General features: G+C 37.5%; 3 protein-coding genes and 1 long non-coding RNA gene across 9 annotated transcripts in view; 2 read left to right on the top strand and 2 right to left on the bottom strand.

Moving 5' to 3' along the window:
* LOC127620207 (exostosin-1c) overlaps positions 1-29,028 on the bottom strand; it is a 70,524-nt gene extending 41,496 nt beyond the window's left edge. The window contains exons 1-2 of one of the 3 annotated variants that reach the window (XM_052093342.1): positions 28,861-29,028; positions 16,139-17,381 (exon numbers count right to left, since the gene is read on the bottom strand). In XM_052093342.1, the coding sequence (XP_051949302.1) occupies positions 16,139-17,076 (938 nt within the window). In that variant the 5' untranslated portion in view covers positions 17,077-17,381; positions 28,861-29,028. Of the gene's footprint in view, positions 1-16,138; positions 17,382-27,892; positions 28,188-28,855 lie in introns of those variants that run through there. The other 2 variants (XM_052093341.1, XM_052093340.1) reach the window with 2 other exon arrangements.
* Positions 29,029-34,412: 5,384 nt separating this feature from the next.
* Positions 34,413-39,766, bottom strand: LOC127620125 (uncharacterized). Of its 3 annotated transcripts, none has more exons than XR_007967671.1 (7): positions 36,388-39,766; positions 36,205-36,305; positions 35,643-35,694; positions 35,461-35,547; positions 35,252-35,337; positions 35,106-35,149; positions 34,413-34,949 (listed from the first exon to the last, which is right to left on the bottom strand). It is a non-coding gene; the product is annotated as an uncharacterized LOC127620125 (long non-coding RNA). The 3 variants fall into 3 exon arrangements; XR_007967672.1 differs by having other exon boundaries at positions 35,996-36,305; XR_007967670.1 differs by having other exon boundaries at positions 35,643-36,305.
* Positions 39,767-44,224: 4,458 nt separating this feature from the next.
* LOC127620324 (protein phosphatase 1 regulatory subunit 36) lies at positions 44,225-51,765 on the top strand. 2 transcript variants are annotated; one of them, XM_052093520.1, is made up of 11 exons: positions 44,225-44,322; positions 46,479-46,546; positions 46,662-46,757; positions 46,847-46,935; positions 47,034-47,103; positions 47,398-47,496; positions 48,087-48,227; positions 48,354-48,396; positions 49,496-49,683; positions 50,790-50,984; positions 51,441-51,765. In XM_052093520.1, the coding sequence occupies exons 1-11, from the start codon at positions 44,299-44,301 to the stop codon at positions 51,703-51,705; spliced, it is 1,278 nt and encodes a 425-aa protein (XP_051949480.1). In that variant the 5' UTR covers positions 44,225-44,298; the 3' UTR covers positions 51,706-51,765. The 2 variants fall into 2 exon arrangements, with proteins under 2 accessions (XP_051949480.1, XP_051949481.1); XM_052093521.1 differs by lacking the exon at positions 48,087-48,227.
* A 4,353-nt stretch (positions 51,766-56,118) lies between these two features.
* On the top strand, positions 56,119-104,861 carry sdc2 (syndecan 2). The gene is made up of 5 exons (XM_052092799.1): positions 56,119-56,531; positions 96,753-96,867; positions 97,394-97,554; positions 97,723-97,852; positions 102,128-104,861. The coding sequence occupies exons 1-5, from the start codon at positions 56,472-56,474 to the stop codon at positions 102,289-102,291; spliced, it is 630 nt and encodes a 209-aa protein (XP_051948759.1). The 5' UTR covers positions 56,119-56,471; the 3' UTR covers positions 102,292-104,861.
* The last annotated feature ends 39,318 nt before the right edge of the window (positions 104,862-144,179 follow it).

Consider the following 144,179-nt stretch of genomic DNA (forward strand, 5'->3'; position numbering starts at 1 on the left):
CAGTTTGAGGCAATCAGAGATATTTTGAAAGAGTGGAGAGAAAGACAAACAGTCCTGCAGGCCAGGGTTAGTTTAAGTAAATTTAATGATGCTAATTTTAAGACTTTTTAAGATGTTTTTAAGATCACTTAAGTCTAAATGTAAATGTAGCAAACTCTCAGAAATATGTCATTTCAAAACATTACTTTGGTTTTTGAGTGTTTCGACATTACAACAAAAATCATTTGAAATTGTCCTTTGTTTAATAAAAAAAAAGGAAAAATAACAGTTATATTAAGGCACTTACTATGGATGTGAATGAGTCCAGTCCATAAACATTAAAATACACACTATCTCAGAAGTATAGCTAGAAGATGTAAACATTATAAATGTCAACATAATTTTAGTGGATAAAGTAAGGGATTTATTGCTGTTACAGTGTTTACCCGATTGCAGGGTTATGTTGTGTTGACTATAATATGTAATATTGGATAACACTTTACACAGGTAAGGTTAGTAAGCCAATTTAATGCCCTAAAATGATCTTGTAACTATGTATGTTGATGTTTATGGACTGGCCCCATTCAATTACATTGTAAGTGACATACTGTAAACACAATTTTTGCTTCTTCTTTTATTTTTTTAAATAAACGAGGGAACAAAAAGTACTTCTTGTGGTAATCAACATTATGTTAATTGAGCATTCCTTTAAAGGTACTGGGATAGTCAACCCAAAAAAATATTTTTTGACTTTCTTCTGTGGAACACAAAAAGAAGATGTTAGGCAAAATATTTGCCATAGTCACCATTCACTTTCATTGCATATTTTTCCATACAACCAATGTAAATAGTGGCTGAGGTTAAAGGTATAGTTCACCCAAAAATGCAAATTCTCTCAACATTTACCCAACCTTATGTGATCCCAGATATATATGACTTTCTTTCTTCTGCTGAACTCAAATGAAGACTTTTAGAAGAATATCTCAGGTCTGTAGGTTCATACTGAGATATGAATTCAAGTGAATGTGACCAGAACTTTAAAGTTCCAAAAATCATATTAAGGCCATAAAAAGTAATCATATGACTCCAGTGGTTTAATCCATGTCTTCAGAAGCGATATAAGTGTTGGTGAGAAACCAATCAATATTTACCTTTTTTTTTACCAAAAATCTCCACTTTCACTTAAAAAATGTGAAAGTATGTGAAAGTGGAGATTTATAGTAAAAAAATTACCTAAATATTGATCTGTTTCTTACCCACACTTATCATATCCCTTCAGAAGCAATTGGATTTAACCACTGGAGTCAGATGGATTACTTTTATGTGACCCTTTTGTGATTTTTTAATTTGTTAAGGCAACTATTAACTTGCATTGTATGCACATACAGAGCTGAGATATTTTCTAAAAATCTTAATTTGCGTTCTGCAGAAGAAAGTAAGGCATACACATCTGGGATGGCATGAGGGTGAGTATATGAGTAGAAAATTTGCATTTTTGGGCGAACTATCCCTTTAACACCCTAATATCTTTGAATGTCTTACACAGAAAAAGTCAAATGGGTTTGAAACAACATCGAGATGAGTGAATGATGACAGAATTTTTATTTTAAGTTGAACTAACCCTTTAAATACTAAGAGAAATCAATCACAAGTGTTATATTCCCTCATACAACATTTATAGTATTATTACATTTACAATTATTTATAATACATTTATAAATTTTTAAGGCCTGAACTTTTAAAAATAATACATTTAGATTTCTGAAGACTTGCAAAAACACTGTCCTGAATAGGAAGAGAGTATTAAGACTGGGGCGTGGATGACAGAGATCACAGGACAAGAGTCATCGATACCCAGAAAACGAAAATATGAGATGGTGAAAGAGAGCTTGGATGCAAGAGAGAGAGTGAGGCTCTGGTTTCTGCATTCCCAATTGTAGGCGTGTGCCAGGCACTGCCGCCAATGTAGTTAGCCGGAGAAGGGATGGGGCGGTGGGGGGTTGGTATGATGGGATAGAGACAGCTGAGGAAGGGGGGGACAGCCAGATCACTGGGCTATGCGGGGACACTGAGAAAAAACAGGGCGTGTAGTGGTGGTCCCAAAATATCAAAACATGTAGATATACAGGATGTGTGTCAGGAGCTGGTCTGTACAGGATGTCACAATTCAAAAATGGGAAAGGAGGAAGCTGGGAGCGGCTTGACAAACACGTAGACATTTAATAAATATTTTTCAGTGTATAAGAAAACAAGCACTGCTACGTATGAACATAAACACACGCACACACACACAGACAGGTTTCGAGCATCTCTCTCTCGTCTTGTCTCCTCTCCTCTCCGCTCTGCCGAGACGCCGCTCGATCCCGCAGTGCTCGCCACAACCACTTGATTAGTTACAGGGCAAGGAGGGGATGGTGGGCAGTGAAGAATGAGGGTTTAGTTATGAGAACAGAAAACAAGGGGAAGACAAAAGGGATTGCCGCGGATCAACGTTTATGGAAATTAGGCAAACAACAGCATGCAGTGGGAGAGGGAATTATGTTTAGCGTTCATGCTTGCATGATACTGATTCAACAAAAAGCCTGCTATAGAATAAAATAAAATTGTATTGTTTTTAAATGCCAAATCATTTACCAACATACCCCATGTATACACTCATCGCATATCCAACCGCTTATTAATGTAAAACCAATAAGGGGAAAAAGGTGTTTCTACTAACAGGTCTAAACTGAATCTGCACTTTCAAAATTCTGCTGAAAAATCCCACAGATTTCCTCAGAATTTGAATGCCCATTATTCACAGTGTTTTACAAACTTAAAAAAGGGTGGAAAGCAGCTCTATTGAAAACACTAAACCATTACACTTGAAATCAACTTTTACATTTATGTTTAAGATGAGAACATAATATTGTGTTAAGTCCAAGTGATATTCAACACGGTCATCAAAAGGTGATATGATCACACTGCATTTACATTTTAAAATTAAGTGTTATTTTAATGTATTTCTACACAAAATGAAACAAGTAGGAGACTTGTTAGTTTAATGTTCTGTTATGTTGGGATTTAAAGGAGTTTCTGTCATAAATCATTTTTTAAAGGCTACCATTATGGAGAAGAGTGGAGCTAATGGTTTGGTCGAGGTTGGGCACATTACTTCAGAAGCATCAGTGTGTATTGCAGTGTGTAATATCAGATTATTGACTGATTGAGAATGTGTAAACTCTCAGCAGAGTTATTTGAACAGATCAAATTTAAGTTAGGTTAACTCAATTAATTTAGGTTTTTGCAACAAAAAGTATTTAAATAGATGTTGAATGAAATATATATATATTTTTTGCACATCCACTTATGTGTTCGTGAAATATTTTGGCTAATTAGCTAATGCTATTTTCTACCAATATTTAAAGGAACAATTAATCCCAAAAATGAACATTCTGTCATCATTAACTCACTCTGACTTTGGAGATGTTAGCCTGACAGTCTTTCATTTCCATACAATGAAAGTGAAAAATTACAGACACTAACATTTTGCCTAACATCTAATTTTACATTCACAGAGGAAAGTCAAACAAGTTTGAAATGACATGAGGATAAATGATGACAGAATAAATTTTTAGGTAAACTATCCCTTTGACTCAAACAAATGTAATTATATATATATATATATATATATATATATATATATATATATATATATATATATATATATATATATTTATATTATAGTATTATATATGTAGGTCAGTTAGGATCACTACTTTATTTTAAGAATGTGAAATGTCAGAATAATAGTAGAGATAATTATTTATTTCAACTTTTATCTCTTTCATCACATTCCCAGTGGGTCAGAAGTTTACATACACTTTGTTAGTGTTTGGTAGCATTGCCTTAAATTGTTTAACACAATTGTTTGAGTCAGGTTTGTAGGAATCCTTGCTCACACATGCTTTTTCAGTTCTACCCAAACATTTACAATCAGATTGAGGTCAGGGTTTGTGACAGCCACTTCAATACCTTGACTTTGTTGTCCTTAAGCCATTTTGCCACAACTTTGGAGGTATGCTTGGGGTCATTGTCCATTTGGAAAACCCATTTAAGAAGAGCTTTAACATTCTGGCTGATGTCTTGAAATGTTGCTTCAATATATCCCCATAATTTTCCTTCCTCATGATTCCATCTATTTTGTGAAGTGCACCAATCCCTCCTGCAGCAAAGCACCCACACAATATGATGCTGCCACCCCCATGCTTCACGGTTGAGATGGTGTTATTCGGCTTGCAATCCTCACCCTTTTTCCTCCAAACAGAATGATGGTCATTATGGCCAAAAAGTTTTTTTGTTTAATTTTTTTTTGTTTCATCAAGTACATTTCTCCAAAAAGTAAGATCTTTGTCCTCATGTGCACTTGCAAACTTTAGTCTAGCTTTTTAATGTTGGTTTTGGAGCAGTGGCTTCTTCATTGCTTAGCAGCCTTTCAGGTTTTGTCAATATAGGTCTATACCATCCGCCAGGGAGAAGCGAGCTGGCATCCGCCAGAAGCGGACTGGGCAACAGCGCGTCCGGGAGCCGGCGAGCAAGTCTCTGCTCACCCTATACCTCTCGCCATGTCTCCCCACGCCCCAGGTTTACTGGAGGTGGGGTGGACCACAGGCTGACAGAATGGCAGGAAGGGCAGCGTCTCCCCTCCAGAGATGGTGGACATGACGAGGAGGAGGGTGAGACTGGGCATTGAAGACGCACGGCCGGTGCTGAATCAGAGAGATGCACATGGCAGCGTTGCATGTGTGTCTGTGTTTATGTTTGTTTTAGGTTGAGTTTCTTATTAAACTTTATGTTTACTGTTCAGACAGTTCCCGCCTCCTTGTCCATCCTTATACTGTTACAGACAAATTTTAATATGGATATAGATGCTTGTCTACCGGTTTCCTCCAGCATGATCACAAGGTCCTTCGCTGTTGTTCGGGGATTGATTTGCACTTTTTGCACCAAACTACATTCATCTCTAGGAGACAGAATGCATCACCATCCTGAGCGGTATGATGGCTGGGTGGTCCCATTGTGTTTATACTTGCATATTGTTTGTACAGATGAACGTGGTAACTTCAGACATTTGGAAATCGCTCCCAAGGATGAACCAGAGTTGTGGAGGTCCACAAATGTTTTTCTGAGGTCTTGGCTGATTTATTTTTATTTTCCCATGATGTCAAGCAAAGAGGGACTGAGTTTAATGGTAGGCCTTAAAATATATCCACAGGTACACCTCCAATTGACTCCAATCAGAAGCTAACTGGCTAATTACCTAAAGGATTGACATAATTTTCAGGAATATTCTAAGCTGCTTAAAGGCACAGTTAACTTAGTGTATGTAAACTTCTGACCCACTGGAATTGTGATATAGTCAAGCCTAAACAGTTGTTGGAAAAATTACTCATGTCATGCACAAATGTCCTAAACAACTAGTTCCTACTGTATAAATCCTTGTAAACATCCACGTTAAGTGCAAATGTTTTGCCATCGATCGCGATCGTGAGCATTTCTGCACGTGCAACGTTGGTGTGTGAACAGAATATTCACTGAAAATTATACACTGTTATACTAGAATGCAAGTGAATGGGTACCAAAACTTTGAAGCTCAGAAAGTACATAAAGGCAGCATTAAAGGAATTCAAATGACACTGGTAAAATCTGTCTTCAGAATGGATATGATAAGTGGGGGTGAGATACAGATCTATATTTAAATCCTTTTTTGTTTTACTAATAATTCTCCACTTTCACATTTTTCTTCTTGTGTTTTTGGTGTCTTTGTGCATATTTCCACCTACTGGGTGAAGAGGATAATTAAGAGTAAAAATTTATATATTTATCTGTTTCTCACCCAAACCTGAAAATCCATACTTTTATGTTGCCTCTATGTGCTTTTTGGAGCTTCAAAGTTTTGGCCACCATTCACTGACATTGTGTGGACCGACAGAGCTGAGATATTCTTCTAAAAATATTAATTTCTGTTCTGCTGAAGAAAGAATTTGGGATGGCATGAGGGTGAGAAAATGAGAGCATTTATTTTTTTTTTGGAGAACTATCCCTTTAAAGTGATGCATGGAAGAAATAACTCATATGGGGTTGGAACAACATGGCGGAGAATGATGACAATTTCCATTAGTAACAATAATATTAATAGTATTATTATTATTATTCATTCTGTAATGCATGTTTAATATGTATCAACCCCTGGAATATAGGAGAGTAAACATCCATTACATTATATGTGAAAATAACTAGTTTAATTACTACTTGATTATAATTTTAAATGCAACATTCTTACTCTTACTCATGTAATTTTAAAAGTATTACCATTACTTCTACTTGAGTATTTTTTTTAAGTAATTGTCCTTTTACTTGAGTAAATTTTTTGGCTACTCTACCCACCTCTGAAGGTGAGTAAATAATTTGAGCATTTTTGTTTTTTACAGATTTCCATTCACAATAAGCACAGAAAATGTGAAATCACCATTGAAATTAATTGAAGCGTACTAATGGGCAGTTATTTACATTTCCACACTCTAACCATAGTGATTCTTACAGGTAGAATGATGTCATGTATATGGAGTACCTCTAATTTACCTTAGAATGAAGTGATATGGTACATTCCCTTGGTTTCATCATGAATACAGACATTCAGATCAGGTATATTTGGGTATAGGCCACTGTTTCCATGGATACACTGCACACTTCTCGTCTAGACCTCGCAGAGATACTTAATCATTAAGCTGTTGTGATTGAGCAGATATCTAATTGCGGCAGGTGAGCAGAGAGGCAGTGGGGGATATGTGCGGAGAGAGAACGCTGCCAATGAGGCCTTTGTCAAGTAAAAGTTCAACAAAATCTTAAATTATTAAGTCATAAAGCTGAACACATTCCTCATTTGCCTGGCTGACAGGCTTATCTAGGGCACGTCACAATGCCCGTGTTTAACACTATAAGCCTGTCTGTGCAACGACAGTTAACAAAGCCAGAAGCTACTGTGCTCAGATATAGTAAGCAGAGACCAGAGGGAGTTGGATGGGTCTAACTTTAGCGGTATCAGTCTGGTCTGGGCTCAGGTGTACCTCTGTAATGACCAGCTGTGACATATCCTTCATATGCTCTTTGAACTTACATGTTGATCTAGGCTTAGTGAGGGAAGTCACAGAAAAGATAACATTGCACTAAAATTCAACCCACTAAAGTTTGATTACGCCCTTAAATATTTAAGCATAATTAAAGTGGTGCCAAAGTTGCAACCTGATAAGGTCATTGCACTTTTTTGTCCAGCCCATTTTGACTTTGTCCATGGAATACGGCTGTCTTTTTAATCTTATTTCGGAAATATTACAGCCCTAAATAGTCAAAATAGCAAGGCAAGAAGCCCATACTGGTGAAACTGGGCCACACACTCAGTATCATATGTTCCACAATTAATGCAACATAATTGGTTTATATTTCAGCTCTGATTCCAAATCAGCGCCATACAGTCTGGGTGATGAAATCTAGAATCATTATATTGCTAATGCCTATATAATACAATCTAACAAAGCTGAAGGTGCACTATTTTAAAGCAGTACACCCAGGAGCTATTGTAGATGGGAAAAATAAAAAAGGATCAGAATTCTTGCATTCTTTGACCACTTTTTTGGGGAGATGGGGGCCTTCTAGAGTGGCTCCAAAAAGTACTGTATTTACTTTTGGACACTTAAATTACACTTAAAAATACCATTGCATTAGACAGAGAATATCAAACCAAGTGGAATCTACAAACAAATGATGCTTGGACTTTTCTCAGAATTAACTTTTCTGACTAAACTAACTCAGAACTAGAATTACTTTTAAACAACTGGTGTCAAGGTGACTTTAGTGGATGTATGAAATCAGTTCCCCTCATGTTCACATAGGTGTCCTAACAGGGCAACCACATATGTAATTCATCACATTAAATATCGGACAACCAAATGGGGCAGCTTACTCTGTCTTCATATTGAACTGCTTATCTATTTTTATTTTTATTTTCAAATCTAATCAACTTCTTTTCAAATAGCCAAATGTTTTGCTTGTCTTGTATTTTTTAAGTAACCTAATGTTGTTTATCCAAATAGAATTCCTGCATCTGTAAAAAAATCAATAGAACCTGCATTCCATTTGGGAGCTACATAATCCCGACTCTAAAATGTAGTCTATTTATCTTCAGTGTGATTGTAAAAACAGTGTGTTTACAGAAATCAGTGCATTTCATGTCTTAAATAACAGGAAGCATAGACAATGTGTAAGGGTTACGTCACACACTTGGAGTTCTCGGCTCATGCCCCCTCAAAAGCTTTCAGCTCCAACGGAGGCAGACAATAGCAGACGTGATACGGATGGATTCTCTCAAATCCTCCTCTGCAGTGTGCAGAGAGCAGGATAAAGCACAGATTAGAGCCCTAAATTATGAACTACTATTCTGATATACACACCACTTGACATGGAGGGTGTTTTCCCTTGAGGGTCTGAACTTCCCACCTATCCGGGCGGAAAAAGATTGGTAAACTGATTTGTGAAAGAAAAGCACTTCAATCATATATTTAAAGGTTGCTGAACATTTAGTTCTTGCAACAGAGGTATACAGCATATGCTATTTGAAGCCTTGAAGCCCATACATCGAATAGGGTTATTCTCATGAAATCTGTCAAGAACATGTCCTGGTCCAATTATACTCCAAATCAAAGTTAATTGATAAGACATTTAATTTTACTTAAAGAAAAAGTAGTATAATTTAGGGCCATTAAAAGGGATGTTTCACACAACAATAAAAATTCTCTGATCATTTACTCACCCTCATGCCATTCCAGATGCGTATGACTTTATTTCTTCTGCAGAACACAAACAAAGATTTTAGAAGAATATCTCAGCTCTGTAGGTCCATACAATTCAAGCAAAGTGTGACCAGACTTTTGAAGCTGCAAAAAGCACATAAAGGCCACATAAAAGTAATCCATATGACTCAAGTGGATTAATCCATGTCTTCAGAAGCGATATGATAAGTGTGGGTGAGAAACAGATCAATATGAAGTCAAACAGAGCTGAAATATTCCTCTAAATATCTTAATTTATGTTCAGCGTAAGAAAGAATATCATACACATCTGGGATGGCATGAAGGTGATTAAATGAGAGAATTTTCATTTTTGGGTAAACTTTCTCTTTAAGATTGTTTTTAAAATGTAACATTATTTTCATGACAGTTATGCATATTTATACATATTCTTATATACAAGTGAACATCTGTGTGTTTTATGGTAATTAGAATTCAGGGAAAATTTTGCTTAAGAAAAATGTCACAAATCAAAGAGTCATTGTAAGAGTCATTATGCAGAAAATATTTTGTATTGTTTTGGGGTTAAATATGACCAATACATTTTCTTGACAGGCGTCGTGAGAATCACCCAATATTGTTTTACCATTTATAAAAAGAACTTCATGTATGTGACTGGTTTAAGTCTCATAAGGTTGTAATGAGTCTTTTAAGAAGCAGCATTCTGCTGTGATCTAATTAATCTGTAGAAGAGTCTGTTGAATTGCAAAAAAGGGTACAGTTATGCAGCTTTTAAAAAATACATTTTAACAGGTTTAAAAATTAAGTATAAATAGAAGACAGTCTGTTTCATACTTCGATAAACTTTAGCTGTTTGCACACCAGGAACACCAACTGTCAGTTTGACAGCTTATTGTTGATATGTACTTGTCTATAGCTGCCTAACGGGTGAAGAATTTGATTGCTGTTTGACAGTCATCAGTGTCCTAGTTTAACATAACAGTCTGCAGTAGATTTTGTGGCATATCAAAATGCTTGAGTGATGCTTGAGAAATAAATCATTATAAAACTACTGTATAAATAATTTTATTATTTTCTGTTAAACATACATTTTATGTTTAACAAGTGTTTTTACTTTTTTGCTGGTCTAAGAGATTAAATTGTATTATATTATATAATTTATATATTATATTATTGTAAATGTAATTATATTATTATAAATCTAATATTAGATTCACAGCAAAAATAAATAAATAAAAAATTCTGTCATTATTTACCCACCCTTATTTTGTTTTAATCCTGTGTGACTCTCTTCCATGGAACATAAAAGGACATGTTAGGCATAATGCTAGCCTCAGTCAGCATTCGCTTTCATTGTATAGACAAACTATGCAATTAATGTGAATGGTGACTGAGGCTAAAATCTCCAATTTGGGTTTGAAACAACATGAGGGTGAGTGATTACAGAACTTTCATTTTTGGTGAATTATCCCTTTAATAGTCAGTGGCAACTGAATGGCCTGGTGAAAGAGTTCCTTTCAGGTTCTAGGATTATCTTAAATGGAATTCTAAGAAATAGAGGACGTGCCCTTTAACCTAAAACCCTATTCATGTCTTTATCCTGGTTATGAATTGAGATAGATTATTAGAGATTATTAAGTGCACCTGTAAGCCTGTGCATGTTTATGTGTCCGAGGTGTCTGTGTACACTTAATTGGTTGAAAATGTGTGTCCATGCATGAAGAGCAAATTTGTATGCTTCAATCTATGCACTGATAAGTGAATGTATGTGTATGTGTGTGTCATAAAAGGACTTGGCCTGGATATATGGGAAGGGAAAAGAGGGACAAGGGATTTGTGAGAGGTGAGGCAAGGGGGGTAGAATTCCTTTGGAGTGAGAATAATAGATCTTGGAGAAAAGATTGAGCACACAAGACAAACGAAGAAGATGGAAAGCTCTCTCTCTCTCTCTCTCTCTCTCTCTCTCTCTCTTTAATTGTTCTAAATAAACATAGTTTATGCTGGCTTGTGCACAAGCTACACAAACCACACTCTCTCTAGGGGTACAATTTCACATCCCCCTAATTACAGTGGGGTGTAGCATTTCTTATTGGTCCGTGCCAACAATTGTACACAAACACGCATACACCCACACCCACACACACACACAAGGTCACAGAACAAGAGAGAGGCCATCATTAAGGTCCTTATTAAGTTCATTAAGCACAGTTTTTAATCTTTTGCATTTGCTTCGAAGGTGATAATTCACAAAAAATAGTATATGTATGCCTAGAGCAAATGTTTTCCTATCATTGTGTTTTATTTGTAATGGAAGACCATTAAAAAAAACAGTTCAGATTTATTTAGCACAGGGTTCTTAATTCCTCTTCTATTCTATTTGATATCTGTGACGTTCAAATGTCTTGACATGGTAAAAATGTAGTTATGGAGACCTTTTTAGCTGTCAAGAAAGGAAACACATTTTACACCCTTATACTTAAAAGTCTAAAGTCTCTCTCTCTCTCTCACACACACACACACACGTTTACTTAGCTATCTAAATGGGGACATACCTAGATCTCTATTTTTTTATATAAAGCTAATTGCTATTACAATACACTAACCCTAGCCCTAATATATATATATATATATATATATATATATATATATATATATATATATATATATATATATATATATATATATATTAGCCACAACATTAAAACCACCTGCCTAATATTGTGTAGGTCCCCCTCGTGCCACCAAAACAGCATCAACCTGCATCTCAGAATAGTATTCTGATATTACTTTCTTCTCACCACAATTGTACAGTGCAGTTATCTGAGTTACAATAGACTTTGTCTGTTCAAACCAGTCTGACCATTCTCTATTGACATCTCTCATCAACAAGGCGTTTCCGTCCATAGAACTGCCGTTCACTGGTTGTTAGTTTTTAGTTTTTGGCACCATTCTGAGTAAATTCTAGAGACTGCTGTGTGTGAAAATCAGCAGTGACAGAAATACTCAAACCAGCCCATGTGGCACCAACAATCATGCCAGGGTCAAAATCACTGAGATCACATTTTTCCACATTCTGATGGTTGATGTGAACATTAACCGAAGCTCCTGACCTGTATCTGAATGATTTTATACACTGCACTGCAGCCACACGATTGGCTAATTAGATAATCACAAGGATGATTTTTGGTGCCAGATGGGCTGGTTTGAGTATTTCTGCAACTGCTGATCTCCTGGTATTTTCATGTACAAATGTCTAGAATCTACTCCGAATGGGGCCAAAAACAAAAATGAAGGGGACCTACACAATAGACTGTTTTTCCAAATGAGAATGTCCCAAAAACATTTTGTCAGATTTTGTTCACTTCTGAGAACAAATTTCTCACCAAACTATAGCTAAGTATTTACACACACACACACACACACACACACACACACACACACACACACACACACACACACACACACACACACACACACACACACACACACACATAAGCATTTTAATGCCTTCCCAGAAGTCTACAGTGGTATTGAAGAGAGTATAATCAGCATTGCTGTATAATCCTCTGTCTCAGTGTGTGTGTCCCAAAACTGTCCTTAACAGCTTGCCCTATTTTTCTTCCCACAAGCTCTCTCGCTCATTCTCATTTACATTTTCAGTAGAATGCAGCCCCCCAACCCCCTTTTTTTTTTTTTTTTTTTAAAGAACCCTTTAAAGAGAATAAATGTAGGCCATTTTGGTTGCAGCAAGTTGTTTTCAACTCATACAAAAAGCTCTCTCTCTCTCTCTTCACCCTGGGAAAGAATTCAATAGTATGTAGTATGTTCAGTGTGTCTTCAGGTTAATCTGCAGAAGCAGCAGATGCTGGTGATCATTAACCCGAGAGAACCTCCTAAGAGCTATTTCCGAGTCTGGCACCTCAGCTTTCCTAATGGGACCACAGCAGAGAGAGAGAGAGAGACCCAAATCCTGTGGCGCTGCTCGTCTTCACATTTTCCTTTAGTCTGTGACATTCTGGGTCCATCCCCCATTTAAGACTCTACAGCAGTCACTATCATCCCTGCCAGTGGAATCTTTTTCTGCCTAGACCTCCATGGTGTAAGCCGCCATTTTCATTCCAGTAGAAGAAAACAAAAAGTATTCCATAAATGTTTTTCTTCCTAAAACGAACAACGGACCACCTAACACCCCTCTTGCTAACAAGTATGGCAAGTTTCTTCCTGTGTGGGAGAGCCCCCAAACCCATCATGTGGAAAAGAATTTACTCATTCATCTAGTACTGAGTGGAACTCTGTCCCCACCACAAATCAAAAGCAAACAAGCCCAAATCATCGTTCAACGGTTAGAGACTTTTTTTGCGGTATCTGCTTGGCCATGCCTGCTCCTTTAAGACCCACGGTGGATTTGATACACATTCTCTGTGGTAGTTCTGTGGCCCTGTATTAGTTCTCCTCCCTTCCTTTCCCATATTTCTTCCATATCTCTCCACCCAGATCTGTTTTATTCCATTGAGTCATGCATGCATTACAATACAATTTGAAAATCTACAAAAATTGTTTAAATCATATTTCTGACCTGGAGAACAGCTGTGCTGACAAGCTTGAGTCTGGAGTTTACTGTTCACAGTATTTATGACTATGTAGGGATTTAAATTAAGTTACATTATAGAACAGTTAAACGTCTTTTCTAAAGCTAAATAAAGTATTTTGTGCTTTAACTCATTCATGAAACACAAAAACAAAGTAAATTGTTGCATTTACTTGAATGTCAAGTTTACACAGAAATTCCTTCTACTTGTGTTTCATGAATGGGACCCAAAAAAGCGCAACAGTGCAAATCAACTTTTCAGCCATCTTGGATCTGGAAGTATTTTCCCATTCATTTTTTCATAAAATCCTTCATAAAAGAGTTTTAAGCCATGAAACAAACCAGCCAGCACCAAGGTGTATCACGACATGACAAACTTTGATTTGAAGCAAAAACATGTTTGAAAATTGGACATAAAGACAAAAGGGGGTTATTTGAGTTTTTTTGTGATCTGGTTAATTGCTTACCCAGTATTTTAAATCAGTCATTAAGTAATTTCTCTTTGACCCAGTTTTTTTTAATTTACTCAGTTGTGAATTTATTGTTTAATTTGTTTTTGTTAAGGTTTTGTGTATGTTTATGATTGCATGTTCTTTTCTTTTGAGTACCAAGTTTTAGGAGAATACGTGTGTATGTTTAACTGGTACTTTTGCTCTCTCTCCAGGGGGTCGGGGACCCAGATCTGTGTGTGTGTGTGTGGACGAGCCTTCCTCTCTGTTTGGTGGCGGTCTCCTCTTCCGCGTGCGGTGGTTCACATTTGGGGTGCAGTGTGAGTGCACGTGTGGTTGCCGTGGTTTCTTGAGGATAGGCGAGTGGTTCCCAGCCCTGGAGCAGGTGTAGCAGTGTGTGTGTGATATCCCTTTTTTTTTACTTGACTATTGGTACATGCTGTTCAATGGTTGTTAATAAAATTATAATTTTTTTGTACTACGCCTCTGTTTCTGATCCTGACTCAGCCGTAACCGAACTTGTGTGCTTTAAATCATCCTGAAAGGTGATTCCCTGGTAATGTTGCCTCTGGGGTGGCGTAGTTGAGCATTTTAGAGGTGTAAATCTGTGTTTCAGTTTACACTCGCCCTGTCAAACCATAGAGCTGCCACATATAGATTATTGATTGACACATTATTTTATCAATACATTTTCGAGGCATCGATATATAACATCAGAAGCCTATTTTGTGTGCTTTCAATTCACTGTCAGTTGAATTCCATTCAATGTAGTCTGACGTAAAATCTTTTGGAAATCAAAAGGGAGCAATATAACATTTACTGTAGATGGTCACGGCATGGTCATGGCACAGATATTACACACACATTACAGCTGCATCCGAAACCATAGGTAGTTGTCTTGTTGCCTCGCTGACCTATCAGTCAATGACTCAATAGATATGTGTTTGCATACAAAGGTACCTCCAGAAACTGGTTTTGGACCGGCTACAGAGGCAGCATAACGTCACATCGTTGCTAGGGTTCCAGTAACTGATTATTGCCATTTGGCATCCACAATATGTAACACACCTGCTTCATTCAGAGTTTTGGCGATAACCAAGTGTATATTGAATAACTACAATAATACTTTCTCGCTAGAAATGGAATCAAAAGTTGGAAAAAGTTAATAAATTCATACATTTATACACAAATTGGCTATCAACTGTCTCTTCGGCCACCATTTCTTCTTCTTCAGCTCAACCACTGAGGATCCGCTCACACCGGATTTTGGGATTTCAAAGGCAGTTAAGAATACTTCTAAGTTGCCTTCAAAAATCGATCAGATGAAGATATCTCATAGACAGGATGTGACATGAACACTGGATTCGAACGTGCCTTGATCCCTTCCTGCCTCCATATATAGCATCTGGAGGCAGCATTTTCCTGATTTCGGATGCAGCCTATGAGCTGATGGCAGTCCAAAGTTAAGAAAGTTTTTGTACTTCTTCGAGAATTAACAAAGTGATGTTGATGGGTTTGCAGGTTAGTGCATGAAACTGCTGTAACTGTGCAAACTAAAACACTAAACTAAAAACACATTATGTAGGCTCTATGAAAGATAGTTATACATAATATATGATCCAGTAATGACTAGAGTAAATGATCTATGTCCATTGATATTGATTTGGGTTGAATTTAATGGAAAAGCTGTGTGCCACTTCAGAAATTGTAATGGCCTCCAGAGATGGCGGGTCCACAGTTTATATGTACGTACCTTCAAAGAAAATAATTGTTTCGAATTTAAGAACGTGCCGTGTCTTGCACCAGACACATCCGGTGCGCGACCCACTTTAATTAACCCTGCCACTCACACTTTACCAAAGTTGTTTAGAGAAATAGGTTTGAAAAGACAAAGACAATAGTGCAACAAGCAGCCCTAATTTGAACATTTTAAAAGTCCAAAAAAAATTCAAGTCAGCAAGTCAAATTCTACTTAATGACGTACAATAAACCGCAAATGTCATCCACAACAGCACAGCTGATAAATTTCCCCTGTTATTCACTCTTGACACTTCATCATGTATTACATAAGTAACCTACACCCTGCAGTAACAGATAGCACCTTCTTATATTTACCACACAGCAACCTGAGTTCATAGCCCATGGTGTCACTGACAAACACTATTCAGTCTGCTCCATTCAATGAAACTGAAACTGATCTCATAATGGTCCTGATTCCTCTTCAATACCTCATGCTACTAGGTACAGAAACTTCCCAGTGGCTCATGTACAACACTTACCTCTCATACTCCTGGTTGTCATGGTCGCAGCGTGCATCCTTGTGTTTCTCCCAGTCCTTGCCGTGGCGACAAGTTGTTAAGGAGACGATGTCCTTGCCATTGTGGATATGATGTAAAGCGTTGCGAGTGTCTGAGCCAATGCCCGTCAAGTAACGTTTACCTTTAAACATCAACAGGTATTTCCGCTGTGGAGGGACAGTGTTACGAATTAACCAGCCCCTTTCGCCACCTTTTTGTGGATGTTCTTTAGAAAACAAAGGGATTGAAACGTCAAAGCCTGGTCGGAAGTGTTCTGTGTTAAGGCTCGCTTTGGCCAGAATGGCTTGACCTACGTTGAACCCCAGGTCCTCAGTGTAGTTGGGCCATGTTCCGGAATAAAGGTTAAAGATAACGTGATTACGTCCATCGTTCCAGAGGGGATAACCTTGAATGCGTTCATCCACGTTGGGAATAAACTGTGTGGACAGCTGGTCCCTGTCCAATGTGTCAATGCCCAAAACAAACAGACAAGCTTCGCGCGGGTCTGACGTGTAATAGCGCGATTCCGCAACAGAGGTGAGAATCTTACGATAACTCTCAGACAACCGGTCTCCCTTCTCCGGTGGATAGATGTACACCCGAAAGCCCTCTCGACCTTGACACCGGGCAAAGTCAAAGCAGGTGTCCATCCTGCAGCGACTGTCCTTGTAGATTCCGGTCCATGCCTGCCGCCGCAGCCTGGGTGACTCACCAGGCCCCCCACCATTCTGAAGTGAAGCCTGGTCAGCGAAGCCTGGGAGCAGGGCCCGATCCAGCCAGTCAGGCCAGGCCCGCACCACTTCCCCCCTCCTGCGCGTGATGAGACCCAGTAGTCGTTCCTGCAAGCCGCCCCAGTAATAGAGCAGTAGCCAGGAGCATGTGCACAGGCCCAGAAGCACGTACTTCTTGCGTGCCTGCATGAGGCCGTCTCTCTCACCAGCTGTGCTCCAGGGCCGTGCCGGGAGCCTCAGCAGGGGGGAGACGGGGTGGACAGCAAGGGCCGAAGCTCCAGCATAGCCCCGATGTCCACTTGTCCATCAGCAAAAAGAAAAGTCAAAACAAACTCTCTCTCTAGCTCTTTCTTTTTCCGCTCACAGCATGTTCTGCCCATGCGACAGAAGTGTGTGCATGCTCCGCTGTTGTCCACTGGAAGTGATGCAGTGCAATTTCTCCTCTCGTCATACTCCTGCTCTCTGCATGGCTCAGTGAATCCCTCTGCACACCCCTACCAAAGACATCAACAACACACTTCAGTACACAGCCTTCTGTTCATTTATTTCAGCATTGCCATGTACACACTCTCATTCCATCCTTACACGACGCCCACTACATACAAACTCATTCAACAGTGAGATGTTGCAAGCAATGCATCATGGATGGCAGTACATTACAGTGTGAAAGGCTATATTTCAACCTTGACAAAAATAATGCATCTTTTATAATGCAGTGCACTGTGGTTAACAATATACAACTCCATTCGATAAACTTCATGCAGTGCTACAGTGGGCCCAAAAATAATTTGTATACACTTAAAAGAATATTTAGTGTTCAATACAAATTAAGTTCAATCGACAGCATTTGTGGCATAATGTTGATTACCCCAAAAATTATTTCTATTCATCCCTCCTTTTCTTTAAAAAAAGCAAAATTGAGGTTACATTGAGGGACTTACAATGGGGCCAATTTTTGGAGGGTTTAAAGGCATAAATGTGAAGCTTATCATTTATTAAAGCACTTACATGAATTCTTCTGTTAAAACTCTTTGTAGTATTTGAACATTTTTGTTTTTGTGGTCGTTTTAGGGTTTATGGCATTACGTTGTCATTGCAACGAAGTTGTAAAATTGCATATAACTTTACTCAGAAAAGGTTAGTAAGCAATTTTATCAGATTAAAATTATGTCAACATGTATACTGTTTACGCTTTGTGGCTATACTTTTTAAATGTATGAAAGTTAATAAATTAGCATTTATGGATTGGCCCCATTTATTTCCATTGTAAGTGCACTACTGTTTTTTTGCTTATTCTTCTACTTCTACTTCTACTACTTCTTTCTTTTTTTTCTTTTTTATTAAGAAAATATCAAACCCAGTAGCATTTGTTGTGAAAGATAGTACAATTATGCTTTTCAAGAAAAGCATTTCACACAAAGTGTTTTTAAATTATAAGTATACTATTCAAAATTTAGGCAAAAAGTATTTGGATACTTTCTGGTAGTCAAACTTAGTGAAACATATCCATAAACATGACTTTGGGACTAAGGAACATATTATAACATATTATATTATAGAAAAATCCTAATACATTTTTAATTGTATATTATTGGTGTGATTTAAAGTTGTTTATTTGCAAAAATGGCTAAAAATGTTAGTTCTGAGAAAAGGCATACCATTATTCTTTTCAATATGCCACTTGGTTTGAAGTCTTCTATCTAATGCAGTGAAATTCATACATTTTTAAGTGACTTTAGTGTCCAAATATTTTATATGGCCACTCTGTACAGCCTTGTATATTAAGGGCCAGTTCACAGTTTTAAAAGGGGCAGTTAAAAAATCAAAAGGCTGAAGGTAAACACATAGGGCGAATTTCAATCGAAAGTGATCATCCCTATGCCATACTCACTATGAAAGGCAGAGCTCTTGATGTGGACACTATGAAGGGAGCATAGCATCACAGTTTAAATGGAGCCTTCACTAAAAGTCTTACAAAAGGGTCCTTTGTGAAATAATTAACTTTCTTACTTTTGTTTGGAACAACCTTTCGAGTGGCTTCCCCTTCCCAAAGTGCCCTTCAAGGGTGTATAAATGCCATTTGGAAAATGCCCATATACCAGTGAGTGTATTTTTGCACAATATCAAAGCCCTCCTCAAATGTGCTATCAAGTGTCTCATCGCATGCCCAACCCTGGTGGTGGTCACAAAAGACTTTGTGTGCACCAGTATGAGGCCATGCTTGATTTGAAATTGCCGCATTTAGTCTGGTGGACTGAGTCGGTTCTGCGGTTTTCACACACACACTGATGCAGTGTTTGGAGTGAACATGCTAAACATGAGCTGGGAGAAGATAGCATCAGCCGTCTACAAGCTCAAGTTAAACCAGGGAGATAAAGTGAAGATGAATGTGTTGTAGAAATAAGGCAGCTTTTAGAAACGTAAATCAAGAGTGGGAGGAGGGAAAATAAACTGACATTTTGAATCAGAGGCGCTTTATGTTTGATTTCGATTTTTTGTCAGTGAGCATGCATCGGTTTTGAAGGAGAGCTGTTTGTCAAGAGCCCCCCCCCAATCAAGTTGTGTACATGTATGTGTGTCTGTGTGTGTGGCATTTTACAGAGAAGGTCAGTGTCTCAACTGCCAGGCAATGTACAAAGACAGCTTTCAGGTCTCACCTGCCTTACTTCTGTTTTCCTTTTTTCACTTCTCTTTTTCCGTGCTTCTTCTCTACCTCTGCCTTTCTGCTAAATTCCTCTAGAGTATCTCTCTGTTTAAACACCATCTGTCCAAGCTCAAACTAAACTAAATCTTTAGATGAATATAAATGGCCTGATTATGCATATGTGTGCATGTTTACACTTTATGATTTTGCTTATACAATGGCCCCAAAATGTATTTGACACTTAATCTATGTAAAAATTCTCTTCTTTCCTTTCGTTTGGCTTTTTTGCCTCACAGGTAAAGTTGATCTCAATTTTCCCTTGAAATCAACTGCAGTAAAAATTCCCACTACTGCGATGTTAGGAACACTCATTCTATGCACAGCTGTGAAAGCCAAAACCAACCTAATGAATATAGGACAATGCAAATTCAGGACATGTTTGGATGTGGGTAACTCAGCAGCTGAACAGGGAGGTCATACAGCTGACAGGAGGTTGGAACGAGACAGAGGGAGTGATCGCAAGTTTCAGGCCCAGAGGGACTGTTTGTTTCTCTCTTACTTTCGTACATTCATCTCATTTACTTTTTGCTTTTTCTTATTTACTATTACTCTTACATTCTGTTCTACCTCATGCTATAGGTCTATCTTGGTGAAGATCTGTGCTGCCTTGCAAAGCCACTATGCAGTAACTAAGCACTTCAACTGATAAAAATAGCTTCAAAGTTTTTTCGCAGCCTGATCTCTTCAAAATGACGTGACTGTGTTGACATTGCAAAATTGCCTTATGTGGTTCATTACACGAATGAAATGTCCAATGTGTGGCACTAAAAGCGAGTTAAATGTTCTCCTAAATAGATGAGGTTTTTAAGGTTAATGTTCTATCAAGTTTTAAATGAACAAAACCTCCATACCCTAAACCTTAAACCTAAACCTAACCAATGGTGTCATAAAAAGCAAATGTCTCATGAAAACCTGATGAGGTTTTTAAGTTAAATTCCATCAAATATTAAATCAACAAAGCTTTCTACAATAAACCTTCAACTTAAATCTAACCAATAGTGTCATAACAGCAAAGGTGAGATGCCATTTTGGGGTGCTTCTATTACACTTTTGGAACTTGAGTGCTCTTCAGGACTTGTATCTAGGTCCTCTTGAGTAAAAATTACAAGGCTTTATCAGTAGAGCTACCACATTCCTTATGTAATGCATTTGTTATGTATCACCCAGAGATGGAAATACTAATCTGCGATTTGGGCTGGAGTCGCAATTATGCCGACTCAGACTCGTAAACAATTGACTTGAGACATGAGTTGGACTCGAAATCATGGACTTGTGAAAAACACAAATCATTTTGTGACTATTTTTCCAGCCGGAGCAACTAGAGAGTTGGCCATCTCCCCAACCCTCCCAACCCCTCCTCCCTCCGTATAAGCGCTGCCATTATCTCTGTTAAGCAGTTTCAAATGGCAAACGCATCAAAAGTGGAATGAAACAGCGCTATTCACTACCCAGATCAATGGACATAGCAGCGCGAGCACAAAGCAGGTGCGTTCGCACATCTTGCGGAACAGTCTCGAGCTCTCAATCTCACAGCGTAATCATTACAGTGCTGCGAGGACCAGTGAGAAGCACAACGCGAGACACTGAACATTTCAATTCGGCACAGAATTTTCTGGTGCAAACCTCTCAGAGAGCAAACTAGTTTTAAACCACATTAAATGGCCTGACAAAACAGCACTGACACTGAGAAAATGCTGTGACTTGCACAAATGTATATTAGCAGACTTTACACACACCACCTTTATCATGAATTTACTATAGTATCAATAACTGTATTGACTGTAGTATTTTATGCAGAAATATATTCATAATAAATATTATATTACCACTATAGAACTATTACATTTATAAAAGGCAACATTAGGGATTGAGGGAATGTATTAAATTTTTGTCACAACTATGACAGTTTATAAATGTTTATATGTATTTATAGTTTTAAATGCTTTTAGGATACTGTTTTTCTTTACAAAAATGCCAAAGTAGGTTTTATACAAAGCATGTTCCATTTTACCATGGTAGTGACGATCCATGCTTGGTTTTACATGAGGTTACCATTTTTATATTAAAAAAAAATTATAAAAAAAATACCACTGTTTAAATTATAAAAACTATGGTACATTTTCATAAGAGCATTTTATTCTTTAAAACTCTAAAGAATTATGGTTAAAGCTGGTTTCCCTTCTGTGTAATATCTGTTCTCTTTTAATGCATAAAATTAATAGTTTATTGATTGTTTACTGTATAAAAATAAAATCCATAATTAAAGTTAAACCTTATCTACTTTATTAGACAACTTTAAATAAATAAACAAGATAATCCTTTAAAGTAGTCAGTTTTAATATTTAAAAATGTAATTAGCCTTAAACAGGGATTATTAAACTAACCAAAATAAACTACAGTGCTTTGCCTTTGCAGGGCAATATACACAGCCTGCCATAAAAAAACAAGTAAATAAAACAATAATAATACAAGAAATCACAGTTTGGATTTAAATAAGCATATACTTAAGAGCCTTTTTTAGATCATTAGATCTAATTGTAGTGATTAATATGTTTGAGCTGGCAATGATTCTTTTAACCCTAACCGATGCAATGTGTAGCTTACATTTCTTAAACAACCATGTCGGAAGACGTATCCTGTGGTCATGGAAAGGAAAAATGATTGTGTTTCAGAAGGGGCACATTATTGGCTTGCATCAAGCAAAGAAAACAACTAAGGAGATTGCTGAAATCACTGGATTAGGGTGAAGAACTATCCAACGCATTATTAAGACTTGGAAGGATAGTGGTGAACCGTTAGCTTTGCGGAAGAAATGTGGTCGGGAAAAAATCTTGAATGATCGTGATCGGAGATCACTAAAAGGCTTGGTGAAGTCACATCGTAAAAAATCGACAACAGAAATCATGGCTGTTTAATAGTGAAATTAAGAGCATTTCCACATAAACAATGCAACAAGATCTTACAGGATTGGACTTTAGAGCTTCATGGCCACAAGAAAGCCACTTGTTAGTGAGGATAATCGGAAAACACGACTTCAATTTTCTAAGGAGCATAAATATTAGACTGTGGAGAAATGGAAAAAGTTAATGTGGTCTGAGGAGTCCAGATTTACCATATTCCAAAGTGATGGGCACTTCAGGGTAAAAAGGGAAGCGCATGAAGCGATGCACCTGTCATGCATTGTGCCCACTGTACAAGCCTCTGGATGCAGTGTCATGATCTGGGGTTGCTTCAACAGACCTTTTTCAGGCTCCAGGTTTTGGAATGTGAAAGTAAATGTCTACAGGGTCAACTTTGACAGCATTGAATGGAATTGAATGGGAGATCACAGCAAATATTATTTTCACATACACATTTGCTCCAAGACCAAAGGTAAAAAATCTGCTCTTGACCTTCCAGAAGAGGAAACATATAGAGAGAGGTGGATTAAGACAGCAAAATGGGAGAAGATGCCAAATTTACTGTCACTCTCTGTAACACACAGCTGTAATAGAAACCCCCTCGCAGCTGTGGTAATTCTTTTTTAAAGCTAATTCAAGGATAATATAACACAAAGCATAATGTACTAAATTTACACTCAATATTTAAAAAATGTATAATATAAAAAAATTGTAAGATTTACACTGCTGGTCATCACAATCTGTGAAAAAGGTCTATTGGTCAGGTCTAGGCTCAGCAACGTTATGCAACAATAAAAGTCAGCTGACTACTTGAATGTTCTGAATGACCGGGTTATCCCATCAATGTATGTTTTCTTCCCTGATGGCATGGCCATATGCTAAGATTCATCGGGCTCAGATTGTGAAAGAGTGTTTCAGGGAGCATGAGGAATCATTTTCATACATGAATTGGCCACCACAGAGTCCTGACCTTACCCCCATTGAAAGTCTTTGGGATGTGCTGGAGAACACTTTATAGAGTAGTTCGCTCTCCCATCATCAATACAAAATCTTGAGCAAAAATGAATGCAACTCTGGATGGAATTAAATGTTGTGACGTTGCATAAGGTTGTTAAAACAATGCCACGATGAATATGCACCATAATCAGAGCTAAAGGTGGTTAAACGAAATATTTGTGTATGCAACTTTTTTTTGGCCAAGCAATGTAGACCTGATACTATAGGTCTTCAGGTCTAACTTTTTCCTTTTCTGCACCAATAATCAAAACAAGGTAGGTCTACTGAAACAAGCTGGAGGCAGTGCAATGAGACTGGGATGTGATGGAATATTGCTCAATCTCCCTGACAGGAAACAGCTGAATAAGAGAACAGAACCTTCCAAACTTTGAGCGATCTGTCTTCCAGACACTTCATAAGCTTTCAGAACAAATGTTTTCCACTTTGTAATGTCCCTGTGTAAAGGAAAAACTTCTAGTGCCTTTTCAACTGATGCAAACAATTATGTGTATATTGAGAAGGACAGCGAGCAGGTGGACGCAGCTAAGAGGCAGCAGTTGTAAGCATGGTGAGTTAGATTCCTGTGTCGTCCCTGCTGCCCAGGCGGCTATAGCCTGAGTTGTTTTCTCACATGACGAGTGTGTGACAGCTGGACATAGAGTTTATCTCCTCTGGCCTGTCTCCCTTTCTGGATAATGAATCTGAACTATGCTAAAAAGCCTGCTTGGAGAGCACTTTATCCCTCCACATCATATTATATTTACTTAATACATATATTTACATATACAATTTTTATTTTAATGGTGAAGTGTATAACTAGCATCACCAAACTGAATTGCAAAAATAATGTTCAAACTCAAGCCATTTGTTAAAGGTCACTCAAAAATGACATTTCTCTCATTTATTCACCCTCATGCCATCCCAGATGTGTATGTCTTTCTTTCTTGACTGTGTATGATGTTCATCCATAAAACTCCAGTGGTTAAATAAATATCTTCTGATGAATATTTTGTGAGAAAAAGGATAACATTTTTTTTTTTTTTAAATAGAATGTATGATGTTTGGTCAAAAAAGGGCTTAAATATTGATATTTTCACCAACACCTGTCAAATTGCTTCTGAAGATATGGATTAAACCACTGGCGTCTTATGGATTACTTCTGTGTGATTTTTGGAGCTTCAAAGGTCTGGTCACCATTCACTTGCATTGTAAGAACAACAGAGCTGAGATATTCTTCTAAAGATCTTTGTTTGTGTTATGCAGAAGAAAGAAAGTCATTCACATCTCGGATGGCATGAAGGTGAATGAATGATGTGAGAATTCAATTTTTTGGTTGAACCATCCCTTTAAGCCACTTTAGCTAAATTGTGTTGTTCAGGATGCTCAAACTAACAGAGCAATGTTTTGATAGCGCCACAGAATAGCTTGCTTATACCGTAGTTATCTCTGCATATCAAGCTGGGATACAAGAAAGTTTTTTAACATAAACTATACAGCAGACTCTTTTAACAAAACAAACTTACAGAATAGACTACTTGGAGGGAACGTCCCCCTGAAGCAACCTGGTGTTAAGTCTTTTGCTCATTAACACTCCACTTAACAAGTTTCTATTGCACTAATTTGATCTTATAATTTGTATCACAAGACCACATCTTTAACCATGTTTTCAAACCTATCTCATCTGGGATTTGAGTACACCAGCACCACTTCAATGTGACGACAAAAACATGCAGCCAAAACCAAGACTGCTGCGTTACCTAAACTCAGAAAACTGTCTTTTAACAGTATGTCTAGCATTGCTCTGTGATTTCCTTCTTAGTTTAGCAACAGCTGCCCTGAGCTGGAACATGTAACGAAAAATGTTAGCAGCAGCTGATCTTGGAGAAAAACAAATGGTGTGGTGAAGTGGGTGAGACGAAGTTAAAATTAAACATGAAACTCCGTCATTACAGGTCAAGGGAGAGCTACAGTGGACTTGAAGCCAACGGCCCAGCCTAAGCTCTGCTGCATGTTTGTGGTGCAGAGACTGACCCATGCTGAGGTTGTGGTTAAAGCCTGCAGGGACATCAGTCTGGCCTAAACTCAAGATGGGCTTTGAGAAAACACAAACCAAAATTACTTATGTCAGTGCAATTTCAGTGTAGAGGATGCTTCTGAAAAATCCGAAATCAAATCGTCTTTCCAACATACATGGTGCTTTGGGTCATCTCTAATGAAAAGCAAGGAAGGATCAGAAGATGAAGATGAAAATACAAGGGCAAAGAAGTTGTTTTCTTTTAATAACCGTCTTGTCGTTTCTGGTGCAAAACGGTGCAATATGGCTACTAAGATGGTCTTGAACACCCCCTCATGTTTTAATTAATGGACAACAATAATTACCAACAGGCTTGATTAATTATGTTTAAACAATATGCTCCTTGAACACATGCCACAAGGGCTAATTATCCTAGCAAACATGATGGGCAGGGACAAATGGAGGATATAAGTTGTAGTACTCTACAGTGCATATTGAAACCAGCTGGAAATCTCAGCGGCTTTCAATGCTGTACACCTACAAAAAAAAAAAAAAAGAAAAGCTTTATGTGCCACAATGCCTGGCTATTCATACACATGCCCTTCCTCTCTTTACCTTTCTCTGCCCCTAATGAAGTCATATACATTATGTTATATGACACCATGGTTTAAGTTATGAGGCTGTCAAAAGGGCTAAGATTCCAGCCATTTCTCTGCCCCCTCCCGGTTTCCCAGTTCTTTCAACTTCACCGCAGGGGAGGACGCTTCATTCATTTCACATGCCGCTTTCATATGGGCACACACACAGATGCCAAGGTCTTTCAGTGAGTCAGATTATTTTTTTTACAGGACTCTCAATTCACCTCTATTTTGCAGTACAAAAAAGGTGCACTTGTAAAAAAAAAAGTGCAGTAGATGGTCTGACTTATATTTGACATGCATGTTGACATTTTGGTATCTTATTAAAAATGCAATCACTGTGCTCGGTTTTAAAATGCTGTGATGGTCCTATTACACCTAATCTAATGCAATCACGATAACACTTTACAATAAGGTTTAATTTGTTAACATTAGTTAATGCATTATTAACAAATCATGAACAATAAAAAAATTATTTACATCATATATTATCTTTGTTAATACTTGTTAATAAAAATAAAATTATTCAATGTCAGGGTTGGGTAGTAACAGAATACATGTAACAGCATTAAGTATTTAAAATATAAGTAACTGTATTCCACTACAGTTACAATTTAAATCACTGGCAATTAGAATACAGTTACATTCAAAAAAAATTTTGATTACTGAAGAGATTTTTTTGCATTTTATAGTCATTTGTTTAATTTAATATTTAGTCCTTACAGATGGAAAACATTTATACATATAAATTATGCGATCCAAAGTGTATTTGAACAGTGGTGAAACACTTTCTTATGATGTGATACATTCATACGAGCAGATAGAGAAGTAAGTTTGAAGTAAGTTTGGAGCAGAAGAAATAGAAATAAAACCTCTGTAAATTGTCAGCTTTACGCTAAGATAAAATACTATTTCTAGCCATTTTACATGCATGTTACAAGGCACAGTCATATTTATTTATCAAGAAAAATCACATTGGATCATAATTTCTTTGATATTAGGGCAAAAATTTTATTCTTGATAATAATTTTGTATTGTTTTCCGGTAAAAATATCTAAATAGCAATCAACAAGATAAATTTGATTTATCTTGTTTTAAAAACAACAAGATATTTAGTTTTTTCAGATAAATTATTTTTAACATGTGTATTTTGTCTGTACTGACAGAGTTTTTATTGTCAAAACAAGTGAAAAAACCTACCAGTGCTGAAGAAGTAATCCAAAGTATTTAGAATACATTACTGACCTGGAGTAATCTAACAGAATACGTTACAAATTACATATATTTTGTAATCTGTAGTGGAAAACATTTCAAAATCTGTTGATTGTTAGTTTACATATACAACTTTTAAATTTAAAATTGTATTACTATGTTGAAAATTAGAATAAAAACAAGTTTAATAAATGCTGTAAAAGTATTGTTCATTGTTTGTTCATGTTAACTAATGTTGTTGACAAATGGAACCGTATTGTAAAGTGTTACCGCAGACTATAAATAGGGCTGTCACGAGTGATCCACTTATGCAGAAATTACATCATAATAACATTTTAAATATTACAATAAAAAAATATATATAGATGGACTATTGCAATGTAAATTCTGATATTTCATTTAAAGTTTAAACAATGGAATACTCATCAAGTCTCGGCAGTTTAATTGCCATTAACATTTACCATTTCCACATTTGCAAATGTTTATTATATTTCTTGTTTTATCATTCTATCATGCTTAAATGTCGGATTAAGTGCGTTACCTGTTAATTTCACGCTGGTCCTTCAGTATGGCCGCATCCTCATCATCGTCTCTACCGATATTGAAGGTTTACTTCTCTCATTTCTCTCTCTCTCTCTCTCTCTCTCTCTCTCTCTCTCTCACTCGTGTGTGTGTGTGTGTGTGTGTGTGTGTGTGTGTGTGTGTGTGTGTGAAATGCCCCTGCTTATTTCCAGCAGCAAAATATAACGTGATGCAGTAACACTCATGCCACACAGTCCATCCCTCAACCGCTCCGTAGACACCTCCGCTGTTTTCAAACCCCCGTCTATCTCTCCTCCTCCTCGCCTCTGAAGCGTGTGCCTTCTCGCTTTACCAGCTCTACAACCTGATTGAGTTACAAATCGACACGCGCGAGCATACGCACCGTGAGCGAGCGTAATCTCACACCTCCTACCGCGTGCGCCTGTTCCTCCCTCCCTCTCTACCCACTCAATAATGATACATATCGATTTGGGCAAATATTAATATTCCATCGGACTTGGATTATCCCGAGGGTGATTTGTATAAATCTACGATCAGTTATCAGTCTCTGGTGATGTTTCATCATAAAAGGCGTCCCTCCGTTGTAATAATGTAGGTTCTTAACTTAAAAGCGCGACAGATCATTAGGATGAATGAAGAGACGAGGCACTCGTTTGTATATACAGTAATAGAGGAAACTGAATCGCAGCAACCACGTTAATATTTTAGTGAGCTGGTGGATGGGAGCTGTCGGTGCCTGGATAAAAGACGCTGTGTTCATGTGTATGAAATATGACAAGGAAACAATGGTCGCGGTGCCCTTGGGGTAGGCTGCACTCGGTCGTACAATTGAAGTATTGTTGTGAACTTGATGATAAAAAGAAATCATATGGAAAAAGAAATTGTAATGCATAATTAATAGAACCATTAAAGCGATACAGAGAAACAATACAACATATTTATATTCTGTGTGACAGTATACCTCACCCTGATGTTCAGCAGACGCTCAATGGTGCACTCCCCATATCCCCTTCAACTGCACCCAAACATGGCACAATGCAATACCGGCACCGTTTAGAGACATATCCCTTTGTTTGTACATCTGGACAATATTAAAAATGTACATTGGGCACCTACAGATGATATCCGTCATCGCACCAGCATATGGGGTTACATTGTTCATTTTCTCGCATTCCAGTCGAGCCCGCCCCCCGGCGTTTGTGATTGGCTCAGAGACTAGGGGTGCATTTACACGAGCTAAATTTAAAGTAAACAGACGCACATCTGGCCAGCGGTGCGCGTCACTGTCGCCGTTGGTCGGCCGCCACAGCGTCACGCTAAACCCGAAAGCTCTGCGGCGAACCAGAACCGACCTTGGCTCCTGGAAGATTTACAAGGTTGATTAAATTTGGCTCAAAATTAGGCACATCTTGAGGATGATTAAAAAAAAATTCTGGGCACAAAGTGTATCAAGAAAAAAACAGTTATGTTTATTGAACAATTATGGAGCAACATAATAATAATAATAATAATAATAATAATATATATATATATATATATATATATATATATATATATATATATATATATATATATATATATATATATAGCTATATATATATATTTATTTATTTATTTTTTTTTTGTGAATATAAATTATAACGTAATGTTGTATTGATTAAAATTCTTTTTGAAAAAAAAAAAAAAAAAGTGGCAAGGGAGCCTTTTACCCCACATTTGGAGTAAAGTGATATTGTGTAAATATAGGGACAATAATTGTAGGGCAAAATTAGTTAACTTTTGATGCAGCAAGATTCTTTTTAAAGTAACAAATTAAAATAATACTCATTCAAAATAACAACTTCAGGAAAGGTTTAAACTTTTCCTGTTAATTTCAATCTTATTTGGCATTTCATAACATATCAAGTGTTCTATAAACAAATTAATCTTCATTGTGATTGGGTGAGCCCACTTTAAACATTTTTCATAACAAATCTATTCACCCCACTTCAGAAAAACAATGTGTTTTATAGTGGCCTTTAGCCCCTGCAACAGGGGGCCTTTTTACCCCAAGTACCCCAAAAAGTTTTGATTTAATCACCTTCGAAAAACTGAAAATGACAAATAAGTATTTTAGTAAATATGATAAATTCTACATACATTTCCAACATTAGAAAATTAATAACTATTAGAAAAAAATACCTAAAAATCTAACTTAAAGGTGCACTCAATATTTTTTCCTAATTTATAAAGTTTTACTCCTAAAGTAATGAATATTAATTTTGAGACATATGTATATATATTCATGATCACTTACATGAAATGAAGACTCCATTCATATCATTAACCTTATAAAAGCTGTTTTATTCTACATAGAGAGGGTCCGCACATGGGGGCCATGTTAGAATCACATGACCAGCCGAATACAACTTGCTACGGTGCATTCACGCCATGTCAGAATTACCATAATTACGAGATTCCGACTTGTAAAAAGTGGTCACGTCATCGTAGCACTCATAATTACATGTTGTAAACTCTGAATTCTATGAAAGCTCTGACTTGACAGTCGTGACAGTCATGACGTCATGCGAAAAGAATCAATATGGCAGCGGCCTCAAGGTAGTGAACATATTTCTGTATAATATGATATTTTATTATGCCATTGATGCCTCAAGCACATATAGAGGTGAATTAATGAAGTGATAAACATTTTACTGTTATCAACAACAAAGCCATTTTGGCGTTATAAGAGTTGCAATAGAAACAAATAACTTAAGAGGTCTGAGGACGCGAACGGCAATTACATTAATTACGACATGACGTGAGCGCACCATTAATCTCAGTAACCGCCCTGTTATCTGACACTTTCGTTAATTAATTAAATTAATCATGACTTACTGTGAATAGTACAGTTCTACAATGGCACTGGAAATAGAAAACTACCATGTTTGAATTATGCTGCATCCACACCACTAGGTGTCAGTGTAAGTTCAAGACGACATCCTCAAAAAATTACTGAGTGCACCTTAGATATTGTATGCAATTTTCTCATGGATCAGGAATATTCTGCAGTGCATAGTGACAAACAGCTGTTAAGGAAATTAGTGTGGTAGTTTTTGTTGCCGTTTTGGGAAATAAAATCAAATGTGCCTTTTAACCCAGGGGGCTTTAGCCCCATTGTATGCTATACATATTTCGAAGCTTGTTTCAAGCAGTTTTGGGAAAACTTGTAGGGTTTTGTCTAATTGCCAATATCTTAATTTTCAATCAACTCTCCTCTAGAGGTCATACAGAAAACTCTTCATTCACAGTATATGTACAGCCTCTGGTCCAGTAATGAAATTCAAAACATGAATCAGGCATGTGATCGGTTAAGCAGGAAGATATATCAAGCAAAGACTGTAGCACAGTGAACAACCCCAAAATACCCCCACCCCTCCAACAAAAACCACACACTCACACTTCATATCTTTTCCAGTTCCCAGAAATGTACCAGAACAATAAAAGTTTGCAGACAAAATATTAAGTTTATTCCATGTTTTGTTAAATTAATTCTTGACTAACATGTAGATTTTGATCAACATAAAACCACCCAAACAGAGTGTAGAAGTTATGAAATCCATGACCAACATCTGGTAAGGGTCCGAAGAGATCATTTTGACAAGCTTTGCGATTTTTATTTTAATATGATCCGGTTGATCGTCTCATAATGCCTTGCTGCTCAGTGCATTCTGCACACATCCGGTCAAAGTCTGCAGGTTTCAAAGCAGTTTGAATGGTTTTCATCAAGCAAGTGCTACTTTCACAATTGTTCTTAAAGGAATAGTTCCCCAAAAATGAAAATTCTCAGATCATGTACTCACCCTCATGCCATCCCAGAAGTATTTGACTTTCTTCTGCAGAACACAAACAAAGATTTTCAGAAGATTATCTCAGCTCTGTAGGTCTATACAATGCATGTGAATGATGCACAAAACTTTGAAGGAAACAGAAAAGCACATAAAGGTAGCTTAAAAGTTATGCAGAAGACTACATTGGTTTCATCCATGTCTTCTGAAGCGATTTAACCAATTTTTGGTGAGAACAGACCAAAATATAACTCCTTTTTCACTGTACATCTTAGCTGTGTCTGAAATCGTCCCCTATCCACTTTATCGTGCATTATTTTGGGTGTCGGCCATTTTGTAGTGGTGTCCGAATTCTGAGTGAATATCTCACCCCCCCATTCACTCATTCTTACCAACAATGCACTCTGTGTACAGTCGATGTACTCTCGTGACACTATCTTGCTCATATTCCACCGATGGGAGGACTGATGTGCTGGGAGAGAGAGCGTGATGGGAGAGAGACCGAAAATAAAACCTAAAACTAAAATTTTGAGAATAAAAAAGTATTCATGCCCTTTGTAATTACTAAGTTAACCATGCTCAGGTGCAAGATATTATCTTATAAACACTAGTCTATTTTTGTTGCACTAGTCTACATTATGGAAAAATAGTGGATGAGCTGCTTTCATTTACTTCATAAGCATAAATATCTTCCCTCTCTATAAGATCAAATGGTATGGTTGGATTTTCCTTTGAATAAACAAAAATTAAGACAAAAGAGCATTCAAAACAAATGAGGGATATAACTGTGGATAATCACAAATCGGGGGAATGATTCAAGGCCATTTCAAAGGCACCAAACATACCTCAGAGCTCAGTGAGGTCAATCATACTGAAGTGGATGAAATTTGGAACTACAGCCACTCTGCCTAGAGCAATTTTGCAAGGAGGAATGGGGTAATATTGCTCCATCACATTGTGCAAAGCTGATAGAGACTTATCCAAAAAGAATGATGGCTGTAATAAAGGCAAAAGGTTGTTCAACCAAGTATTAAAGTAGGTGGATGAATACTTTTGTACTATATATTATTATTATTATTATTATTTAATGCTTAATTGCATTAAGGGGTGTGCAGTGTTGCAGAGTCCAGTGATTCACAAATAATAAAAAACAACCAGTTCAATTACTCAATCTCAGATTGTACAAATAATTTGTGTTAATGTTTGGGGGCTGAATATTTTTTCAATGCACTGTATATTAAACATGACAAACAGATTGAAGATTTATTGAATACATACAATTTTATAAGAATGACAAGCATTATTGTTGTTGTTATTAGGACTACTATTATCCAACATGTAAGCAAAAAGAACATATAAGACGGAGTTATCTCTGCAACAGCTCTAGCCCTCTCTCCAATGCTCTCTGTACGTCAGCGTCTGAATTCACTCACTCATTTTGTCAACTTGAGCTTGAAATCATGATTGTGCCTAGAGGCTGCAATGCAAGATGCACAATGAAAAGGAATTTCTATTTTGGTCGGTTCTCACCCAAAACCGTTTAGATTGCTTCAATTCTAACTTAAACCAGGGGGTTTCAAAGTCTTAAACAGCAAGCCCCCCTCTCTGACAAAACGTAGAAACCACGTCCAAGTACGCGGGGGCAACCGGCATATCATGGATGCGCTCTCGCATGATATACATTCAAAGCATTTAATTGTATTATAACAACATAATGCTAGTCTATTAAACTGGACTAATGTATCTTTTGATTTTACTTGATGAATTTATCATCAATCTCTACATCTCCTCTGACAAGCTCTGGCACCCTTCAAATCGTGGGATTAAACCATGGGAGTCATATGGATTGCTTTTATTCTACCTTTATGTGCTTTTTGTAGCTTCAAAGTTTTGGACCCCATTCACTTGTATTTTATGGACCTACAGAGCTGAGATATTCCCCATTAATGTGAAAATGACTTTTATTAAAAACTAAACATTCCATGTTCTTGGCCAACTCTTCTACATTCAGTTGTTATAATTATTTCTGGATTGTGCATTTAAGAGTTTTTATAGGCCTAGAGTCTGTGGGGCCTCTCATGTCCAATATTATTTACGTCATAAAGCAAGTTCATTTCACGATTTAAACGGGAAAAAAACTAATCTAGACTTAAAACATTTTTAATGTCATTATACTATCAGTAGGGGTTTATGCTTATACATACTGGTTTGATATAGGCTACTGGCAACCTAAGTACTTTATATATGAAGTTAAACGTCACGTTTTGATTAGGCTATCACATTCGTAATGCTAAATATCTATTTTCATCCCGCCAATTACTGTGGCAACGGTTCCAACTCGTTTTAAATCCAACCATAAGCTTTTATTTATTTAGATTTAGTATGAAGTAGCATCCAACGTGTGCATGACGCAGCAGTAGTGGCGCCAAACCATAAAAGGGAATGTTGAATGACACTCGTTTGGGTGAAAAGTGCTTATTATCGAGATTGCAGAGGACAGATCACTGTCGATAACATATTTACCCTGTTGAGATATAATTAATTAAAACATGATTCACAAGGGTCATATGTTATGTAGGAAAAAACGGAATTCCGGATTAATACTTATTTTAAATTTGTTAGAAAGCTCGGGAAAACGACGTGCAGGGGTTTGTCTTTCCTTCTGAACTACTGCCCTCTTGTGGTCAAACTGAGAAAGTATGTGTAGTGCAGGAAACAAAATGCCTCTGGTCCAGTTTTGAAATACACAACATCAATAAAAAATCAGCATACTTTATTTAATGTTTTTACATTGAGTTTTTAAATGATCAAATCAAGTATTACAGTAATTACCAAATTTGACAAAAAATAAAAATAAAAAATGGGTGAATGGAAAGCATTTTGTAATTGGCTTTATACAGCTAACTATTGTTTATACTGGTTTACCAAATTATTTATTGCATTTGATCGTTAATTTTTATGATCCTTAAATCTAAAACGAAGAGGGGTAATATGGAGGCAGCTGTTATTCAGCTAGGCATACAATGTCCCAACCACTAGACCAACAACTGCCATTGTTTCGTTTGGTGATAACTAATTAATCATTGGTCTTTTGGAGTGAGGAGGTACACTTTCTCTGTCATTGATTCCAGTCTCCATGTTTTGTGTTTCTCCTCAAAGCTATCTACACACTGTAGCAGTTCAATGTCATAGGCCCCTCCTGGTATGACACACTCATTGTAATAATTACTGGAAAAAAGAAGAAACAACATTTCTCAGGAACTCCTTGCTCCATTAACTTGCAGTTAACTTTTAATAACATAGCAACATCAAATTGTTTTACAGTAACAAATAGTAATTGAAATGGTTATGTTGATGTGTTTCAGAGGAGTAACCAAAACTCACCAAATAAATTGTTTTACATCTTTCAGATACAAAAAATGGTGGACCTGTATGTGGCAACGGAAATCATCAAACATTGCACAAATAACGCAAATGCTTTACAATGAAAATAATTACTCATTCAATTTGCCTTTCTTTCCAAATGTTACCTTTATACAGCTCAGGATCATATTCCAATGTGTTCACAAGATATCTGCAGTCGCTGTCCATTAAGCAAACAAGGAGAGTAGCATACCTTAAAAATGAAGAAGGCATGTATTTAAATAAAGATTAAGAGCAGGGGTGTATGATTTATGTGTATTATATAATACAATACCTTTAAAATAAAAGTACACCCTGTACTGTATTTATTACTTACTTTGTCCTGTCACATGGGTTTATAGCCACCAGTGCTCCTCTATCCCAAATTCCTCCCAACTTTCCGGCAATGTCACTGTGTTTTGGACTGAGAACAAAAAGAGAGGGAGAGGGGTTGGGGGAATTTAAATGTGCTTCAAGTGACATGTTTAATCAACTAAAATTAGAACGTGAAGCACGCACCTGGAGAACTTGTATAAATCACACTGATAGATGAGATCTTTCTATCTGCACTCTGAGAACAAGGGAAATGCATTAGTTCAGTGGGCGTCACATGTAACTCACACAGAACCATAAAGCTGTCTACTTCCATTAAAGAAAGCTGAAGTACTACACTGAGAGGATTTCATCTGAAAATAATCTAAGGCACCCATTAAGCCACACGCCAAATGCCATTCTATCAATACAACTAGTAACTCGTTGTATGATTGTAACAGTATAAGGACGGGCAAGGAGTAGGCGAGAACCGGCTGCACAGTACATGTAAAGTTTAATTAGAAACTCAACATAACACAAACATAAACACAAGGACACACATGCAACGCCACTGCGTGTGTGTCTCTCTCTCTCTCTGAACTGGCGTCTCCGGCTCCCCTTATCTCGTCCTCATGATGATCAGCTGATTCATCACTGGCCATGCACCCTCCTCCTCGTCACAATTATTTATAGGAACTGTAATCCCCTTTAGCTTCTTTCATCACTGGTTTGTGTCCACTGTGGGTACCAAAAGCAGACCTCCAAATACCTTGAACACCTTCGCTCCAGGAATAGCTGGTACTGGTTCTTCATTGTAAGCAAGACTTTGGTCTTCAAAGATCAACAACCATATGACCCATGTCAGCCAACCTACGAAAACATGATGGAAATGTTTAGTAGTACTAGAATGATTTTCAATATTATTTCTTATAATGGACTTTTGATCTTATACCATTTCATGCCTACAGCTTTTCCGCATAGTGGGAAGAAGAATGGAACACTCTTATACAATTTTGTCTTTTGTCTCGATTTTTTGAAGTTGGTTTCCAGCAACCTAACAAAAGGTACAAGAAAAAGAAATCAAGTAAACGGGGTTAAATGAAAAAGAGAGATTCAAAGTAAAACAATAAGAAAGAAGAAACGAGTTAGAGCAAACTGCGTTCTACTTCACATTTATGAATAATTCAAAATAAACATTATTCATTCATAAGTGGCACAGGATGATCTCTAAATAATAAAGCGATAGAGTAGACACACATCTCAGCAGATTGCAAATGTGTGACTATGCATGATTACATATAGCGCTGGTGACCAAATGTCTGAAACTGTTATTACTTGTGCACATGAGGTTTGTGGAAACCAACTTTTCCTTCTTGCCACCTATCCTCTTACTCTAACAAGGCCATCCCTCTGTTTTTTCTTGGGAAGACATGTTCTCGCCTCATCTTTAGTTTCTTCAGACTCTCAATCAAACACTCAAATCTGGAATTAATGAGAACAATGGAACTTGTATACAGTAGCATGAACAATTTGTTCTAAAACTTTCCCAGCATATGATTTATAACCAAAGCAGGTAGCAAATTGAGTACCAAGCCAAAAGCAAGAATAACTGTTTATAATGTAGAACAAGTATCAGATGTGACATCTAAACCAGGACCAGTACTTAAATTCTTGGGGCCTGGGACAAAACTTTTTATAAGTGGGCCCCCTTCTCCCACACTCTCTGAGTAGTCTATCTGATAGAGGACCTCAATGGCCTTCCTTGTCAAAAGGCCTGGAACAATGTTCCCGTTGGTCACTTCCCAACAATGGCCCTGATTATGAAGTAAGGGAAGTGCTGAATTTTGTTAGTGAGACTAAACAGAGTGGAAGTTTAGTGTTTTTGTGTCATTTTTGTTCACCCAAAAATGAAAATACTCTCATCACTTACTCACGCTCAAGCCATCACAGAAGTGTATGACTTTCTTTCTCAAAATTCTGAAGCTCCAAAAAGCACATAAAAGCAGCATAATATGTAATCCATTTGACTTCAATGGTTAAATCTATATCTTCAGAAGGGATATGATAAGTGTTGGTTAGAAACAGATCAATATTTAAAGGGTCTTGAAACACCACAACTTATTATAATATATTTTTTTAGATGTTAATAGGTATATATGTCTTGCACACAAGGGCAAAGAATGTCAACATTCGTTTTTAAAAAATTTTTATTTCAAGAGCAAAGGGTTAATTTAGGGATTTATTTTCAGGCTATTTTCGTATTTCGGGACTGAAATGAACATCAAGTCAACGTCACACTGCTCAATCGCTTAATTTATAAGCAAACAGAAGACATTAAAAGACACTTACATGTTCAGGCCTACAGACCGGGGATTTAGATGCCGCAGCGGTGGAGGAGATCCAGTGTCAACATGTCGGTGATGCCGACGAAGGTTCTTGCTGATGGAGGATTTCGCTGTAATACGTCGATCGATTACGGCGATGGAAATACAATTCTCTGAGTTAGTTACAAGAGTGGCAGATGTTGAGAAACAAATCGAATATCTGGAGTCATCAGAGAGGGAATTATCCGCTAATCCACGACCAAAGTTGATTTGGAACATAATCTTGAAAAGCTTGAAAATTTTGAGAATAGAAGCAGCAGGAATAACGTACGAATTGTTGGAATTCCTGAGCATGAGGAAGGCAGAGATATGGTGAAATTCCTAGACAAGCTTTTCCCAAGTTTGCTCAATATAACAGGCCACAAGCTGGAAATCGAGCGAGCTCACAGAGATCCAGCCTGGAGATCTGCTGAGGGAGAAAGGCCCTGTTCAATCCTGGCCAAATTTCTGAGATCATCCAATAAAGATCTTGTGTTGCGCCAGGAGAGGAGCAAAGGAAAGCTTTCTTGGAAGAATTATAATATTTTCTTTTCCCGGACTTTGCGAGTTCGAAAGGAGAGATACGCGATCAGTTCAGGGAATGCAAGAAACACTTGCATCAACGTAAGATCGCTTTTGCATTGATGTTTCCGGCCAAGCTGAGAATAGAAGCAAAGGATGGTTGTAAAGTATTTACATGTCCGAAACAGGCGCTGTCTTTTATAGAATCAATGGGTGTGTAAACCACAGGGTGTTTCTCGTGTGAGTGGGTCGACTCGCTGTACTTACTCTGGCTTTTGGTGTCATTTTTGTTTCTTTTGTTGGCTCCGCCTAGCAGGCAGAGTTTGTTTTGTGAAGAACACTCTTCCTTAAAGAAACTTTTGGAAACTTTTGGATTGACGGAAGATCACTTTTACACTGAAGTTCCCGTCCAGTTTGAGAATAAATACTACGGAAGACCGCAAAATATCTACATGCTCACACAAAGGATGTCTTTTATAAAGTTTTTTGATTTTATTAATAATATCAACAATCAATATTATCATGTTATGCTATTAATATGTTGTAAGAGGGAACTAGTACAATATAAGCCTTAAACAATTTTTTTTTGTTTGAAGGATGCATAATATCGTCTGTTTATCGTTATCGGCAAAATCTCAGAAAATATCGAGATTTTTTGTCAATATCGCACACCCCCATACAGATCTGGCGACACTTTTGTTTATACGGAATCATTAAAAGAATGGAAAGCTTCTGCCAACCATGACACAAGCCCACATCAGTCTGATTATTAAAAGGACAAAGATCCAAGCGAGTGTAAAAGCTACCATCCAATTTCCCTGATCCAGTAGATGTAAAAATGTTGTCCAAAATTCTGGCTAACGATTAAATAAAGTTATGACATCACTTATACATATATATCAGGTGGGGTTTATTTGGGCCGTAGCTCTTCTGATAACATTCAGACTTCTTATCAATATCATGTGGTCAGTGTCGAATGTTCAGACTCCGGTCGCTGCCATCTCACTTGATATGTTGCAAAAGGCGTTTGATATTGTAGACGTTTTTGGAAATGTATGGGTTTGGGAGTACTTTTTATTGGTTGGAATAAGTTACTTTATAGATAGGCCTACCCGGTAGCGGCGATAGTCCTACTAAAACATTTACTAATTTCTTACTATTTGACTTTGGATAAGGTCACCCGGCAGGGTTGTTCTGTCTAGCCCTGGAACAATTAGCAGCTGTTATTTATTGTTATGTGTGTCTATAATCATCTGTATATACTTTTATGTAACCACAGGGGTGTTTGTTGGGGGATAGGGTGGGGTTTAAATGTTTCCATTTATATATGTATATTTTTCTTGTTTTGCTCTTGTATAGGCCTATATGTATGTATATAGAATTAATAAAAAAAAAAATTATTACAAAACAAGCATAAATCCTGGAAGAAGCAGTCACTGAAAGTAATGATAGAAAAACAGAGACTCTGCTTCTGGAGTTAATTCACACCAAATAAAAAACAAATCTAAAAGAGACATTTTATTATAATGGGGTTGTGTGGCATTTGTTACAAATTAAATTCAATTAAAAGTTGTTAGAACATTGGTAATGCTCTGTTATAGTTTTACTACAATAACATTGTTGTAACCACGACTGTGGTAACCATTTAGAGAAAACCATGGTTTGGATAAAATTAACCATGGGTTTTACTACAGTAACACTGCAGTATCCACATAGTAACCCTATTGTAGTAACCATGGTTAATTTTATGGTAACTATCTAAGTATGGTTGAACTAAATACTGTCAAGAGTTTTGGTCTTGTAATGCTTTACTTTGTTCACTAGATGTCGCCATTGTGTTCTCCCTGTGTTTCCCATGCTTGTTCGTCGTTATTCATTTCACCTGTTCCTCGTTTTCAGAGTTGTATTTAAGTTGCTGTTTTTTGTTTGTTCATGGTTCAGTTTTTGGATTTGAGTTTCCCTGACTTGTTCTCTGTTGCCCCCTAGACCCTATGGATTTCTGACTGTTATTGTTTGGAAATACTTTTTGGTTTTATGTTTTTTGAAACCCTGAGGAGTTTTTACTGCCATGAACTTTGTTTAATGGGCTATATGATGGAACGTTAATTACAACTTCCGGAATAATATATACTGCCCATTTCTACAGATTACCTAATCCCTTCAGCCAATCTTCTCTCCTTGGGCCTAGCTGACAACACCACAATCTCATTTGTTGGACCAGGCTTAGCCCTGTCAAGAAATGTTGTACAAGAACTTACTTACTTTGTGTAAAAAATGTTTAGCTCATATGATCACATTTTCATAAGGAAGGATGCTGCATGGAGCCTTGAATGTTGATGCGATTTATGTGACATAACCAGGAAGAAGTGAGACACATCATGTTGAAAACATCACCTGGGTTCTAGGTTTGTGCCAGTGCTGCTCAGACCCTATGCAGCTGTGAGTAGGGGGGACAGCCATTGCTCCTTGCTGGCTGTAATGTGAGGTCTGGTAGAGCAAAGCTGCAACATGATTGCATAGTGCTAGCCCTGCCACACATGCGCAATGACAGGCCAATAGCTCAATGGGTTTAGAGTCTTTCAGAACAACCTGTAAAAAAAAAAAAATAATAATAATTATCAATTGATACTGTATCTCATGTGTTTTGAGGTTCAGGTAAATCATTTTATTGAGAGTGGCTGAGATTACTGAAATACACATTTAATAACAGAACTACATGGAGTCACAGTGTAGCTAATTATGCCTTTTTAATATGCTCACTGTGTACCTCACCTACCTGCCTCTACTCTCTGGGAATTTGTACCTGTGTCCCCTATGTCTACTACATAATAAACATAGCGTGTACTATGTATTGTTGAGTAAAATACTTTTTGAAATGCACAGTGTAGGCCCTAGTTGGTGCACGGTTCTGTTGGTGCAACAGTAGGCTGTAGGTCCAAACAGTATTACAGTCACTATCTATTCTTCAGCCTATTTTATACTAGCACATGGAATTCCCAGAAAGCAGAACGTATTAACATTATTGAACCTGCTCTCATTCCCCTACACACAAGTTGTGTGGTCTCTCTTTTTTCCTCATTGACCTGAAGCAGCTTTCCCTCACAGACACCTCTCCTGCCTCATTCTTGTCAAAAACTGAGAAACAGAGGCAACGAATTAATCAAGGACCACATAGCAAGACAAAATGTTATGCTAGTGCCAAGCCTGGTTATGTCAAGGAGAGTAGTGGGAGACAGACCTATATTGCTAAATGCTGCCAACTTAGCGGTTATATTCTGTTTACAAATGCTAACGTTAAGCTATCGTTGGTCTTTCAACTTAATAGTAGCTAACTTACGTTCGATAACGTTAGCTAAGTTAGAGGTCTATAGCTAGCTTACAGAACAAAATAATTATAGCGTACTTTTGCTAACTTACCTTCGTAGTCATGGATATAGCTGGATATGTACAGCTTAAATCCCTTTTCATGTTTGTTTGATGAAGTCTGAATTTGAATGAATCAGGTGGTGTACATCATCATTTGTGTTGACTCGAGGTACATACTGCAGGCAGCAAGTATAGAACATCTTTGAACATCTTTTTCAGGAATGACAGTTGACCGGAAATGCCCTTATCTAAACCAGGAATTAACCGTGCATATAGCCAATTGGATTCACTTTTTGGCATTGCTCCAGAGTTCTCCTTTGGATCATTTAAAGACTTGTTTTTGTTTTGTCCTTGACTTCTGTGCGTTCTTTGCAATTGAGTCCACATTCCCGGTTTTCTCTGAGCTCCATTCCCTTGACCAGGTGCAGACTGACCTGGGATTTTAAATAGAAACTGTCCCATAAGTTGTTGAGTGGGGGGTGTCGCTGTCCTATTCTGCATATCGCTGCCCCCTTTGGCATATCGCGGCGCCATTTTGTGGCCCGTTCTGCATAACGCAGAGGCACATTTCAGCTTATCGCGGCCCATTCGGCCCCGTTTTCCCTTCGGGAAAAGTCCCGGTTCTCCCGATGGCTAGTCCGCCCCTGCCCTTTACCTTGCGCCACCCCAAGTCTCTGACAAAATACCATGCTTAAACTATGGTTAATTATGTAATGGTAAACAAAACAGAAGTCTAATCATTTTCCATTTACGCCCATAAATGTAAAAAACATTTTTTTATTCTAATAGAGATAAAAATAAATTCATGCAATGGTTGTCAGTGGTACATGCCACTTTATTGTGCTTCAGTTCTTGCACACCCAGTTTTTGCTTGGCACACTCAGAGCCATGTGTCTGGCAAGTTATATGGTTTTGCAAACAGATTATGCTAGATGCAGATAAACAGATGGACCTTAATGAATGTTCCAGGTTCAATACAAGTTAAGCTCAATTGACAAAATTTGTGGCATAATATTGATTACCACAAAAATTTGTTTCGGGGGGCCTGGATAGATCAGTGAGTAAAGACGCTGACTACCACCCCTAGAGTTGCAAGTTTGAATCCAGGTTGTGCTGAGTGGCTCCAGCAAGGTCTCTTTAAGCAGCCAAATTGGCACTGTTGCTAGGGAGGGTAGAGTCACATCGGGTAACTGGCCTGGCGCTATAATTTGGTTGGTGAGTTGTGCAGGGATGCCACGGAGAATAGCGCAAAGCCTCCACATGCACTATGTCTCCGCGGACATGCGCTCAACAAGCCTCATGATAAGATGCGTGGATTGACGGTCTCAGATGCGGAGGCAACTGTCAATATGCCACCACAAGGACTTAGCGTGCATTGGCAATTGTTAATTAGCGTGCATCGACTTTTCTTAAAAACAAAAAAAAGAGCAAAAATCTGGGTTTCAGTGAGGCACTTACAATAAAAGTGAATAGGGCCAATTTTTGGAGGGTTTAAACCAGAAATGTGAAGCTTATAATTTTATTAACTCTTGCATTAATTCTTTTTTTTTTAAACTTGTGTATTATTTGATTTTTATAGTTGTTTTAGGGTTTGTTGACATCACATTGTCATGGTAACAAAATTGTAAAATTTGCTATAACTTTACACAGAAAAGCTTAGTAAGGGATTTTATCACACTAAAATACATTTTACATGCATATCCTTTATGTCTTGTGGCTATAATTTTGAAACAGTTAGTATTTTAATGTTCACAAATATGCCCCATTCACTTCTATTGTAAGTGCCTCATTGGATTAATGCTTTTTTAAAATGGTTTTGAAATTGAATTTATCACGGAATAGGCTATTCCTTTAATTTAGCAGTCTACAAATAATACTAAAATTTAAATAATCATTTTATTTGACAAAGATATAAGCCAATCATAGTAGAGAGTACTAATCACCTCGCCTTTTGTTGATAAGTACATGAAAGCCACTCAACCAAGACTATCTTTACCCCGCTTCTGATTTTCAATGACAAAGCACGTGAACTATGTGCATATTCATTATGACATTGTTTATATATCGTGCCATTTGTCATCTCTCTCTCTCTATGCGAATAATGCAAATACAAGCTCACAACATTACATGATCTTAATAAAAATCATCGTCTTACTAATAAAAACTGAGAGTCACTGGCCTTTAAAACATTAATATTACACAAATCGGGTTGTGGAAACAAAACTGATTACAAATAACTCGCTTTGGCCAATGCACTTTTTCTGCATAACAAACAAACAAACAAACAAACAAACCTGTTTAAAATAAGCCAAGCACGAATTGGCACAATGTACATCTAATACGAATGTTTAATAAGATTTTGTTACTTCACTTTACCAACTCGGTGTCCACCCGGCGACTTCTTTTTCACAAATTTTCACAGCACTTGTGAAGCTGCATGTCATGGATAACAAGAGAAATACGAGGTTAAAATGATGGGCGTGGTCTGCACTACGTCACGAGTAGTGCTGTCGCGTCCTAGCAGGAGTGTTACTGTTTCTAGGAGACGGTGGACGCTCAAAGTGAACAGAAGTTTCCGGAATTTACTGAATAAAGTGCATTGTGGATAGGTAATGGCAAAGTCACCGACTGAAACGGTAGGAATTCACGTTCATGTGTGATCAAAGGACTAGCAAAAAACATTGCACTAACATTGCACCAACAGAGCGAAACTGTGTTGAACAGGCAGTCGTTGGTACACTACTGTAATTTTTTTTAATCTTAAAACGGATTGGATTATTATATGGATTTGAATAGCGTAATGAGTGATTATCACGAAACCTGTCAAGAAATGTGTTGTTCCCACTGATCTATATATAGATAAGTGGTTGTTCTTCTTTTACTCCATAATTCGATTTTGCATATAGAAATGTAAGCCTTTTCTAGGACAATTAACCATTAAAGGTGCACTCAGTATTTTTTTCTTCATTCAAAAGTTTATCTCCTAAAGACATGAATTGAGGTTTGGTACAAAATGAAGTCTCCAGTCATATCTGTAACCTTATAGAAGATGTTTTATTCTACATGGATAGGGTCCACACATGGGGGCTGCAATGTTAGAATCGCATGAGCCAACAGGGTTGGGAGGGTTACTTTTGAAATGTATACACTACAGATTACAGAATACATGATGAAAAATGTATTTTGTAACATATTCCAGTAGATTACTCAAGGTCAGTAACATATTCTAAATACTTTGGATTACTTCTTCAGCACTGGTAGTTTTTTTCACTTGTTTTGAATATAAAAACTCTGCCAGTACAGACAAAATACACATGTTAAAAATACATTCTCTGAAAAACCTAAATATCTTATGCAGTGTTGTTTCTTAAACAAGATAAATCAAATGTATTTTATTTTAAGGATTTTTTAAATATTTTTACAGGAAAAAAATTATTATCAAGAATACAATTTTTCCCTAATATCAAAGGTCTTAATAGAAAAAAGAAAATATGATCCAATGTGAATTTTCTTGATAAAAAAATATGATCGTGGCTGGTAACATGTTCATGTAAAATGGCTAGAAATAGTATTTTATTTTAGCGTAAATCTGACAATTTACACAAGGTTTATTTCTGTTTTTCTGCTCCAAACTTACTTCAAACTTACTATGAGTGTAACACATCATAAGAAATCGTTTTACTGCTGTTCAAATACACTTTGGATCGCATCATTTATATGTATTAATGTATTCCATCTGAAAGGACTAAATATTAAATTAAACAAATGACTATAAAATGCAAAGTAATCTCTTCAGTAATCAAAATACTATATAGTATTGTAATTACCAATTATTTAAATTGTAACTGTAGTGGAATACAGTTACTTATATTTTGTATTTTAAATACGTAATCCCGTTACATGTATTTCGTTACTCCCCAACCCTGCCTGCCGAATATTACTCGCTTAATCTCAGTAAACCTCCTGTTATTTGACACTTTCACTCATTGATTAAAGTAATCATGGTTGATGGTGAATACTAAACTTCTACAATGGCATCTGAAACTGAAAACTATTGATTAAAATGATGCTGCATCCAAGCCACTAGGTGTCAGTGTAAGTCCAATATGACACAAAGACAAATGTTACTGAGTGCACCTTTAAAAAGGCCTATTTATACCATAGTAGTGCTCTCTTAGTTCTGCCTTTTATTTTTACTGATTTAATTTAAAAATCATTTTACAACACCATCTTATAATAATACAGCCATAGAGGACTGGGTAGCTCACACTGACTACCACACATAAGGTTGAATCCAGGGCATGTTGAGTGACTCCAGTCAAGCAATTTTTACAGACCAATTTTTACAGACATTTTTACAACAGAGATGACATTTTTACATCTCCGTTGCCATGACCATGTAATAAAAACAAACACTAAAACAACTTTCAAAATTTACAAATTTTTTAACAACTTTACAGCTCAAATAATACATGAGTTTTAACTTAATGTTATTAATGGTCATAAAGTGTTTTTTATAAAATTATAAGCTTCACATTTCTGCTTTTAAACCCACCAAATATTGGCTCAATTCACTTCCATTGTAAGTGCCTCACTGTAACCTCCATCTTTGCTTTTTTTAAATAAATAAATGATCATATTTTTTATGGTAATGAATATTATGCCACAAATGCTGTCGATTGAGCTTAACTTGTATTGAACCCGGAATATTCCTTTAATATATGGCCAGGATTTCATTATAGATTTCGTGAGAATCACCCTACGATGCTCCTTTGTATTAATTTCATGACAGAAAATATCTATGCCTTCATCTGGACGCTGGGACTGGAATGATGAAACACAAAGCCTAGAGTTCATAAGGTAAATACCTGTTAGTGACAGCAGATAAACTGGTTGGCTATTTTATTACCTTGTTGTTAATGATCTCTTGATATATGGTTAGATTTTTACTATTTTTTATCTTTCTTGTTTGCAGTTACGCAACATCTGTAGAGGTGAACGAGAAGACAAAGAAGAAAAATACACCCACATACCAAGAGCATTTAAGAAAGCATCTGGAGAAGTGGCAAAAGTAGCTTAAATTTATTCTCTTAGCATGGTGGTCATTAGACAAGATTTATTATCCGAAGCAACTGATTTACTCAGTTTCATTTGTCAAAGGAATACTGTGGGACCTGCTCAATTGGATGCCTTCAAGGCTTCGATTAAATGCTCACAAAAGGAATGTGTAACAATTCAAGATGTTATATGTAGGTCCTAAATGACTCTTACTTTGCTACATAATACTAACAATATGAGTGTTTTTCTAATAATTTGGATAGTTGAGTATGCATTTAATGTGTTGCAGTGGCAGCAGTCTCTTTGCTACAGGAGAATGAGGCTTTGCCTATTCCTCTGCATTTTCTGTCTCTACTAAAGTAAGTTTGTACTTTTATTCTAAACCATTCAGTGCAATATTATTTCAACTTGTATTTAGCCATCTGAGCATGGCCTGCACAGGTATGTACTTAGCGATTTAAAATTAGTAATTTTTGTAATCCAAATCGGCTGTGGCTCAGGTGGTAGAGTGGGTTGGCTGCCAATCGCAGGGTTGGTGGTTCGATTCCCAGCCCACATGACTCCACATGCCGAAGTGGTATTAATACACCTCTGATTCTCTCTCTTTCGCTCTCCTCACTCTTTCTTCTTTTTTTTTACCAATATATTTACAGGAGCCAAGAGCTGGAAAAGTTTCTAGCCAGCCTCCTGCTCTACTTTTCTTGTTACTTTGAAAGGAAAGCTCTTGAGGAAAGACCAAAGTCCTTAATGGCGTGAGTTTGTATTTAGAGCTTAACTGTAATTCAGCCATATATAAAAGTTAAAGTGGTTCACAAATTGCCAGCAGTCTGTTACAAAACCAAACACACAAACACAGCCACTAGTTAATCCACCTTCAGCTGACATTTGCATTAAAGGGATAGTTCACCCCAAAATGAAAATTCTTTCATTTACTCACCCTCATGCCATCCCAGATGTGTACGACTTTCTTTCTTCTGCTGAACACAAATTAAGACTTTTTAGAAGAATATCTAAACTCTGTAGGTCCATGCAATGTAATTGAATGGTGACCAGGCCTTTGAAGCTCCAAAAATCACATAAAGGCAGCATAAAAGTAATCCATAAGACTCCAGTGGATAAATGTATGTCTTCTGAAGCTGTGATAGCTGTGTTTAATAAACAGATCAATATTTAAGTCCAATATTTAAGCTTTTTTTTACTATAAATCTCCACTTTTACTTTGTAGAAGAAAGAAAGTCATACACATCTGGGATGGCATGAGAGTGAATAAATAATGAATTAAATTTTTGGGGTAAACCATCCCTTTAGCAGCATTCTATCCTTGCCCTTACTGCTGTTCCAGAGAGGAGAGTGTCACTGAAAGGCAGATTAATGTAGAAACATGTGCTAAGGTGGAGCTGGCACAGAAACAACTTGCCTTTTGTTACTTCGGGATGCTACAGGGGAAGGGTCTGTCTCAGGGGCACCATATGGCTCGTAACAGGTTAGAACAGCTATCACACCTATGAGAGGGCCTTTAATTTCATTATATCTCTAAATAAATGTAAATAATTTAATGGACGAGTATATTTGTGTGGAGACAATAACCCTGATTGATTTATGTCAACAGGAGCAGGGGGTTGTCCACTTACAGTGAAATTCAACTAAATGAGGTTTGTGCAAAACATTTTACTTATATGTGAATTATGAAAATATAAAACTTAAATATTGTACCAGAACAGTAGTTTTAGAAACATTCAGGATCTTAAAGGAATATTCCAGGTTCAATGCAATTTCAGCTCAATCAACAGCATGTGTGGCATAATACAGATTACCACAAAAATAAATTTTGACTTGCCCTTCCTTTTCTTAAAAATGTTTTTAAATAAAAAAGCAAAAATCTTGGTTACAGTAATGACAGTAAAAATGACAATTTAAACAACTTAACTCAAATAATTCATGAGTTTTAATAGAAAAAATAATGTAAGTGCTTTTATAAAATTATAAGCTTCACATTTCTGCCTTTAAACACTCCAAAAATTGGCCCCATTAACTTCCATTGTAAGTGCCTCACTGTAACCCAGATTTTTGCAAAAAAAAAAAAAAAAGGATGGACAAGTCAAAATTCTGTCAATTGATCTTAACTTGTATTGAACCTGGAATATTCCTTTAATATATTGAATGGCCAGACCAGGCTATTTGTAACACAGGGAAGTTGTCACAAGGTCTATGTCTCAGTAATGATAAGGTTTTGAATAAATATCCAGTTAACAATGCTTGTTTTCTCTCACTGTTGTTTTGTGGGTTGGATTTAGTTCAAAATGGCCTTCAATTATAATAATATTTACCTTTTAAATATTTGCTGTTCAATTAATTATTTTGTGTTTCATAATTGTTTTACTTTAAAAATTTTGCTGAGAGACCTATTAAAGATTTATTGCGACAACATATTCCTATATAGTGTGACATGCTTGTCTATAAAGGGCATAGTGTGTTAAATTATCTGTATATTTTTTTCCTGGGCAATAACAATTGGTATGATATTGATCTTGATATGTCTTTACACAGTCATTGATTTTCAGAAATAAACCAACCCTGGGAAATAATCAGTGTAACAATTAGCCCTGGTCTCCCCAATAATGCAAAAAATGTAGCTATAGGTAATGTTACCTTCCCATATTTTTAAGAACTTTAGAAGGCACCACCTGCAGTTTCATGAGTTTTTCTTTGTCTTACCCATCATGAGATCAGCATTTGTTTTCTGTATGTCAGTGTCTCTACAGCTTTTGCACCTATGCAGTGTGGGTGACCTTTGAGAGGCGGGACCTGAAGGGGATTCAGGTTGAGATTGGCCGCTTGTTCCGCTCAGATACTTTTAACGTCGCCCGAAGGACTCAGGTGGAGGAATCTGAGGAGGAACAGGAAGATCAGGACCACAGAAAACCAGCACTGAATGACAGGTCAGGAAATACAGTAGTCCATTCAGTGCAAAAATGTAACTGGGTGCCGTTATAATGCTATCGAGTTGGCTTATTAAGCTTAAACCATTGTCACGAAATAGATTTTTTGCATGCACATTATTCTATATTTAAAAACGGAAAAACTTTTCCATTCTATCCGATTCCATTTATGTTTCCTGTTCAGTCTTATTTCATCATATTTATTATATTCTACTGTTTTTCTGTTTTATTCATAGGTTTAAAACAATATATTTTCATGAACCCAACACATTAATGTGATAGTTCACCCAAAAATACCATCAGAGCTGTGTAGGGCTTTCTTTCCCCTGTTGAACACAAACAAATATCTTAGCTCTGTAGGTCTATACCATGCAAGTATATGGTGGCCAGAACTTTGAAGGTCCAAAAAGCACATAAAGGCAGCATAAAAGTAATCCATAAGACTCCAGTGGTTAAATCCATATCTTCAGAAGTGATATGATAGGTGTGGGTGAGAAACAAATCAATATTTAAATATTTTTTTACTATAAATTCTTCTCCCTGCCCAGTAGGTGGTGATATGCAAGAAGAATGCGAATCACCAAAAACTCCAAAGAAAAATCTGGAAGTGAAAGTGGAGATTAATAGTAAAAAAAGACTTAAATATTGATCTGTTTCACACCTACACTTACTGTATCGCTTCTGAAGATATGGATTTATCCACTGGAGTCTTATGGATTACTTTTATGCTGCCTTTATATGCTTTTTGGGTTTCAAAGTTCTGGTCACCATTCCAAGTTATACACATCTGGGATGGCATGAGAGTGAATAAATGATGAGAGAATGTTCATTTTTGGGTGAACTATCCATTTAATGCATAGAATGTATTTTGTAAAATGTAAATTGTTGTAGAAAATAATTTAGAAATGTTTTGGAACTGATTTATAGAGTTTATATTAAAAATGCACTATATTTATATGTAAAAAAAAAAAATGGTTCCATGTCACCTCTTTGTGAGGTGTTGCAAATTTACTTGTGAAAGTGACTATGTGTGTAATGATTTACGCTTTTATAGGCCAGTCTTCTCTTTCTTACTCTCACTGTCTGTCTCCTGACCTTTGACCCAGGAAGTCTAAACGGCGCCCGGGCCTGAACAGTATCATAACCCATCGTTCTCCTTTAATTGTGTCTCTGCTGCCCACCCCAAGAGAAAATGCCCCTCACCTGTTTGGTAGCTTCAGACATCTTCAGCAGCGTTCAACTGAACATAGTGATTCAAAGGCTTTGATGGAGGAACTGAACCAACATCTAGCCACCCTATGGTAACACAACTGTGCTATGGATTAATTATTTACACGTACTAAACATATTTTTTGCATTCAGAATCAATTTACCTCTTCCTATTTGCTTACTCTCTTTCAGCTCCTTCTTTAATTAAACTTTGCCTCTCTCTCCTCTACAAGAAAACTGTATTCCACCCTAAATTTCATACTGTTGCACTCTATCACCAACTTCATAAGATGCCATCTGAGATGCTTTTAAAAAAATATTGAAGGTGTTCCCATTTGGGCATTTCTTGGCTGATATTGGCTTTCACTATCAGGTCCAACTCATCCATTAGACATTTTATTTTTATTTTTAATATTTATATTTGGCTGCTAACATTTTAGCATAACCCTTTAGATTAACAGATTTTTAAGATCATAAAAAAAAAAGATTAGGTTTCTAGGTTATGTGTCTGGTCTGTCATTCCTAAATCAACTTTCCTTTGCCCTTAGTTTTGGAATTCTTGGTAAGCCTTTGAGCCAATTCAGCTCTATGACACTGAATCCTCAGGGTGGTCAAAGTGAAGCAGAGAAGGACGATGATGAACAAGACGGCAAAAACAGCACCATAGTGAATGATGACCCTCATGTGCACATAAGGAGTAGCAAAACAGACCAACGATCGATGACCACAACTACAGACAAACGTAGTAATTTAAGCCGTGTTGACTTAGTCTCCAGAGCTACCACTGAGGGAGTGTACTCAGACACAGAATGAATGCATCAACATGGTTTCATCAGTTGTCATTTCATTAAAACTACCTTTTGTTTGTTTGTGCTTGATGCCTGATTTCAATTATTTTTGTCCTGCCCTTGTTATTTTCTGCTGTGCTATATGAATCACAGCATTTAATAATGAGCTATGAAAATACTTTCCACTAGGTGGCCCTTTTCGATATTGCTATTTAGGGCACAGAAGGTGCTGTGGAACCTATGGTTTTCATTATTATTATTATTATTATTATTATTATTATTATTATTATTAGGGGCCAAGCACAGAAGGTGCTGTGTGACATTATTATTATTATTCCTCCCTAATTGCAGCCTATGGCAGCCTATAGAACAGTATATAGGAAAATTATTACATTTAACACACTGATTGGATGGTCATGACTATCCCCCATTCCAAATTTGGAGTCTCTACGACGTGCTCTATAGTGCCACCACCATGTCAATGATTCACTATTCTTTGGTGCATATCTTTTTAACAGTTTGTCCTAGAGATACGATGTCTGATTACTCTCCTTTTGATGATCCCAAATGACCCGTTACATTAAAACTCTGCCAATTTCAGTGGCCGCCATCTTGGATTATGTCATTCATCTTTTCTTCACTTCTACTCCTTCATACTTTGCCTGATTTGCACAAAAAAAATACTTAAAATAATCTCCAGACCGAGACGAATATAATTAATTATACAGAAGTTTTATGTTTGACTTTGTTGAAAAGTTACACAAAATCATAATTAATGAGTTGGCTGTGAAAACTGATTTAAGGCTTTATCTTGGGAATACTTTGCCCTATCAAAACAAAACTTGGTATACTTCATCAGCACCATGATCAGAGGGCAGATATTTGTGACAGCACCACCTATGGTTCAAAAGATGGGAAAAATTGCTATTTTTGTTCTTAACTTTTGAATGGTATGTCATATAGTCATGAGGTTGGTGTCTGTGGATTCCTTATATCATGCAAATTTCAGCCACACTGAATCTCCACCATAGACATTTATTAAATACATTGTCAGATCTCAGAGAAAATTGGTATGCATCATCAATATCATGTCCTAATGATACTTAAACCATGTGGAGATAGTGCCACCTATAGTTTAAAAGATAACCCACACTTGAGTACTTTTCATTTATCTACTTTAATTTCCTGATTGTGTTTTTAGGCCTGATTAAACAACCGTGTATACAATCTTGTATAATCAGGCCAAAAACACACTGACTAAGGAAATTAAAGTTGATAAAAGAAGCTACCTTGACAAGCTGAAAAACAAGTTTTCAGCTAACAACCATGCATCAGTGTGGAGAGGCCTGAAAGACATTACTAATTTCAAAACACCGTGCCCCAACACTGTAGGAAATCAACAGCTGACTGATGACCTGAATGTGTTTTACTGTAGATTTGATAAGCCCAGTCTCACACCCCCCACCCCGCTACTCAACCTGCACTTCAAATCTGTGAAAAGGATGTGTGCCGGGAGTTCCGGAAACAAACCAGGAAAGAACAGGGCCCAGACAGTGTTTTGCCCACTTTTCTAAAATCCTGTGCTGACCATCTGGTAGCCATCTTTACACAGATCTTCAACAGATCACTAGAGCAGTGTGAAGTTCCCTGCTTCATCAAATGATCCACTATCATCCCTGTCCCAAAGAAACCCAAGATCAAAGGACTTAATGACTACACACCCATCGCTCTGACATCTGTGGTTATTAAGTCATTTGAGAGACTGGTGTTGGCCTACTTGAATGACATCACTGGACCATTTCTGGATCACCTTCATTTTGCTTATAGAGCAAACAGATCTGTGGATGATGCAGGCAACATGGGATTGCATCATATTCTGAAACATCTGGACACACCAGGGAAAAATGCATGGTTCCTTTTTGTGGACTTCAGTTTGGCTTTCACCACTATCATCCCAGCTCTCCTGTGGAATAAATTAACCTAGCTCTCTGTTCCCACATGCATCTGTGAGTGGATCACCAGCTTTCTGATAGACAGCCAGCAGCTATTGAGACAGGGAAAATTCACTTCCAGTACATGTACGATCAGCACTGGTGCCCCCCCAGGGATGTGTGCTCTCCCCACTACTCTTCTCCCTGTATACCAACAACTGCACCGCCAAGCATCCCTCTGTCAAGCTCCTGAAGTTTGCAGATGACACTACTGTCATCTGCCTCATCCAAAATGATAATAAGTCAGCATACAGAAGGGAGGTTGAACGGCTGGGTCACTGGTGCAGTCATAACAACCTGGAGCTCAACATGCTCAAAACAGTGGAAATGATTGTGAACTTTAGAAGGAACACCCCAACATTAACCCCGCTCACCATTCTAAACAGCACTGTGGCAGCAGTGGAGTCATTCAGGTTCCTGGGCACTACCATCTCACAGGACCTTAAGTGGGAGATCCACATTGACTCCACTGTGAAAAAAGCCCAGCAACTTCCTTTGCCAGTTGAGGAAGTTCAACCCGCCACAGGTGCTGCTAATCCAGTTCTACTCAGCAGTCATTGATTCTGTCCTTTGCACTTCAATAACTGTCTGGTTTGGTTCAGCTACAAAATCAGACATCAGAAGACTACAAAGGACAGTTCGGACTGCTGAGCAGATTATTGGTTATTGTTCCACAATCAAATTCTGAATTTAAACTTTGTTGAAAAGTTACATGATTACAAAGTTAATCATATTGACTGTTGTGCTTGGTTGTGAAAAAACTTCTTAGCAGAGTGTGTTCCTTTTGGTGGTTGTTAACCCAGTGGCTGAGTGGACTAGTGGCAAGAGCCATGAAATGGATGAAAGGTTCATGGTTTGGGCCTCACCACACAAATGTGTTTAGTTCCAGAGGTTTATGTATTTTGTATACTGAACGGAGGCAGGGCTTTTCCCAAATCAAATGTCGATGTGCATCTTTGTTGAAAAGTTGCATGAATATAAATTTGATAATAGCAAAAACTGTGCTCTGCTGTGATTCCTCTAAGCTTGTTAGATCCTTTGTTGACTGACAATGTGGTGGCTGTGTGGTGCAGTGGGTAGCATACTGAACTGTGGAATGGATAGTTGTGGGTTCAAATTTGCATGGGGGCTAGGTGGTCTGTGTTTGCTGTGTGAGATCTTATTGTTGGTGCTTGGCCCTGTAATTGCTGCTTGCAGCTATATTTAATTATATCTTAATGCCTATAGTTCAGAGTAAAGAAATCCCAATTAGGGATGGGAATTTTTATATTAAGCATCCTAATATCCAGAGTATGCAAACCTCCTTAGATACATACGATGCATTTATTTCCCATGTTTAACAATCAGCTATTATTATATGGGTTATTATATATGGTTTATGTTTTTGTAGTAGTATTTTTGTAGTAGTAGCAATAGTATTGGATAGCTTTCCATGTATCATGTGATGTGTGTGTGTTCATTTAGAGCAGAGCAATGCACATGAGAGGCCCCAGGGTTCTGGCAGAAGGGGCTTTACCATCAATTTATTTGGCTGGGTGGGTAATCTAGGATGGCACTGCTAGTAATCTGTCTCTGTAAACCGAGAAGGGGGAGACTGTGTGTTTGTGTGTATGTAAGGGTGTTTAATTGGTTACCTTTGACTGTACTCAAGATCAGAAGGCAAAAGTAAAATTACCCCAAAACAATTTAATGATCTGTAATGTCTTACAAATGCTTTTTACCATCACAAAACATTTAGGCATATTTTTACTTTTCAGATTGTTTACAGGCCATGGCCACTGTGTTAAAATAAATAAATCGAAATGTATCCTCCATGGTACTGTTTTATTGTACCACCACCACTTCACACTCTCTCACAATTGTCCGTTAGGGGGAGACATTGCATACAGGTAGAGCAAAATGACTAACTTTAAAGTTATAGATAGACATCAGTTGCCATCTTACTTAACTTTTACACTAAAATAAAAATACGTTTTTGTTGTTGTTCAATTATTTACTTAAAAATCTGGAATAAAACAAGTTATTCCCAGACTTTCGATCATTTTTTATGGATTATATATGTTTATATATTTATGGCATATACAGTATATATGCCATACATATATAACATATATAAAATATGTGCGTGTGCACACACACACACGTATGTATACTGTATATCTAAAGAAATTATAGAACATAATAATAAATTAATAAATACATATATATATATATATATATATATATATATATATATATATATATATATATATATATATATATATATATATATATATATTTCCCAAAAATGATAATAATTATAAAAAGTTTCAGTTAAATTTCTCTCCTCTCTATTTCGCTCTCTCTCTCTTTCTCTGTGGTCATGCGCCCATATGGTCGCGCTATCTGCCAATCATTGCTCAAGCTTTCCCTCTGTTTGACCCGGACTTTCCTCCCAGTCCTGCGGGTGGCTCGACAGTAGAGCTTCACTTCAGAAGAGACCTCACGTTAAATTCACCTTTACGACACAATACAGCATTAAACGCGGACGGCCTTAGATTTAACGTACATGACTTTTCAAAACAGTTAAAAAAATATCTATTTTAGGGTTAAAAAAAAGTGCGCTGAGGAATAAGAAGAGAATGCAACACGAATCCTGTGGGATTTGAGTCCTGAGAGAGCGAGTGAGATTGGAGCAAGAGAGAGAGAAAGGGAGAGCGCGCAAGGGAAGCAGCAGAAGAGTTTCTTTTAAAGTGGAAACCGACGGAGGGGCGATATTCACCCTTTTCTCGACTGAAGACGCACATCTTTCTAAGGAATTATGAGGAACCTTTGGATGATATTAACCCTCGGCTTCACAGTCTTTCTTTCGGGGGAAAGGGTGAGTTTCGAACGAGAACAATAAGCGCTTTGCTGCGAGGTAGTTGAGCGTTAACTCAAGCAGTGTTCGGGGCTGTTCAGACCGATAGCGTTCGTGCGCTGCGTCCAAGTTCTTTGTAGCTCAACGAATAGAAAGCAGGTGTCTCGTTTTAAAAGTTGACGTTTTATTTAACTTAACATGGGGGCAGAACGAAGCGCTCCTGCGAGAGACGGGGCGCAACGGTTATAGGCGAATGTTTACATAGAAAAACAAAAGACGGACGCTAAAACGGTGTGAACGGCCCCTTAGTATATAACCAGTCAAACACATTGTCTCTGGGTTGATTAATACTTTACAATGTTAATAAGTTTCAAATTATAAGTACTGCATAAATTATGTATCTAATGAGAAAGCAGCAGTTATGGATCAAATGAGATGTAATGTAATTATATTTTTCATGAGATACCGGTGATAAAAAAAAACATATATTTTTTTTTATTTGAATTGACCCATTCATTTAAATGGAAATAGTACACACTAGCCTATGATAAGCTACTGCAATATAGACTAAAATGTGGGTTGCATTGTGAGGAATCTTTGCAGTGTAAACTACCAGCAGCCGTAATCTGGTTTCTAGTCAAGAAAAGATTGAGATTTCAGCATAACTTTTGACGAGCTATAGGCTACTTCAAGACTGGACCACAAAACTTTCCCATTACAGACCAATAGCTCTCATTTTGTGTGTAACACCAGACATGTCTTCTACTCAAAGGCAAAATTTGGCCAACTACTACTAAACTCCTGCTTAAAGAGACCAAGTGCCTTGTGGTGCAGTTTAATTCGCAGGAGTTGTAAATCAGACATTAACCTTGTTTACTCATGGTCACACTTGGCTCTGTTTGTTGGCATGTGTACATGCAGTCAACAGTGTTTCTCATGTCTGATTGTTTTGCTTGAGGTTTCTCATTTCTGCTTGCAATAAAAAGACACAGTTACTCCTGTGAATCAAAGAAGAAAAAAGATTTTCTCAAGCCTAGAATGACAAATGTGTGTTCTGGAGCATAACAAGTATAATTAATTAATGATTTAGGGGATTGACTTGCATTTCTGGCTGATTCATTATAGAGTTAATTGGCAGTGCATTTGGAGAATGCAGATCCTGAATAAGCCAATCCGCTAGTATTTTTTGGATGAAATGCCAGAGGGTTGGCACCCGCACTTTGTAATTCCATGGTTGACTGGCATGCTGGTTTGTACTGTCTCCTCCCATCGATCAGGACCTCATTCAGTTTGCCCTGCAGCCATGACATTAGCATCAATATCAATGAGACCCAGCATAGCACATAGCTTTTCTATACTGGCTTCATGAACACAGCAATTAAAGTTATCTGGCTTGAAACCACCAGGACGATCCATGTGTTTGCCAGTGATGTGCCCGAGAGACTACATTGTCCCCCCTCAGATAATCAAAACCAACAAGAAATAGTTTAAGAAGACTAAATATGCCTGTGCCTCATAAACTGATAGAAGGATGATGTCCTTGGAATATTTAGTCTCTTTTTATGCTTGTTTGACCTCTGCTTTCTCTGAAATTGTATGCTACAAACCTGTCATGATTTGGTGTGTTGTCTGCGGTCAGATGTTCAAATGTATAATTTGCATGATGTTTTGGTGGGAAGTTTGAAATTTAGCTTCAAAATGGAGATTATATGCAAGGTCACTGCACCCTTGTAGTCTGAGACAGATCCCAAGGGAAAAGTTTCCACACAACCAAGCAAAGTCAAATACATTTTTATTTCTGTGTTTTGAAAGAAATGAGTGTCATGGAAGTTAAACTAGGCCACATATAAGCAGTAGTCACACTAATTATCTTAAAAGGAATATTCAGGATTTAATACAAGTTAAGCTCAATCAACAGCATTTGTGGCATAATGTTGATTACCACAAAAGATTATTTCAACTTGTCCCTCCATTTCCTAAAAAACAAAAAGAAGCAAAAATTTGGGTTACAGTGAGGAAGTGAATGGGGCCAAAGTGTAAACGTTAAAATACTCAGCATTTCAAAAGTATAGCCACAAAACTTGAACTTCATGCATGCTAACATGGTTTTAGTGTGATAAAATCGCTTGCTAACCTTTTCTGTGTAAAGTTATTTCCAATTCCTAAATTCAAATCCTAATATCCTGCAAAAATGACCATTTAAACAACTTTACAGCTCAAATAATACACATATTTTAACAGAAGTATTAATGTAAGTGCTTTTATTAAATTATAGGCTTCTCATTTCTGCCTTTTAAACCCTCTAAAAATTGGCCCTGTTTACTTCCATTCTAAGTGCCTCACTGTAACCTCGATTTTTGCTGCTTTTAAAGCAAAAGAAGGGATCATTCGTAATTGATTTTTGTATCAATAACATTGTCACAACAACTGTGATTGTGATTGAGCCTAACTTTTATTAAATCCAGAATATTCCTTTAATGAAATAATTGACCTTTCAAATTTAGTACAAATAAACTGCAATGTAAGTAGGTTAGGGCTGCACAATTAATCGAAAAACGTATCGCGATTACGATTGTGGCTGCCACGATTATGTAATCGTGAAAACTGACGATTACAGCATTCAATTTAAGTCTGCTCCTGTTGCGTCAATGGTTTCTATTTACAACTTTTGCAGCGTTTGAGTATACTAATCAATCACTAACATGTCTGTTGAGCAATAAAATGGCAATGGCCAATCAGAGCAGCTTAGATTAGTTCTCTGTCCTATCTGTAATGACAACTAATCAGATTGCCCAGATGCTTAATTAATGTTCTAGCTCTGTTCGTGCAGCACACGAAAATTGATACTGAAGAAACATCTTTTGACACTTGAAAAGAAGCTGTAGAACAAGAGTGAAAAGCACTTTGTAATTATTTTGGATTCATTGCATATTGCACCGCTAGCTTTGAACGTAGTTAAATACACTGCAAATGAGCAACGCGACAAAAATAAAACGATCCCGTTCTAATCAAGGCACAGACGCGGTGTAAATGATTGAGTTGTTATGCTGATTAGACAGCTTTGTTTTTAATGAGCGCATTCGTGAGAGTGCAGAGCATTGTGTGGAGTGTCACTGCGCTCGTGTCGAAATGTAGGTCTCAAACAGTGTAAACCTGCTGTGAGTGACAGCAGACATTGTAATGGGAGAGTTTGTCACATTGCTCGATTTCTATGTACATTTTATAAAAAATTGAATAACAATTTAGTTTTGTCATGTTAAGAAGTAGGCCAATGTGAAATTGATTTGTACAAAATAGCCATAAAGTCATTCGGCTTAACTCTTCCAAGTTTGTTTTGGAAGTGTAGCCAACATAAAGAATATGGCATGAATAGCATATTTCAGGATTCACCATCATTGTTATTGCGTCTGCTCTAATAAGAACCATTTGCCACGCAGCTAGTATTGGTAGATTGAACATTATCACGAATCGCACAAACTCCGTTCGCAAATGTTTTTAATTTCCAAAGCGCAACCACTTAGGCCAAAAATGATCTAACGATGATCTTTCTTGAACAAGAACACCATTGAAGATCTAACGGGATGAATGTTCCCCCTGTCAAGCCACCTAAGGGCTTACTGAATGCAGTAACTTGGCCGATTTAAATCAGCTGTTAATAAGTTTGAATATTGAATATGCCATATTATTTACTGTTTGTGGACTAAAATTTAAGCAGTAATTTAGCAATAATTCAATTTATTCTATACCATAGATATCAATTTACAATAATTTTAATTTGCTTTACCTTAACAAACATTATTACAATATAAAATACAATACAATATAATGCTTAAAAGAAACTGGAGCGCAGCACATATCCACAATTGAAATCTGCTACTCTGAAGAACTACACGGTTGCTTACTTTTTGACCTCACAGTAATTAAAACTTTTAATCGATGTTAATAATCACGATTACAATATCAAGAGCAATAATCAACAATTAGGATTTTTGCTATAATCGTGCAGCCCTAAAGTAGATCATTTAACAATTTATTAACCCCAGCATATTTAAGATTTGACAAAATGTATTTGTCACCATTTTTTTGGCTTTATCAACTGTGGTTTGACTGTGTGATGTGTCCATGATGAAATGATTGACAGAGAGAGAGAGACAGTATCACACTGAATGTGTTCTCACCCCTCACTTCTACCAGTTTACCACCTGAGGTTATTTTTCTGTTCCTTATTAGCAGGGTGAATGGTCACATATCCAGATTAATCCTGGGTACTGAACAGGATTTAAGATTTTTAGGAAGGTATCCCAAATTTCTTGCTTCATCCAATGCAAGTGAGCTCCGATTTAAAGATTTAAAACTTTTTAATTAGTGATTTGTTTTTCACACAAACATATCGATTCACTTCAGAAGAATTGAACCTGGTATATCTTACCAAAAAGGTAAAACCTAGTATAATTTACTAATATTCTTAAATCCTGTTCTGATGAAGAAAGAAAGCCATATACATTTTGGATGGCCTGAGGGTGAGTAAATTATCAGCAAATTGTAATTTTTGGGTGAGCTATTCCTTTTATAACGCTTCTGGAGCACAAGGTTTGGCGAAGAAACTATGTACCTGAATGGATCTGTAAATGGGTACACTCTGCTTGTGTTTCACATTGGTCAACTTGATGACATCACAGTTCTGCACGTGTTGTGCGTAGTTGAAAATGGTAAGTGCCAAATGGAGAAAAAGAGCCGCTGATAGAGAAGCCCCATGTTATTTAAATCTCCTTTCTGAAACATTTTCTTCTTGCAGTCAATTACAACAGCAATGGTCAAAAAATATTTACAAAACAGGCACTGTTTGCAGACATTGCTTGACGTGAGTGTTGTATACTGGTCTTAGGGGTGCACTGGTCGATCAGCCACCGATCAAATTCGGCCAATATTGTCTTAAATCCACGATTGGCCGATCTTGCACTGCGTCTTCACACATTTTCTGAATAATTAGTGATTTGTTTTTCAACAAGATGCCAAAGACATTAAACAAATCATAGCTATTAATGATTCCTCACTGGAGCAGTTTTAAAGCTTGTAATGGATATATTTGTCTTATTTTTGAAAGTATCTCTGCTGTGTGGGATGCTCTCATGGTTTTTACTGATTGCCATTATGTCACAATGGCCTTTGGATATTGACAACAGAACTATTCATAACTTTTTTTCAATACAAATAAATGTTAGCAGTTCACAATTCATGTAATTTTGGTAACACTTAATAAAAAGGCAAAATTCTTTAACATTAGTTAATGCATTAGGTATCATGAACAAACAATGAACAAAATATTTTTACAGCATTTATTAATCATAACGTTAGTTAATATAAATACAATTGTTCATTGACGTGGGATTTTCGTATATGACAGCCCTTCTCGTATCTATTTTAATTGCAAGGTTATTCCCTCTATTGTGATGCACAGCTTCTGAATGTTGAATATGTGTTTGAGTGTGTTTGAAATGCACTTTATGTTGATGCATGCAGCATAATAGTGCAGGTATTAAGTTAACATGTTGATTTAGTAATTAGAGAAGTTTCTTTTAGTTAAGGCCCCTACAAAAAAAATGAACCATGGTTTTACTATAGTAATATTGAAATAACCATGACTGTAATAAATTGACTGTTGTCACCATGGTTTTCTTAGCAGAAATCATGGTTTTGATTCAATTAACCATGGTTTTACAACAGTAATACCATAGTTTCTTTAGTAACCATGACAGTAACAATGTGGATTGTGTGGTTACAAAGATTTTACTAGTGTAAAATAGTTGTAGTGTCTACCACATGTATTATACTTTGATTTGGCAGTGATATTTGTATGAAATTTTTTTTGAACATTGCAAATACTTAATCGCACAGAAACTGTGACCTAAAAACCATTATACATACCGAACTGTGAGAAATGTGAACCTTTACACCCCTTGTACTGATGCATGGAGTCTACAGTAAAGGGCTATCCTGCTTTATGCCCTTTAGAATGGTTTACAGTAAATATGAATTGTTTAGGGTGATATATTTGCATATGAAATTATTATAATGTAACATCTTATGCCATTCAACAGATGCATGCTGCAGGTTTCAGCTGATGATTGTCAGCAAAGACTTTATCCGTTAATGAAAGCAAATCAGCAGGGAGGCTGTCAGCACCTTTAAACAGTGAAGAAATTAAGGGCTTTCTGGATTGCTGTTATCTTCTTTTTAACACCTCGCAGAATAAATACACTAGGATTCTGACAATTCGAAAATAGTAAACATTGTAAAGCAGTGCAACTGTAAATAATTCTGATTCTCCCTGTTACGTTATAAACAAAGCCCTTTTTTTCTTCTCCAGTGTGCATATAAAATGGACACGTGGGCATCCCACCTCTTTTCCCTGGGGGGCTCTTTTGGGTTGATGTTTTCTGTTTCACATTGCATAATCCTTAATGGCCTCAGCAGGCATTGGGCTGCTAGGCCGGTAAAGGAATCCCAGTGCACTCTTGTTTTGTCATCAGCCATGCAACCCCAACCCAGCTAACTCTCCCTGCAGCTAAGCTCTTCATTATTATTACCCTGTCTTCGGTTACTCCCAAGAACAGTGGCATTATTCTTTATCTTCTTTCCCACCAAATAGAAAGAATGAAGGGGCAGAGTAGGGGGAAGGGGGTTAAAGAAGATATGCCTCGCTATGCTCTGATGGCACATGCCTTGTGCTTGTTTATGTCAGCACCACAAACATCTGCGAGACGTATGTGCGTTCACTTTAAAGCAGCACTGTTTGGTTTTTTCTGTGTCTCTTCCCTGAGAGTTGAAGGCAGTCCTTTCAAAGGGATAAAGTTATGCATACCAGTGGGAATTGACAAACAACACAAGCAGAGTCGAGTTCAGAGGGAAGCAACAGCGGCAGCACACTGTGCTGAAGTCGTGGTGCCAAAGTAGTGCTTCGGCCCCATTACTGTAGACAGTAAGGAGCCACAAGGGTGCAAAGCCATGACCCAAAGCCCCCTCATGTGAACACGCAGACTTGTGGGGTGGGGGGGGGGGGGGCTCAGTGCACTCCACTATTTAAAGTGCACCTCTTTAATTCACTGTTTCACTTTTCTTACCCTTTATTAGCTTAGCAAATGGAAAGTTCTTTTGGAGGATTGTGGTTTAAGAACAGTGGTTGAAATGGAGGGAGGCAGAAAAAGGATTTAATGATTAACTGCTCTACTCTTTGCATATATGACATCTTTAGCCTGGAAGATGTTTTAGCCAAGGGGAACGTGTGCGATCCCTTGTTTCATAAGTCTTGACACACTTTGCCATTAGGAAGTGTCTTTTTTAATGGGAGAAGCATTAGTAAAGAGAAGTGTACAGGCTCCTAACTGTGCAAGCTGATGAGTGTACAAGCCATCTTGTGTAGCGTAAATGTAAAAACCAGTGTGAGATATAGACGCCATCTGTGTGCGGCAGGGTGAATTGCTCGCTTATTCTCATTGCTTGATATTGTGCTTTCAATATTGTGTTTTAATTGCTCAGAACTGTTGAAAAATAAACAACTACTTGCAACACATTGGCCATCCCAATCATAAAGTTCATCCCAATCAGTTGTGATAGAGACTTTATTTGCAGCAGAACTTTTTTTGTTGGCATAATGTGTAATTCTGCTCTTTTGCTACTTTTTATGTTAGCGGTTTACAGAGTGAACTTATGCCAACGGCAGCAGTATGAAAAACGGAGCATGCTCTATTTCTTAGCTGTTTGGTTAGGGAAATTGCTGTCTATAGTTTGGCTATGTAGGCATGTTGTCAGCAGGTTTCATCATGCTTTGATGAACCTGTGATTTTGAGATACTTGTAAACAAACCCAATTTGCATTGATTGCATCTGCTAATGCGTATTCATGTGAGCACTCTTTGTTATCTACAGTATAAATGACCTAATTAATATGAACAATAAGAAAATCCTTTTTCAATCTAGATGTACAATTAAGTGTCGTAGATTGATTTTAACAGCTTTTCTTTAATTTCCTCATGCACCACATAGCAGAGACAAAATGACAAGTGGTTGTTATGGGAACTGTTCAGAAAGTATATCTAAAAAGCAGCACTTCAAGTATTTTACACTAATTTTGATTGCTCCAGTGCATGTGGCCTTGGTGTGTGCAACATACCCCCATGTTCCAGTTGTTCTGAAACATCAATTGCACACACAGTTTCTTTTAACTGTTTTCACCTAATCAAACCTTGAATAGGCTTGTTGCAGAGAGACAAGCATCCCAAGAGGATATTTTGTTGATCTTAAATCATTGTGGTTCAGAAAGCGTACTGATCCTATGGGAGTTTTGATGTGCTCAGACACATTAATTCGACAGCTCAACGTACTGCCATAAATTTGGATTAATACTCGACGTTAACACCCATTTCTGTGCTGTAAACTGCACTCTGATCTCCTTTCTTGTCCAGTTGTCTTCCATCACTCTCTTTAAATGAGAACATAGTGAATTCAAAAAAGCCTGTCTAAATGTGTTTGTTGTCATTGTCCGCACAAATAAAATTGACACACAATTGAAACTTTACAAAGTATGGCCTATAGCCCACCTACTGAATCAGATCACATATACACATGTAATCAAAAGAGCTGTGTATGAGCTAAATTTAGGCTAATGTTCAACACCCATCAAATTCAGGATATCTTGGATGGTTTGGACTCTGCATCCTTTGTTTTGCATATAGGCCCTGTAGGACAGTAAACACAGCTTTCTGGCACTGTGAACTTCCTTTTGTTGTACACTGCATCTGTTTCTGCTTTGTATCTCCTACTTAGCTATTCTTCAAAGTCCTGCAACACATTTCCAGTTTGTTTTCTTTTTTCTGCTTTTTCTGCTGCACTGACAATATAAATCAGGATACTAGGATCACAAACATTTTTATATAGCCGGAGCCCCATTCATGGAAATCTCTACATGATATACTCTACATACATTTACATGCACTGTTATTATAGATCTACAGACGGTTTTTGTGTAGACGAAGTCAAAGTATACGTTACACAATGTATTACAAATTTGAAGGGAGGACGCTGGGTTTTTCAGAGCTTGCATGCCCACAACGTTATGGCCAACTGTGGTACGATTAACATGTATACAGTACGTGCTGGACAAAGCCAAGCTACAGTTGCATTATCTAGGAATGTCAATAAGACTTTCAAAAAAATCTGACTAGTTAGGTCTGTCATGATTATGAAATTTGGCTGACGATTAATTAGCAAACAAATAATTGCGATTGTGACGATTAATGGTCTCTTTTAGAGCTTTCACGATTAATGGACATGTGAACATTTGCTTCATACACCTTAAGAAGTCACTTTTACATATTTAACTTCAACTATATAAAACATAATAAAATAGTGATATATGATTTCCTTTTAAGGCTTTAAAAACGTATAAATTGGATGAAAAATTATGTTGTAAATATAAAAATATTTCTAAATACTTAAGATATGTTTCTCGTTTTGGTACATTTTACACAGTGTTTCCCACAGGATTTTGTGAAACTGTGGTGGGTGGACCTTAGACACTCTATTGGGGTCCAGTGGCATGGTCCCCCGGAATGAAATTCTGTACATTTTAAAGTTAAATGCGTCAATCTGGTGCACATTGCGAGAAAATTATGAGGCAAGATCTATGAAGAACTTTGTGCTCTTGTAAACAATTTTGTGCTCTTGTAGTAATTTAATCAAACACATTGGTTGTATAGATATGAATGGTGATAACGCAGCAAAAAATTCACACCCACAAAGCATGGTAAACAAGATGGAGTTAACAGTTGCGTAACTTTAACTTGATTATTTAACATTACAAATAGCCTAATGTTACATGATAAGCCAACTTTGCTCCTCAGAGGCTGAAAATAGTTATTTTGTCAGAGTCGTTGGTAATAACTATAGATAATTATCTATCGTTAACTAGCTAGATATTACGTTAAATACTTTATAGATTGTTTTTCATGACAAGCAGCTGGATATGTCAGTCGACATAAGCGAGCAGACTGACCGCTAAGGTTGTTAGCTAACGATAACATTACCTAACTTAGCAGAATCATTTTGACTCATTCATGACCAAAATCTACCAAGAGACTTTATAGTGTTTAAGCATTAAAAGAACAAAGAAAATCTATAGTCTTCCTTAAGTCTGAGCATTATTTTTCATCCAAAAAGAGAACAATAATAGTCTAATAATATTAATGTGTATCAAAAACGTCTTTAAACCTACATGACTACAAATCTACTAACTTCAGTAGAATGTTTAACAATTATAAACAAAGCAGATTTATGGTATAATTTTCCTATAGTATTTAAACTGCTGAGCATGACTTTTATCAGAAAAGACCACAATAATAGCCAAATAATAATAATTTTGAGTTTCAGTAATGTTCTTGCATCATTGTAAAGCACATTTTACGTGATCTGAGTCGAGGTGTCAACGCTCCGTTCAACGGCAGCGTAAAGCGCCACAATTGTTTACCACGTAAGAAAGCGGGAGATGTGCCCAATAAACACTGAAAAAAGGTCTTGGCATTTTCTTGGTGAATTTAAATGATAAATAAGTTTATATTTAATTTAAACACAATTATGAGCCATTAGATATGGCTGGGCGTGAGAGATGCTTTGCTGAAGCAACGGCGCAAAACGCAACGTTAGAGATTTTTATGTTTTTATGAGAAGTGTAAAAATATTTTCAGTTCATTATGAAACTGTGGCGGAACAAATTAGACTGTGGCAGGCTAGGTAATTAATGGGAAACACTGTTTTACATTTACACTATAGTTTTTTAATGAAAAAAAGTGTATATAAATCTATATTTTTTTTTATTCTATTTATATATTATATTATGCTGTAGTAAAATATTTCTGCCCTGATTTCTTTACTTTCATACATTATTTTAATGCTCTTGAATTAATTAATTCTCTTATTTCTCTTGAAGCAAAACCTTTTGATATTTAATTTCATAATTTTATCACTCCACAGAGATATAGTAAGTGTGCATCTCCTTCTCTGTGTCACTGTGTCATTAACACACAGTATGAACCTGCTTTGGCCACGAACATTTGCCATTGCACGATCATTAAAGTAAAAACGGAGCACTTTATGTTCATTATAAAAGTTTATATTTGTTTGTGTATATTTTCTCGGGAGTTTGGCACGGGCCTCTGCTGACGGCGCATATCAGAGCGCTTGAATGTGCTTTACAAGCTTGGAGTTAAACTGAATGACACATGTTCATTGCATTTATATATTTGCTTAACATTCCCTTATTTGGCCATTAAAATGTGATTGGAATTTGAAGTGCACAATAATAGGATGATTATTTAATAATTGTGACAGGCCAGAGACATTTTAGTTGTATTAAAGCATGTAGGTGACATTTTAAAAAGGCAAATCATTGTTTTATTGCTACAGAAATCAAATTTTAAAACTGCATGTAAACATAATGACTGAGCAAACGGGAGCAATTCTTGTATTACAAGGAATAATTAACTGTTGAATCGGTTTTATGTGATGATTCTTCTTTGTTGTGGTTTGCATAGCCACTAGACAAGTGCTAATTCAGCAAAGTGTTTTCTGTGCAATCATTTATGCCAGGGGTTTTCAAAGTGTGGGACTCGCCTCCCCAGGCGGGGTGCTAGAGCATGTCATGGGAGGCGCGGTTAATGTTTAAAAAATTTGTTAAATAATAAATATGTATATATGTGTGTGTGTATATATATATATATATATATATATATATATATATATATATTGTTTGTACTGAGTTTAACTATTATATATAAAACATTATTTAAACTGTTCTGAAAATAATAGGCTATATATATATATATATATATATATATATATATATATATATATATATATATATATATATATATATATATATCAAGCATCTTTGTGGAGCTTCTCTGATATTTGTCAAGCCTGCCAATAGTCTGTAATTACAATGGAGCGGTTTCTGAGACCACCAAATTCGAATCCTTCAGTTTCAGGGGTCAAACCCAAAAGACAACGATATGATGAGCAGTATTTAAGATTAGGATTTACATAGACAGCGTCAGTTGATGCACCACGACCTTTATGTTGACCTTTATTGTGTACGTTGTGTCAAAAAGGAGGCCCACTGTCTTTCACTTTGAAAACCCCTGAATTACACCTTTTTAAGTAACTCAGTGTTTCCATACAACAATTAAATCAAGTCTTATCTGTAAACATTAGAGCTGAATCCCAGTCAGGCTGGCTCTTGGTGCTGTTTTGAAGGCAGGTTAGCCATATGGTATCAGTAAAACGCAGGGTGGAGTTGAAGGGGTTCGATGGTTCTGGGACTGGAAAACAGGACTCGCAGCCTTTCTAAACCACACGCATTCCTATAGAATTACAACACAGTAAGCTGAACAGTATGTGTGAGGTTTGGCAGAGATTTAAAACTAGTTTTTTTTTGTGGTGCAGTTTGAATGCAATGAAAGTCAAAGCAGACCATTATAAAGTCTTCTGCATGGAGCAGGTCCCTTTCTGTTCTGAAAAACTCTGTAGTGTCAAAGGTCCATTGGAAAGAGCAGCCTTCTCTTCATCCTCTTCATTCCTATTGCTTCTCTGTGCTCTTCATCATGAAAGATTTAAAGCATTGACAAGCTCTGCTACAGGACCTATTTCTGTTTCGCAGAGATGAATTATTTACATAGAATGAAATATAAATCAGAATTTGGCCTTTTATAATCATCTTAAGGTCTTTATATGTCTGTTGTTAGTAGGGCTGAAACGATTAGTCTATGTTATCGACAACGTTGACAGTAAAAAATTGTCTACATAAATGTTCATGGTCGAATAGTCGTTTGATCTCATTAAACATAACATAAGATCATATGAAACACTAATGATGACACGAGAGAGGAGCACAGCAGCTCACGCCTGACAGAGGAGAGGAAGAAAACTCATGTCTGGATGCACTCTAAACTTTCCAAACAGCTTCAGATGATGTAGATCACTGTAACGCAGTTCAATGGAAAGGAGGAGGTGAGAACCGGAGGGCGGGGCCGGGTCATGATTATACACACCCGGTCCCTTATCAGGCTAATCAAGCCTCCGAGAGGGATAAAGGCCGACTGCGGAGGATTGTGCGGGAGAGAGAGATCGTTTACGGACATGTGAAAAACTTGCAGTGTCAAAGGTCCATTGGAAAGAGCAGCCATCTCTTCATCCTCTTCATTCCTATTGCTTCTCTGTGCTCTTCATCATGAAAGATTTAAAGCATTGACAATCTCTGCTACGGACATGTCCGTAAACGATCTCTCTCTCCCGCACAATCCTCCGCAGTCGGCCTTTATCCCTCTCGGAGGCTTGATTAGCCTGATAAGGGACCGGGTGTGTAGACTCACGACCCGACCCCGCCCTCCGCCCTGCCACAATCACAAAATTATATTATATAATTATATTCAGCCAAATAAGGAAATACAGAAGCACTGTCATTGTGAAATAAGTAGAGCTGGATCTGGCATTGCACTTAAGCAAAACCTGCATCTCTCACTCCCAGCCATATCTAATGGCTCATAATATTTTTTTAATTAAATATTAACTTATCGTTTCAGAACTCATTTAAATTCACCAAAAAAATGCCAAGACCTAAACATAAAAGTCCACTTAAGCAATACCTGCATGTCAGAGCATCTAAAAAGCAAACATCCTGGCATTATATCTTTTAATGTTTTAACAATTTGTATTTCTGAATTCTGTTTCAAAGTTTAATTCAATTTCACCATTAAAATTGTGTCTAATCAAATTAATCCAAACTATAATCAAATTATAATAGAACAAATACTTTTCAACAAAACAATATTTATTTTTATGAAATGCTTTAGTAAAGATCCTCACAAAATCTAAAACAACTGGTTTTAATTGGTCATATTTTTGTCAAAGTGCTGCACAACAGAGCAACATATAATAAATGGAAAAAAAAAATATGAAAACATCTATTCAGTAAAACAGCACTCTTGCCTTTGTGCGATATAGATTCAATAATAATGATAATAATAAAATACATTTAACTAAACACTAGTAGCAATTTCTTAAATTTTACACATCAAGCTTTTATTTTTACTTGAAAGCTTTTCACTCTTCTGAATATGATGTTGGTTAAATGACCCACTGTGATTACTGAAGTGCAAAATGCTGTGACAGGTTTTCAATATGGTCTCAGATGTTTGGACCCCAATGTATATGTTAATGGAAGAAGTCAAGAAGTCAAGAAGCCTTTTGAAAACAGAATTTTGATAAATTCCCACACATTTGTCTTCCTGTTTACATTGTGCATTGTTAGTTAATTTTATTACCATTTAGTTGTACTTTAGTTTTGTTACATTTGTTTTTAATTAACTGAAGAGCCCCTGGTCTGCCTGTATTACAGTTGTTTTTAAATTGTCATGTACATTTCATGAACATATGGTTTCAGCACAGCAATATCATAAAAAGCATCGTCAGTAAATCTGGATTGAAAAACTTGAATGTAGGTTTGTTTGTTGATCTTTAAGTATGTGGCCTGATTTGCCAGGTGAACCCTGGCGATCCAACTAATCTCTTGCATGTGCCACTATAACCCTGATGCCTTGACAAACCGCTAATCCCTAATGCAACTTTGCTTCTGTGTGAAAGAGCAGCTCACGGTTCTATCTACTGCTCGACAGTCCCTTTTACGCTTTCAAAAACACAGACCGAAATTTACGATCATACCAAAATCCTCAGCTTTGTGGTCAGACCAATGCTTCTCTTTGTTGCTTGTGTATAGGTTACGTGAAACCCAGTATATGCTGTTCCTGGAACAGATGTATTTTGTGAAGATGAGATGTGGCTCTCTTTAGAATAGAGGGTGATTCGTTTGGGCCACTTCAAGTGGAGGTGCTACTGTTCCCGGAACAGAAATTGTAGGTTGAAATAAGAACTTGTGCTCCAGTTTGTGGATTAGCCGCACGTAATGGGATCAGAGATCACCACCTGTTGCTTTCACTTTTGGCCTGCATCCCTCTTTCACTTTATTAACATGTTCTACAGTACTACTCCTTTTCTCTTTACTAACACGACATGCATGCACCAGACAGGTGCTCCAGACAGCTTGAACCATTAAAGTACCATTTTACATAGCTATCCATTATGCTGCAGTTCATCTCCTAAATCTAAGTCATTTGCAATTTGAAAACCAACCTTTCATTACTTTTTGCTGTCTTAAGTCTTCTTTTTCCCTGGCCCTTTCCACCTCTCTTTTCTTTTTGTGATTTTAGTATTTGTGACTGGCTGTGCCCATCCCCCTCTTCCTAAATGCCATGGCCTCCTGACTCCCTTGAGGACAAATCCTCTTAAGGGAAAGGTTGGATGGGAATTCAATTGCGACAGAGTGAGGATTGGAGCAGATCAGCCACTGAAGCATCAAAATCTGTAGATAAGGGCCCATTTGCTGCACTAAGTAATGAACAACTCTGGCAGGTCATCATTTCTGATGTAAACGGAAGGCCAAAAAATATATATTGTCAGCACAAACTTTTGGGGAAAAAGTCACTCAGTTTTCCTGTGCTAATAGTGAAACATTTGACTAGCTAGACTTTTATAGGATAGTTTGCTCAACCTCAGGTTGTTCGAAACTTTATGAATTTCTTTTTTTGTGGAACACCAAAGGGAATTATTTATACCACAATGTCCAAGTTTCTTTTTTCTCTCCATATAATAAAGGTAAATGCTGTCAAGCTAAGATTTGTATTACTAAATATTACTGCTGTCAGTTGATTACAAATTTTAATTGCTAATAATGGCATACTTTTTTGTAGTTTATTGTCCTGTCAAGATGCATTAATTTCCATCTTGGGTAAGCAAACAAAACAATATGTAACAATATAATGCTTTATTAACATTTTCCAAACAAAGACTTCCACAGTATAGAAATGCAATAAAATAGCACCAATTCAAGTAACATTAAACATTTCCCAAAGTCTAAGTGGGAGTTTGTAAGGACTTGTAATGTCACTTTTATGGTGCTTTTTTGTGATTTTTGGAGCTTAACAGCCCCTGGTCACTATCCACTTTTTTTTGTGGAAAAGAGCAGCTTGGATATTCTGCTAAACTTTTCCTTTTGTGTTCCACTGAAGAAAGTCATGCTGATTAGGAATGACAATGAGGGTGAGTAAATTATAACAGAATTTTCTTGACGCGTTTCTTTGGGTGAACTATCCCTTTAGAGTTTAGCTAGCCATAGTTTTCGCTATTAGCACAAGAATTAAAAGTGGCTTGAATCTTTTTCCTGAAAGTTTGTGCTGAAAGTTTAGGTGAACTTACACTTAAACACTTCCTTTGGCTAAAAGTGATGATTGGAACACTGCAGGAGTCCAGGAGAGTGTTAGAAAACAGAGGCAATACTCATCTCCTTAATGTTCTTAAGGGGACATTGTGGCATTGTCATGTTCTGGCCTTTATTCTCTTTCTGTTTGAGACCATTTCATGCTCGGGGTTCTCTAACCACTGAGAGGTTAATGAGCTGAAACTAAAGAACTCTTCCAGAGCTTCCTGTCTGTGCAGGAGGAGGGGGGTGGGGGGAGTAGGGCGTGAGACTGGATAAAACATCCCACAGACGTTCAAAACTATTCTGCTCCACTTCAGCAGTGGCTGGAATCTGGATTAAATTAAACTTTGAACTGGCAGCTAATTTATACATCATTGTCCACAGGGCAGATTTACATTTTTAGGGGTGGGTGGGGATTGTGAGCACAAAGCCCAAGCCTGATGCTGATTGAAGCCAAGCCGTTATCAATGCACACTAAAGGAAACATGGACTGTTTGAAGTGAATGTAAAGAGGTGCCCATCACTGGCTCAGTCACATGTCGGGGGTTTGTTATCTTCGATCGCACGGTGCCAAATTTGACCCTCAGTCAAGTTTTTCTTCAGGCATTATGATAATTTTTTAAAAGAGATTTGTGTATGCAAAAACTGTTTTATCATTGCACCTTTTTGACAAAGTGAGGACTCATGCCAATGGCTTTAACATTATGTCAGAGATGGGCTGAATACAAAAAGCAAGGGCTAGTCATCTGGCGACCCGCCAACCAAATCCTGCCCGCCAATCATCTTTGTCTGGCCCTCCGACTGAATTTTGATCAAATTGTCTCGCCACCTGAAATACCAGAGTGCTTTCTGTGCAAAACTCAGCATTCATAGGTGCAAGCCTCCGCAATCAGTGGTGAGTTTAACAAAAAAATTATAATGTGAAACTGAACCTGCAAATATCCTGATAATATTTGGCTCTATACAGCTGTGAGTCAGCCATCTCAATCATGAACAGCATCAACTCCGTTTCTTCTTCTCTTGCCAATGATTATCTGCTCAAAATTCTGGCTCCTGCACTAGCTATCGTGTGCAAATTCACAATATTTGAAGGAATCATTTTTACCTCACTGAATAGGCTGATATATATATATATTTTATAGAGAAAATGGAAGAATAGACATTTTTATCTCTTTACAAAAAAGAAAAAGAAAGAAAATGTAATTTAAATGCATTCTAAAGTAAACATGTCAGTTTATATTACCAATGTTTTCATATGTGGGTTGATATTTTGAGTGGGCTTTAGCATGTCTAAATGTTTCTCCTCAGTTTTAATAATTTGTAAACAATAGCCCTAAAATGTTACAATGATTATTATGGGTTTGTTTTTGTTTTCAAAGTAAAGTTGATTGCAAATTATTTGTTAGTTAAGAGTAAAAGTCATGTTTGTTCTTCAGCCAGATTTTATGAAGGAATTTATGTCCAGACCTTCAATATACCCTTCATATACAGTATACCCTGTGACTATTTTAATAGTATGAAGGGTATTTTGTAAGTAACATAACTTGCAATGAAAGGGTTAGCTAAGATAAATATGTAAAAATGTTGGCCCCTGCCAGGTTTTCATAATCTGGCCCACAAGAAAGTAGTTGAAGAGCCCTGCAATAAGCCTTTTATCTTGGATAATATGTTACTGGCAGTTTTACCTTTATCATGGACTTTTTTGCTGGTATGTTGAAGGGGTCAGGCTGACAGTTCACCTTACTACACTTTTCACAATTTCAGAAAATGTATTTGTGACATTATATGCTATACGTTTCCGGTAAAGGAATGGTTCACAGAAAAGGAAAATTCTGTCATCATTTACTCACCCTCGTATCATTCCAAACCCCAATTGCTTTCTATATTCCGAAATTTTGTGTTTCTCACACAAAGCTGTTGTATATTGCTTTAGAAGACATGGAATATAATGCACAAGTCCTATAGACCACTTTTTTGACATCCGTTTATGAGTCTATCTAGTGGTCTTTACCCTGTGTTATGGATCTCTTCAGTTTGCACAAACATCTGATTGCTTGACCCTGCTTGTCCACACGCTGGACGGGCTGATCACAGATGCTGTCAAGATGCTATCCTCCTGGGTTCCTACCAAGACACCACCTGTGTTTTTAGAGACGTGAGGGATTTGCCAGACACGATCTGGCCTGAAAGGCTACATTCATCTCTCTCATGATGCTGTGCCAACACTAAACAGCCTGAGCAAAATTCTGCTCGGGAACATGTGTTTTTATATTCTTTGTTATGTATTCATGTGGCCACATGTGCATCCCTTTTGCTGCTTCAGGTATCAAAGTGTGAAATATTTGGTATGTGGTTAATTTTTGGGCTCCTAGTACCAGCTTCTCTTAAGTTAATTTGCGGCTTTAAAATTGTTTAATAATTACTGACTTGCCATTAAGGCTGGGTGATGTATTAAATATTGATGATATATTCGTGGATCACAATGATTTTTTGGTGATCTAAAATTAATCATTATTTTTAATATAGCAATTATTTTAATACAGACATTTATTTGGTAGTCGTTTCGCAATTTCTCCCCTTGTTTCACGACACACGAATATGAGAGCGTTAAGACAGATATTTGTATGTGTCTGATTATGAATGAGTTGGTAAATTCAATGCATTTCTGTGAATCAGTTCTGTCCAATTCAATGAATCGATTCAAAACGATTTGTTTGTGCCATCACCAAGGTCCCTGCATGACATTTTTGTTTTTATATATTAAACTGTTTTGGAACATATTTAGGTAATTTGAAATGCAAAGAAATAAATATCAAAAATAAATATATCCTGTGTTCATTTAAAGGGATAGTTCACCCAAAAATGAATATTCTCTCATCATTTACTCACATTCATACAATCTCAGATGTGTATGACTTTCTTTCTTCTGCAGAACACAATTTTTTTTAGAAGAATGTCTCCGCTCTGTAGGTCAATACAATGCAAGTGAATGGTGACCAAAATTTTGAAGCTCCAAAACGCGCATAAATCCATGACTCCTGTTTTTTTAATCCATGTCTTCTGAAGCGATCCAAGAACAGACCAAAATATAACTCTTTTTCACAATAAATCTTGACATCAGCAGTCTCTTGGCGATAATGATATTCAAGTACTATTACACTTCCTAGAGCCTTCTAGCGCTCTGTGCATGCGTCAAGCACTAGGAAGTTGAATCGAGCTTGAAATCATAAAAATATATTTAAAATAGTTTTATATTTTTAAATGAATAAAGTTTTGATACATTTGTGTGACTAGACATTGATAATACTTTTTGATAATAGTATTTAATTAAACTATCAAATATAGAATTCAGTGAAAAATAACCTTCCAATAATATACATCATGAGTCATGGTCTTTTGTGTATTTATGCCCTGTACGTTATATTACACCTGTTAAATGTACACCATAAAATGTATTGGAAATGTCCTAGAAAATTGTGCCTTGAAAAGAGTGGGAACCCTGGTTACAATTTGGTCTGTTCGCACAGAAAAATCGATTAGATCACTGATACATCTGGGATGGCATGATTGTGAGTAAATTATGAAAGAATTTAGATTTTTGGGTAAACTATTCTTGTAGTGAAAAACATTGAAAAACATGCCTTGGTTATTTTTACATTGATTGTTACTATATTTTACATGAAACATTTTTAATCTAATTGGCAACTAATTTGATTGGTTTTGCTGCATCGACCAGCCATACTTGACATTTAAGTTTCCCATCTTCAGAGTTATTTAAAATAAATAAAGCTTTCATTTCAGTTTTAATATCAGTAGGCTAAACTTTGTCCTAAATGGACCTAGTACCATTATCTGGCCTAGAATTTCCTGCATCTCTTGTTCTGTCTTCCATAAATATGGCATGTTGATGTCATGTTCACCTCAAGTTTTTCTTCAGGAATGAATGTTGACAGAGTGGAGTAGAGCAGTGAGGTGCTCAGAGCAAAACTATAGGCCAACAGGTCGGTCCGTCCAGCTCTTTTCATGGAGATTAATGCCGTTTAGATGCAGTTGTCTCTAAGGAGCTTTCAAAATGGAAACTACACAGCTGAAGCATCTGTTTCCTACAACATCCACCTTGATCCTTGCACAGCAAGTTTTCATTGGGCTCCTGTGAGAGTACCTGCCAGAACACTGTACTGAGCTTTTATTTCCTGTCATGGCAGATTCTTGTCAATGTAAACCTGAGATGTTACAAGACCTTAAAAAGCAGATGGAAAGATGCCTTTTGTCGTGTTAAGGTTATGTGTTATGTCTGTTCTATAAACTCACTTTGGAGCACTTCAGAATGTTGTTCCAAACCTCATCCTCCTGTGAAACACAAAAGGAGATGTTAGGTCAAATGTTGTGGTCAATGTTATGATAATGTGAGGCTGAATAAATTATGAATTAATAATCAAATAATTTTCATTTAGAATTTTCATTTTGGGCTAGAACTATCCTTTAGGAAATCTGTTCAGAATCGCTCTTTTGAATAATAAAATCCAAAATTGATCATTTTTGCTCATGCTAATTACAGCTGTGATTATCTGTTTTACCATGTGACCTGTTCAACACACCTATTATGTGTTCTATTTTTATGCTGTGGGGTCTTTACCTCAAATATTAGTTAATTGTGATTACAGTATTTTTTTCTTCAAATTTGTTTCTATCAATTAATGAATTAAATAATTTTTTTGTAATATTCATTTCTTGATGGCAGAGTGCATTGTTGCTTGGCCTGTAAGACACCATAGTTTTCATAATCATCACTAAACATCATAGTTTTCTTTTATTTATATTTTCCTTTTTTTTTTTTGTTATTCAGTAAAATACACAGCTTTTTTTATAGTACAAAAATAAATATGAAAGGGTTAATCAAGTAAGCAGTTTGGGAGTAAATGTGAATAATTAGTATTTCTGAAAATGCCAAAGGAAAGTAATGAATTTAAAGTATCTCTTTTCCCCTCTGACTTAAGGAGGAAACCACAGTGTCTCCTGGGTGCCTTGATTTGATTTGTGTGTTTGTGTGTTATCTCTAAGATAATGTCTTTCAGGCTCCTAATGAGGTTGCTGATTTATACCTTGCTCAAGGTGTATTTCTTGTACCTGAATCAATGATGTGATTTTCTTTTAAGTAAACGTGCAATGTTCCATCTGTAGGATCAGCTAGTAGTTATCACATAAATCCTGTTAAACACTAGAGATTTTTGTGAATTGAGTATTTGACAGATCATTCTGCCATGAAACATTTTTCTGTTTTCTAACATTATCATTCTTAATGACAAGGATGCACTAATAGAGTGTTTTTGAAAGTTTCCATTTTTTGGTGGAGGAAAAAAATAGTTATTGTGTGATGCATTCAAATTAAAATGTATTACTCTGAATGTGGCCTTGAACAGCTTATCACATTAAAAATAACGTGTCTTGAGACCCAGAGTTCTGTTCCATTCAGTTGCATTTAGCTTTTTTTGACAGGAAGAATTTATATGCAAAGGGGTAAAATAAATATATTTCAAAGTATGGAGATATTATACCCCACAATACTGTATCAATGTTCTCACAGGAAGAATCTATTTCATTTTAAGTTAAATAAAAAAAACATACTGTGGCATTATGTCATCACAATACTCACAATATTATTGAATTATTACCAAGATATCATTATAACATTGTATCGCCAGGTCCCTGCTAATTCCCATACATGATGCAAAGTGTGTACCACTGATGAAGTATAAAATAGTGCAGCATTTCTAAATATATCCAAGCTTTTTCCTGGAGGCACAAGTTTATTTAATAATATTTTTTTTTCTTCAGTCACTGATACATGATTTGTATTCATCCCTCATGGTGTAGAGGAATGCAGACATATAAGATGTGTTTTGTGAAATCAAATCCCTGTGAGGTTTACATACTTGTCCTATTTCTTCTTTAACTGGAGGGGACAGACTTGACGCTCTACCACAAATCTTTAACTATCTTTATTCAAAACTTCACTGGGAGGGTGAAGCCCATTTCCCAGCATATAACATTTCACGACTCACAAAAAAAATCTTGGGTTTCTTGCGAGTATTAAAAGCTGTTTAATAGGGATGGGCACGAGTACTCGAGCACTCGATACTTGGACGTGGCAGCAATGATCGATCATGAAAACGATGATCGATGGTGATCATGCATAATGTGACTTTTCACTTAATTCGAAATTCAGTGACTATTGCCTGACAACTAAATAAACATGTCAAAGAGGGAGCTTATTTGTAATTTTGAGATTGATTACGTTGTGGTTTTTAGGGGTACATTGATTGACAGAGACGTCTCATAGCAACCAAACTGATATACAATGCTGCAATTCTATCATTCCGATAATCAAAAAAAGAGTGGAATTAACTGTGTTTTGAACACCTGTCTCTACAAAATGCATATAGAGCAGGTGAGTGTTTCAAATAGCTAGACAGAGCGCAGCTAAATGGAACAAAATGCAGCCACTCAACTTCAACTTAACATGCATATTAAAAACGCGCTGGTTATGGTGTCTCCTTTTAAACCAACCACAATTTGAAAATAGACGGTTCAGACAGTCACTAAACAAACTGGTGCGCACTTACTAAGATTACTACTGTAACCTGAATGAAACTTGCTTGTTTTGATTATTGAGGGGGTAACTCCCCCCCATCCCCCCTGGAAACTATGCCCCTGCAATTATGTACATCTCATTGCCCCTTGAGTACTCGACAAGTAATTGTCCGAGGAATTGGAGTACTCGAGTAGACAAAATGACCAAAATGCCCATCCCTACTGTTCAACTGCGTCGAGGAATCGCAGAGCAGGCGTCTTCCAGAGCGGAGACACAATTAGTTTGGGAGATGAGAGCAAAATCGTGCTTGCAACTGAAGGTTAGATCAAAACTAGGCATTAAAGAATTCATTATTTGGAGGGTCCCATGACAACAAATGTAGTGGGCTTGTGAAACATTTGAATTTCTAAAACATGTGAACTACAGCGATTCAGTAAACTGAAGACATTAAATAATGGTTACTTTAATATTTGCTGGGAACAAAACAAGGTGCTTTGACCTTGCAGTGTGCATTGGCAATCTATTTTTATTGTTATTTATCTGTGTGGAAAGATAAAAATCTTTCTCTGGGCAGATTGTCAATTAGTTTCTGTTTGGGCTGGAAACCATGAAATTGATGTTCTTCCTCTCAGGGGTGCAAGACAGGAAGTCATAGCTCCAGTATGATTTGTCTGAAGGAAAAAACACCTTTCTTTTTCTTTTCTTTCATTGGTCCATCCCTCCATCCAAGATAATTTAAGTTAAGTTTATAACAACATTTTCAGATGAATGCCAGGTTAAAATATTTTATACATTTATATTTTATTTACAGCGATATTTGATTTATACTCAAATAAACTAGATTTGCATTTAAAACACCAGCTGCAAGGCAGCAAAAGAATAGTGTTAAATATTTAGGTAAGCTTAGGTCTTTAGGCTTTGGTTCTGTCTAAATGAAATTACTGGCTATTTGGCTTATAGGGGTGGGTAAAAAATATAGATTTTTCCAAACATCCCGATCTTCATTTGAACGATCTTGTTATTGATTCTTAAATACCAGGATTGATCTTTTAATCTAAGGAAATCACTTGAATTTGCATCCAAATTTCACGCAATGTGACAAATGTATATATTTGGAAACTGGCTGGTAAATGTTTACATTTCACGCATCAGTAATTGTGCAGTGTATTGGTGATGTACTCAGCAGCAGGATCCTTTTACCGCGTATTGAGAGTAAAAGTTGTTTCATGTAATGCATGTCAAAAACGACATCCACGTTAGACATGCCACGATATCATAATTTTCACACCATGAAAACTGTATTCATGTATTCATGTTCAAACCGACTAACACTGTTATTACAGCTGGTTGGATGCCATTAGGCACTATGGGTTTCATTAATCAATAATTAATTTCCTACACAATAGTGCAAGGCAGCTTGATTTTTTTTTTTATTTAAACAAAAAATTAAAATGAAATGTAACATGTGTATGTTCTTTGTGATTTTGCTTTTCTGCAGTTGTGAAGGGCAACATCTCTTTGGCAACGAAATAACTTAATCTGTGCATTCCCTCCATCATGTGCTACCAGTGGGGTATTTCGTTGTCCGAGCAAATACATCACTTATTGTGGGTTGTTGTGGGTTTAATGTTGGTGTTTTATTATTACCTTTCATCCCAGGACTCAGTTTAGCTGCTTCAAAAGAGAAATTACTTTGAATGTGTGTGCGTAAATTAATTTTGCCCTGTCCTAGGGTTGGGCAATATGCAAGAAATATGTTCACGATATGTTTATATATATATATATATATATATATATATATATATATATATATATAAACCCACACACATAACCACCTTTCCATTTACCATCAGGCATGTATCCCTCTATGACGACAGGCTGAAAATTACTACTACAAATTAAGATCTAAAAACAATTATATATGTAAGCATAATAATTATAATGATGATAATCACTTAAATATAAATCATGGTTCGAGGTGAATGTGTTTTTGTATTTTATGGTTTAATCACAGATGTAGAGTTTAAGTCAGAAAATTACATACACCTTAGCTAAATACATTTAAACTCAGTTTTTCACAATTCCTGACATTAAATTGTAGAAAATATTCCCTTTCTTAGGTCAGTTTAGGATCACTACTTTATTTTAAGAATATGAAACGTCCGAATAATGTAAATTTTCTGTCGGATTGAGGTCAGGGCTTTGCAGTGGCCACTCCAATCCCTTGAATTTGTTGCACTTAAGCAATTTTGCCACAACTTTGGAGGTATGCTTGGGGTCATTGTCCATGTGGAAGACCATTTTGCGATCACAACGAACTGCTCTGTGGAAATAAAGCCAAAGTCATGGCACCTCCAGAGCTGAAATGTCTGAGGTCATTTGCAGCATTCTTTTAGACAGTACTATTCTTGCAAAAAAAAAAAAAAAAAAATGCTGAAGACTGAAACAAAGAAAGAGTAAGAACCCTTTAAATACACGTGTTCCACGAGACTGCACATCTCCGAACAAACAGCGCGTCAGACATGCACATATACAGCTTTTCTGTCATCTGTTCTTAAAAATATAATAAAGTGTGTTTCTTCAAGCGCAACAGCGTGTAACAGCATTTCATGTGTCATTCTGAATCCAAGACATCTCACGGTTACCCACCATGCACATTATATTCGCCATCTGCAATTAAACATCTTCTGTCAGTGCTTTGCTGCCTGTGTAATTTGATACGTTGGTAAACAACATCTGGCTTTCAATGCGTTATTTAGGTTAATTTATCATGTGTCAAACTCTTCATTAGGCAACTATTCTTTATTTAAGGCTATTCTAGGCTATTGGATTGATTTCGGAAGTTCCATTCATATTGTTTCCCCCTTTTAGCCAGTATAAAATTTCACACCTTAAAGTAAAACTGGTAGCACCGTGGCAAACCTAATCCACTCAACCCATCTGTCATTGAATAATGTCTCTTTTAATACCTTTCTGTTCTCTAAAGTCAGTTGTTCATCTAAAACAACACAAACATTTAATTGTAATCATGCACGGCATACTTAGATGAGTTAAAGCCATTTTAATCCTCTCTCGTTAGCATTCTATCCTCTACAGACACTCTTTACAGAAATGAAGTTTTTGTTAAAGAGACGGTACCGATTTTTAGCATGTGTTCAAAAAATCAAGGTAAATACTTTTACAAATTATGCAATTAAAGATGTATCAAGAAATAATGTATGAAATATAATATATTATCTATTGATTGAATACTTTAATTTGTTCATTTTTAAAAAGCCAAAATGTGACAAATGATGAAAAAATTATAAAATATATTTGTAAAATTTACATTTTCGTAATTTACCTCGTTAGAAGGTCCCCTGTATAATTAACAGCATTAGCTGGGAGATAATTTAATTTGTATGCTAAAGGGACATTATAACTGAAATATTCCCAAATGAATCGATATTGAATCGGAATTTAATCTAATCGAGAGCTTGTGAATCGAATCAAATTGGGAAATATGTATCAATACCCAGCTCTATTGGCTAAATAGAAGAATAATTTTATCAAGTCATTGGAGAGTAGACAGTGCAATCAAGGCTTAAATAAATAAAACATTTTATAATAATTTGGGATTAATTAATTACAGAAATTTGTGATGAAGATTAATTTAGGTGGAATACAGCAATGTAAAAGGTCATTGTTTATTCATACCTTGAGGATGAACTTTTGAAATCACCATAGTGTATTTCCGATTATGATTTTTTCCAATCATTCCTCTAATAATGAGAATATACTTTGTTGAACTTTTGAAATGATTCATGATAAAGCTCTTCAATGATCATTTATCTACTAAACATCCTAAACATCCTCTACGTTCTAGGCTATCTTTCCTTTAATGCAAAGCAGTGGCAACTTACAGAATGCTTTACCTTGTCTTTGTCAAAGACAGGTTGTCAAATATTGTCAGATTGTCCTTGCATATTTGCGCTATATTTAGGTAGCATATAATATAGGTATTTCTGTTCCTGGTCAGTTTCAGGGGCCGGCAACTATTTGTCCTGGCTGTTGCTGGTCGTCCAGTCCTTTATGATGTGTAAGGCCAGGTTACAGTGTAGAAGGTGGTCAAGGAGCCATATGCCTTACACATGCCTGAGTACTGACCTGCTTCAAATAACTGCTATTTACATGGCTTTTTTGGATGAAGAGCCTAAATTCTACCTGTTTACTAGACTTTAAATGCACATCTAAATCCAAAAGAAAATGCAGAGATGCCTAAAATATGTTGTTGTTTATAGTGAAGACCGATTAGAACCTCACATTTAGTACGAATGACTGGCAGAGTGCTTGCTTTGTTGTTGCAAAAGTTGTTGCCCCTGCAGCTACAGGAAGGAGACCCTTCATATCCTTACAATGGGGCACAAGCCCAGGAATGTGGCGCCGACCCACGTATGTCAGACAGCCGTTTGTTTTGGAATCTGAGACTGAGAGGGTATTAATCTGTGCTGGGCCAATGCACTTGCTTCTCTGCCCAACATGCTTTCACTAGCTCTTTTGGCTAAAAGTGTAAGGCAAACCAGAGTTGTGGACAAACGGCTGCCAGTATAGACGAAAGACATTCAACCTGCTGAGATCTTCAGCTCACTTGTTTAGATTTACCTCTTTGGATCCCAAATTTGGTGATTAATTGTCACTTTTTAGCTCTCCCAACTGTAGTGGTCTCTATATTCTAGTCAGTTTTTTTTTTTTTGGAATATAAACATACCTAAAAATATTGTTCGAAGGACTATAAAATTCACCATTGAGTCTTTCTTTGAGTGAATAAGAAATAGTTTGGAAGGAATCAGTGGAGAGGTTCTTTTTGATTAATATTGTCAACTCTGGAGCACAGAACTGTGAAGGCTTACATGTTGGAGGTCCATGTGGTTGATTCCTCATTGTGATTTGCTAGACTGAGGATTAGACCTCAATAAGCACTTCCCTTAAAGTTGTAGACATGTAGGCCGCCATCCCTTGATCAGTCAAAGTCGGCTTCAAAGCATTTCTAGACCCTCCCAACAGAGAAAGAGGAAGGGCCTCATGTGTCTCACAGGAGCGATGAGGAGATTCTGGTTTCTTGATAAGTCTCCTCACAGCCCATGAATGATGTCACCTCACAAACCTTCCTCCTGGATGTGTTCCAGGCCTGCTCTGGTTTGGGCTTGACTTTTTGATTTGTGTCCACATTCTGGAGAAGCTTCCTGCTGCTCCTCTCTCCTAATTTTCCTGAAAGATTGTTAATTAGTTCCTGATTATGAACCTTACTAGGGCAATAAAACCTCAGGCTTAGAAGAACAGAGAGATCATACCCCTTTTACTTCGGTCTACTTTTCAATTTCTTCTGCCTCAGTGCAGTTACCTCAATAAAGTTAATGTTTAATGATAAACTGATCGACACAGGTAGATTTTGGTAACGGTTACTCATCACTGTTTTGAAAGCATTTGGGGTATATACACTCAGTGAACACTTTATTAGGAACACATGTACACCTACTTATTTATGCGATTATCTAATCATCCGTATTGCAGCAGTGCATACAATCATGCACATATGGGTCAGAGCTTCAGTTAATGTTCACATCAACCATCAAAAAGGGGAAACAAAATAATCTCAGTGATTTTGACCATGGCATGATTGTTGGTGCCAGATGGGCTGGTTTGAGTATTTCTGTAATTGCTGATCTCCTTGGATTTTTACATACAACAGTCTCTACAGTTTGCACAGAATGGTGCCAAAAACAAAAAACATCCAGTGAGCGGCAGTTATGTGGACAGAAACCTTGTTGATAAGAGAGGTCAACGGAGAACGGCCAGACTGGTTCGAGCTGACAGAAAGCTACGGTAACTTGGATAAGCACTCTGTATAATTGTAGGGAGCAGAATAGCACCTTGATGCGGATGGGCTACGACAGCAAAAGACCACAGCTGGCACTTTGTTAGGATCATAGTGTTCCTAATAAAGTGCTCAGTGAGTGTACATTCAATAACAACTAGACTGAGTGTAACTGATAAAATGGAATATAAAAGAGCACAGGGGTGTTGAGATGCATTTAAAAGTTGTTTTTTACTAATTGTAACTTAACACGGTTTTAAAAACATCTATCTTAAGACAATCAGCTTTTAATAAATAATCAAATAAATAATATTTACATGCACAATTATAATCAAGCTACAGTGGGTTTTTGCTTAGTTAAGCAATTGTCTCCCCAAGTATACATGACACAATGCAAAATCGAATATTTGAAAGAAGGACATCATATGCCAGATTAAATATACTTCCCGCATAACCACTGCTTTTCGAGCACAACTGCGAGGCCAACTGTGATCTGAATACCATGTATATATCCTGGGTGAAGCCAAGCTAAAATTGCATTATCTGTAAGTCCAACTTTGCAAAAATCTAACTGGTACAATTTCAATCAGCCTAAAGAGTTAAAATGACATTAAATCCGACTTAAATCAAACTTTTAAAGTGCATATAAACATACTGACTGTTTTAAACACATGATGCAAGACTCTCAAGGAAATCAAGATGCGTTTGTTATGCAACGGCCAAAGATATCCATCTAATGCAATTCTACCAACAATTAAAAAATAGTGCAGACTGCACTCGCTCTATCGCCCCCTGTCCCACTCAGCTTACACAAGTATTCTGTTATTAATCTGTTGCGTAATCAATCGATTAAAATTATCGAAGTGCACATCACCACTCTCCATTACATACTTTTACTCTTTGCTCTTGTACCCTCTTTGGGGTGTGACTTGCAAGCTATTGCCACCTGGTCTTTTTTTAAATGTGATGAATCTGCCCACATAAACACGTTGATGACTGATGGAGATCCTGGGCCTTGGGGTTGGAGAAGATGTCAGTATTGATTATGAGATAGATCTCTTCCTCTCTGTTTTTATAAGTAAACTCACAGGCTTCAGCGTGTATTTGGGGTAAAAGTAAGTAGTGTTGTCTTGCTCCATAATATTAGTTATTATCCTGACATAGGGTGTCTATGGAAGCCAGTAGTCTAGAAAGGTATATCCACCTAAGTAGGCAGTAAGGCACTATAGTATATAAATGCACACACACAACCACTCATACTGCTTTTAAGAGATATGCATCACTTTTTAAGAATAGCAAACGCTGCCAACATGCAGTGGGGGCTGACCTGGTTGCATAAAGCATACCAGTCAGCCATCTTTGTCCTTTGCTCCATTTCCCCTGCCTGCCACAAAAACATGGCTTAAAGCATACATCTGACAGAGGGAGTCTTTCTTGCCTTTCAAAGGTTGCTAAGTATGGATATGCAGTTTGACAGGCTTTTAGCAATGTAACCTGAAGGTTGCTGATTGTCCTTAGCAGTGGTAATCTTTTGCTTCCCTCCCGTCCTCTTTTTTCACTCACCGTCACTGTCCTATCTTACTTGTCCTTCCCTGGCTTCTCCATTTTTCGCCTTCACAGCGAGGCTCACTATGGAAACGGGGCATTCTCCTGCTGGTTGCCTGTTCATTAGAGACACACAAAAGTAAATGCTGTGACTGTTTTAAAATGGAGGCTACAAACTGCTGGCCTCCTCATTACTGCCCACTCCCCGTCTAACTAGGCCGCTCTCCAGTGCACGTTAATGCTTTCATTGCGTATCACCCACTCCGTTACTGTCCTCACTTATCAAGACCTGAACTGATTTGCACTCCGTAACACATGGTAAATTACACCATTACCTCAACTGGAAGAAGTCCTCCACTGCAAATCTGTGTCGAGTTTCTTCAGGGATATGGAAATTTGGCAATTCCAGCATTATGGATGACATTTTTAGTAAATGTGAAATTTTACTTCATATGCAGGGCTCCAGACTGTGACAAAAATAATTGATTTCGACAATAATTTAAAATCTAGCTGACACTGGCGACAGTTGGGTTGTGTGCGTTCATATGCAGTTTCGTCAGATATCATCTTGTGAGTTATTGAATATATTTTTGAACGTTTTTAGAATGCTTTTCACTTGTTCTGTTTCTGACAAGCTCACTGCACCACATGCGACAACAAACCCAGTGTGAGAGTTGTGAACAAATTATTATTTTGAACTGGATCTTTCAAAAGAACCGGACTCTTTTGAACCGGAGCTCACAACTGAGAGTGCAGACATTTCAAAATAAGAGTCCAAAGTGTATTTCAGGCTTCTTTATATTTAAAAGTCCCGTAGTGACTTAGTGTGTACCACTTTTTTTTCTTCTGGTAATTATTGATTGGGATTGGAGTAGCACAATAAACTGCATCTGGGATTTCATTCCATTTGCACTCTTGTAGTCTCTGTGTCTGGGAAATCCGGTAACAGTAAAGAAAGGCTAAGGCAATATTTTAAAACAATTAAAATTTTATATATATATATATATATACATATACACATACATACATACATACATACATATATATATATATATATCAAGCTTTTGACACTTATTTTTTTGACAAGCTTTTGACAACTATTACACAAGCTGTAAACATTCATTGATGCTCAAGAAGACAACACATTACTATTTGCATACTATATGTAAATATCTGTAATGTAGATTCTGAAGAGCAGTACTAAATAAAAAAAAACATGTCTCTTATATTTGTATAAACAATGAAAGGTGTGTGAACATTTATGAGACAAAAGGGAATGCAACTTATCTTATCAACTATACAGTATCTCACAAAATTGAGTACACCCCTCACATTATTGAAAATATTTGATTATATATTTTCATGTGACAACACTGAATAAATGACACTTTGCTACAATGTAAAGTAGTGAGTGTACAGCTTGTATAACAGTGTATATTTTCTGTCCCCTCAAAATAACTCAACACACAGCCATTGATGTCTAAACCGCTGGCAACAAAATGAGTACACCCCTAAGTGAAAATGTCCAAATTGGGCCCAATTATCCAGTTTCCCTCCCCGGTGTCATGTGACTCGTTAGTGTTACAAGGTCTCAGGTGTGAATGAGGAGCAGGTGTGTTAAATTTGGTGTCATCGCTCTCACACTCCCTCATACTGGTCACTGGAAGTTCAACATGGCACCTCATGGCAAAGAACTCTCTGAGAATCTGAAAAAAATAATTGTTGCTCTACAGAAAGATGGCCTAGGCTATAAGAAGATTGTCAAGACCCTGACACTGAGCTGCAGCATGGTGGCCAAGACCATACTTATCTTTGACTTTCTATCTCGTTTCTGAACAGCAATCTAAATCGAGAAAATCTGTCATTTGCTACTAAAAACAGCCATTTGGCTCCTTAATGTTTCAGTTTAGGAGCCAGTGGCTCCTGTAATTTTTTTAGTCTGGAGCCCTGATATATAATGTACTCAATACCACTTCAAACAATTTTAATGTATAACACTTTTGCCTCAAAAGAATAGAAAATGGCTGTTATTACCCACAAACTTTGCTTTTATGACCAGGACAGTGATATTTTGAAATGTATCTATTTTCCAGAACATTCCAAATAGATTCAGTGCTGAGGAAACTTGGAGTAACTTCTAGAACTTTCCAGTAATATATATAGTAGTATAAATACAGGGGCCTTATGCCCACCAGTTCAGTTTTGTTCCAGCTGCCTATGGCATCAAGAGGCTGTAAACATCCGGCAGACACATTTTGCTATGTTTGCAGCCAATTTATCAAGATAAGAGAGAAAAAGTACTCAGTGGAAACATCTGCTAAGATGTGTGAAGCCTGTAAGGCATATTTCGGCATACCTGTCAGGGATCAAGACAAACCCTGGGCACATCATTTCACCAGCGAGCACTGCAAAAAAAACATTTATAAAATGTGTTAATTTTTTAAATTGTAAAAGTTTTAAAATGTTTTAAAATGTTCAATGTTATTATAAAAATAATAATATTTATGAAAAAAATATATCATATATTAAAAATGTTGTGGGAATCTCTTACACATTAGCCATGGGTGAAATAAATGTATTTTTGTAGGATGGTCCAGAGGGGAAAAGAGAGCTATGAAGTTTGCCATCAAGAATTTTGCGGGAACCCACTGACCACTCAAGCAACTGCTACATGCATGGTGGACCCTTCCTAACATCAGACTGGCAAGAATGCACCTGCTATCATGTATCCGGACCTTCCTTCATCCATCGCCCCGTACCCACTCCTCCGGAGGGAGAACAGCCATCTTTAGAAGAGAGCAGCAAGTCAGAGAACGAGGAAGACGTTGTAGGTCTTCCTCACTCTCTGACTTGCTGCTCTCTTCTAAAGACGGCTGCTTTGGCAATTTCAGATGGTGGAGCTGAGGAGAGAAATCAATACTACCCCAACCAAAAAGACCTCAAGGACTTGATTAGAGATCTTGTCTCTCCAAGTCCAATGCTGAGCTTTTGACATCTAGGCTCAAGCAGTTGAACTTGTTGGATGAAAGTGTGCAAGTTGCAGATCAGAGGAAGCATCACCAACCTTTTTCCAGCTTCTTCATCTGTCAAGATGGGCTCTGCTTCTGCCACAATATGACCAGTCTGTTCGAGGCAATCTGAATCGCCTGTAACCAGAATGAGTGGTGCCTCTTCATTGACAGCTCATCCAGGAGCCTTAAAGCTGTGCTGCCCGTCTCTTCCCCTGGCTCACTCGGTGCACCTCAAAGAGGATTACAACAGCATCAAGACCTTGCTGGACGACTTGAAGTATGATGAGTACACTTGGGGGCTGATTCGTGAAAGTGATTTACAGTATAATTGTAAAATCTCTTCTAAATCTTTTGTAGTCATTTTTGTATTATAAAAATTATTTGTATATGTTGTTTTTTCTGACTTTATGTGAACGAAAAGACACAAATTTGCCTGTTTTCTCATTTGAAACAGGTACATTTTAAAATATCACTGTCCTGGTCACAAAAGCAAAGTTTGTGGGGAATAATAGACATTTTCTATACTTTTGAGGCATAAGCAATTAGGAAATAACACTTACCACCCAGGAACATAGTAGACCCCTGCAGATAGAGTCCAGACATCAGAAGTTTCAGGCTGGACAAGTTTTTTTTTTTTTTTCTGTTTAGATTGGGAAATGAGCTTGCTTTAAGGATGTGACAAATAAAAATTAAAAATATATATTTATATTTATTTAAAAAAATAAAAATAGCCACATAATTTAGAAGGCTTGGCACTCCTAAGAACATTCATTGTTGTTTAAATGTCCCATAAATGGGGAAAAACCAGCAGTATGAATCTTTTCATAATGGACGTGACTGTTGTGAAAGCATCACATTAATTTCATGTAAATAATAATAAATTGTATTCCTCATTAAACCTTATCTGGTGAAATATCTATATACAGTAAACACAAAACTCTTCTTTTGGGTAATAAATTGGCTATAGAAAGCCTATAAAATGTGGTACATATACATAAATATACAGCATTGTAACACAGACATCTCAGTCATTTCAAACTAAGAGCCCTTTGTGTGTTTAGAGCTTGTTTATAGTTAAAGTCACACATTCTCTACAAAATCTTATTTTTTTCTGGTTATGATTGGGATTTCTGGTTGACTAAAAAACTTAATCTGAGTTTTTATTTATTTTAAATTCATGTAGCCTCTATGTCTGTACGGAAACAGAAATATATATATTTTTTTCTATTAGCTGATTAATTGGTTATCTGCCTTTTCCACCAATTTATTTATTGGTATCAGTACAGTTAAAGTCAGAGGTTTACATACACCTTAGCCAAATACATTTGAACTCAGTTTTACACAAGTCCTGATAATTATTTGATTAAAAAATGTTTTCCGAAGAAAATGTGAGGGCTATGTGAATATGCAAAAGTCACTGCTGTGATGTTAGGGTGTTGTGGCGGTTGGTAGGGGAAAGCTTGGTGGTTAAAGGCCCAAGTCTCTTAGACATTCTGGTCCCTCCTTCACTGTAAGTTCTTTGTATCATCCACCAGATGAAAATAAGTAAATCTAGAAAAGTAATTGGCCTCGCTCAACTTTCTTCAATAGCCGTTCGATTTGAGGTATTGTTCACGACCATAGCAGAAAGTCAATAGGTGATTAATAAGTAATTAGTGATAATTGTCTTTTCATTTTCCATGCTAATTGAATAATATAAATACACGTCTCAAACACAAAAGCACTTTGAGTCGGTAAAGAATACCTTCCACATGTAGAGGATTGCTAATAGTTCAAAAGCACTCATGTAAAATGCATTCCTTGAATAGGTTTTGAAAACATTTTGAAGACTCTGTGGGCTGGTTATTGTCCCTTGCCATGCATAATGACACATTAGACACCTTTTTCAGAGAACTTTGACTAGAATCCTATTGACAAAAAGAATTGACTCAAGATATTGAGCCCAGCTGATGCGCCTGTGTGTGGCCCAGATAATTGTGTCCTTTGTACTTTGCATTTCAATCAGTGTGCAGAGGATTCCACCAAATCATCATCAATGTGTTGAGTGGGCAGGGCAAGTGAATTGTCCGTTGAGAAAATAGCAATGCTGGGCTAGAGAGGTTAAGATAAATTTGCTTTGAACAAATTCCTCCTTTGATCAGGATTTTGCCTTAGATGCTTTCCTTTTAGATGTTTTTTCACTGTCTCCTGTCATTCCACCCACAGAAAAATAAATAAATGTTTTCATGGGCACTATGGCAATATTAGCTAAGGACAGGGACGGCTCTTAGAACAAAGATACTAATATCTGTGCTGCAGACTGTCTGAACTAAAGTCCTGAGCCCTCAAGAATGATTTATAGGTGACCATATTATGGGTTTTTTTCTAAAGCCACATCAGTATGGAGAGACTGTCACAGGCATGGTAGGATTGGCCCTGAATGCTGGTTGTCATAGGGCCAGTTAACTACTTCACGAAGACCAAATTATTTCACAAAGGAACATGATTAGCACCCCCACAAATGCCTCTACTGATAGGTACCACATACAGAGGGGTTAAAAAGTCTTAGTCGCCTAGTCAAAATGCTTCTTTTCTGATTGAATTATTTTTTTTAAATACAAATTTTGTTATCAGCATTACAAGTTTGAATGTATCTAAGTGAAAAGTTGAATTGAAAAAAGAACATGTATTTCACATCATCTTAGTATATTTGTATGTTTCCAGCTTTAATATACTGTTTTGTACCCTACTGTAATTGTATAGCATGTCTGTAGACCGCAAATATTAGCCAGTTCTTTTGAATCTATAGTGGAAAACATTCAGAGTGACCAGTGTAATGTGTTTCCTGAACAAATGAATGTTATGAGCTGGTTCTTTTGAATCTATTGAGTAAAACACTCAGCGTAACCGATGTAATCCGATTTTCAAATTAATGACTCTTAGGAGCCATTTTTGTATATAATTATATCTACAGTGCATCCCTTGTAGTCCGATTCCCTAACGAATGGCTCTTATGAGGCAATTATTTTGAACCTATAGTGCAAAACACACAGCTTAACCTGTAATACATTTCCTGAATGAATGAATCTTATGAGCCGGTCCTTTTGAATCTATAGCGTGAAACACACAATGTGACCAATGTAGTCCGATTCCCGAATGAATGACTAGTATCAGCCTTTTTTTTTTTATCTACAGTGCAACCATTGTAGTCTGATTCCCTAATGAATACCTCTGATTAGTGGTTGACCGATATATTGCTGAGGCTGATAAATCGGCCGATATTCCGAATTTGTACTTTTTCGGCATCGCAGAAACATTTTCCCATTTGGCTGATTTGTTTCTTGAGGGCGCCGAAAATCGCCTGCTTGCATGTGAAATGAGACTTGTAAATGACCGGTCATGGTTCGTTTTGTTATTACGTGCCTTCGTATGATTGCAATAATAGACCTGTGTGCAACACAGTCTCATTTATACGGTCCACATATCAGCCGCAGCAGACACGTTTGAGCTCAATGTTGAAGTGCTCACCTGTTTCATTCTCCCTCTCTCCTCAATAGTTCCCTATAACTTTTAACTGTCTTGTCTAATGATAAAAATGCAAATATCAATAAAACTAATATCATATACCAGGGGTCAGCAACCTATAGCATGCAGAGGGGTAATCACTGGCACACCAGCAAAGGCGAGACAGGAGCGAACTATTTTATTTATATAAATTCTGCACCTGTATTCCAATCTACATCTTAATGTAATGTTTCCTCATGATAACGCAGTGTGTTTTCATGAGCTGAATGGGAGGCTAAAGAAGCCATTGACCAGGAAAATAAAAAATGTCACCATGTCAAAAAGGTTCCAGACCCCATATTTCCTTCTACAAATCATATCTCATATCTCGTTTAAACAGATGTAATAAACCAACATCACACAACTTCAGCAGATCAAGCATCCTGTGGAATGCTCATAAATCTTCCTGTGAAGCATGTATTCTAACAGTTTCCCCTGAACAGTTCCCTGTAACGTTTCTAATGATAAGGCAAATATCAATAAAACTTCTATTATAATAAGCAGATATGCAGATATCTCATTTAATAAAATGTCATTCACAAACCTCACTAAAATCCACTGTTTTCTTCCCGTCGAGCGCTCATTTAATATCTTCCTCTGAAGTGCGTATTCTATCAGCCAGAATCAAAACCTTGATCAAAAGTTCCTCTGATTCACAAATCATGCTGGTCACTCCGTGACAATCCAAGCAGGCGATCCAGACCATTTAAACTGTCAGGGGATTGCTTCTGCTCGTGCTGGATTCAGTGCAACATCAAATTAAAAGCGTTTCATGTGTGTTATAAGTAAATGTCTTATTCACTAAGCACTGTATGTGCATTTGGTTTGTTTCTGTATTTTTTGAGAAAATGCGATTGCTAAAGTTGACATGCCATCCATGGTTGCTGGACTACTGTGTGAACTACTGTGCTGGACTACTGTTATTTCCTTCTTCCTAATATATTAACAATGTGCACATAAATTACTAAAATTTGATGACTAAACAGAAATCAGAAGAAACTGCTATCTAATAATAAAATTGTTTTTTTTTTTAGATTATTTTTTCAAAGATAAAGTTTAGTGTGAAATTGAGTAAATATAGTGCTAAATATGTTTATAAATGTTTTAGCAATTTTATGTTTTTTACTATATTAAGTTGTGTGATTAATTTTTTATATTTCTATTTTTAATATTATATTCAACATTCTCAGATAACAATTGTTTCTTCTGCAGTATATCTGCTAAAGTAAATGTACATTGTTTTAAATGAGTTTTAGATATTTATATTGGAAAACAAGCTAAAACAAAAGCAAATCAAAAACATATTTGTTGCAGTGTATAATTGGGCAAAGACTCTCTCACCTTTCAATTAAATTGCTGCGTTTTGCCAATTTTCTTCACGATAAGAAATACACAGTGACGCATATATTATGATTCAATGCGAGCGAGCCATCACGTTATGATCTAGCTGCAGCAAGCATGCACACTCAAGGGACAAGCATCCCCACTGCATCTGCCAAATGCAGTTTCAATCTCTCCCCCTTTGATCGGGACATTTTGTGCAACTTAGAAGAGGCGCTGACCGCACAGAGAAATATCAGTTTCGGAGATTGTAGTTACAGTTGAAGTCAGAAGTTTACATACACTTAGGTTGAAGTCATTAAAACACATTTTTAACCACTCCACAGATTTAATTTTAGCAAACTATAGCTTTTTCAAGTCGTTTAGGACACCTTCTTTGTGCATGACCCAAGCAATTTTTCCAAAACTTGTTTACAGACATATTGTTTCACTTTTAATTGACTACATCACATCTGAGATGGCATGAAGGTGAATAAAGGATGAGAGAATTTTCATTTTTGGGTGAACTATCCCTTTAAGCTCCTCATTCCAAATATGGAGAAATGCTGTCATCTCCTGCCATGTTGATGCAATAGTTTTGTAGGTTATGTTAATTTGATAGCCCAAATATTTGGAAATATATGAATGAGAAAAAAAAATATTTCATTAACAAAGCATTCAATATACAGATCGTGCTATTTTGTAATTTTTGAAACATGCCATTTTTCAAATTGAATTAATTGCTTAAATTATAACATAAAAGGATGACACAGTCATTTTGTATGGTTAGAATAGAAAAACAATTGCCTCTGTAAAGGTTAAAAATGCCCCTGAAAATGTAATATTTCCCTAAAATGGAAATTTATTTCTGACCCAGGTTCCATCTGACCTATTCAGGAATTGAGAAAAGTAGCCTCCTGTGAGATTTAGGTGAATTTGTTGTAACACAGTGTGACAGTGTAGTCCGATTCCTGAATGATTTACTTTTTTTAGTGAAGCAAAAGCACTTTGGTCTGAGGTCATGTCCAAGTCGAAATGAACCAAGAACTGTTACTGTGTTATGTTCTACTTAAGGATGCAGAGACATTTTTTGTTTGTTTAGAATTTGTATTTAATATATAGTTAAAGTAGGACCAATTATTGGATGCATTTATTCCTCTAAAAAAGTCTTTGAAAGTCAGTTAAAAGTCTTTTGCAAGAATTGTTTTAAATGTGTTAGATCTGCTCTGTTGGGCAGTAAATGTATTTCCAAATATTTCTTCCTCAAAAGTTACAATTGTTAATGCACCCATTAAGGAATTAAAATCATTATGAAGAATCTGAACTGGAATATTTAAATTCCATATGATTCCCATCCCTGGCGTATTTTTCAGTATAGTGTGTTTTATTGATTGGTTATTGGTGGTAGAGGTTGCAAACAGTCTTAAGTCAACCGTCCAGTCAGCTTCATGTATTCCAACAGGGCATTCTGATTATTAAAAACCAAACCCTTGTATACTTCTAGATGGTTTCTTGGGGAATAGGGCCTGCCCCAAGTTCACAAGTTGGGGAGTGGAGTGGAGGTGATGCGGATGAGCTCCTGATTGTAGAGTAAATGTGTTGTTGGAAGGTGATCTTTCTGCTGTGTTGTGAAATAGTGTGGAGTGCCATAATGTGGCTCTGCAGAAATAGCTGAACTTGCGGTTCATTCTGAACACTCAGTTATGGAGAAAACTTTACTTATAGCTTCTGGACCTGTGTCAGTGCAGAGGCTTTGATGACAAGGTTAGACTGTGTATAATACATGTTAAGGCAGAAAATATTGAGCAGTGACCAGGGCAGGCATGGAATACTCATTCACACTGTGCCACTAGTTTGCTACTTTCAGAAACATTACTGAGAAAAAAAATCGATTTCATAGGTCCTCTGTGTGTCAAGGGGTTTGAGTAATAAGGACAGACAATGGCAGAAGAAACACTGTTCTATCGGTCTTAATCTCCATTTTTATGACTCTGTGCTAACTGTTGCCTCTGCAGATAGCGGTCTCAGCGGCCAAATCCCCCTCCACAACCGATGACTTATACCTGGAGGACGCCGGATCAGGAGGTTACCCCGAAGATGATGATGACTTCAGCTCTGGATCAGGATCAGGTATGCTGGTTCCCAATATGGGATGCTGGTGTACTGATTTGTCCCCCAATAGGCTGCCTTATTACAATACCAGTAACATTACCTTAGTCAACCAGCTTCACCAGAAAGTCCATGCTGATCAACCAGCTGCACCATCCAACAGACTGCAAAAAAATAAAAATTAAAAAATCCAAATTTTTATTTTTGTATTGTTTTCGAGGAAACATCCTTAAACAAGATATATTTAAGTAGCAAAACTGTGATAAGACTTGTTCAGATATAATATATAAAAAAGAAAAAACTATTTGTCAATGGAGTAAGACCATTTGAATCAAGACAAGTTCTCTGAAAACAATTTGTATTATCTTTTTCAATTTTGCTTCTCTAGTGAATGTATCTAATTTTAAGAATGTTTAGATAATTTTACTGAAAAAGGCTAGACCAGCATGGAAATTCATGCTGCTGTAAGCTGGTCTTTTCAGCAGGGTAGAATCAACCATCATTGATTCTAGGTTCACAATCTAATAAGATTTTCATTGTCTTTTAGGAACTGGAGATGAGATCGAGGAAGCTGCCACAGTAAACACATTGTTCATCGTGCCTAAAGCAGAGCCCACACAGGACTCAACCAAAGACTTCACACCGAAAGTGGAGACATCTTCCGCCCGCGATGTCCCCATAGACAAAAAGAAACGAGTTAAGACAGAGGTGAGTGCAAGCTTAGTGTGCTGCAAGGTCCTTCTTAAGTTGAACTTTGGGTCACAAGTGGATCTCTCTGTGTAAATGATTTAAATGTGCAGTTATCCAGCCAGCAGAAAGTGCAGTATTATGAAAGTCATCTTTCACTTATTGTAACACTTTAATCTTTCCACTCAGCCCCCAGTTCTTGCTACAGAGGACTCGCGCAGAAACCCAGTCACAAGCACCACCAGCCTCCCTCGATCCCCATTGGATCCCCTAAATGTCCAGTCTGAAAATCTCTTCCAGAGGACAGAGGTTTTGGCAGGTAGGTTAATCATAAGTATGTTAGTATGGTCATTGGTCAATTAGTTAGGTATGGCAGCACTGCACGATTTTTCTATCGAGTAACTTTAGGCGATATATCAAACAAATAATGACAGATGTTTTGAATAGATTTTCATAATAATTTTGGTGCAGCATCTGAAAGTGTCTCTGAGGAAATCTTGCTCATAATTCATGGTGCTGCAGTGTGCACTTTCTTAAACTTGAGCTGCAGCCCTTACTGGGAGCTTTCACAGTTCACTGCATATTTATTTATTTTTTATTTTTCTACCAGAATGCCTACTTAATCCTCTGTCTCAGCAAAGATGCAAAAAACAAAGATGTTACTGTACAACCCAGTCAAAATAACAGATCAATTTATTGATGTTTCTTAAGGGTCACATTTTTTAATTAAAGGAATATTCCTGTTTCAATACAAGTTAAGCTCAATCGGCAGCATTTGTGGCATTCCCACAAAAATAATTTCGACTCGTCCCTCTTTTTCTTAAAATAAAAAACACAATATCGAGGTTACAGTGAGGAACTTACAATGGAAGTGAACGGGGCCAATTTTTGGAGGGTTTAAAGGCAGAAATGTGATGCTTATAATTTTATAAAAGCACTTGGATTTCATTCTTCTGTTAAAACTCATGTATTTGAGCTGTTAAGTTTATTTAAACCATAATATTACAGTCATTTTAAGGGTTTTTGACATTACATCATCATGACAACATAGTTGTAAAATTGGCTATAACTTTACACAGAAAAGTTGAGAGCGATTTTATCACACTAAAATCATGTTAATGCATATATTGTTTACTTCTTGTGTAGGGTTGTCACGATTATGAAATCTGGCTGATGATTAATTTTCAAACATTAATTGTAATTATGACAATTAATGGTCTCTTTTAGCACTTTCATGATTAATTGTCATATAAATGTCATATTTCTTAAGGTGAATGTGTGCTTCATACATCCTAAGAAGCCATCTTTACATATTTAACTTTAAAGCTACACTATGTAACTTTTTTTTTTTTTTAACAAAATCAAGTGCAACAAAAACCTTTTATCTGATCACAATACAGATGTCTTTTCCACAATACACTTTGATAAACCTATAATAATGACTTATATTTTAGAGCTTTCAGGACGAATTTCACGGGAAATTGCATACATACGTCATTCAACCCATGCGTGTTGACGTCATATCCATTCACAGATACATTCTGGCTACTGAAGTGTGTATGGGAGTAGCGTTAAGCTGAAAGTTTGTTGTCATTATGTCTGTAATAAAACCCGAATCGACATCGGAGTGGCTTTTCAGAGGTGGTGACAATTGAAAGGATTTAAAAGTGACCCAGAGATATCTTTTTTCTTACTCAACAGGTAAGTTATTTTATTGATATGGTTAATGTATTGTTGTGTAATCACACACACACACATACGTCTGCACCGGTTACAGTATGATTTTTGTATTTCACCACACACACACACACACACACATCTGTGTGTGTAGCAGTGGCGATTTCTCAGGGCCAGCAAAGCCTTCTCTGCTGGCCTAACATGCCGAATAATTCAATATTTTTCATCCTTTCATTCTCAATCTCCTTTTTGCCTATGTATTTTTAATCGCTTTCCACTCTTAATGAATCTACAAACAAATAGAGAAAAACTAAAAGTTTATCCAGTCAGAATTTATTCCTTGATGCTTACAAGTAAAGTGTGACAACTGTTTCACAATTTGCATGCCCGAGTCTGAAGCAACTTCCTACTAGGAAAAGTGCAATGAAATGGATCTTTAAGTCAGAATTACAGCTTGTAGACTCGTACAGAAATTCTCAACTCTGATTTTGCCGAAATGCAGGGGCATGATGTCACACAAACATGTCGACACTCCGGGAGATATACAAAGTGATAAACATTCACTTTATTAAGTAATATTGATAAATTAGTTTGTTTCCACTTAACATGGTATTAAAGCTTGTTTAATCGTACACCTGAAGCACACATGGTAGCGCTGCAGCATTGTTTATCAGTTGGGTTGCTAGGAGACATCTCTAATGCGAGTCAAACACCTGCTAAGCTAACGGGAGGGTTGCAGTTCCGAATATCGGGGAATGAAATGCACTTATGGTTGGAGATATCAAGTAGAAATATCTCACATCCAACTTGAATGGAACGTAGTATAAACGTGTACCCTGACTAAACGAAATTTATAGCAAGCAACATTTAAATCGCAAATATTCTTAGATTTTTCCAGGTATTATTGACCTCCTTTGTAGATTCATAGTAGTACACACACATGTGTGTGTGTGTGTGTAGTGAAATACAATAATTATACTTGCAGAACACTTCACTTGCTAGCACACGCATGTATTTTTCTTTATAATGGCAATCATTTATATAAATAAATCCTTTAGTCCTAGGCTTGTCAAGGACATGTGATTCTTGAAATGATGTTGACCACTGGTTGGTAACAATAACAATCTAAAAATTAGTTACTACCATGGTTTATTTGGCCAGAATATCCTGCAGTTATAAAAACTTTACAACGTTTGTCCTTATCAGACTATCAATCGTTATGACTAATCTTATTAACATTGCCTAACTTTTGTTACGTAATTTATATCAAAACATCAATGTTTCCAATAAGTCAAAACAACAGCCTAAGATATGGCACTTACCTGATCAGATGACATGTTTTCGGATATCCGTCTTTTCCTTTCTTTCGTAATTTGTTTGTCCATTTGCTCTGATAAGATGTCCTGTATCAATGTGTACACCGGTGCCTCAAACCACATTCATCCACGCAGAGGAGCAGAGCCGAAGCACAACTAGGGTCATTACTAAAACAACGTTCTTCTGTAAGACACATGCAGTTTTATTTTATAACCACTAGAGGGCCAAAACTAAAATAGTGTAGATTTAAATATATATAAATCAAATAATAAAATAGGGATACATGATTTCCTTAAGGCTTTAAAAACTTATAAATTACATAAAATAATGTTTAAATATAAAAAATATTTCAAAATACTTAAAATATGTTTCTGTTTTTGGTCAAAATTGGTTTTGGTCAATTTTACATTTACGCTGTTGTTTTTGGATCTGTTTTTTTTAATATTAGATATTTTATAAAACATTATACTTTAATATATTTTATTATATAAAATTATGCAATAGTAAAATATTTTTTTCCCCCCAGTTTCTTCACTTTCGCACGTTATTTTAATGCTCTTTGATTAAACCCACAAGCCCCTATTTCTCATGAAGCAAAACCTTTGAGATTTCGTTTTATCATTTTATCACTCCACAGAAATAAAGCGGTCGTCTCCTCCTCTGTCACTGCGTGTCATTAACACTGTGTATATGAACCCCACTATGACCAGGAACATTCGTTTAAAGTGAAGTTGGAGCACTTTGTGCTCACTATATTTTATATAAGTTTATATTAGTTTGTATATGTTTTGACGGGATTTTGGCGAGAACCTCTGCGGACTACGCACGCATCGGCTCTTCCAGACAGGAACTGATCTGGTTGACATCCAGAGTTCAACTGAATGACACCCAAATGCGCCACTGATTGCATTTATATATTTGCTTAAAATTCCATTATTAAAATGTGATTGGAATTTAAAGTGCACAATAATCGAGTTTATCTCAAATAACCACGGTTAGATCAAATAAACGTGATCAAACTATTATTTAATAATCGCAACAGGCCTTGTCATTGTCTTGACTTTTTGAAATGGTGAGTATTTTAACATTTATCATTTTGGCCTCCATCGTAAGTGCCTCACTGTAACCCATATTTTTGCTTTTTTGTTTTAAGAAAAGGAATTCATTCTTGTGGTAATCAACATTATGCCACAAATGCTGTCGATTGAGCTTAACTTGTATTGAACTCTGAATATTTCTTTAAGTACACTCTTAAGTACTTGGCTGTCTGTTTAATATCCTGTTGAATGTAGACAGAACCACAGTGAGAAGATACAACATCTTCCTGTTTTGGGTTGACACACTTCCTCTCTCTAAATCTCTTGACCCTAAAGCAATATTAAAGGGGTCCTTATTTAATTATCCAATTACTGTATATAAGGCCAAGCTGAGTAGGACAGGGATCTGCTTTCCATGAGCCACAGAATCCCAGATGACACTTTAGTCACGTAGCCAGCCAGGGGGAATATTTCAACATATAGCATGAGAAGTAAATGACTCGTCTACTTCTCTAACTTGAAATAAACAGATTTATTATGCCTGCTTAAATACTCTATTCCAGCTGTCATTGCGGGCGGAGTTATCGGCTTCCTCTTCGCAATCTTCCTCATCCTCCTTTTGGTGTACCGCATGAGGAAGAAGGACGAAGGCAGCTACGACCTCGGCGAAAGGAAGCCCTCTGGTGCAGCTTATCAAAAAGCTCCCACTAAGGAGTTTTATGCATAGACTCACTCATAGAAACCAAGCTTCACCAAGCAGAGTGATGGTCTACTATCAATGACTACGACAAACTTGTTCTGAATTAAAATCATACAACATGACTGAAGAAAAAATAACATAAAAGAAAGCTTTTGCTTAGAGTATTGTAATTAAGACCTTTTCTTTCTTTTAATGAGAAAAAGCAAGTGTTGCTTATTTTATGGCAAATCTCTCTCTGTATTTAAACATTTATTTTCGGTGTATTTGAAAAGGCTGAAAAGACAACCACAATCTGTAAAGGTGAGGATATATCCCAATCTGTCTTCTGTCAAAGGAGCTGTTTTAGTCACTGACTACTTTTTAACTGTAGCAGTATGTATTTGTAAAGAACATTTTTAAAGTGGAATAATTGAATATAATTGTTCTGGATCATTTCTCATCTTATTTCTTTGATTTAATTTTTTTTGTCCTAGCATGTCTGATGTTGACCATAAGTGTATTTCATTAATTTATCTTTTCTCTGATTTAAAAAAATGCCTTTTGGATTAACTCTGAGTCGATGTAAGTGTTTTCCTGCAGGTTACAATTTTTATTTGTTTTTATTTCACAATAACTCTGTTAGAACGACAGATCATGTGATGTTTTGTTTTATGTTCGCTTTTTCAGTTCTTGGTCTCAGATCTGAACAAATTTGTTCAAAGACCCACGCGTCTTGCAAAATTGTTTTCAGTAGTTCGCTGAACACTGAGGCTTCATCTACGCTTGAGCCCTGCAGTGTTTTTAAGTTAAGAAAAATGACCAGTGCTATTTGAATACTCCCATACATCAGTTCTCTTTGTCCACGTCATGGCGATTCTAAATCTGCCCTCAGATGTCTGAAGAGAGCTAGATTTATCGAATTGATGAGCCCATAGCCTTCCCTCCATTACTCTGTTCTTATAATGAGAGGATGAGGTACCTCAGACTGACTCCTCTTGGGGCCCTGACATGGCCTACCCATCCCTAGATGTACATTTGATCAGAGCCAGTTCTGATGTTTTGGTGATGAAAGCCTCAAGACAGATTCTGCTGTGATCTGTTTTTATTAGCTCATCAAGAAAGTAGATACAATGTTTTGCTGTTACAGGGAGCATCTCTCCTACTGGAACTAAACATGCTAGAAAGTTCAGTCAACATATATTGAAATGGACTCTACAGTGGAATCGTTGTTGATGTTAATTTCTTTTGTGGTTTCCAGTGGTACAAGTTCGGAATTGGTTGGTAATCATATATAATGTATCAACTACATCAAAATCACTTGTCATAGCTAAAATGAGGTTGATCCATAATAGTGCTCATCAAAACCATTAGTTAGGCAAGATCAGTATGACTAAACAAGCGCCGCCTCACTCTCTTTTCATTCATATAAAGGTTCATATGAAGTTGTGAAGCATTGTGAATCCATTGTGAATCCACTCTTGCTTGATTTCTGAATCTGTCCTTTCTCGCACCCTTGTTCCTCTGTAAAACTGTACCCAACTGTGACCACCCCTAAGTGACTGGACTGACCCGTACCCATCTAAGCTGGAGCTGAACAAAGCAAGGTATTGAGAGAACACCGGCAAACCCAAAGACTCATTTGATTTTTACATTGCTGTGTATTCCTTTGGCCACACTTGAGTTTTTATTTTGTTTCATTTATAGCTGTTAGTTTTTGTTTCTGTTTTGACTAGAAATATGACCATTGAGTCTAATTACGTATTCATGTATGGGACAAATCTATATAGAATTATATATAAATGTATATTCACAAATGTTTTAAACCTTCAAAGTGCCTACCATTTGGAAACGTTCAAATGTCTGACTTGGTTCCAGATGATTTGTGCGCCAGAATGGCTAGAGTGATCGAATCATGTAAGCACAGCAGACTGAAATGATAACTTTTTTTAGTTGTACAAAAAGCAGACAGTATTGTACCTATAAGTTAACAACACTACTGAATAAACATTGTGGCCTAATTTTGCTTTTCGCACTTTTTAAAAACTTTTTAATCGGTCTATCAATCTCACTAGCTAGCTATTTATCAATGTCTGTTAACCCATCTCTATCTCTGTCTAATTATTGTAGGTAGTTGAAAGCAAACTATTGGAGTATGTAATGCCATGTATGAAAAATTCTTCCCCTGTGTCTAGAATCTCATGCAGGGACTATAAAATGGGAACCAAAGGGATTAAATGCTGAGAGTGTTTACACATGGGCTCAGCACTGCAGATTACTTGTGTATTTATTAATCTTTATTGGTTCTCCTCTGGGATTACTGTTCCAAAGCTTGATCCCAGTGGCTCTCTTATTCAGATCAGTGTCCTGGATGGTGGAATACAAATGATTGACCTTGTGGAAAGATAAATCTGAACATTGCTGTCCAAGATCATGCCTGTGTTTGTATTCACAGCAACCAAACTGCCATGTCTTTTTATTTTACTGGGAGGGCATTGTAAAAATATAGTCGTAGTAGCCTATAATCTGTTATAGTACACTGTAAAAAATGAATGCCATATTGTATTCAGGTTGATTCAGTCATATTAAATATTTGATTTGATTTGAATAAAACAGTTAATTTAAATGCTACTTCTTGAAGTAAATTTTAATTTGTTATTGATATTTGAATATTAATATTTTAAATGAAAAATATTTTTTACAGTTTGAGTTTTTTAAATTGGGAGGCATTGTATTAGCTCTGTACACTCACTGAGCACTTTATTAGCAACACCTTTACACCTACTTGTTCATGTGATGATCAGCCAATCGTGTGGCAGCAGTGTAATGCATAAAATCATGCAGATATGGGTCAGGAACTTCTATTAATGTTCACATTAATCATCATAATGGGGAAAGATGTGTATCTCATTGATTTAGACTGTGGCCTGTTTGTTGGTGCCATACAGGCTGGTTTGAGTATTTCTGTAACTGCTGATCTCCTGTGATTTTCATGCACAACAGTCTAATGTTTACTTGGAATGGGGCCAAAAACATCCAGTGAGCGGCAGTTCTGTGGACGGAAACTCCTTGTTGATGAGTGATGTCAACAGAGAATAGCCAGACTGGTTTGAGCTACAGAAAGGCTACAGTAACTCTGATATCCACTCTGTACAATTAAAGTGAGCAGAATAGCATCTCAGAATGCACAACACGTCGAACCTTGAGGTGGATGGTCTACAACAGCAGAAGACCAAGTCAGGAACTTTATTTGGAACTACTAGTAGTTCCTAATAAAGTGCCAGGTGAGTGTATATTTCAAATGGAATGAGGTTCTTTGCAAACAGGCCATGATTTTAACCCCTGTTGGTAATGTAAACACTACCATGCCCCTAAACTTCCCCCTCTTTTCTTTTTTTGATTTCATTTATGATATTTTCTCATATTATCAAGAGGTCAAGCCTAGCCTTAGCATTGGCAGATGCACATGGCTTACTCTACAGGCTATGATCTGTAGCATCTGCCTGTGAGCCAGTCTCTTCAAAACATTTCAGTTTGTATGCAATCCAGTAATCCTCCTTTCTCACCCATTCATCCTGTTCAGTCGCTCCGTTTGTGGTGTTCTGATTATCAGTCAGAGCGCGCCCTCATTTTATGGCTTCCTGATCAGCGTCCTGTGTTTGTGTTTGAGCTGAAGTTTGGTTTCTGTTTGTAATTTACAAGGTCTTTTTCAATATGGGAGGGGATAGAGGAGGGGGCAGGAGAAAGGGGGAATGCATAAGGAGCACAAAAGGCCACCGGGGCTTCGCTTTCAGAAATGGGGCTGATTCATTAAAGAGGCCAACCATGGATGCCAAACCATGCAGAAATTTCAAGGAAATGCCTTTCAAAGTAAACATACTGGCAGGTTTCATAAGCGATTATTACCAAAGGGCAACACAAGTACTAGCTTTAATCCATGTGTCAAAAGCGGGTGCGCCACTAAATTCTTTTATGCACCAGTTTCTTTGGTTAAGGATTTATATAAATTTGTATTTATATTATTTATTTACTACATAAATATATATGATTTACTATAATATAATTTTATATTAATTATATATTATATCAACATACCATATTTTATATAGTTTTTATTAAATATTCTATATACATATTATATTATAATGATTATTATTATTTATATATAATGTATAAATATATAAAACTGTTTATTTATATACATTTTATTTGTAAATATTTTTTAAACTAGACAAAACTTTTAATGGCTCTTGGGTCAATGTGTTACTGCTTTTATATTTGAAGCTAATGGTCTTTTCCTTTCTTTTTTTCTTTTTATTTCTACCATAACTTCCACCATTGTGCTAACTTTAACCACACACACACTAAGTAAAACTCTGCCCACCAAAGACATATCAACCAACCAATCACACAAAATGATTCACAGGAAGAGCATTTCTCATCTACTAGTTTTTTGATTGGCTACAAAAAAGTCCCAACCCCAACTCTATTTGTCATTTACAGAGACAAGTGCTGTCCCAGAGTGTAATTTCTTAGAGCTTCTCCTCACCCCTTTTTTTATATATCTGTCAGGTTGGACATTTGTGGTAGTGCAAAAAATTATTTGGCGAATTACTTGAACTGGTCATTCATAACTGGTCATGACCTTGTGGATTTGTTCACAACATTTTTAACATTCGTTTCATCACTTTTTCCATTTACTGGAATATTGGATGATTGAGAAAAGAAAAAATTGGTTATGGTAAAAAGAAAAATGCTGGTCTTGTAAAAGTAATTCTGTGCACTTCACCACTTCAAATAAGTACTATTGATTTTTGAAAATTTACCATGGTAGTATCATTGTATTATTTGGTACCAAGTACCTTGGAGTACCATGTACATACCATGGTACATGAATATGGTAATCATTCAGTACCATCAAAGCATCATAGTATTGCCATTGGCCACCATCACTGTAACATGGTAGCGTCACAGTATTTTTTGCAAGGGTTATACATCAAACCCCATACTTAAAGGAGAGTTAATTTGGTCTCTGTCTCTCTGCCCCAAGAGGACCCTCCTCATCCACCAAGAGGCCAGATGTGCTGTTTGCACAGTCAGTATTAGACTCTCGAATGCACTGAAAGCTATCGCACTAGGGATAATTCCACACAGTGTTAATTTGTAGAAGGATCCACTCTCCCGGATTAAAGTTTTGACAGGTGTAGAGAAAAACACACTCCCCCGCACAATGGCTTGATGCCAGAGTAATTGGTCCCTGTGGGTGGAAGGTGTACTTGGGCTCTCTTTCTTGGCTTGTAGGGCATGGTGGAACTTGCACAAAAGTGGGGGGTGTCACGTTGGAAACGCGAACATTTTCATTGTGGTGTAATTAAGCAGCTGAAGTCTTTCTCTATAAGAGTTCATTCATTATCATGTTAAACTGAGTCTTGTCTCAGTGGAGAACTGATGTCAGAACCTTTTAAAAGGTAACTTGATAGAAGTAACACGTGAAAAGGCAGTATTTTACATAGACAGTCCTGTCAAAAAAAGTTCTTTCAACCATTTATGAAATCCATTCTGAAAGAGTCTAGAGGGCTCTTTAATTTGGGTGTTAAAATCACTTGACAAGCGCAGTTTTATGGCCTGTGTTGATGTACTTCCTCTGTTTGATTCCAGAAATTTTCCAGATTCCGTATCCAGAGTTGATTTCAGACAAATGTCCTTGATTCTAAAGAAAAAATGGGAGGAATATTAAATCTTACAATAAATGGTATAGGTAGACCTTTTGTTTCACCAATTAATCTGTACCGATTCTGGAACTATCGGTTATGGGCAAATATCTATGCCGATATTTGCAGACCCTTTTTTTTTTTTTTTATTAATCTGTGGCTGCCGTTGGAGGATTCTACAGTTTAAAAGGCTTTGTTATTGCAAGTCATCTTTCCAACTTCTCATATCACTGTGCGATCTCTACAAGTAAGCTTGTAGCCTTCTTTTTGGACTCTTGTAGCCTCTATGTCTGCGCCCGTCGTAGTAAGTAAAGACAAAGAACATTCTATAAATTGATTTAAAAAAAAAAAAAACTATCGGCTGATTAATTTTTTATTTGCCATTTTTCACCACCGAAGATATCTGTATCTGGAAAATCCACTATCGGTTGACCTCTAACAAAGTCTACTTCACACTATTTATCATTTACAATATGGTCCCTATTTTAAGAGCACTAAGTGCAGGGATATGTGGTACGTCATATGCGCAAAGTTTGGGTATTTTTATGCAAGCGTGCGTTAATTCAAGACGCAAGTGGGTTTGGCAAAATTACGCACACAAAGTGCTAATGGGCTGGGTCAAGTGCATTTTAAGAAAATTGTGCTTAGAATTAGAATTCTTACGCACACAAATTAGATAAGATATTGCGCGTGGTAGTTGTGCCTAGTGCGGTCACAAAAATAGAGCCCTGTGACTAAAGTCAACTTTTAGGAATACATTGGCATATGGATATCTTTAAAGCTAATTGACAGAATAAAAGCCTCATATTTTCATTTCATAGGCTCTTTAAAAGGGAAGAACTTTTAACTATTTATGAATTCCACTCAACCCTGGAAGGCTTTTTAATTTAGGTGTTAAAACCAGCCCTAGGCAGAGGTCAGGCATGTCAGTCGAAACTTCAAACAACAAGTACCTGCCCCAATTTAATGGCTTTTTTGTGAGAGGAAGGATTGGATTTAGGCCTTTCTAATCTGTGACGTAGGTGCAATTCATTCACAATGTGAGGAGATTATTACCAAACCCTGCATAATCCTCAACTCTCAAGTGAGGGGTTTAAACTTTCAAAGTAAAATTACTTGGTGTAAAAGATGAATAATATTCCTCTCCCTGACAACAAACTTAATTTATAGAAATGACAAGCTTCTCAGTTTGCCACTTAATCATTCCCGCTCTTGATTAAACACAGACTGATAATGAATGCCAATATGCCACCTTCGCTCCTCTTGATAGGATTTGGAAAATCATTTCCAAAAAAATCGGGCTCTCTGGCGTTTTGAGCCACGTCTATGCAGCAACATGATAGCATGGTTTAATTTAAATACGCAAAGCTCACTGTCGCCCCATTGAAAATTAAAGTTTGTTGTGATTAAGACCCTCTGATGGGTCCGTTTCTAATAATTATGTTTTAATTAAAAGCAAACCTCTAGAGAAAAAAATTAACTTGTATATTAAGGCTCTCTAGAGATGGTTTGAGCAGGATTGAGCAGATGGATTTGGAATAGCCTTAACCTTTAAACTCAAGGCTTTCTTTTTTTATGTCAGATATGGTACCAGGGCTGTTACAAATGAGCCTTGCACAGTATTACAGTAAATGAGCCAGAAGGTTGGGGTCTAGACTACATACTGTTTAGCTGTTTTGTTAACCTTTATAGCAGCCATGCTGTTAGCTAGTAAAGGTAGATGTTTAGCATTGCCTTTCTGGTAAACCTTGTTGGTTGCCCAAGATAGTCTTCTGGTGAAACTAGTTAAGAAAAATGGTGGGAACACAAGCATCCCATGCTGGGGATCAACGTGCAAGACACAACTGGTCTTTAATTAAAGTGATTAGGGTTGGAACAAAACTCTGCTTTATGGAATTATTTGTTAAAATGTTAAACAACACCAAATGTCAGACATTTACAAACTTGTGTAGGTCTGAATAAGCAATGAACAATAAAAATAAATCAATACAAATGACTAAATCAAGAGCTTTTTTTGTCTTAATCACTAACCCTAGTTTCAATTAACAGGAAAAAGCATCACAAAAACATGTAATTCAATCTGTGACAGGAGCTCTTGACAATCCAACACATGCACAGATTGCTGTTTCATATTCTGCCTGTCACCACAAATCAATAGATACCAACAGAAACCAGCCTGGCTCTTTCATCCATTTTATTTAATTAGATGTGCTGACAAATTAAGCAATCAGCTGGAGATTCGCTCCTCTGTGCCTTCGATTCCCTTTTACTAGCCTTTTCAAGACTGTATACAGTAATGTGTCATGTTCCTTTGTTTCAAGACTTCTGGCAGCCTTATTCTCTTAGGTGCCTTTAAGTTAATGATGACAATGTTCTTTCAGTATTATTGTAAATTATGCACTTACAGCGTTTAAACTCAAACAACACGATCACAAGCAAAGATGTCTTCTTTCAGAGAGTTCCAGTGTCCTAGGACCGGTCATATTATGCCGACTCATTGACAAGCGTCTCCTACCAGAGATTTTTGCATCGGCTCCAGCTTGTTTAGCTTCCCTTGTGGTGCCACTGGAAGCACGTTGAGTGAAAAGCGTGTTTCAGTAGTTGCATTTTTCCCTCTTACATTACATTTTTACTCCACTTATGTTTAGGTTTGGGTTGAAGGGAACAGTTTGTAAAATATTTACTGTGTTGAAGTCTATGTAACTTGCTTTCCAACTTGCTATTGGCGCCCCTCTGTGGACATTACACACATAAAATGGAGGTTACGCGTGCTTCCACATGCCCATACATCCAGCAACACTTACCGCTTTTTCCACTAGAGACAGTGTTTCAAATTTCGGTAAGCACAGACCGAATTTAGCAAAATAAAAGTCAAACTACTGTTTCCGATTTCACTGTTAGAACAGTCAGACTCAAAGGACACCAGTGAAAATTCACCTGTTCTGTTCTATTGATAAATAACAGGAAGAATACACATTGCCATATGTGTCACATTGTCAGAGCAGAACATGTAGCACTGAAGGGGAAAAGAAGAACAACCATGTGTTTACAGTCCTCATGCCCAGCAGAACAGATAAGCTCATTCAAACTGGTGCCTAAAACACCTCTTCAGATTTGGACAATCCAATTGAGTTGCATGGATAATTTGCTTAAACTCTTCTCTCATTATACCCACCCTCATGTCATTCAAAACGCTGTCAGATGCAATTTTGAAATAAATAAATGTGTATGTTTGTACCTGGATACCCTTGCATGTTAAATATAAATTGTACAACTAGACTAACACACAACTTAGATTTTTTTTTTTTCAAACTACTTAGTTGTTTAAAAGATTATTATTTTTCTTTTGCACATGTCTTATCTCACATAGGACACCAAGTAAGCTGGGACTGCCACTGATGCCCCGTCAAAACAATAGGTGCATAACACCCCTGAGGCCCAGTTTTAAATGATAGAAAAAGCTGTCTTAAGCTTTTTTTATTTTATTTATTTTATTTTATTTTTTTGCCAACTATCTGAATGTAAGACAAGGCAAAACACCCTGTGAAAATAATTCTCAAAGGGATTTAGGAACTTTAGATTTTCTCTCACAACAGCCTCTGTTCATGGATCCTCTTCAAAAGCATTCCTGATACCACCCTTTACCCATTCATGCAGCAACAGTCTAATCAAACCTGGTTTGAGTGTATGGATCTTCTTGCAAACACAAAAACTGAGAAAGAGTGGTTGAATGGATTGTGTTGCCATGTTGGCTACAGTAGACCACTCAAGCAACTCTAAATTAATTAAAGGACAAAGGAAAATGGTATCCCCCAAAGGTCTGCTTTTTAGGGCAAGTTGTTTTTCCCTTTTCCTTTCCCCTTCTCTGTGAATACATCTCTTTCTTTTCATATAGCTTAAAGACCACCCACACACACACACACACATTTTATGTTGCAGCCTAATGCTAAAATGCTTTTAAAAAAATAAATCACATCAATTTACACTCCATACCCCATAATGACAAAGCAAAAACCAGATTTCTGATAACATTGCAAATGTATTAAATAGAAAAAAATGGAATATCACATTGACATAAGTATTCAGACCGTTTGGTATGACACTTGAAATTTAGCTCATGTTCATCCCATTTCTCTGGATCATCTTTGAGATGTTTCTACACTTTGATTGGAGTCCACTGGTGGCAAAATCAATTGATTGAATATGATTTGTAAAGGCACACACCCGTCTATATAAGGTCTCCCACAGCTGAAAATGCATATCAGAGCAAAAACCAAGCCATGAGGTCAGAGGAACTGCCTGCAGAGCTCAGAGACAGGATTGTGTCATGGCACAGATCTGGGGAAGGCTACAAAAACATTTCAGCTGCGCTGAAGGTTCCCAAGAGCACAATAGCCTACATAATTCTTAAATGGAAGAAGTCTGGAACAACCAGGACTCTTTCTAGAGCTGGCTGCCCACCCAAACTGAGCCACCGGGGGAGAAAGGCTTTGGTAAAAGAGGTGACCAAGAACCTGATGGCCACTCTGGTTGAGCTCCAGAGATCATGTGTGGAGATGGGAGAAACTTGCAGAATGACAACCATCACAGCAACACTCCACCGATTTGGGCTTTATGACAGAGTGGCCAGACGGAATATTCCCCTGAGTGCAAGACACATAAAAAAAGCACCTAAAGTACTCTCAGACTATGAGAAACAAGATTATCTGTTCTGATATAATGAAGAGTGAACTTCTTAGCCTCAATTCCAAGCGGTGAAGCATGGTGGTGGCAGCATCATGCTGTGGGGATGTTTTTCAGCGGCATGGGACTGGTCAGGGTTGAAGAAAATCAGAACGCAGTAATATACAGAGATATCCTTAATGAAAACATGGTCCAGAGCGCTTAGGACCTCAGACTGGGCCGAAGGTTTCCAACAAGAAAATGACCCTAAGCACACAGCCAAGACAGCAGAAATGTGGCTTAGGGGCAACTCTGTGAATGTCCTTGAGTGGTCCAGCTAGAGCCTTCTTGAACTTGAACCCAATTGAATATCGCTGGAGAGACCTGAAAATGGCTGTCCACTTATGGTCCCCATCCAACCGGACAGCTTTAAGAGGATCTGCAGAGAAGAATGGTCAAAAATCCCCAAATCCATGTGTGCAAAACTTGTCGCATCACACCCAAAAAGACTTGAGGCTCCGAGTTAAGTACTGAGTTAAAGGTCTGAATACTTGTCAATGTGATATCATTTTTTCTTTTTAATAAATATGCAACATTTTTACAAATCTGGTTTCTGCTTTGTCATTATGGGGTAAAAAATTATTTAAAGCACTTCAGCATAAGGCTGCAACATAACAAAATATGAAAAAAAAAAAACAATAATTAAGGGGTCTGAATACTTTATGAATGCAATGTATGTGTAAGAATTACTAACAATGAAAAGCTGTTGCCAACTTTTACTCAGTTAATACAGACATTATTTTCCAACTATAATCCAGTAAATTTATTTTATTTATTTATGATAATGCAGTTGTGTACCTAAAGTTGTGCGTCAACCCTGTTATTTCCCCCTTTTTAAAGTAATGCTATTTCATTAATAATAAAAGAAAGAAAAAAAAACTCTTTATAGTACACCAATCATCATTTACTCACCCTTATGCCATCCCAGATGTGTATGACTGACTTTCTTCTGCTGAACGCAAACAAAGATTTTTTGAAGAATATCTCGGCTCTGTAGGTCCATACAATGCAAGTAAATGGTGACCAGAACTTTAAAGTTTATAAAAAGGCAGCTTAACAGTAATGCACACAACTCCAGTGGTTAAAGCCATGTCTTCTGAAGTAATATAAGTATGGATGAGAAACAGATCAATATTTATGTCCTTTTTAATATAAATTCTCCTTCCTTCCTAGTAGTTGGCGATATGCAAAAAAAATGTGAATCACCAAAAACAAAAGAAGAAGAATGTGAAAGTGAAAGTTTAAGAGGAGATTTATAGTAAAAAAAGGAAATGCATATTGATCTGTTTCTAATCCACACTTTCTATATCACTTCTAAATATATGTATTTAACCACTGGAGTGATATGGATTACATTTATGCTGCCTTTATGTGCTTTTTTTGTACTTCAAAGTTCTGGTCACCATTCACTTGCATTGTATGGACCTACAGAACTGAGATATTTTTTGAAAAATCTTCATTTGTGTTCAGCAGAAGAAAGTAAGTCATACACATCTGGGATGGCATGAGGGTGAGTATATGAGGAGAGAATAATTTTTTTTTGGGTGAACTAAATTATATCCCTTTAATAATGACATGCTTTCTCATGTTTTGACAATTTTAAAATGTTAACTCTGTCATGCAGTGTAGTGAACAACTGAAAATTAAAAAGTTTACATTTGTAGACCTGTCTGCATTCTCTAACAACAACCTTATAGTTTCAAGACCTTCAGCACAAGGCTTGAAATGTCAAATTAAACTGTAAATCATCCTAATATATATATTAAAATAAATTAATTGAGCTTGAGATGTAAACGCAATGTGCACAATGTAAACATTAATTTGTCTGACAGACTGTTTCAAATCTTACAAAAATGTGCTTTAAATATCCTCTTATGAAACTAGCAAAAACATCCATTTCATTGAAACCCACCCACCTGCTGTTTTAGCTGGGATGGGGTGGGAGAAAAGGGTGGAGGAAATGGCGGGGGGGTTTTGAATGCCCTATTAAGTGTACTTTGTTTGTGTAGCATTTGTGTCTTCTTCAGAAGCCCAGCATTTCTGCCACTGCATTGAAATGTACCTTGATTTAACTAAGCATGATGGTCCCATCTGGTAACCAGTGAGCCTTTGATGCCTGTGGCACAGATTGCAGGTGAGTATAGGGAAACGAAAAATTCGCCATGCACACATGCAAACACCGAGCTCACTCACTTACTCACTATCAACAATATAATCAGAATTTTGCGGCCACCATTGCCCCTGGTGACAGCATTCTGTTATCTCAACAAAGTGAGGCTGTGGGCAATTTTCAGAGGCCATGCACCCTATCATCATCCCCTCTTTCTTTGATTTCTTTTAACTCCCTCGATTGCCATGCAGACTGCGTATTTCTACTATGGAGTGCTTAAAAATGCATTTAATCACTGCTACCTCTCAAAATCAGGATCTAATCATCAATTCATGAAACCATGACTTTAAAATGATTTCATAAACTCATAAATTATATGAAGTATAGTTTTTAATTAATCAGTTTTTAATTTCCCAAACTAATGTATCTACCACATGCTCTCACTTTATGGTCCTTTGATTATTATCATGTAATTCTGGTTTGTAGAAATAACATGCATGTTAAAAGATACAAGAACATAAGGTTCATTCTGCAAAATCTGTGCCTTGTCCATTTCAGGTGATTTTTAAAGTAATTTTATTTATTAAAATTATACTATAAATTGCACTTTGCAATTTCAAGATTAATTCAGTTTTTTAAAGGTATAGTTCACATACAAATGAAAATTCTCTCATCGTTTACGCACCCTCATGCCATCCCAGATGTGTATGACTTTTTTTCTTCTGCTGAACACAGATTTTTAGAAGAATATCTCAGCTCCTTTGTTGGTCCTTTCAATGCATAGTGAATAGTGGCCAGATATCCGAAGGTTCAAAAAGCAGATAAAAGCAGCAAAAAAGTAATCCATATGTTGGAAAGTGATATAATAAGTGTGGGTGAGAAACTAATCAATCTTTAAGGCCTTTTTTAACTATAAATCTCCACATTCACTTTCACATCTGAAAGTCACCCGTGGAACCTTTTTAGTTTCACTTTTACATCTGAAAGTGAAAGTGGAGATTTATAGTAAAAAAGGACTTTCATTTTGATCTGTTTCTCACCACACTTATTATATCCCTTTTGAAGTTATGGATTTAAACACTGGAGACTTATTGATTTCTTTTTGAGGCTTTTGTCTGCTCGGATCTTCAGATTTCTGGCCACCATTCACACTCATTGAAATGACCAACAGAGCTGAGGTATTCTTCTAAAAATCTTAATTTGTGTTCTGCTGAAGAAAGAAAGTCAAACATATCTAGGATGACATGAGAGTAAGTAAATGATGAGAGAATTTTCAATATTTGCTTGAACTATACCTTTAATAGCTAGCCCTTTAAAAAGTAACAGTGTTGTCGGTAACAGGGTTGACATGTATACATTTGAATAGTATTTGCTAATACCAAAGGACCAACATCTCCTTTGGTAATAAAAAATACTATTCAAATGTAAAAATGTCAACCCTGTTACACAGGGCTAGGGACATGCCAAAAAGAAAAGAAAGAAGAAAAAAATAAAAACACTTAAAACAATAGTTAGTGTATTTTTGCTGACGTGTTAAGAAAATTGCCTATAATAACATGTCGTTAGAACTGGCGTTATTCAAGTCATTGAATCTATTTTAATGAGGGACACAAAAGGCACTAGTTTGTGAAATGACACATAATAGATGATATTGAAGGTGCATGGACAGTATACCATCTAATAAATGACCGCACTACCTGACAGATATCACTGAAATTGGTGTCTTGAGAAATCAAATGTGACAGCCCTAATCTCTTTAAACAGAAAAAAAAAAAAAAAAAACTAAGTCAGGGGAGCAGCCCACCCTTCTTTAGCCAATCAGAAAACTAGCCAATTTGAATTTTTTCATTTCAATTTCCAACAGGTCTTTGGAGGAAATGCATATGAGTTCACAAAATAATTGAAGTTAGCAAAATGGAAAGTATTAGAGCACCTTTAATGTGCTATTTTCTACATGGCATCCCAGACATAAATGTTTAACTTTCTGCTTAAATTAAATCGGACACCCATTTTTGACAAATCAGCCAATTATTAATCTATATCAACATTACAATAAGGACATGACTCCATTAGCTATATAAACAATTGCCACAATTTGTTAACATTAAGTAGGCTATTGATTTTTTTAGGCAATCTAATCTTGGTTGAAAATAATTTCCAAAGGGTAAGCTTGACGTCAGCCACTGTTGCCATATTGCAATATGTTTAGTCCTCTCACCCCAAGCCACTGGTATCTGTGATCATTTATGTGGATAACGATAGTTAAAAAAGCAGGTCACGGGTCAGTGCATCAATAACAACAAGGGTCAAGGCCTGCTCTGGTGTGGACAGCATATACAGAGGAAGCTGTCTAAAAGTGTTCTCAGACTAGATAACATCCAGCCTCAATGATTTTCCCTCCATTCTCAGCCATTATTGTGTGGCTTCATGAGGCAATTTAAGAGGTCTGGATCCCGTTGTGTCAGAGACATGGCTCCACCATGAATTATTTATTTGAAGCTGTTTCCAGGTACAAATGTTTGTAAAGCAGAATTCATTAGATGATCATAATAATATAAACTGTAATTATAAACAGGATTTATCATTTGTATTTAATGTGCCATTAAAAATTAGTAACTAATTTGTTAAAAGAATAGAATTTCAGCAATTACAGACTAAAGTTTCAGTCTGTTCCTAACACAAAGCTTTCACATGTCACATCGACCACATTTATGATACTTAATTTGTGCTTTTTTTTCATTTTGGAGCTTCACAGCTGCAGTCCCCAGTCATGAACGTTAAATGGAAAAGAGTGGGTAGGATGTTCTTAGGAATTCCACTTTTGTGTTTGATGGAAAAGAAAAAGCCATGTGTTTTTAGGTGAACTATTCCTTTAACTGACTAGCTGTAAACTTTGGGTAAAAGGAAAAAAAAGGTTTCAACTTAATAAAACTTATGGCAGTGAAGCTTCTCTCATACATCATGTAATGCAAGTGCTTGGATACAAAGAAAGTCATTATTCTCTGAAAGGTAATGAGTTACATTTCATAAAACACAGATTTACAGGTTGGTTTAAAATTCAAATTTCAAAAGGAGCAGCGCCAGTTCTCACACACCTCTCCTTCATATAACACTGAAAACCTTGAGAAAGGATTTGCTTATCTTTCTCTATTTCTGATTTTCTTCGCTATCTGAACCAATTACCTTTCTTTTAACGTGCTTAGTGTCTAAATCAAACCTCATCCAATCGGTCTCTCCAACTGCATTGTCAGTACATGTCATTGTAAGGATGTTTGTTTAAATGCGGTAGGCATCTAATAAAATGCTGCCTGAATGGAAGTTTCTAAACAAAATAAGCAGTTTCAGAATGATTAATTTAAACTCATTCTAACAAGTGCAGACATGTGCTACAATGTACAGTGTGTATAGTCACAAAGCGCGGTATGAATGTTGAACCCTAGATGAAAATCAGTGTTTCTGTAAACAGTGGAATTTTTTGTCTAAAAGAAAAGCATGCTTTACAGCTTTGGTTGTCTTTGTCAATTGTTGATGAGATCATTACACATGCATCATTGAAATCTTTCCTCCTCTAAGGATTAACCCTTTAAGCTCTGAGGTTTCAGTGGAATACCCAAACTTAAAGGCTTATAACTCATCAACAAAAAGTGTTTGGTATAATTTTTAAAGAAAACATTTCCTTTTAGATTATGATTAATTCTGAGACTCTCAGCCTAAGAAACAGCTGAAAAATCACAAAAAGCGTGTGTCAAAAATGTACTTATTTATTTTTCTGATTTGACACTATATATATCTCAGGGTGTTAATAAGGCAGCTCCGTGGTTACAGGTGACACAATTTGTTTCCAGTTATGCCACCTGTAACTGGATAAAATTGTGTTGAAACAACAAAGCAATCAAAAGTTATAGCATTGCAAAAATAATATATCATAGTGTCTAAAACATCTCCAAGTGTCCAAAAGCCTCTCCAAACAAATAAAACTTTATAATTGTATATGAACTAATTAAACAATGGTGACTAAAGGTATGCTCTCGCTCCAAAGCATGCAGGCATGAGTAATGAGATCTCATTCAGTTCCATTCTGTGTCATTTGAGCCATCAAGCCTGTGTCATGTACTTGGCACCATCTCCTAGTGGCCATATGTAATTACAGTGAACAATCCTCTCTGCCCATATTTGAATGACTTCCACCTCTGGTTGCAGTGATCTGAATTCTAATATGATTGGTTTATCTTTCCATGAAGCTGGACAATCTACTACATCATTTCCGATGAAGTCACCTGATCCAGGAACGCTAATGTGTTTTTAGCCAGAATGCACATTATATGCTGTGTGCACATTGTGCTTTGTGTGGATTATCTAATGACCGTTGAATCCAATTACATAGTTTGTGGGCTCATTTAAAAGATAATATCCTCCTCTAAATAGAGGTATGTGACATTTTATGTTCTGTTTATTTTTTTGAGGTTATAAGTGAAACGCGCCATGTAACGTATGTCAAAGTCATATGCTTTTATATTTAAGTCACATGCTATTACTCGATATGTTTTTGTGAGAAAAACAAATAGGCTGATTGTATTGTACTCTTTGAGAGCTTTCCAATGACATATGACACATGGCTATTTAATAAGTTTGATATGTTTACTGATTACAATATAATGTGCAGTGCAAAAGTATGAATAAACTATCAAAATGGAACACTTCTGATTTGTCTGCAAATTTCAAAGCACTTGTTCAGTTTTGGTCATAATGCCTCGATGTATTGTAAATTACAGCTTCTAAGCTTTAAAATAATACCTATTTTGTGTTGGTCAAAACAGTAGCTATTCATATTTGTATAATATTTTTTTTTCTTGGCAGGCCCATCCGAGCTTAAAGGGTACCAGTATTACTAATGTATCTTGTTATAGGTAGCAGTATCAAAAGGCCACAGATCGATGGATGGTTAGTGTCTTTTATATTGTTACACTTTACTTGCACTATGATGCCTTAACTGCAAGCCTTATGTAACCTAGCTAAGGTGTGCGTATCAAGCTGATTTTCTAAAAAGGCCCCTCTGCCCTTTCACACATAAGAAGTATTTAGAACATAATATCCAAGGCAATGGAAGTTGTTTTGAAAGAAGAGAGAAACACTCTGTTCTTCAGGAATCCACAGAGATCTTTTGATATCTCCTCAGTCTTCCCCACCAGCAAAGTGATTAATGCACCAGGTTGCCTTGTGTTTTCCATGCATTTCTTTAAGAAAGCTTTCACACCTTTGAGCATAATCAAAAATACATCAACACCTTATACGTCTCATGCTGATATGTTAACACATGCGCACACATCGATACATATTGCTTTTGATGAGCATTGTTGCTCTCCTTTGATGCCTTTGAGCTTGTAATATTCAACCTATTTGTGAGCATCACACATCAGCTTTTTACTCAACATGAATCTGAATTATTCATTACCAGATCAGAAAATAAATTGTATCTCAACTTTAATAAAATAACAATTACATTTATCGTTGAGCATTACGTCATTGAAATGCAACCTCAACTGATTAACATTCATTTGTGCCTCGATGCAACATGCATTATTATAAAGTAAAAGAGATGTAAGTGACTTTTTTGAAATACCATTCCATTTTTTTTTAGCCAATCAGAAAAGCTTTCTGCCTGTTCATTTTGCATGTTCAGATTTGTTGACATCAGGTTGTCTGACATGTTTTTGGATGGTGGGGTTTTAGAGAGGGCATGTACTTTAAGTTAGCAAAATGGCTTAAATTACATTCAGCACCTGTAAACAATAATCTACTTTTCCATTGCCCATGTTTCATTGATTCAGTTTCAAACAGTGCAATGTGCAGTATTATGTTCACTCGTCTGTTATTTACTGTATAGACTATATGGCCTCAATATTCAGTAAGCAAAAATTTGATGCTGTATAAAGATTATTAACAACACTAACACATATCCAGTTATATTCCATTGTGGGTTAAAATAAAAGCTAGAAAATCGTTCAAACTATTTATCTCTGCTGCTTTTATCCGGTCCTTTGATGGTTATGAGGACGGCATTACTGTGGAAATAACAAACAGGCCTTATTGCATAAGTTACTTGTTGTTGTATTCCTAGTAGAGTATTATACATTTTCAGAGTGATAATCTGGTATAAAGCTATGGCGTGGGGAACAGCACAGATTTTAATATATTAAATAGATGACTTTATAATCCATTACATCTGTACAGATGTGTTACACAATCACTGATTATTTTTAAAGTATTTACAGTATTTTAGTATTTTAGATCACTGCCACATAGCTGTTGGAGCTTAGGGCTTGATTCATTATCAAGCTCACCATACTGAGTTGCTCAACATATCAAGTCAATTTTCTCATTACAGTATATCTTTGGAAAAGTAAGAGATAACTCAATGACTGCTAATGTGGGAACAGTTTTCAGCTCTTCACCTGGATGATAAAGATTTAGTCTCTAACATTGGGATTAACATAGAGCCCAACATGAGGATGAATAAATTAGCTTTTATTTTTGGGGGAACTATCCTGCCAACTATACAATAAATTGGTCAAAGGTCCAGGGACAGATCTGCCGGGGTGGCATGGGGTGGCAAATGTCACCCTAAGAAAAAGCATTGCCACCGCTTCTGCCACCCCAGCATAAGTATTCAAATGTATTAAATACAAAAGTAAGTATATTATCATTGATTTTGACATTGCGCAGGGGTTTATTCATTTCAAACTACCTAAACTCTCACAAAACGCACAAAGATTACAGACCCATTGATTGATTATGGCAGCAACTAATCACAGCTTCGACTAATTACCTACCTCCTATTGCAGCGCCTGTACAGTGTTTGGGCTCTCGTGGGTTGATGATCTTATTTCCTTAACAACAATGATCACAATTGTGATGGCCTTCTCGGCCGAATTGTTTGAGTGTATGTGTGCGTCTCTTTTAATCACTCTCAGGTGTGTGGTAACCAGGTGAGTTGATTGTTGATGGGGTGCACCAGTGCGCAATGTGTTTCCTCCCTATATAAAGAGTTATGCTACGGGAGAGGGTTGTTAGTGAGCTGTGTCATCTTGTTCAAGGGTGCTCAGATGCATCCCGGGTTCCTGCTGTTGCTGGAGCAGGGAGTTTGTGGTTGTTGCTGTCTGAATTTCTGAGTTCGCTGTCCTTTCATACACAGAACTGCCAATAAACGTGTCTGTGTTTCAGCTATTCTCGTCTCCCCGCATCTTTTATTGCATTTTATTTTTTAAAGTGTAACACCCATCCTTCAACAGCAATAATGAAATATTTATTTGGGTGCTTGAATCAGTCATTAAGTATGACTGTTGATCAAAACAGGTAATTTAAAAAATCTTTTACTGTGCATAACATAATTAATATTCATGAGTTTTGCAGCACTACCCCCCACACACACAGTAAAATTTTCTGCACAGTTTTTTATTTATATACTTTATTATATTTATATTTTTATTTAGACCTAACTTTGTGTTAATCTTCGCTTTGAAATGGATTATTCCAGCTATTACAAAGGTTATAGGCCTTCAGGTCTTTATTAGCAGAATAACATGGGACATGAATGCATTTTCCATCCATGGGTACACTTAACAAATGTTGTGAAGTTTAGTCCAGATTGCTGGTTCTATATGTGAAGCATAGGAACATTTTGAATTTGTTCATGTGTTTCATAGACAAAGTCCTGGTGCTCTGGAGTAAATTAAGAAGATTAACTTTTTTTATGTTGTCAAATCATTATCAACATGTGGTTCTTGTGGTAATGCAGTTGTATCACAAATTCATAGACATTTATAATTTGATAGTGACTCCAATTAATGAACTAGTGCTTGTTGCAATGAAGCTTGGTACCTTAATCCATAAGAACTACATTTGAGCGCTTACTTTAGTGTTGTCACCCCTCATAGTCTACATGCCACCCTCTTGCCACCCCATAAAAATATGTCTAGATCCACTACTGCAAAAGTCAGCATTTTCCATTAGCATTCATAATGAAACACACACACACACACACACACACACACACACACACACACACACACACACACACACACACACACACACACACACACAATTGCAGCAAGTAAAATTCAAGTGGCTGTTTGTAGCAGCCCATAAAAATACACTTGGCCATTAGCACCAAATTATTGGAAGAACTGGTCTCCCTGCCCACCTTTTCAGGGGAATGTCTGAAAAAGCCTGTTTTTCGCTGCACGTTCCCTCTCTTTTAGACTATACATAGCATACCTATGTGAACTCATTACAGGAAAGTCTGCTTGGGACTCTAGGAGCTGATGGGAGCCTTTTGAGTTTTTACAACATCTGGGGGTCTCATTTCCTCAAATGTTCACATAAACAGCCTGCACAGTTGGCTTTCAAGTGGTTTAAAGTGATGACATCACTTTAAGGATATAAAACACTTGTGACTTAAGAGCCTAGGAGGGATTGTTGCGGGATTGTGTGATATTATTAAGTTTGACATTGGCTTGATATAATTTGTCAGTCTAAGATGATGTTCATCTGAACTTCAATGATCTCACAAATCTTTTCATTCTATCATGTTTTTCTAACTGGATATGGGATGGTCTGACTTATAGGCAGTGTTGAACTATACATTTGTTGAGGGGTATGCAATATCAATATTGGCGCTACCCCACACCCCACCAACCCCCACCCCACCAAATACACACATGCACACACACACACACACACACACATGCACAGCTACCCTTATGAGGACTGTCCATGGACATAATTATTTTTATAATGTACGAACTATGGATTCTATCCCTAACCCGACCCTTTTAGAATGTTTTTTTTTTTTAAGTGATTTGAATTATGGGGACACTAGAAATGTCCAAGGGCATAATACCCTAGTAATTACCCGTTTGGGACTAACCTAAAAAAAGTCCTCGTAAACCACCAAAACCCGCCACACACACACACACACAAACACACACACACACGCATGCACACCTGAAGGTGAAACTAAATTTGACACCTAAAACAGAACCACTTTTCAAACTGCTTCAAAATGTAACAAATATTATAATTCTGAATAAATGGCAATTATTTAATACAAAATTTTTTATTTAGAATTTTTATTGGAACAGTCATGTACATAGCAGTGAAACCATTTAGTTATTTAAAATAAATTATGTATTTTATTTAATCTGCATCGTTATTTTTCATCCAAACAGAAAATAAAGAAGAGGCTTAATTGTTCAACATGAATGATTCTGAAGCAAGCCTTTCCAACACACAATTCTTTACCCAATTTTATGGATTTAGTCAATAAATAATCCAGGTGTTGTTTCATAATTCCTGAGGTAATTTACTCACAGCGAGACAACAACCGGAGAAGGTAAGAAAGCGCAGGGACATTAGTTATGGTTAGTAAGAGGAGTTCAAGTATAGGTTGGACATGGCGGACGGTCAGTTAACAACTTTTTTAACAAGATTTTCCCATTTCCAAGCATACAACAACTTTTTGCATAACAGTGATAGAAAAGATACTCGTAAATGAACTGATATGTACTGATAGCTTGACATCTGTACTTTTTGGCAATGTTAAATGTTGGTTAACTTCAAGCCTTTCTTCAAGATTTTCAGTGATAAAGTGATAAATTAAGCCTACCAATCTCTCGTTGTCCACGTGGGCATTGTTTTCTTAATTTTAATGCACTGTTTTTCATTTTCCATTTTATATCTTCCTTATTCTGTTTTGTGCCCCAGGCCAGAACGCATTCCCACTCTGATCATTTTTGTCATGTCATAGTCAGAGCAACGTCGCTAAACAGAGGGTGAGCAGTAGCTATGAAGGTACTTCTTGATCAAATAAAACATTTAAATGCATATTTGAACCCATTTAAAATGCTAAATTAAATTAAATAAAACACATTCTTTAATTCTTGATTTAAGTTGTGCTTTTGGTTATTTTTAAGATATTATAGGAGATTTAAAAATTATGATTTTGGCAACCCCTCCGCCCTACCCCCCTCGGCGCCCCTATGAGTTGCATACCCCATTTTTGCGCCCCTGCTTATAGGTAATGTGATACAAGACTTATAGTGATTCACATTAGAATTAAAGTGATGGTTCACCCTTAAATTGATCTGTCAGCATTTACTCACCCTCATGCCATTCTAAAACCTGCATGACTTGCTTGCGTCCATGAAACACCAAAGGAGAAGTTTAGCAGAATGACCAATCTGCTCTCTCCCATACAATGAAAGTGGATGGGGACCAGAGGCTGTTGAGCTCTAAAAATAACAGCATCATAGAAGTAGAACATGTGACTTGTTTGCTATATTGCAAGTCTTCTTAAACCAAATTATTTCTTTGTGTGAAGAACTAATGGTAACACTTTCAATGAAGCCTTTGAACACTTTCAATATATATGCATTATATTGCATTCATAATGTCTCATAATATACCTTATAATATAAATTATAATAGCTTCTCATAAATAATTATAACTACAGTTATAATACATCATAAGACTCCACCCATTCATAGTTATGCTTTGAGTATAATGCATTATAACACAAGCAACATCCAGTTTTAATGCAGCAGAAGTTAATAATGTTACTCGTATAAGCACTGTCATGCAAAAGCAGCATATTGTAAACAGTCAAAAGGCTTTATGATGTGATCATATTAGAAGTGGTCTTTGCCTGCTTTAAGTAATGTTACAATAGCAATATGTTCTTATTAACAGCCATAACATTAATTTGTAACATACAATGCATTACAAGTCAAACTATATAATGGAAGTTATTTATAAAATACTGTAAGTCTCCAAATAGGATGCACAAGCATTAAAGTTAATTGAACTGAGTCCAGTATAGAGTCAGTTTGTTTTTTAGAAGACTGGCTACATGTGTGATCAACATTTAATAGAGTTTCTGATATATTTTAACCTTGTAGCTTTATAGGTGTTTTTCATAATATCTCAAAATGTACATTAAATGTGTGATATTTTGTATTTTGTGCATATGTAATGTATATAACTTTCAGCATTACTTGTAATGTCTTATAACCACTTAAAAATGTTTTATGAATGTTTATAAGAAGACATTGCTTTTGTCAATTTACTTCAAGCATACCTATTATATATAAATATTACAAATATATATAATACATTACAACTTCTACAGATAAAACTGGATGTTGCTTGTGTTTTAATGCATTATACTCTAAGGTACTGGAATTATTATAATGTATTATATAACATATTTTAAGGTGTATTATGAGACATTACTAAAAATATGGGCTTCATAGAAAGTGTTACGGAACTAAAATATTATTATTAACTGAAAATTTTGCATTGAAATCTTGATTGACAACCTTGGTCACCATTTACTTTCATCATATGGAAAAGAACAGCTTGGACATTCGGCCATAAATGACTCCTTTTTGTGTTCCACAGAAGAAAAAAATGTATATAGGCTTGGATTATAAATGAATCCTAAATCAAGTGAAAATGGACTAGATGTCAAAGTTGGAAACCTGTTTAAAAACCATATTTTTGCTAATCTGTTTGGTGCCGCTAGTGGCTCAGAAATAACACACTTCACCTTTATGGATTCTTGGGATTTGAAGTACTTTATTGAACTTTCTCTGACACTGTCCTAATGCTTCCTGGTATTAGTGAGAAGGTCTTCATATTTTTCCTTCTCTTTTCTCTGCATCTTTCCTTTCAATCCCATTCTCTAATTCTCACTGTCTTTCATTGTCTGTCTCAATCTCTTTCATATATTTTTTGTTCTTAATTCATCTTTATCCATTTGCTTAGAACGAAGCACTTTTTAATGAAGAGAGAGCTCAGTGACTCCATCACCGCCAGTTTGACACCATAAAGCCCCACTTGATAGAAAATCAAACCCAAGCAATTAAATGTCAGCAACTTGATGTCGCATTGTGGAGTCACCTGAAGTGCCCTGAGAGTCAGAACTGCATAATGCATTGTATTATTGCAATTTTTAGAATACCTGTAATTGCTTTGGATTTACATAACACTTCCTTTTGTTACATGAATGAAATCCTCTCAAAGGACCTGTGGGAGAACAGTGCTGTATGTGTGGGTGGATTCATTTTACTTTTCATTATACATTTTAAAAATTAAACCAAGTGACATCTGCAAACAAATGTTGTAAGCATTTAAATTCAATTTTCTAGTGAAGTAGATGTTTTTGCAACTACTTTTTAAAAGACAATTTTAGTGGATGTATGAAGTCGGTTCCCTTCATGTTCACACAAGAGGTTGCATAGACTAGACACTGTCAACCTGAAGTCGACTAGTCGCTTTCCACATAAAATCATTTAAAAGGCAACCGCTGGCGCTAGTAGTTATTTTCAACATGATCAGCACAACTTGTGTGTTTGGACATCTGACCTGGTTGCTGTTCAGTCCTTCAAGAACATGATTTTCAAGAACAAAATAACATAATGGTTGCTGTTTATTCAATCCGATCTATTCACATTCAAAACAATGCTCAGACAGTAGCTCAAAATCCTCTTTCCCCTCAGGAGTCAAACTGCATACACGTTTCCATGGCAAGGTGGCAACCTACAGGACCCCAGGTTCACATATCGATTTAATATAATAGTAAATGACACATACTTTACATTAAATTGCTAAAAAAAAATTATTAATGTTTAGTCTTCCATTTTAGTAATTCATTGCTCAAAAAAAAAAAAAAAAGGGTTATACATTAGGAAGAAGGAAATAACAACAGAGCACACTGTAGTTTAGCAACAATGGATGGTTTGTTCACATAATACACAGGAATTATGACTTTTACTTACAGCGCTTGTGAAGCGTATTTACTTTGATGTTGCTCTATCATTCTCATGCAGATCCAGCGAGCAAGAATCTCATGACAGCTTTCAGTGTACAGGGCCCGGATCTTCTGCTTGAAGTTTCACACACTGACCGAAACATTCACGAGTCAGAGGAACAGACTCATAGTACACTCACCGACCACCTTATTTGGTACACCTGTACATCTACATATTCATGCAATTATCTAATCAGCCAATCGTACGGCAGCAATGCAATGCATACAATCATGCAGATACGGGTCATGAGCTTCAACTAAAGTTCACATCAACCATCAGAATGGGTAAAAATGTGATCTAAGTGATTTCGACTATGTCATGATTTGTGGTGCCAGACGGGCTGGTTTGAGTATTTCTGTAACTGCTGATCTCCTGGAATTTTCATACACAACAGTCTCTAGTTTACTCCAAATGGTGCCAAAAACAAAAAACATCCAGTGAGCGGCAGTTATGTGGATGGAAATGCCTTGTTGATGAGAGAGTTCAACAGAGAATGGCCAGACTGGTTCAAGCTTGAAAGTCTAGGGTAACTCAGATATCCGCTCTGTACAGGTGGTTTTAATGTTGTGGTGGATCGGTGAACACCCTCACACCCTCACACACACTAAAACACACACATACTCATAGTATGCATAAAGTGCACAGCCAAACTTATTGAGAAGGAAAGTTAATTTCTTTCCTGATACTTGAAAAAACAATGAAATTCAGGTTTTAAAATGGATAGTTCACTCTAAAATAAAATCCTGTCATCATTTTCTCATACTCATGTGTTCCAAACCCATATGATTTTCTTTCTTCTGTGGAACACAAGAGGAGAATGCTTGAGTCACCATTCTCATGTTGTGTTGCATGACATAAAGAAAGTAATTTGGGTTTGAAACAATGTAAGGGTGAGTAAATTATGACAGATTATTCATTTTTGGAGTATTCCTTTAACATCAAATTACAATGATTATATTTTACAGGTGGTAATATCATGGAAATTTGATATTTACCAAGGTACTGAATGAGTACCATATTTATATGCCATGGTATTTACATGGCAACCCAATCCATGTTAAATACTGTATTACCATGATATGTCCAAAAATCATGTTGATTTAAATTATGTAATTTATGTTAAAGGTGCTGTAAGCGATTTCAGCTGTTCTACTTCCTGAGACTGAGCTGTTGGATTAGCCATGCCCCTCTTTCCAAAAGCCCGCACTCCAAATATACCAAATGAGCTTATTGAGTCAGACATCATGCAAAAACGGTTATTAAAAACAACAGCAGCAAAATAGCACCCTCAATTGACAACATGGGTTAAAAGTGGTAGATAGTACCAATAATTCGCTGCAACTGCAACACTATGAGAAAACATATAATTATTGACAGGTCGAAAGCATCAGAGATTGTGGCTCGGAGACACATTTTTGTTTGCTGTTTACAGAGTCTAGAGCTGTCATAGAGAATGGTGAGATATCTCACAACACTTTTTTCCAGTAATATATTTCAGGGTGTAGGACATTTTTTTGCATCCCTTTCCATGAAGAACATCACTTTTAATAATAATTGTGTTATTATGAAATTCAGACTGTAAATTACATCTGGTCCCTTAAAAAATTATTATAGTGGTACCATGGGACAGTAATGGAATCAGATGGTAACACCATGGAACCTTGTTATATACCATGGTACTGAAAGATTACCAAACCCACACACTGTGATATTTACATTTTACTCCAAGGTAATTAAAATATAGTATTACCATGATACATGCCAAAAAATCATCATGTATTACTATGGTACCATTTCCTAAATTACATGGTAATCTCAAGGGACTTTTTTGTGGTAATAGTTGTGTAATACAAAATAGATAACATTGTTAAATGACACCTGCAGTTTTCCATGAAGGCCGCATAAAGGAACCAATATACTTCTAGCAAAATAATAATAATAAAAAAAAGAATGGCTGTAACATCATTTCAAATGAAATCTGTCCAAAAGAAGGTTTTTATGAGTCTGCTGCAGTGGTTCAAAAGAGCTTGCTAGCGCAAACTTTCATGAAAATGTTGTACCAACTGTTAAACCTTCATACTAACATTGGTCCACTTGATTGGTGTGTGTGACCCAGTGCTCCATTGTGCACCCAGCTTTGGAGTAGATTTTAAAAGTAAAAAAAAACACTTTTTATTATCTTATGTCGATTATTTTCTCAAAATTCATCATAAAATACAATAACAAATGGTAATCGGTGCATATTCTGGCCACATGTATTGTGTTAGCGTCAACATAAGCATTGTGAATTTAGAATGTAAACATGACAAATTACACATTATTTACTGCATATATAACTTAAATCATCATTAAGATGTTAAAACAGCTTTTTTTCTGATCTCAGGTGGATGTATTCATAGAATGAGACATAGAGTCATTGATAACACATAAAAGTCACATTTATGTTTTACATGTAGTCTGACGTCAAGACAGCGTGCATCCCACATTTAAATGCTCCTATAAACTCTGGCCCTAGCAGTGTGGGCAATGTCAGAATGTTTGCAAACAGTATACCATTAGTTAGTTGTTTCGACTCTGATTCAATCTCTGCGTGAAAAATGAAAAATAACTTTGTTGTGAATGTATCAGAGCCTTAAAGGCTAATGAAGTACTGTCAGTTCCCAGAGCACCAGGGGCTGTTCTGGCCTGTTTACACTCCTTCTGTTCATGTCACAGTAAATCTCAAACTAGATAAAGCTACAGGGAGCAGATTTGCACCTCTTCTTCAGTTGACCAGAATGCAGAATGCTAACAGAATGCTGTGGTAGTTCTGTCAGACTCCCATAACATCACAATGGTGAGTCTGTAGCTCTCTCAGGCTGTTGTGACATATGACAGATGACTCTATGCACTTTATGAGAGGATAACAGCTGTGGCAGACTGATGTGGAGATAGCGAGCTCGACCGTGAAATGTGCTCCTTCCTAGTCTCTCTATCCCTCTCTCTTGCTCTTATCTGAAGCACACATGTGCCTGCATATCTCCAATAAGGGACATCCAAACACACTCTCTCAAAATGGCTACCCCATGAGGGCTTTCCAACATGTGGCCAGTCCAAGTTCTCTTACTAGAGGTTCTCTCGTATTGCTTAAGCTAGCTTACGCTATGGGAAAGATTCATCTTTTCTGAGATATTGAAGCCAAAAAATTATCCTTAATTTTGTATCATTTGTCAACGCAGTGCAGCAACTGCAGACCTTGAGCGGGCTAGCTAGCGAGCTCATTGGTTGCTCTGCGGCAACTGCTGCAGCCTATAGACGAACTTGGGCGAACTCGGCGTCCAATGAGCAGGCGTCACGCGCTTACTGCATCAAAGCCCGCCAAAATGGGCGTGGCTAGAGTGCATAAAAGCGTAGTTCAGTAGGCTGGAACCCTGATTTTCATCTCTTCAGCGAAGCTCTTCGCATCTCTGAACTGGAAGCGGCGTCGCCGTTCGAGGGGCATCTAGCAAGCTTGGACAGCTTCGAAGAAGCCGGCCGTCTCCGCCACCTTCAGCCATCCTGCGAGCTACGCCATCCGGCGACGTATCCTTTTAGAGCAAGCTAGTTCTTAACAAACTTCACAAAAGAGTAACGAGCGTCTTTTTAAGATGCCTCGCACCACTTGCGCTTCATGCCGCGCCCTCTCAGCGCCGCGAGACCGCCACATCATCTGCGCTCTCTGCCTGGGACTGGGGCATGCAGAGCTCGCCCTCGCTGAAGGCGGATGCGACCTCTGCGAGGAGCTTCTGATGTCGACCCTGCGGGATCGACTCGAGCGCTCAGAACCGGCAGCCGCGCGCCTTCCGTTCGCCCGCGCAGGAAAAGCGCCGCTCCCAAAGGCTGCCAGAACCGGTGATAGAAGCGACTGCCTCGCCGGAGCCTCTCCCTCGAGCATCGCTCTCACCCTCCTCGCCCCCCGGGACGCGCAGTTGCCGCCCAGCGGCCGCACTGCGGCCATCTCGGAGGACGAGGCGGAGGATAAGGGCTGTTCCATCATGGCTTCGGACAGCGAGGAGTGGTCAGGCTCCCACGCCTCCTCCTCGGCCCAGGAATTCCTGCCGGAACTCCACACTGAGCTTGCAAAGTCGTGGAACGCGCCTTTCTCGGCCAGGATCCGTTCCCACGTCTCCACCCCTCTCGCCCGGTGGGCCGGCGCCACCGAGAAGGGCTACTCCTCCATCCCCCCGGTCGAGGATTCGGTAGCAGCACACCTTTGCCCGCCCTCCGCGAGATGGCGGTCTAAGCCAGTGCTCCCGTCTAAGGCCTGCAGAGCGACTTCCGCCTATGTTGGCCGCACCTATTCCGCCACCGGCCAAGCCGCATCTGCTCTGCACTCCATGGCCGTCTTACAGATCCTCCAAGCGGACCTTCTTCGGGAGTGGGATGAGAAAGGCAGGCACCCAGAGGCTGTTACAGATCTAAGAAGCGCGACGGACCTCGCCCTCAGCGCCACCAAAGCTGCAGCCCAAGCTCTAGGGAAGTGCATGGCCTCGCTGACTGTGACCGAGAGACACCTGTGGCTAACGCTAGCCGACATGGGAGAAGCAGAGCTCCACGTTCCTCAACGCACCGCTCTCTCCGACCGGTCTCTTCGGCTCCGCGGTGAGTGGCATTGTTGACCGCTTTTCAGAAGTCCAGAAAGCCACCCAAGCCATGAACCTCTTCCTGCGGCGTCGCTAGCTCCTCTGCAGGCCGCCCACGTGACCAGCCTCCTGCACAAGCCTCTTCACAGCGCCCAGCTCAACAAAGTCAGACTTCTCAGTGTCGACAGGGCGGCCGCCCTCGATCGCGCTCAGACAGCCGCCGCAGACCGCCGCCCCAGCGGGCCTCGGTCTAAGGTTGCGCTGAAACCTGAGCAACCGAAGTCCTCCTAGCCTTGTTGAAAAAGCGACGGCTCAGTCCGCCGCTGGCGGACCACCGTCAAAGCTTAGCCCCTGTCAGTCCCCTCTCTCAGGCTACTACAGTGGTGGATTCAGCAGCCAACAAGCGGTGATACTGCCCGCTTGCCTGCACTCAAGCGCCGTTTTCACGGCGACCCAAAGAAATCTTATAAAGAGCAAACATGCCTTATGTGTAGAAAATGTGCCCACAATCCAGTGTTCACCCCTACACACAAGCATTACACTTCCGTGTTCCTATCAGAGCCCACTCACATAAGCGGACACAGCCGTTTCAGTGTTAGAGTCAATAAACGCGCCCGCGAATCCGTGCGGCGCCCCTTCTCTGGCGGCTCTGTCACCACGACCAGCCTTATGTGTAGAAAATGTGCCCACAATCCAGTGTTCACCTCTACACACAAGCATTACACTTCCCGTGTCCCGATCAGAGCCCACTCACATAAAGCGGACACAGCCCACTCGAGTGTTAGAGTCAATAAACGCGCGCACATATTCGTGACGTAAACGCGCGCCCATTCTCTGCCCGCTCTGTCACACGGCCAGCAAACACTTCTCTGTATGTAAGTCCTGTGCCCGTGACTATGCTCGCGCATCACTTAACAGATGTGACTCTTTCCCCATTCACCTCAATCGGGAAGTCACTCACAGAACAGCCTGTCCCTGCTGTGTGCGAGCAGTCATGCATAAGCACAGTAAGCGGCTCACACATTCTGTTCAGCGTGCTGTGTGCAGCAATCAGGGCGATTTGGCCATTCACCCTCTAGCGTTATGCTTCAAAGCGTGGGAAGCTATCCCAGGGATATCCAAATGGGTGTTAAGCACAATAAAACAGGGCTATTTGCTACAGTTCGATCGCCGCCCTCCCGCTTCAGAGTCGGCTCGAAACTATTGTGAACACGGAAGCAGCCTGCATGCTTCGTTCAGAAATAGCAAACCTTCTGTGCAAAAGGGCCATAGAGAAGTGCTGCCTTCAGCTGAGCTGAGTCGGGGTTTTACAGCCGTTATTTTCTTGTTCCCAAGAAAGGCGGCGACCTCAGACCAATATTAGATCTCAAGGGTTTGAACAAGGTGCTTGCAAAAGGCCGTTCAAAATGCTTACAATCAGGAAACTCCTCGCGCATACGCGCCAGGGGACTGGTTTATCTCTCTCGATCTGAAAGATGCCTACTTTCAGATTCAGATAAATCCCGTCACAGGCCATTCTTGAGATTCAGCCGGCGGCCAGGTTTATCAATACACCGTCCTTCCGTTCGGCCTGTCTTTAGCACCCGTACTTTCACGAAGTGCATGGATCGCGGCGCTCGCACCCCTCGCGAGTCAGGGCTTGCGAATTCTGAACTATTTGGACGACTGGCTGATTATGGCACAGTCACATACGGAGCTTCTGTCTCACAGAACAGTTCTCCTCAGCCATCTGAACAGTTTGGGTCTTGCAGTCAATTGGACCAAGAGCTCACTACAGCCCAGTCAGGCAATTTCCTTCCTTGGAATAGAACTAGACTCCGTGGCAATGGCGGCTCAGCTTATCTACACAGCAGCGCGCCGTGTTCAGCGACTAGCGGCGTCCTTTCAGATGAACAGCCTCACGCCTCTGAAAACATTTCAGAGAGTGCTAGGTTACATGGCCTCAGCCGCAGCAGTACTTCAGCTGGGTTTACTGCGCATCGCCCGCTTCAGCATTGGCTAAACACCAGCACGTCTCGCCGGGCTTGGGCCACAGGCGCCAGCCGATCAAGGTGACTCAGACCTGTATTTCAGCTCTGCAGCCCTGGACAGTGGCGAATGGTATCAGCGGGGAGTGGCGATGGGAGCTGTATCTCGCCGAAAAGTCATCTCGACAGACGCGTCCAACACGGGTTGGGCGCGGTCTGCGAGGCTCTCGGTTTTGGCCTATGGTCAGTTCAGGAAAAGCTCCTTCACATAAATTGTCTGGAAATGATAGCGGTCGAGTGCGCGCATGCGCTTTCTTCCGGTCATTCAGGGTCACCACGTCCTGGTCCGTTCGGACAACAGATCTGTGGTATCCTACCTAAACCGTCAGGGCGGTGTCAGATCCAGGAACCTCTTCCATCTGACGAAACGCATACTGAGTTGGTCCCAGTGACACCTGCGCTCGCTGAGGGCGACGCACATGCCAGGCCACCTGAATGACGGCCCAGACAGACTGTCCAGAGACAATATTCCTCCAGGGGAATGGTGCCTGCACGCTCAAACAGTCCAGAACTTATGGCGCATATTCGGCAGAGCAGAGATAGACCTCTTTGCGTCAGAAGAGAACTCTCACTGCCCAATATTTTTCTCGAAGCGAGGGCAGCTGGCCCAGGACTGGCCCAACCGCCCGCTTTACGCCTTCCCTCCCGTCTCGCTATTGCCACAGGTAATGCAGAGGATCAGGAAGCGTGTCACTCGGTGCTCCTCATAGCCCAGCGTTGGGAGAATCAGACATGGTTCCGGAGCTTACGCAGCTGTCACTGACAGCGCCGTGGCCCATCCCAGTGAGAGCAGATCTCCTCTCTCAAGCTCGCGGCCTGATCTGGCATCCCCACCCAGAGCTGGGCGCTGCAGCGTGGGTGATCAGCGACTACCCGTCGCTCTGCCAGAAGGGGTAATAAACACCATCATACACGCTAGAGCCCCTTCCACGAGAAGACTCTATGCGTCAAAATGGTCTGTGTTTTCAAAATGGTGCACCGACAGAGACCTGGACCCACGGACATGTGGGGTGTCGTCAGCTGCTCGTGTTTTTACAAGAGCTGCTGGATAAGGGCAGATCCCCATCCACGCTCAAAGTGTATGTGGCGGCCGTCGGCGTTCGCTGAACCCCTGCATGGCCAGTCACTGGGAAAAAACGAGCTGGTCATCCTCTTCCTCAAAGGGAGCTAGAAGGATGAACCCCAGCGCCCCCATCGGTTCCTATCTGGGATCTTTCTATAGTTCTCGAAACTATGAAAGCCCCCTTTCGAACCGCTTCAATCCGTGGATTTGAAATACCTTTCACTCAAAACCGTTTTCTGACTGCCCTGTCATCAGTCAAGCGTGTGGGAGACCTTCACGCGCTGTCTGTCAGCGCTGCGTGTCTTGAGTTCGGACCAAGTGACTCCAAGGTCATTTTAAAGCCTAGACACGGCTATGTTCCCAAGGTGATCGGTACTCCTTTCAGAGCACAGGTCATTTCCCTATCGGCGCTGCCAGCATCCGATAGCGAAGCGGCGCCAATCTCCTTTGCCCAGTCAGAGCACTGAGATTGTATACTGCGCGCTCCGCCTCTTTCAGATGCTCTGAGCAGCTTTTCGTTTAGTTCGAGGGCGCACCAAAGGTCTCGCCGCCTCGAAACAGACACTGTCTAGATGGATAGTGGGCGCTATTGCTGCCGCATACGGCGTCAAAAGACCTGCCATGCCCGTTGGGCATTAGGGCTCACTCCACTAGAGGCATGGCCTCATCGTGGGCATGGTCCAGCGGGATTTCCATTCACGACATATGTGTGGCAGCGGGCTGGGCTTCCCCTCCACCTTTGTCAGATTTTACAATCTGGAAGTGCCCGCCCTGCAGGCAAAACTACTAGCGGTTTAATACGCTACAGCTCCCCTGGTGAGCTGCACTGATGGGACTCATTCCACACAGACCGGCACCGCCCTCTGTCGTTCCCTTCCCACTATGTGCTTATGTATTACACACACACTGGCCCGCACTCTTGCCGGCCAAATATTATTTCCCCACTCACAAGGGCTCCCCGGGTCCCCCACCCCGGGGCTCATGCAGTGGATGCTTGGCGCCACGGCGTTGACAATGGGTTCCGTGAGCGTAAGCTAGCTACGCAATCTGAGAGAACCTCTCGTAAGAGAATGAATCGGTTACCTAACGTAACCTCGGTTCTCTCTAGATGAGGGAACGAGTATTGCGTAGCCGGCCGTGCTCGCGCCACGAGCGACTTTCGCTTCATTCAATGAAAACCAGGGTTCCAGCCTACGAACTACGCTTTTATGCACTCTAGCCACGGCCATTTTGGCGGGCTTTGATGCAGTAAGCGCGCGGACGCCTCTCATTGGACGCGAGTTCGCCCAAGTTTGTCTATAGGCTGCAGCAGTTGCCGCAGAGCAACCAATGAGCTCGCTAGCTAGCCCGCTCAAGGTCTGCAGCTGCCGCACTGCGTTGACAAATGATACAAAATTAAGGATAATTTTTTGGCTTCAATATCTCAGAAAAGATGAATCTTTCCCGTAGCGTAAGCTATCTTACGCAATACTCGTTCCCTCATCTAGAGAGAACCGAGGTTACGTTAGGTAACCGATTCGTTTTGTCTTGTGGCTATCTCAAACAAACATTCCCTCTCTTTTTCTCGTTTGCTTTATCTCAGCACAACCATACATATAATGTATCTTGTTTTTTTTCTCTCTCTCTCTGCAGTGGAAAATTGCTCTTTGTTGCTCAGAGGTTACTCTTTTATAGCTCAGAAGAATTCTCAATTTTGTTTCATTTATGAATCAACTGTGTCGCAGATGTTTCTGATAAAATTCCTTAGGAGAAATTAAAATGAGTCCTGTTATGACTTTTGATTGCAGACATCTAAGAAGCAGGAACAAAAATCTTCCTGTGCGCGCCATTTAATCTCATTGCTGTCTAGGAGAAACAACTGAGATTTTAAAGAGATTTAATTTGTGATTTTTGGTCCATTTATGGTCCGTCTAGCAACCTCTTATACAACAATGCTTTTCAGTGAGAAAATCCTGTCAAAGAACTAATTAAGGCTTTGTTTCATCTAGATAATGAAAAAACAAGCAATCAAAATAAAACAAATTCTGAGTTAATTAACACTATACATGCATCAGGGTCAAAGGACTAATGAGCCAAAGCTCATATTTAATGACGATATTAATCTTTTATTCTTTTCTCCACATTAACCATACCCCGAAGTTTAGTTCCATTTCCTGCACCTATGCCTTTAAATCGAACTACTATTGAAAACCTACTGTACATGGAAAAACAATGGCCTATTTTATAATGATGTTTAATTAAAAATAAAGATTGCATTTAAATGGGTCAGTTTCACTTGCTGAAAGGCTGTTATGGTAGTTTGAGTTATAGCAGGATTGCCAATGTTTATTTGCAGTCTGAACTGCAAGTGTAGTTAGTGCAGCTGTGATATTAAACTTTACACACCTTGTAATGGGATCTCCCTAAATACTTAAACTTTCCTCAGCGGACCGAATGGTGATTGACCAGTCTCATTATTCAGGGTCAAACGTATAAAATACATGTGTCCTTTCATGATTTAAAAACATTCCAATCCATGGAGTACTTCAAATCATGGTAAATTTACAACTTGTGAAAGTATTACAGGTGGTAATGACAGAAGCATTCAGTAGTTGCTGAGGTGGAGCAGTTTTATGTATTGCTGTGGGCAGCTCCTGAAGTAGGCATCTACAGCAGGACTCACTGCAGGACACAGCAGGGTCCAATTCTGCTCTGAAAGCTCTTGTTACTTGCTGCTTGTTTATTTCGAGGGATCATCATGTTCAAGTAGAATTTACCCTGAGCTACTTCACTGCACGCTAAACACCAGTCCACTCCAATATCCCACAAACAACAAAGGCCCTGTTACACAAAGTTGGAAATGACTTTAAGAGCTGTGTTCCTGAATGCAGATTTACCCTTGGTCTTGGGTTACAAAATGTTATTTTCCATTGACGGGAGTTTTGAATTATCCACAATGGATTGCACCTTAAATTATATGTAGTCCAATAAATAAATAAATAAATAATGATGCAACAAAAAATATTTAAATGTGAATAGCCTTTGTGATCAGAATATGTGCCCATCCAAAAGTAATAAGTCAAGATTATTTTACAGACATACTGTAACTCTATCTGCTAGTGGATATTTAGTGGACTTCATGTTGCCTGAAATCAACCCCATTCTGCCAAATTACTGACAACTCAGTCCCAACACACATTATTGTATCAATTCAAGCATGGACACATTTTCCTGTAGCGCTACTGATCGAGGTACTGATAAAAAGGAGGTTGCATTTTCACTCTAAAATAAAAATTTTAATAACTGATGGTTATGTTTAGAGTTGGTGTTTGGGGTAGGGGATAGAGTTAATAAAATATGCACTCCTGTTAACCGTATTCAAATATTTACAGCTAAAATGCAAAAACTGGCCTTTGGCGCCACTCATATTTCACCTAGAAACTAGACCTCACGACCGATTTCAGCCAAATGTATCTGTCTGTTGTCCCGCAAGACAACAAGGAACACCCACTTCATTTCAAGTAACCACCCCTTTGATCAAAAAGCGATTCTATTGACTAAAAGAGGTATTAAAATCCCATGCAATCGCTGTATGAGTCATTTACCTAACTGTGAAAATATAACAAAGAATAACTTTTAAATGATACCACATATCATATTATTTCACCAAAGATATAAATGGTAAAATTAAACATGTATCTGTTCTGTTTTCTTCAGTTAGCTAACAACCCAGCCAATTAGCCTATTAGCTTAGTGTGGAGCGGAGGGGGCGGGGCTGGGCTAGAATGTCGCACGCCCGGTCCCCAATCGGCCTGATGGGGCGCGCGAGGGATAAAGGCGGCCGGTGACGACGGTTCGAGAGAGAGAGAATTACGGGCGTGTTTGTCATGTGTGTGTTTATATTTGTGTGTTTTGGTTTTGAGTTTAATTAAATATTATTTATATTGACAAGCCGGTTCTCGCCTCCTCCTTGCCCATCTTAACCCCCCTTACACTTAGCGTACCACTGGCTTCTTCTCCTTTAAATTTTCATCACATTTTTCCTGATTTATGCAACCTAGTGATATGGCAGTGTGATTGTTTTCAACAGAATATGTGGTTAGGGTTAGGTTTAGGGATAGGTGTAGGGTTGCTGCCGGACTCCAAACAAACAAAACAAACAGTCTATGAATGTGACATCCGACTGTTGCAAGACTCAAGCATTTTGCTTGTTATTTGAAGAGGGGTGTAACTGGTAGTGGGCGTGCATTGTAGTGGGCATGTCTTGTACAAGTCTTGCCAGAAGTAGACAGACCCTTCTCGTATAAGCAGCAAACCTTTCGACCTACTGTTGCCAAATTCACAGTGTGATAAGTCTGCCTTAAATGCCTCAAACAAAACTCTGTTTATCTTTCTAGAGTTCCTTGTAAAAACAACTTTGTTTCCATATGGAAAAAATTCCAGTGTGCTCTTACTCCTAGAAGTTATGTTACATATAGGGTGACCAGACATCCCCGTTTCCCCGTTTGTTTCCCGGGAAATGTCCCATTTTTACTGTGCATACAAAACAGTCCGCAATAAAGCCCCTATTGAAGCCTAGCGGCAACAAGGTTCATCGTGTGCTGTTTATTTTGATGAACAGAGGGGGCTGCTTGCTATTGCAGCTTTAAGTAATTCGTCTTCCTTTACTGCAGTGTTGCTGCAAGTCGCAGACTGCGTTTTCTTTTTATTGTTTCCAGAGTAGAGTAGTGCTTTTGGGCTTGATGATGCTTGGGCTCTCAAAGCAAAATAAACTAAGATCCACCACTAATAGCAGCTGACAAATAACCCCATCCACTGTTAGAGCCATGCTTTACATCAGTGGTATTAAACACAGGGCCGGTGGAGGAGTCATCTGACACGCACCTATGGCAGAATTCCAAACTTCACAATTTCAGGCCCTGATATAGACCTTATTCACGTAGTGCCATCTTTGATTTTTAATGGGAATGACAATGAGGCTGTGAGGGATAGGCTTATGGCACAAATGGTATAAAGCTGTATAAACCTCCTAAATCACATCTTATCACAATGCATGTTGTCTGGAGTTCTTTGTATATTGAATGTTCTAGGATATTTTATCAATGTTTTGTCAACCCAAAAACATTTTAAACTGCAGTACAGCTCATTGAAGAGAATGTAAGTCTATCCCTCACAGCTTCGTTTCCAAGGATGGTGCTAGTGTGAATAAGGTCTAGAGTAAATAGTGTGCAGTAAGTGTTTTATATGATTTCACTTGTAATGCTGAGGGAAATAGTAGTCAAGTGAGCTAATTTATTTAGCAATTCCTCTGCCAGTTTACCAGCAAGCAAGTTAATAGCTTACCATCTTACTTTTAGGAAAGTGCCAGTTAAGGAAAAGAGAAGAGAAGGAATTTTAGAAGAGAGTTAGAAGAGTCATGTAAAGAGTGTGACCAAGGGCAGGTGTCCATGTGCTGTGGAGTCAGCTGCAGTAGTTCCTATATTCAGTCATTGTTTATATGTTTTTAAATAAATTTTTATGCCACGATGTCATCTACCATATAAAGTGTAAAGAAATGAAATCCTATGTAACAGAAGACAATTAAAAAGGATCAAATTCACCTACAAATTTAATTGAGACATCATCAACAGAGAATGATATACCATAGTTCATCACATTACTACATTCATCATGGTAAAAATAAATATCATGCGATCCCCCTTTTTATTCATATATAGTACAATTTCAATTACATATTTACACTGATCTAGAATGTCTTTTTGTGTGACACATTTTTTGTGCAATATGCATCAGATGGTCAGACAAACAGACTGTACGTGGTCTTTTGGCATGCTCTCAGAGGCTGGGACTTGGTAGAGCCTATTTTATGGTTAGGAAACCAACAATGCAAGAAAACTTTTAAGCAAGGAGTTGACTGACTGAACTAAATTCTTTAGTTATGGATCAGGTATAGCCTTTTTCCATCACCTTTTGGCTTCCCTCTTGATTTTTGTGGCTCTCGATCCACAAAGCTCCCTTTGAGTGAAATATCTTCATGGATGAAAGAGGGCTAAACAAAGCCAAATGACACTATCAAAGCAGCATCAAATAAATTGGGGCGACATAGTTCTCGCTTTATCAAAAGGATTCTGACCAGCTCAGGTGTTCTCTAATCAATTATGACATTAGCTTTACTTTGGTCTCTTATTTTGAAACCATTGGTGTGGCTTTTAATGTTTTTGTAGTTGGTTATATCGTTAGTTTATAGTCCATCTATAAATAAAAATGTTGTCATTATTTACTCACCCTCATGTCATTCCAAACCCATATGCTAATTTGTTTTAACATCATATGGGTTTAAATTTTAATTAGAAAAATCTTTATGCTGCTCTAACCATACAACGACAGCTCCAAAAATGACAAAACAACAACAACAACAACAAAACACTAAACTAGGAATCTTATAAAATATCAATATATTGATTATTGTTCGGCACATTATTTTATTTTTAATCCAGGATGAACATTAGTCATTAATCTTACATTTCTTACAAAAATCTTTGTTTAAACACTGGCCCTTAACACGTACTTAGTTTAATCATTTTAAACCATGAATTGCTCTGCACATAAATAAGTATTGGTGGAGGTGGGAGCAAGTCACACATGTTCATGTCACAAGCAAGTCTCAAATCTTAATCATCAAGTCTCGAGTCAAGTCTCAAGTGCAGTGCAGACGAATCAAGCAATTCAAGTCAGTGACTCACCTCAAGCAATTCAATTCAGTGACTCACATCAAGCAAGTCAAGTCGAGTCCAGATGATTTTCAAGTTAAGTCGAGTCAAGCCACAGTACTAAAATATATAGAGGTTAATTTTTGAAATAAATATTTATTTTTGCTCTGAAAATATATAAACATATATTATACAAAGATATATACATATATTTACATTCATATTTTTATATGAATTGTATAACAGTAATGTGTTTTATATATATATATATATGCCCACGATAAAAATACTGTGCATGTTCATTAACGCAATTTTTAAAAAAAGGCACACACATTTAGAGGCAATTTCGGGTAATTTCAAACATGTCGCACTACAAAACATGAGATTAATCGTGAATCATTTTAATTTACTGACAACCCTCAAACATTTGAACAGTAATTTAACATAGAATCTTTCTGAATAATGAAATGATAACTACATTATTTACTTACCTTTCCATGTTGTTTTTGAAATGTCTGATGAAATTCGAGGTTGTGGTGGTTATATCGGATATTTTTGCATTGCAAAAACGGTCACACGGTCCAATTCTAAATCTTTATATCCAAAGGAGATTATTTTGGGAACTCGACAATCATCTGTCATTTGGAATGTTGTGAGCGCAGATTTAACTGTGCAGATGCAGATCAGTGGTGCTGGTGAGTTTACATTTGTGCATATTAATTAATCGATGTCGCAATATTTTTTAAACACATTTCATTACTGTTTATAATAAGTTATTGTAAATAATAATAATAAAAACATTCAAGTCATTGTCGAGTCATTCAGCTGTTTCTCAAGTCAAAGTCAAGTCATTTTCTTCATTTATTCAAGCAAGTTACAAGTCCTTAAATTTGCGACGCGAGTCAGACTCGAGTCAAGTCATGTAACTCGAGTCCCCCACCTTTGAATATTGGCATTATATTTATTCTGTTTGTCAGAGGGGAAGTCACAGCGAGTCTGGTTTCTCCAGAGGTTATTTTTCTCAATTAACCTTATGGAATTTTGTGTTCCTTGCTTACTGGGTGTCTAAATACAATTATTATTCAATTACTTATTTATATACACAATTCATAATCATATTTAATCAAACTACACAATGATGACTCTAAGACTATAGATATTACGGTTTCATTATCTGTTAATTCATGACTTTCTGTAAAGCTGCTTTGAAACTCTGTGTTGTGGAAGGCGCTATACAAATAAAAATTACTTGACTTGACTTATTGATATATTTCTATGGTATTGATATATTAAAATTAGCTGACAATTCACTCAATTGACCTGGCATTGGGAGACCACAAGAGGGTGATGTACCATTTACTGAAGCCGGTTGCGGTCACTATCACACATACGCACGCACGCACGCACGCACGCACACACACACACACACAGGACTGCATGAAGCTGTCATGGCTCTGGTGAGTTGCCAGCATATTCTTATGTTTGTTTTCATTCCCCAGGTGTTTTTCATATGTCGCTGAGCGGCCTTGATTAGCATTACCGGAGCAATGCTGTTTAGTGGCATCGACGTCAGCTGTCTCCCATTTCCCTATTTAAGCTCCCAAGTGGGTCATGTTCATAGCCAGATAGTTGTGTTATCTAGTAGTTCCCTCAATCTTTCTCGCCTCGGACTACGCCGGCAGCCTGCCCGTTGAGCTCCCTTGCCAGGGTGTTCCAACTCGCCTCACCACCTCTCTCCGCCGGTCAAGCTCCACAATCCTGTTCTTAACCCTATTCAGTCTGTGCTGGCTGACTCTTCATTTATCGCCTTGCTGCTTCTGTTGAATAAACACTGTGAACTGTTCCTCTGCATTTTGGTTCCTTCGTTACTTGCGGTGACAGAACAATCTGGCATCGATAGACTCAGTGGAGGATGCTGGTCTTTGCGCTGCCCTCACCCAAGAGGGAGTGCTGTTGGGGTACCAACAAGAACAGATCACTTCCTCCAACTGGGCCCTGGATATGATGGCTTCTCAGCTGGTTGAGATGACATCTTTGGTTCAACAGCTTTGCCCAGACTCCCAGTCCCCAGCCTGAAGCTTCTACTCCCTCTCTGGTGGTGCCCCCCAGCATGGAACGAGCTGAGCCTTGGCTAAGCCCTCCTGTG

This window comes from Xyrauchen texanus, chromosome 26 (genome assembly GCF_025860055.1).
Source record: "Xyrauchen texanus isolate HMW12.3.18 chromosome 26, RBS_HiC_50CHRs, whole genome shotgun sequence".
Lineage (NCBI taxonomy): Eukaryota > Metazoa > Chordata > Actinopteri > Cypriniformes > Catostomidae > Xyrauchen > Xyrauchen texanus.

Excerpts from the sequence above, each read along its gene's own strand:
- sdc2 (XM_052092799.1), top strand. The coding sequence starts at position 56,472 with ATGAGGAACCTTTGGATGATATTAACCCTCGGCTTCACAGTCTTTCTT. Across the intron at positions 96,868-97,393 it reads CAGCTCTGGATCAGGATCAG|GAACTGGAGATGAGATCGAG; the intron begins GTATGCTGGTTC and ends ATTGTCTTTTAG. Across the intron at positions 97,555-97,722 it reads AGAAACGAGTTAAGACAGAG|CCCCCAGTTCTTGCTACAGA; the intron begins GTGAGTGCAAGC and ends CTTTCCACTCAG.
- LOC127620324 (XM_052093520.1), top strand. The coding sequence starts at position 44,299 with ATGGCAAAGTCACCGACTGAAACG. Across the intron at positions 46,547-46,661 it reads CAAAGCCTAGAGTTCATAAG|TTACGCAACATCTGTAGAGG; the intron begins GTAAATACCTGT and ends TCTTGTTTGCAG. Across the intron at positions 46,758-46,846 it reads CATCTGGAGAAGTGGCAAAA|GAATACTGTGGGACCTGCTC; the intron begins GTAGCTTAAATT and ends CATTTGTCAAAG.